The sequence below is a fragment of the Pelecanus crispus genome, chromosome 2, assembly GCF_030463565.1.
Source record: "Pelecanus crispus isolate bPelCri1 chromosome 2, bPelCri1.pri, whole genome shotgun sequence".
Classification (NCBI taxonomy): domain Eukaryota; kingdom Metazoa; phylum Chordata; class Aves; order Pelecaniformes; family Pelecanidae; genus Pelecanus; species Pelecanus crispus.
The window spans coordinates 24385384-24529100 of NC_134644.1; the positions used below are offsets into that span (position 1 = coordinate 24385384).

Below are 143717 nucleotides of genomic sequence, written 5' to 3' on the forward strand. Positions count from 1 at the left end.
GTTTTCAAAATCTGCATAGCCTATTTAGGATCAGGTATCCACCTCTCACTTCAGTAGGTCAAAAAAAAAAGATTTATGGGAATATGATGAAAAAATATGGGTTTTCTTTTCATCCTCTGCCATGTTATTGTTAGATGGGATATTGTAACATCAAGATCTAGATATTAACTTACACATAATTTGAAAATAAGAGATTTGTGAATAACCACTTCTGGAAAAGCTTTTATCCTTTCTTCATGTCTAATTGGCTTTTGTGAAGTGGTTGATCTCATATGATGACATCTCTTAGTCATGGAATCCATATAAGTGAGCTGTATTTCCCAGGCTAAATAAAACCCGCAAGCTATGAGACCACCAACCTAATAAAGTTGAATTTCATAACTTTAAGGTAGCTTACTCAAGTTAGGTAGCAAAACAACACAGGAAGGCCAAAGCAGTCTGTAATTCCAATGAGTTGTGGTAGTTCCCAATGCACAGCCACAGGAGAGGGGAAAGTGCTATGGTGGGTGGCTCCAAGTATATTCTTTCTTCTTTGAAGGAAGAAGGCAATGATGAAAAGTTAACCTTTCATATGCCTGTAGCTTGTAGTATGAGTTAGGAAACATCCTTTGCTTGAACTGTAAATCCATTGCATAAGGGGTCAAGTGAGCAAACGCAGCCAAAACTGAGTCTTGAAACAGACCATTTGTTTACTAGTGATAAAGCAAAATTTTCTATTTTTGTAAAAGATGATTAAGGGAAGGGCCTATGTAAATGGCTTTCTGCTTGCTTAAATGTCAATTCTAGACAAAAATCAGTGCAATATCCTATTTCTCAGTGCAATATCCTATTTCTCAGTGCAGTATCTCTTGTTTTCTAGCCCTAATCATCATGTGTTATCCACTGATGCTGCAAGGACCATGGTATCTGTTTTCTGTGAAAATAATTCAACTCTATTCAGGAAAATGCATGTTCCTCTTTGTAACAAATGGCTTTAGCTTTCCTTATGGACAGAAATAGGTTTTATATAAGTTTCTAGCTATGGGCTCATCTTATTTATGCTAATTTAAATCCATGGACATCCAGAGAAAGGGAAATGGGATCTCAGAAAAGATGCTGTATAATATGTGATTATATACCAGGTGGCCAACCTTCATTCTTTAGGAAGGAGTTGCCTCACAGTCACTAACAGCCCCTAAACTTTGATCAGTTTTGTTATAAATCCACCGGGCTTTTCAGACCTTGCTTGGTACATGGTAACTGTTTAGACATGACATGAGTTTACAATATTGAAGTCTTTGTTCTATGGCAAGCAGGAGTAAGATCAGATGATCTGTATTTGCTCATTTGGTCTCCTCTGTGAACTGAATAGCCTTTTTGTACCTACTTTTCTTATAGGACCGAGCTCTACAAATAAATCCTCTAAATTCTCAGGATAAAAAGATAAAGTTGCAGCGTCTACACTGTATTTATCAACTCTCAGAAAATGTATTTGAACAACTTAATAGTAAAACCAGAGTGAAATATCTTGTAAGCAATTGGAGCATCTCTAAAAAGGAACCGGAAAATCAGTTTTAACACTTCTGGGGCACAAGAGTTTCACAGAAGGAACAACCTGTAGCTTGTCGTATAGCTACTCTGGTCAAATACTGAAGTGACAAACAACTGTACTGCTTTCTAAAAGTAAATGTATAATGCATTTTTATGGCAGATTTTATTTAAGAATAGGCGGTACAAATAAAACCTGAAGCTTTAAGACACCTCTGTGAGGGATTAAACTTGCAGGTATAGAAACTTCAGTCTTCCAGGCGAACTGAAGCATTGGCAGGGTTTGGGAGCAGATCGTGGGAAATCCGTGAGCCGGTGGGGCAGAGGCTTTGCTTTGCACAGCTGTGTAAAGCCTTGCCGTGATAGCTGTCCGCGGCAGCAGTCCCGCGCTGGAGGGAACGTGAGCAGCGCCCGTTCCCCCTGCCCTAGGACGCGCACTGCTCAGCGGAGCCCGGGAAGGGCGGAGCGAGCGCTGCGGCCCTGGGGTCCGTCCCAGCTGGCCCGGAGAAAAGGGCACCGAGGGATGCTTTTACGGGCGGTGCAAAATACACCCGGGAGAAAGCCCCGGGGAGGCTGCCCCTGCCCCCGCTGCAGTTCCGGCGGGGCTGCTGCCGCCGTGCCCGGGGCGCTGGGGGCCACCGCGCTGCCGCGTCCCGGGGCTTCGGCGAGCCCGGGGCGCAGCCCTGGCCAGCGTCAGCCTCAATGCCAGCGTTTCAACCCCAAAGTTTGCCTTTCGTGCGCAGTTTGCAACAGCGTTTTTGTATAAAAACCAGTAGATGGATGCATTTTCTGATGTTCTTTGCTTGCCTTTTTTTTTTTCTTTAAAAAAAAAAACCCCGCTTTACATACACCATCAGCAGCAGGGGACCGGGCCGGGGGGCCGTGCGCGGCAGCGGCGGCCGGGCCGCGGGGGACCCTGTGACTCGACACGTCTCAGCCGTGCCATTATAAGGCACCACGTCCGTCTTCCCCCTCGTCCCTCCCGCTGGGCTGCGGCTGAAGGCGAGCGAGCCGCCGCGGCCCGGGCCGGTGCCACCGAGGAGGCCATTTTGCAGTCGCTGAAGGGGCGGGGGGGGCGGCGGCGGCGGGCGCGGCCGGGCGGGACCCGGCCCCCGCGGCAGGTAAGCGCGGCAGCACCTGGCCAGGGGGGGACCTGGGCTCCCCGCCGGGGTCATACGCTTCCCCCCGGGCGGCAGCCGGGGCGGCGGGGCTGGGCGGGGGCCGGCATGGCCGCCCGGCAGGCCCCGCCGCTGGCCCCGCCGCTGGCCGGGGAGCCGCGGCCCCTCGCCGGGCCGGGAGGGCAGGGCGGGGCGCGGCGCGGCCGGCAGGGGGCGCTGTGCCGCCGGGCGCGCCGCGCGGGGCAGGGGGTGCCGCAAAGGGTTAAGGAGCGGGCGGCGGAGCCTGGCTGCCCCTGCCGGGAGACCGGGGGGGGGAAAAAAAAAAAAAATTAAAAAAATAAAACCAGACAGGCAGCCGGGGCCGCGGAGCGCTCCCGCCTCTCCTTTCCCCCCGCCTCCGCCCGCCCGGGGGGACAGCGCGGGACGCGGAGGCCGGGGCGCAGCGGCGGGACGACAATGCAGCAGGCGGAGAAAGCAGGAGGGGCAGCGCACGGCAACATGGAGGGAGGCGCGGAGCGGGCCAGCCCCTGATGCGGCTCTTTCTCCTCCTCCTCCTCCTCCTCCGGGCAGCGGCTCCGGCGGCGATTCCCTCCCTGGCGGCGGCTGGCGGCGGCGGGTGGAAATGAGCAGGTCGGCGGCGCTTCTCCTCTGCCTGCTGGGCTGCAACGTGTGGAAGGCGGTGACCAAAACCTTAGGGGCGCCCGAGGCGGCTCAAGGTCGGTGCGGGAAGGGCGGCGGGACTGGCCTGCTTTGTGCGGTGGCCCCCGGGGCGGCGGGGGGCTGCATTGTGCGGGCGGCGGAAAACTTGGGGGGGCCGGGCCGGGGGTTTGCGGGGGGGGGGCGGCGATGCGAGACCGCTCCCGGCTCCCGCCGCCCGCGGGGCGCCGCCCGCTGCAGACCCCCAGGCCCGGGGCGGTGAAGGCAGCCCCGCGGCGGGTGCGAGCCCCGCGGCCGGGGAGCTTTTGTTAACGGAAGGGGCAGGGGCTGCCGCTGGCCGCGTTGTGCTGCCCCCTCCCTCCCTCCCTCAGCGCCGCCGGAGCTGTTGCACTGCGTCCTTATCCCCCGGCTGCCCCCCTCCCCGCCGTGCCTGCTGCAGGGCCCGACGCGGCGGTGAGAGGCGGGCTGAGGGGCACCGGCGGCCGCAGGCCCTGTCCCCGGCCGTGCGGGGCCGCCGGGCTGCGGGTTCGCCCCCCGGGCTGGCGGCGCGGCTCGGCCCGCCGCCCCGGGACGTTTCCGGGCCTCGGCCGGGCCTTTTGTTCGGCGCGGTGGGCTGCCCGCCGGCCGGGCGGGGGCCTGTCACGGCGCCGGGCGGCCGCGGCGCCCCTCGGCAGCCGGGGAGAGGCGCTTCCCCGGCCCGGCAGGGTCGGCCGCCCTCTCCGCCCCCGCCCGGGCGGCAGCAGAAGCCGCAGCGGGGCAGTGCCCGAGCCCCCCGGGAGGCCGCGGCGGCTCCCCCGGCACCTGGGGCAGGTCCCGGTCCTCCTGGGCCGGGCCGGGGTCCGGCCGTGGGCAGCTCTGCCCCGATCCTCACAGGTGCCGCGGTGGGGCGTCCCCTCGGCGGCGAGGTGCACCTGCCCTCCAGCCCTCACCTCGGGGGGACACTCGGCGGAGGAGATGCTCCCCGCGCCCTGCTTGCCCTCGGCCTTGCCTTCGGTGGCGGCCTTGCCTTCGGCGGCAACCTTGCCCTCGGCCTCCTCCGCCGGGCTCCGCCGGGGATCCTGCGGCAGCATCGCGCCTGCTGGGACCACGGCTATGTCAGGAAGCGGGAAACTTGTCTACCTAAGGGTCCAAAACGTGCTGGGAGGAAACGCGTCCACCCCCAGGGTCAGCGCTGGCCTCGTGGCGTGCGTTGTCAAGTGGCTAACCGTGTCGTCTGGGATGGGAGACCGTGCGCCCGCTTAGCCTTCGGGGCGACGGGTTGGCAGCGTCCTTCCCGCTGCGGTGCGGTGGAAGTACATCACGCCAAAAGTACTGTTTCCTCTAAGCTTTCCTGTCTCGCGTGTCAGTAAGAATCAGTAAACAATGTTTGCCGCAAGAAGGAAAACGTTGAGAGTAACCTTTCTGAACTCTTCCTTTTGTGGTTGTATTTGCAGTATACGAAGTAAGATCTAGGTGGGCCTGTGCTCTCATGCGGGGCATTCAAAAGGTATTGGTATCTTGTAGCAAAACCTACCACACTAGGCAATCTGACATCAAATGTAATGTCAGATTCTGCCTTTTTTTAAGGACAGGACAATAGCAGTTCTGGAATAAGAAGTGCTAAACTGTAACTCAAAGGCCAGTAAACTTGGGACTATATTGAGTTTATTGATAGGCGTGCCAGAAAACCAGAACTGTGTTCATCCCTTGAAGGTAGCACTTCAGATACCAAGGTAATATCAAAATCTATTGTAAATTCTGTGTCATACAGAAAATCTCTTTCATATATGTGATCAAAGTGGTGAGGTATTGGCAAAATTAGTGCCTTTCAACTGCCCTGTCGATCTCATCTTCTCTTGTCAAGCTCAATTCATGGTATGTGGAAAGACTTGTCTCTATAGCTGCTACATCCGCATCAAGCCTGATAACTGATTATTTTAGTAATAGCAGCTATGCCACTGAGTAGAGAACATTTCCATCTGAATAGAATGATCTAGTTTTATCTTCCATGTAAGAACATCTGAGTTTTCATAGAGAGCATCATTTTCCAAAGTCTAATTGTACGAGCCCAGTCTTTACTTTTTGGACATGTACATTGGTAAGTAGATATGTAATCCACTAATCTCGTATTGAAATGTATTCTGCTCACTAGTTACCAGCTACTTACCATGGGTCTTTTTTTGAAACTTTATGCAATGCCAGCTTGTAGCCTTGTGTAAGTTCCTAATAGTCAGGTGTGAACGTCTTCTGGGGAAAAGAGTTTTGGTACCAGGCACGTTCCTTGTTTGTATACTGAGGACAGTAAGTGCTAAATGGTTGTAAAACCTAAACCAACTGTTTCTGCCTCCTGCCCTTTTAGCACCGTGGTGATAGTTGTAGCTACAGGTGAAGGGCCATTGCCAAAGTTCAGGGATGTTTGCAGATGACTGACTTTCCCGTGTGGCTGGGAAGAGGCTAGTGAAAAACCAAGGGATTGGAATGAAAGTGGATGTGAAAAAGCCAGAGGATGCCATCAGGGAGTAATTGCTTCAGCTGCAATATTTATTATTGGACAGGTTACAAGAGACTAGGGCCGAGAGCCCTCCTTGTGCTGGGACAGATGAGATGAGACTCAGCTAAGATGTTCCATGCCTGCGTTAACAGACACAAAAATAGGTCTTGGCTTTGGAGCTATTTGAAGGTGGGATTTGTAGTGAGTGTTCTGGTTAAGGAAGGGATGAGGAGCGATGCTTTGCATCGAGCATTTCTCTCTTTTCGCTGCTCTCGGCCGTATGTTCAGACAGTCCCAGCTTCAAATTCTGCTTGGGCAGACTGATTACATAATGTGTGAATATGGAAAGTACTGGTAATTAAGCTCTGCATTTAGCACCCTATTTAGAGAATTGGATGACTTTGGCATGCTGTTACCTTATTTGATTCATTATGCAGATCTGTTGTGGCCTCTGAAGGTTACAGAGGTACCCTCTAAGTTTCAGTAACTTATATTTTCTTTAATATGGTAAAACCCACACAGATGAGTTGTTCATTTTTGTCAGTGTAGATGCTTAGAGCCCCAGCAGTGAGGTGGTTAGAAGGCCATGAAGGTACACTTTAGCACTGGCAAGGCTTTACTGCTTTAACTTCTCTCAAATACTTAAAACCTGACAAGTGTTTCAGGTGAGGACTAAATTACGGGTTTGAGTTTTTTTGGTGGGTTTGTTTTTTAATTGTTCTGTCAGGTATTCCAGAACTTAAATTGGTTTGAATACTGAAATGAATGTGTAAAAAATTTTAATTAAAACAAAAAAACATACCAACCCTTAAGCTGCATTCCTGTTGGGAATCGGTGATTTGTCTGATGAGTACAGACAAAATACACAGTGAGTTTTCTTCATATGAACAGATCGCTTTTAAACTTAGGGAGCTTTGGCAAGTAGGAATTAAGAATTATATGAAGAGGTAACACTAACCCAGGGAGAAGGTAAGCAAAATGAGTGTAATTTGAGAAGGGGTTAAATTTCTTTGTCGCCTGTAAACTTTGCTTCCCAGTAGCTGAGGATGATTCATTCGTAGATGCTAGGGATGCTCTTTTAAGAGAAATCCTAGAATATTGTGTTGTAGTGCAGAAGTCCAGTATGACTTTTCTGTGCTGTTGTGGGTACTGATTTTAATTCATGTCTTCATTGGTCTTCGTATTTCATTAGTTGCTCAAAATTAAGAAGTTATTGAATAATAAACCAACATTTGAGTGATAATAGCACCCAGTTCAAGGGCTAGCCTGCCAGTAGATGAATGTGCTCCAGAATGTCCCACCTTCATAGTCCTAGAAGAAGATCAGGCAGATACTTTTTTTCCTAATATGATGGTGAATGAAACTTCAGCTGTTGCTGCTTAGTCAGAATCCGCAGTATCTTCTCCCTCTGTGTGCATGGGGGACAGGAGGGTTGATGCTCGAGTGCTGCTGTTTAGAATTGCCTGCCTGCCTGCAAACAGCCATTACATTACTTGACATTGTGAAAGCTAATTTCACAACTGTTTCAGCTGGACATTTTGTAAAGGCTTCTTTTCTGGACAGCACAGTAACAGCTGTGAGGAGACCCTCAAGTTGTTGGCTTTTTTTTTTTTAAAGTTTAGGTGATACAGAAATAAAGTCTTTCTCTCTTGCATCTTGCACTGCTGTACTGTCTCTTCTCAGTCAGCTGCAAATTACTAATGACCTTCAGATGCAAACATTTATTTCGTTGAGAACACAAATGGACTCATAAGAGTAGACACTAAATTGCTCTAAAGCAGTACAAAAGATGTTTTATTTTAGTGGAGGAGGAAATTGTTTACCTAGTACTAGATAGTATTGTAAAATTTTAATGAGGATGAGGTATTTGTTGGTCTTATCAGTTATCAGATCTGGGTAAGCACTCAATTTTTTTTTTTTTCATGTTTACCTTGAACTACTAATGCCTGCAAGTGCCTAGTAACTGATTTCACTCAGTCAGATGAACAAGTTACCTAGGTGAGCTGAGGGTTTAAATTGTGGTCTTTTTCTGCTCAACATTTGTGTTCACCCTTTTGGCTTGTAATACCTTGCAGTAAGTGATTCAATTTACCTTAAATAATGTGTGTATGTACTTGTCAAGTGACAGCAAATTCACATGCTACCTTTCCCTGTGGTCATTTGTCCACTTGTTTTTTCTTTAAACCTCAGGCAGACACCTCTTACTGCTTGAGACTAGAACCTGGTTCATGAAATTTTTAGGGATGGCTGCTTTCTGTGCCAACTTCTGGCCAAGTGAATGGTTTCAAATAGCAGTCCCCTCTCTACAGGAGAGGTTTCTGGTAGCAATGAAATGCGATTTTACCATATGCTTGTTAATTTAACAAAAGCCTGGGTATATGTATTTGTGTGCTGGGGAGGAAGAAGGATTGTGCTTTTAGGTTTGTTGGAAAACTTAAGAAATTGCCAGTGGCTTTGGTGCGTGGAAGAGCAGAAACGTCACTCTGCTTCCTGTTAGTACAAACTTCAGATTAGTTTTTTACTCTTGTTTTCTGTGGGCAATGACTAGCCACAGTCTTGGTGTGTGAAGAAAACTGAGAAGAAAATGCATAGCAAGGAAACTCTATGCATGTCAGTATATGTCATGTCAGTATAGGTATGCACAGTACCTGTCAGCTTAGTAGTTCAGCTTTAATGGCATTTCTTAACAACCCTGCTTGAAGTTTGGCTATTGGATAGCTGTACGGTTGGGAACGATGCTGGTTTTCCACATATCTCAAATTCATAAAATGGTCTGGGTTGGAAGGGACCATAAAGGTCACCTAGGGACCTTAAAGGTCACCCCCCTGCCATGGGCAGGGACACCTTCCACTGGATCAGGTTGCTCAAAGCCCCATCCAACCTGGCCTTGAACACTTCCAGGGATGGGGCATCCACAACTTCTCTTGGCAACCTGTTCCAGTGCCTCACCACCCTCACAGTGAAGAATTTCTTTCTAATATCTAATCTAAATCTACTCTCTTTCAGTTTAAAGCCATTACCCCTCGTCCTATCAGTACACGCCCTGATAAAGAGTCCCTCCCCATCTTTCCTGTAGGGCCCTTTCAGGTACTGGAATGCTGCTATAAGGTCTCCGCAGAGCCTTCTCTTCTCTAGGCTAAAGAACCCCAACTCTCTCAGCCTGTCCTCAGAGGGGATGTGCTTCAGCCCCCTGATCATCTTCGTGGCCCTCCTCTGGACTCTCTTCAACAGGTCCATGTCCTTATTATGTTGGGGGCCCCAGACCTGAACACAATACTCCAGGTGGGGTCTCATGAGAGCAGAGTAGAGGGGCAGAATCACCTCCCTCGACCTGCTGGTCGTGCTTCTTTTGATGCAGCCCAGGATACGGTTGGCTTTCTGGGCTGCAAGCGCACATTGCCGGCTCATGTTCAGCTTCTCATCAGCTAACACCCCCAAATCCTTCTCCTCAGAGCTGTTCCCAGTCCGTTCTCCGCCCAGCCTGTATTTGTGCTTGGGATTGCCCCAGTCCGTGTGCAGGACCTTGCATTTGGCCTTGTTGAATTTCATGGGGTTTGTACAGGCCCACCTCTCTAGCCTGTCAAGGTCCCTCTGGGTGGCATCCCGTCCCTCCAGCGTTTCAACCACACCACTCAGCTTGGTGTTGTCTGCAAACTTGCTGAGGGTGCGCTTAATTCCACTGTCCATGTTGCCGACAAAGATGTTAAACAGCGCTGGTCCCAGTACCAACCCCTGAGGAATGCCACTCATCACTGATCTCTACTTGGACATCGAGCTGTTGACCACAGCTCCTTGAGTGTGACCATCCAGCCAATTCCTTATCCACAAAGTAGTCCATCTGTCAAATCCATGTCTCTCCAATTTAGAGACAAGGATGTCGTGCGGGACAGGCTCAAATGCTTTGCACAAGTCCAAGTAGACGATATTGGTTGCTCTTCCCTTATCTGCAAATGCTGTAATCTGTTGTAGGAGGCCACCAAATTTATCAGGCGTGATTTGCCCTTAGTGAAGCCATGTTGGCTGTCACCAGTCACTTCCTTATTTTCCACGTGCCTTAGCATAGTTTCCAGGAGGATCTGCTCTATGATCTTGCCAGGCAAGGAGGTGAGACTGACTGACCTGTAGTTCCCCGGGTCTTCCCTTTTTCCTTTTTTAAAAACGGGGGTTATGTTTCCCCTTTTCCAGTCAGCGGGAACTTCACTGGACTGCCATGACTTCTCAAATGTGATAGATAGTGGCTTAGCAACTTCATTCGCCAGTTCCCTCAGGACCCTGCGGATGCATCTCATCAGGTCCCGTGGACCTGTGCACTTTCAGGTTCCTTAGATGGTCTCGAACCCGATCTTCTCCTACAGTGGGCAGTTCTTCATTCTCCCAGTCCTTGCCTTCGCGTTCTGCGACATGGGCAGTGTGGCTTGAGCGCTTGCTGGTGAAGACTGAGGCAAAAAAGTTGAGTACCTCAGCCTTCTCCATATCCTGGGTAACCAGGCCTCCTGTTTCCGTCCAAAGAGGGTCCACATTTTCCCTAGTCTTCCTTTTATCACCGACATACCTATAGAAGCTTTTCGTGTCGCCCTTGACGTCCCTGGCCAGATTTAATTCTATCAGGGCTTTAACTTTCCTAACCTGTATTCCTCCCAGGCTACCTGTCCTTGCTTTGACTCTCTAGGCTTCCTTTTTGTATCTGAGTTTGTCCAGGAGCTCCTTGTTCACCCATGCAGGCCTCCTGGTGTTTTTACCTGTCTTCCTCTTTGTTGGGATGCATCGCTCCTGAGCTTGGAGGAGGTGATCCTTGAATGTTAACCAGCTTTCTTGGGCCCCTCTTCCCTCCAGGGCTTTATCCCATGATCAAGCAGATCCCTGAGGAAGCCAAAGTCTGCTCTCCTGAAGTCCAGGGTAGTGAGCTAGCTGTGCATCCTCCTGTAGTCTGTAAATTACTCTAGTACATTTGATCAATACAATTGTGTCATGTACCTTGAGCTTATAATTTAGGGAGACAGTTCTTTTTCCAGTCAGCAAAAGGCAAACTAAATAATCTCTCAAAAATACCTGCAACTTGAAATCAAAGTGTGCACTCTCGGTATTTCTGTTACCTTATATGCTGATTACCTTATGCAAGCTGCATTTTTTGTAGCATTAATTTTCCCTTTGCTCCAGTATATATCAGTTCTGCCTTTAGATATGAAGAAAGGCAACTTCTGAGAGAACTGCAGTGTCGGTGTTCTGCCTCTCCCACAGGTCTCAGTGGTTTTACTGTTTACCTATCAGGGAGCACAAATAAGGGAGGCAAGAAGCCTGTGTAAAGGGTTGTGTTTACTAGAACAAATGGTTTAATAGTACTAAATATAATACACACTAATAATACACACTAAAACATTTTGTTTTGGGAAATACCAAAGAGAACTGAGTGCTGCTTTTTTTTTTTCCCTTCAGAAATTCCAGAAACATTTTCCTGTAAGCTGGTTTACATTAAGTTTTCAGTTAATGTAATATCTGGCAGCTTGTGCATGGGTAATAAGCATTACACACATGCTTTTTAAAAACACCATCTTTAGTTTTATTGGAAACTGGAAAGGTACATATATATTTGTTAATACAGAGCCCTAAGAATGTGAACATACTGTAATTTCTTGTTGCTTTTAATAAGTGCATTGAATCTTTCACTTTAAAATATTAAGACAGAAGCATATTTGAGGTAATGGCGAGTCTGAGCCCTTGAAAGTAGTATTTAAGTATATTTCAACATAGAGCTATATTTTCATTTCATGTAAAATGCCAATGTTCCGGTTCAGATATACCCGTGTCACTTTTTTGCTAGCTTGAAGACCAACGGATCTTGAGACGATCTGAAGGAAAAATTCATTTATGCACAGTATAGTCTGTAAATGTGGCTCCCTCACTAGCTACTTGGGGGATTGGGTATATTTAAACAAAACTGCTGTGGATATAAAGTGTGTTTTGAATAGAAGCAGTCTCTGCAGGCAGGACACGAAAGTCCCTGGAAATCCAACACTGAAGCTATCTTTTAATTGTTCCTGCTCTTAGCTTTTGCAGTTCTGTGAGCTGTCACTGCCTGTGCCATACTGTGGAGGCATACTAGGGAGTGAAATCCTGTCTTTATCCATTATCTGTATACCTCACACACCAGGAGTTGAACCCTTCTTCTCACTGTGAGTAGGAACGTGCACCATGCTCTGCTGTGCTGCTGTGATGGTTGTAAGAGCACGTAACAGGAGAGGGGACCCCACATAGGCCTTGCTGGACTTGGGGTGACTCTTGTAGGGGCCACCCTCAGCCTCTCTGCCCTGTGGGAACCAGGCTATGAGAAGACACAGCGGCAACTGCAGTTAGCAGGGAGGAAATGGAGCACGGGGCAGGGGAAGCCAAGGGGAAGGAAGTAGCAGCATCCTTTTGGCTTGGGGACAACAAAGGAGCTGAATCCAATAACGTGCAAAATGCTTCCAGTTTTCTTAAGTGCTGGCTGCAGAAGTGCTGAGAACTACTGTACTGTGTGGTAGGTGTGAGTAATATGATAGCAATGTTTAAGAGTGGAGGGGAGCTCACCTTGACACTTAGTAAATGCTGAGATAAATAAGAGGTAGAGGCATAAGGTACTCCTGCTTTGTTAGAGAAAACAGAGGCCTTTCTTCTTCATGCAGTAATTAACAGAGGTGATAGCAGTGTTGGGAGCTCCCTCTTGTTTCATCCCACCTTTGTGATTGTCATTACTGAAAAAAATGGTGTCTTTCATCCTCTATAAGCAAGAGCATATACTAATAGAGCAACAAGTATTTCTCAAATGATGATGTGAGACTTGCTTGATAATAAAGCAACAGCAAATTAAGGTAAATGCTGTATTTGGACTGCTGCTGGGAGGAAAATAATGTATCAGCAGTTTTGTCGGGCCCTCTTGCTCTCTACCATACCATGAACAGTTGTGCAAACTAAAAGGTTAAGATCTAAACATCTCATAACTCAGTCTGTACTTGATATATGAATGTAAGACTTCTCATGTGAGGGATATGCAGTTGTCATCCAGGGTAGGAGGCATCTCACCTAACTAAGGTGTCTGCAGTCTGCAAGTGTCTACATCTTAGCTAGTCATCCACGGTCCTTTTACAGACATGAAGATCTAATCTTTTCAGCTAATGCAGCCGAGTGTCATTCCTGTCACCTGGAGTAAGCATATTTGGTCAGATGAATCATGCTGTGTGGACCTCCACTGACTAGCATGGCAGCCTAGACAACGCTGTTTGTAATCCCATTTAGTCTGATGAATCCTCCCTCATACTATAACTGGAAGTTTCATCAGCGTGGTGTTGCCCTCTGGCTCAGCCTTAGAGCTACTAAATATGTAATAAGCTGTGTGAAGAAACGCACACTCTTGGATTACCTGGCTGGGTTATCTGGCATTTCTCAAGACTTGGACAAGAGTTACTGTCTATTTACATTTCTAAACCATTTGTCTTTGTAGTATTATGAGCCTAAGTGTTTCACTCCCAAGAGTAAATAAACAAAAAGAAAGGTTTAGAAACAAGTAAGGAGGCTTGCAGAGTTGTTTGGGCTTGTCTACATGTTTTTTCCATGTCTTTAATTAGCTTTGTGTTCCCAAGAGTTGATTTATTCAGGATGAAGCTGCATTGTTACTCTCACCTTTGTCTGTTTTGTCTTACTGGCATTTGTGTAGCGATGTGGTAAACCAGATCGAGGAAGTTATCCAACTGAAAACTCCTGTATGCGCCAGTTCAGTCTTCACCTGGATCACTTCCCCAGTTGGATTCATCGGGAATTACACAAATGCTGGTGCAGAGGAATGGGCTGAGAGGAGCTGATAAGGGAAAACAAGGACTTCATGGTAGCAGTGCCAGTTGATGCAGGATTAAATTGTTTGTAGAACTATAGCATAAGATGTAGGGCACAACATTTAGCAAGTTAACTGTTTTAAAAGTTAACCGCTCAAAGGAGCGGCTGTTGTCTGAAAATGTGGTACCACCCCATTGCTCAAAGAAAAAGCATAAAGAATTCCTTGAAAACTAATTGCCTACACTAGATGAAAAAAATGCATTAGAGCAGTGAATACTGGCAGATGCGGACCTAGGTACTGGCAGATGATTTGAGATGCTTTCAGCTGAGACTGTCTCCATCAGGACAGGTTTTTGTCCCTGCCTCAGATACTCCAGTTTGTGCCCTGCCTGGTAGTTTAAACAGAGCTTCATCCACAGTTTCAGCTCAAGTGATCTGTGAGATGTAGTGCTCGTGAGTGTTTCTCCTAGGTGTAGGTTAATGGGTGGGTTAGTACCCGAGTCATCTTTTCTTTGCTTTTTGGATGTCCTAAATGGCGTGAGAGGAAATTATGCACTTTGGCCCATTTAAACACTGAAGAACTGTGAAGGGCAGTACTGGGCACTTAGCATAGTGTTGTGGTAGAGTAACTTTTGTCAGCTAGCCTTGAATGACGATTTGGCGTAAGTAGCGCGTGATGTCTGATAGTGCCTGGTCAGTCCTCTCTGAACTGTCTGTCAGCCAGAGCGATTGCCGCTTTTCTCCAGATAATTGCCTTGCTTTCCTTAGTTACTGCACTTTTGCATTGATGTCTCCTAGATTAGGGTGTCTGCTAAGAGATAAGAAGTTTTCATTCCTTATCCTACCCTTCCTCTTTCTGTCCCTCTGTTGGCCCTCTCATATCTTGAAAGGCTTGGAGTGCTTTTGCTGCAGACGGGCAGGAGAGTCTGCTAGGGAGCGTTCATGGCTGTTTCTTGTTTCTGTTTGAGTTAGGCAAGCATTGCTAGGGAAATAAATGGGTCCAGGAGCTCTGGAGACAGGACTGATGGTCTGCAGGGGGTGAGACGGACGAGGGCTGGAGCATGCTGCTGGGCAGCAGGGTGATAAACTTGTCCAGGCGCCGCATTGTGTTTGCAGAATGGGTGGCATCAGCTCAAGATGGGAGCAACAGTTGCTTTCTTTGCTTCCTTCTGAATTGTGCTCCTGGCAAGTTCTGAAACCTGCTGAGTAGCATGCTGACCTGGACAAATATTACAGTAGTTTAAAAAGCTACTTGTGGTAATAATGTTGACAGACACAGTGAAGCACAGCAATATACTTGCTCTTTTAGCTTTACTGCTAGTACCCAGAGTATTCTTGCAACTCAGCTTATTTCAGCTTGTGGTGCTGCAGTCGAGGTCCTGGCAAATAACTTAAGGTTGAGCCAGTCTCTAGGTTCATGATGTATGATTTACAGGAGCCAGGAACACAGATGTTTGAAATGAGAGCTGTATTTTCGTTGTTTTGCAGAGTGCCTGTGTATAGGGACTGTTACTTTTTTCCCTACTATTAAAACTTTAACATGAAGAAGCTCATTTTCTCCAAAGGTTAAAATTTCCTGTGTTCTTACAGGATAGTTGTTTCATTCTTTAGTATACGGCTAGTTAAAACTTTTTAGAGGGAACTGTGGCATTAAACTTACGCGATGTAAATGTTGTTAGCAGTCTACGTGAAAATTAAAAATACACTTGCTTCAAGCAGCCTGAAGCAGTAGGAGCAAGAGCTTCTAATGGGATGAATTTCAAGTTTACTTAATGCTGGAAGCTATTGAGTTATAACTGCAGCAGGCTTTGGAATATTAAACTAGTAAAGGTACTTTAAAAATCAGTTGTTGAAGGAAGAGAACCTGATGTACTGAAATTCTTGTTGAAAACTATTAGTTTTTCCAGACATTTGATTAGATAAGGACTTCCTTCTTTAGATCAGATATGAATAGCTATCTGATCTGTGAAGCTTTACCTCAGCAAAAACTACTTGGCACTCTTCAGCTATGTTCAAAATCTTGCTGCAGATCTTGTTTTAATGAGTAATTTTACCTGTGAGTATGTAGTTAATCTTTCAGTAACATTCTCTCTTTTTTTTTTTTTTTTTTTTTTTAAAAGCACAGTTTGCTATTGCTGCCGGAAGAGCTGAGTGAGCCCTCTCAGCAGATGTTGTCATTAGAAAGGGGATCGAAGCAGTGTCATGTCACAAGTGAACTTTCTGCACAGAAAAAATCTTTGGGTTTTGAGGGATGAGGGACTAGGTAACAGAGAGTAGACCAGTTTTCATAGTGGTGTCCTAAAAAGGTAATGGTTATTCCCATGTGCAAGTTAATGCATACTTTTAAGTGAATACTCCATACTTTGATAAATTCTTCTGTGGTGAAGAAAAATCAAAAAAGAGTGTATATAAGCTCTTAATATCAAACTCTTATTTATAAGTGATAGCCCTGTAGATTCCTTCTGAGCAGTAGAGAATCTTTCTTTACCACGGATGATTGCACATATACAAAGATGCTTTTCAATATCTGATGCATTCAAGTATTAAGTCTTGCATCAGTTAGCCACTCAGAATGATAAAGTGCCATCTTCCCTTACCTCTAGCCTAATGGCACAGTGGAAATTGTTAAAGCTCAAATTCTTATGGCCAAACTCTCTCAGGTGTTTCTTCAGTCCAGGTATTGTTTAATCGGCGTGCCTGTGCCTTACAAAACTGTGGTGATGTTAGCATTTCCAAGAAGGTATATATTGAGTTGGAGGAGGAGCAAATGCACAGCAGTGTTTCCTGACCGTGATGCTGATGCGGGGCAGAAATTTCATTGCCTAACTATTACTTTATGCCATTCTGTCTAGTGCGGTACAGATTAACAGCTAGTAAGGATATACTCTAAATAGTCCATCATGAAAGAGCGTTGGTACATCTCGGGGCTGGCTATAAACAAATAGTATCTGCCAGCGTTGGGTTGCAGGGCTGATCATTGCTTACTTTCTGATGTGTCTTTGTGGAGATAGTAAAAGTACAGCCTTCATTACTCCAAGCCTTGTGAAAATTCACCAGAGCTTTTAACAGCCCAAAGGCTTTGAAGGAGATGCATATGTTTGCCAAAAGGAATAGCACTTTCTCTTGCTGAGTTGCATCTCTTTAAGTTATTCTTACAGCATCTTGAGTGTATAATAAAAGTTAGTATTAATAAAAGGGTGTATCTTCCTTGGAGAAGAAATACTCGTTGCTTACTCTCTAGTCATGGTATGAGGAAGATACTTCTATTCTGCAAAAGGTAAGGTCAGGAGTAAAGAGAAAGTGCAGTGACCAGATGGCACAGTGTCTAGGTCAGGGCTGGGAAGTAAACCAAGGCCACACAAGAGTCAGGTCTTAATTCATGCCATTTTTCTTCAAAGATGAGGGAGCTTTTAATGAATTTACTGATACTCAGCCATGGCAGTTTCTTCTTGGACCATTGTGAAAAAATTGTTGGATTTAGTCACCCTTTTCTTGCCATTCCATGCTTGTCTTGCATGAGTGTGAAGGGTAAAGCCAGAAAGCTGCCTGGCAGCAGGCAGCGCCGTGGTGCGTCAGCAGCCTGGGCTTGCTTTTGGCCTCCTGGGAAGGCAGACAGCCCCCACCTGCTACACTGATGTTTGGATTTGAGGATATTTTTTTGTAAGTAGATACTCAGCCACTTGTCCCCAAAATGGATGGCAAGCTTGGTTTCTGAATATATATGCGTAGCGAAAGTAAGGAGAGGTGGGAAAAAAAAAAAAAGGGCAAAAAGAAAAAGCGTAAAGGTGATAGGATGGCATGTTAAAGTTCCTATACAGGAAATTAAGTTTGAATGGGTTCCAGCTACGACTACTAAGAAGCTTCTTCCTTTTCCTCTTGCTCTTTCCCTCACCTTCCCTATTGAGTTGAGCTTAATTTTTAACTTTATTTCAGTCTGCCAGAAGACAAGCTACATTTTCAGAAGTAGTCATGTAAACAAATCTGTATTTCAAACATATTCACAAGCTTCATGTTGCTAGTAACATCAGAATCTCGTTTCATGTTCTCAAGCAGTAGGAGGATAAAACACCTCAAATCCAAGGTGCCGTTAAAAAGTCAGTACTTGTCTGTAGTTACAATGCAGAAAATACCATAAGAAGCAATTATTTTAATTCAAAGAGTGAGGCAATGCACATAAATGTTGATTTCAGATAAGTTTGCTGATAACTAATTGAACTTGTAAATAATGTTCTCTGTGCTCCTAGTATAATATTTGGTTTAGCTTTTTTTTTTTATTTTAAACCCAGACTGATGACCCATGATTTTATGAGGAAGCCATGTATTACGTTCACTGGAGCTCTTTGCCTGAGGGGGAAATAAAAATATTGTGTGTTTTATACCACGTTAAACAGAATAGGAGAGAAGAAAAGAACTTAATGATATGTCCATTGATCCCTTTTCTTGTCATGAATTATTCAGATACTAGTATGATTGGTTTTGTTAGGTTTTAGGGGGTTTTTAAGCCTTGTAAGGAGGAGAACAAATACAAACAACTAGTTACCATATTTATGCTAGGTATTATCTTCACACCTTAATTTACCTCAGTTTGTGCTAATTGCCAGGTTTCTGAGACAAAAATAGGGAGTCAGTATGATTAGCTTTCCTGAATGAATCTGAAAAACTATGAATTTAGTGTTTACTGGAATCCTCCTGTCATCTTATTTCTGCTAGAAAACTGGGATGGATACAATTGCGGGTTGCAGACCTCAACGTTCATGCACACATGTGCAGGCGTGCACACATGCTTGTCTTGTAAGGCCATATGGTATGAATCAAAGCTTACCTCACAGTAGTAAAACTGTAATGCATTTTCCACCATTTTCAGTTATGTGCTCATGGCATGATTTTCTGTACTTTGAACAACTTACAGTGATTGTCCTTTGTAAATGGTCATTATTCTATGAAATTAATGTGTTATCCAGGATACTTGGCTTCAATTTTGTCCTTGGATTGCTGTGGCTATTTCAATAACACCAGAAGTTGTGTCTTCTTTTCTGCTCACTTGCTTTGTTCAAAGCAGCTTGGGCTTGCAAACGTATACAGATGTGTTTGTTCTTTCTTGTTCATGGCAATAGATTTAAAATAAACCCTTGCTAGCAGATACAAGGCGTGTCAATTAATTGAGTGTATGAGTATGTGTACTTCCTTGCTCAAGATTTTTAAACAATCTGTTGAGGCCTCTAATTAAGCATCACTGGCTTCTGGTCTTTTTTTTCCTGCAGTTTTCATGGTATTTGCGTACTATTATCAGGAGTTCTTACAAATTTCCAGCTTTCTCAGAAAAAGTGGATTTTAAATATTAGACTTCTAAATCTTTTACGTAAACCTGTATCGCTTAGAAATTTTTTTCTGTCATTCTGGTAGCTCAAGACAATTCAGCCTTTAGTCTGTTATAGTGCCTTCAAAACTATTAAAAATTATCCTTTCTAAAAACATAAATATGCTTAGCATTAAAATGGAGAGCTGATCTACTTTATATCTTTTTATCTGTATTAAGATAAGTAGGGTTCCAGAGGTAGTTAAAATACTCTAAAAACTGACCAGATGTTGAATCAGGTGTACTTACCCAGAATCGGTGAATTCCATGCATTTCAGTTTCTTTTTCCCAACTCAGTGGTGCTTTGTGCTAGAGCCTGTGTGATTATGTGTTGGTGCTTTGTCACCAAAGGAAAAAAAAAAAAAATCATACTTCTGACATGGTATTACCCCTATGTAAGGTAAGACATTCAATTAAAGCCACAATACCGTGTAACAAGAGAATGGGAATTTTGTGGATATTCTTAATACAGGTAAAAGTGACAGAATAATGTCTTATTCTGCAAGTTATGTTAGTGAAAATCAGTACTAGTATGTTCTTCTCTTTGGTAGTGATAGTAGGTCCTTGGTTTCTAACTACTCCTGTACTCTCAGTATACCTGTTTGGAATGGATATGCTGTAATTTTTCTTTATCAGAAATACAAAGTATCAAAGAGAATTATGCATATTTAGGTAACATAATGTGTTGTCTTCGTTGATCTTTTTGTACAGTTTGTAAACACTCTGATCTATCTCTTCAGAATATGTCTGGTGGCTGAATTTTCTGCCGCACTTGTCATAAGAGGACTTCTGTTGTCAGCAGCTGTGGTGTAGAAATTGGCCTTGGTGGAGTGGCCAGTAACTTCTTCACACAGTTATGACCACCTTGACTTTCAGAGGAGATGAACATATGTCTTCCTCAGCGTGCTCCTATGGTTCCCTTAGAGCAAGGAGCATACTCAGGCCAAAGCGTGAAGGAGATCAGGGACTTGTGCTAAGCATCAGAGAGTTGTGCTAAGACTTACTTGTTTCCTGATTCTTGTTTCTGGTGATTCTGGAGATGTTTTATGCTTTGTCAGATTCACTTGAACTTGCCTCTGACCAGTGTTTGCAGCTGTACATCATAACAGTTGTATTACCTGGGTGTTTACTCATGAATTAGTTGTCCCTGACAACTTGGCAATGTTTCAACCTGTCCTTCCAGTTTCTTGAAATACAGCTGCCCTTCAGCTTCTGAAATATTCTCATCCATGTGTCTTGTTCTTCTCCCAGATTCTTAATCCCTGTCAGAAGTGACTGAGAAGGATCTGGTTGCTCAGTGGTTCCTGCAGAGAGATGCTGAATGTGTAGGTGGAGTAAGGCATTTTACTGGCCTTTACCACCATGCAGGGATTGCATAGATAGGGCTGTAGCTAGAACAATGCGTTTCTCTGTGTGTTTTTCCTACTTGAGGGAAGCTTGGTCAGCTTGACACCCATGGCAGTATCTCACGGCTGCTAACTGTTGTGATGTTGGCCAGTCCTTTGGTGGTTTGTTTTTTTTTTTTTGACACATTGCGTCCAGGATTAGAAGGTCTGTCGTGTTGGTTTTCTGCCAGCTGAGGACCCTAAACTGCAGCTTTCTCAGTGTGGGCTGGTGGCAGAACATACAGCAGCGAGCAGGCTGTGCTCCTGTTCTTCACACTCATCCCAGCCCCACTGCTGCTTGTTCTTGAGTAACTGCATCCAGATCATATGGATCTGTGCAATAATTAAAATAAAAGGATGATTCTTATGACCATTTTGTGAACTCAGTGCGGGGGAAATGAAAAAAAAATCTTCTTATTGGCTTCCGTTCAGAAGAATGATGGCTGCTGTGCAGTTGTGTTTTGCCTTGCTGCGTGAGCTTGGAACAAATGTCTCATTGTTTTGCTCTCAGTACTTGTAGGAGGCAGATGCTGGGCTTGCATTGCCTACTACTGCTGTAACTTCTTGCTTGGCTATTATATATCTGTAAATAGCAGTAGTGCATGAGGGCCCCAGCTTGTGGCTGGGGTTCTGCTGGGCTGTAACCTCTCAAGTGGTTGCATTTTTTTCCTTTTTCCATTGCCAGGGAGCTAGATAGCAGAAGTTCTGCTTTGTGACCCCTTCTAATGCTGTTAAGCTGTGCAGTAGGGAAAGGCAAATAAGGTAGAAAGGGGAAAAAAGTTCATATGAAAATGCAAGTAGTTGGAAGAGAGAAACAAAATAGAAGAGGATACATGAAAGGTACCCATCTGTGTCGTACTAGCTTTGGCTGCTTGTTCTAAACTGGTAAGAGAAAATGTGTCCACCCTTATTTGCCAAAGGCTGACACGCTCAGGACTGCTTCAGAGCTACTATCCTGCAATACTGAGTAGGAGCCGGAGGGTAGTTTACTGTTCATTAGTTCTTGCTGACAGCTTGGGGTTAATGGAAGTGGATACTTTTAGAGGAAGTAAATTTAGTGCGAGGTTGTGAAATGATGGGGAGCAGTTTATCTGTCTTTAAATGTCGGCTTCTCTATCCGTGTGGGTTTCTCTGCTTTAAGGGGGTTTGTATTGCCCGGACGTAGGGGCTTGATGTAGTGATACGTGATGTTTGTATGATGGAATAGCCTTTCTCCATAGGTGCAGAAAAGAGGAGCTTATGGGGAAAAAGGGCATTTACTTGAAGATTTATAAACACAAACATTTCTTTTTCTTACTCAGTTGTGCAAAAGTTTCTGTCCTAGGTATTCTCTTCAAAGACAGTCTCTGATTGCTATGTGGCGCTTGCCCTTCAGGTCTTGCAATACTGACCTCGTCTCTGATCTGATTTCTCTGTGGCTGGGTTTTAGTGCTATACGTTTACTTTCTGAGCACCTTTATCAAGAAACCGGTGTGTTGTGTGCTTGAATGCCACCTCAAACTGCTCCTTTTTAATAAGTGCTCCACATTTTATGCTCTTGTTTGTCCCTTTCACTGTAGAGTGCCATTTGGCTTTGTCCTTGTCCCTTGTCTCTGCATATCTTCTCCCTCTAAGAAATCATACTGCTCTCTTCAGCCTTACCCATCACTTCTATATAGGTCATGTCTGATTCTACATACTCTTTTAATTTTGATTTCTCTGTTTGTCTGGTCTCAGTCAGCTCCTGACTACACCATAATTTATTACAAGTGACAGATTTGGAGGAGGAGGTCCTCTGCTGTGTCGTATCTCTGACTGTTGTACTGATGGCAGATGATTGTGCTATGACATTCCTCTGCTTGGGTGTTTTAAAAAAGTTCCAGGGTGGAGGAACTGACATGCTCTGCAAATTATAAAACCCAAAGGAGTTTAAAGTAACAGCTGTCAAACAGCTTTAACTCTTTACTTTCCATCTTGGCTTACATTATGAGTGAGGAATAAAGTTAGTATTTATTGTATGAAAAAAAAATTTGGACTGCATTGTGAACTGATGAGAATCAGATGCTAACTTTTTATTGTGTGATTCTTTAAAGAGTTAAAACATGATAGCAAGGGTGTTAATCTAGCAAATGTCTTCTGTTCATGTTATAAACCCAGCATGAACAGACATGGATGTTTTTAATAAAAAGACAGATATTTAATTCCAAGAAATATAGAGGTCTTATGCCAGAATAAATGCAATTTGTGATTTCTGGTTAATTTTTTATTACTATTTTTAGAATTTTTTCCTGGGGGGCCATTTGTAGTCTTTGGAACACTTCATAACTTTCAGTAATAGTCTCAAGATTTTGTGCATTACATAAACTTCAGATTTCCTTGCTAATAATTTGTGTTTATTTGACTTTCTGAAAGCTATTAAAGGCACCAGCAATAACCTATACTTGATTTTTTATTTTTGGATTACTGATTTTTTTTATTACTATTCATTTTTTTACTTTTTTCCCCCACTTTTTTGGTCTAATAGGTCTACCTTGTCTCCTTTGCTTTCAGCCTGGAGCAGGATGATCGTTAACTGCAGAACATGGAAAGCAAATATTTCCTATCTGAAAGCAAAGGGAGGCTGTCTCATTACTCCTTTTTGGTGTGCATAATGATTGTGTGTTGTTTTCAGAGTGAGTAGCTTGGTCTGCATTATTGCAGTTGGTGCTTGTATGCAGAAGAGAAGTGGGGACTAGGTGAAATTCCTTAGTGTTATATTGTGGATCATACCAAATGGCCCTTCTGCCATCCGATCTGCAAACATATTACTGCAGAAATTACAGGTGGTGTGCAAGATGTGACCACAACTCCCTTTGTAGGCAGGGAGAGGTAATGAAGTGCAGCAATTTGTTAACTTCTGTGTTTGACCTAAATATGTTTGGAATGCAGTTTTGAATATGAATCATGAGCCCGATGAAAGTGTACGAGTATGGGACTGGAACAGACTGGATTGTCATCTCTATAGCAGGTGCCATGTGAGCTCTTCTTGAATCTGATTGACCTCATCTTAAAACTTGAGTTCTGCTGGATTCCACCATTTGTGAATCAGAGGATGTTTCAAAGCATTGTTAGTTGTTAGTAATATTGTACTATCCAGTGCAAATTTTTCAATACTTTTTGTCTGCAACAGCAACTAAAATACTTAAGCCATAGCTCATGAGTGACCCAACAGCTTGGTCCATCTGGTTGACTTCAGCGAAAGTCGCAGTTGTACAAATGCCCTCATGTTTTGTTTTGTTTTTTTTTAAAAAAAAAAAAAAAAAAAAAAAAAAGTAAAGAAAAATTTTTTTACAAACTAAAGATTGGGCGCACGGGTTCACTGCCAACAGAGATGCTGAAAACCCTTTGTACAGAGCCACAAGTGTTCAGAAAAGAAAGCAATTAATTCCTATCCAGTTGGTATTCAGGAGAATTTAGGTAACTGAACTGTAGTGGTAAGCTAGTCTGAACCTGGTAATCCCTCATACTTTCCTTCTCTAGTCTTATCCAAATGAATGTAGCTTGCACGTGGTCGTGTTTCTTTCAACAATAATATTTTAGACTAGCTTTGAAATAGAAAAATCTGTTTTGGGGCCAGCCTTGTTTAATATCTTTATCGATGATCTGGATGAGGGGATTGAGTGCACCCTCAGTAAGTTTGCAGATGACACCAAACTGGGTGGGAGTGTCAATCTGCTGGAGGGTAGGATGGCCCAGCAGAGGGACCTGGACAGGCTGGATCAATGGGCCAAGGCCAACTGTATGAGGTTCAACAAGGCCAAGTGTTGGGTCCTGCACTTGGGTCACAACAACCCCATGCAGCACTACAGGCTTGGGGAAGAGTGGCTGGAAAGCTGCCTGGCCAAAAAGGACCTGGGGGTGTTGGTCGACAGCCAGCTGAACATGAGCCAGCAGTGTGCCCAGGTGGCCAAGAAGGCCAACAGCATCCTGGCTTGTATCAGGAATAGTGTGGCCAGCAGGAGCAGGGAGGTGATTGTTCCCCTGTACTCGGCACTGGTGAGGCCGCACTTGGAATACTGTGTCCGGTTTTGGGCCCCTCACTACAAGAAGGACATTGAGGTGCTGGAGCGTGTCTAGAGAAGGGCAACAAGGCTGGTGAAGGGTCTGGAGCACAGGCCTTATGAGGAGCGGCTGAGGGAACTGGGGTTGTTTAGTCTAGAGAAGAGGAGGCTGAGGGGTGACCTTAAGGCTCTCTACAACTACCTGAAAGGAGGTTGTAGTGAGGTGGGTGTTGGTCTCTTCTCCCATGTAGTTAGTGATAGGACAAGAGGAAATGGGCTCAAGCTGCGCCAGGGGAGGTTTAGGTTGGAAATTAGGAAAAATTTCTTCACGGAAAGTGTAGTGAAGCATTGGAAGAGGCTGCCCAGAGAGGTGGTGGAGTCACCATCCCTGGAAGTGTTCAAAAAACAGGTAGATGTGGCACTTTGGGACATGGTTTAGTCTAGTCTACCCTTGATTGGTTTAGTGTGGACTTGGTAGTGTAGGTTAATGGTTGGACTGGATGATCTTAAAGGTCTTTTCCAACCTAAATGATTCTATGATTCTATGATTTTATCATTTTATCCATGTCTCGGACCAAGTTGGCTTTCCAGGTTGTACATGCCTCAGTACAATTGCTCTGACTTTAATTTGGTTAAGTTAATACTGAGACAAGTTGAAGGGGAGAAAAAAGGATGGTTAGCATCCATCAAATCGGGGAAAGGAAAGCATTAAAATAGTGGGAGGCTAGGATCACAGAATCACAGAATGGTCAAGGTTGGCAGGAACCTCTGGAGGTCATCTGGTCCAACCCCCCTGCTCAGGCAGGGCCACCTAGAGCCAGTGGCCCAGGATTGTGTCCAGATGGCTTCTGAGTATCTCCAAGGATGGAGACTCCGCAACCTCCCTGGACAACCTGTGCCAGTGCTCAGTCACCCTCACAGTGAAAAAGTGTTTCCTGATGTTTGGAGGGAACCTCCTCTGTTTCTGTTTGTGCCCATTGCCTCTGGTCCTGTCACTCACTGGACACCACTGAGAAGAGCCTGGCTCTGTCCTTTTTACAGTAAAGTAGGAAGTGAGGAAAAACTGTGACGTATGGCATTAGCATAATTATGCCACATTCAGAGCTGTTTTTTCCAAGCTGAACTTGGCTAGAAGGTGCGGCAACTGCTAAGACCAGAAAGGGTGGAAAGACTTTTGTGTTTGAAAAATTATCAAACTTTTACTAATTATTCATTCAGTAGAAGATATCTGTCTTGGAAATAAAGCCTTGCATGTTTCCTCAAAATTATTAATTCTATACCGGAGCCAAGAAGTTGCCAGTTTGCCAGGCTATTTTGAGTGGAGTTGTATTGCTTTCATAGCATTTGTTGTTAAAACATGAACAGTAAAGATATAAGGTGCACTGCCAGAAATTGTGGATGTTTAACAGTTGCCCATGATCTAAAATGTCTCAAGGACAATGTTTTCACACTGCATCTGTCTATCCAGAGCTCTGGCTATGTAGAATTTAATATACAGGGAGTTGTGGTAGTACCCTGCTTGTATGTTTTTTTTTAGTGCCATATGTGTTGGCAACTATATCTTATTTGATAAGCAATTTTATAGCATAGTCCTTATACTGTTTCCTCCTTACAGTTAAGATATGATCATATTATCCTTCCAGATCTAGCAGAATCAGCTTCGGATGTTGCAGCAGTTAGTGAGAAATTGCTATTCTACAGTTTGGATAACTTCAACTGATTTTCACCAACACCCTGTCAGCAGTATTGGTGGATGGCGCCACTGCCTGGCTGCTTTTGCGCTGGTAGAGATGAGGTGTGCTCAAGCAATGCGCTGCAATCCTTCAGCTGTAGGAGTAATAATATGCAGATGAGGGATGGTGCTAGGCAGCTTGGGTATGAGCATCTTCATCTGCTACTGATGTTTGTGATTACGCTGTTTCATATGCCTTTGGTATCCATGGTAAGTAGCTGTTACAACAGTAGTTGATCCCATCCAAAAAGCAGTCTTACTCTTGGCTAATCAGAAGTGAATGTTATTGACCTATACAGCAAAGGTTGCTGTTGCTAGCCTCAGCTCACAGCTTTGTAAAGCCACGTGGGACCATGTTTATTCTCTTGATGGCAGTTTGTGCCATCTGGCACAGCTCCATTACATTCAATTTTTTTTTTTATCCTCTCCCAGAAAGGAGGAAACGGGCACCTCAGGCCCTGAATAATCATCTAAACATCAGTGTGTGATGATTTGAGATAATAAATGAATTACTAAACTTTATTTCTTGTTTGTATAATGTTTGTTGCTACCTAGTTTTTGAACTACAGGTGAACTTGCTCAATCACAGTTTTTTTTTCCTCATGGCATAATTAACTTAGTTTTCATCTAGTACAGATTGCTCACATAAATCATTTTCTATGATAGATTGTATCAGCATTTCAGAGTATATCACTGCGTTCTTTTTTAACTTTTGGTTTTCTGTTCTAATGCTGTTTCTAATGCTGCATCCCAGTACTTGCAAAACTCTTAGCTGTCTATCCCTCAAAAAAAAAAAAAAGGGTGGATGGGGGAGAGGGGGGTGGGGTGCAGATTTCTATATCGAGCTGGTTGTCTGAAGGCCAGACCCTTCCATCCCCAGGTTAATCTGTATAACCTGCTGCCTTTCTTCAAGAATTTTGGAAAAGATTTTGGACGATAGCAGGTGCTTGAGCTCCTGAGCATAGTAGGAATTACTGTCACTGTGTCCAGCTAAGAGTAGGAGGTGTAGCTGGAAATTCCCTATCTCAGGTGCTGGGCATGGAGCCGGGGACTTCTGCAGTCCGTCTCCTGGCTGCTGGATGGCCTGGCACAGGGGGCTTCTCTCCGGGTTACACCCTGCCTTTTCTTGAGACGAGACCACATTTTAAACCCACTTTTTTTCTTTTTGTTATCAGTTGTAAATCCCTAAGACTTGTATTCATGGAAACATCACAGTTCAGCCTATTTGCAGCATTTATTGCTGTAATGCTGTACTTTCAGTTGTTACAAAAAGGAAGCTAATTCTCATATAAACCTTCCTAAACCTTTTTATCCCAAGATCTTTTTTATTCTGTTACTTGCTTTACTGTCCTGCACATTCTGTGGTCTTAGTTACACAGTTCTGCTTTTCTTTTGGAGTTGAAATACACTTTTCAAAGTTGATTACCAGAAAAGTATGTGCTTGCTTTATGCTACTGGTTTGTTAATAGCAGTCACAAAATGAACCTCATAATATTAATGTTAAACAGTGTAAATACATCCAGTCATATCCCTATCCTCCACTTAGGATATACATTAATGGTCTTGAAATAAATGGTGTCATGGTGCATGCAGTAACCTGCTAACGTGAGAAAGCATCATATTTATCGCGATTATTTTTTAGCAGAGTTTGTATCTTAACTTTTTACTTGTAATTTTCTATGTAACTTTTAACTTGATAAAGGCTTCAACATGTCTTCAGATTGCATTTGTATTTAGACTTCCAAAACTGATGCCTTGGCATTTTGGGTTGGGTTTTTTTTGTGGGTTTTGGGGTTTTTTGGTTTTGTTTTGGTTTTGTGGTTTGGTTTTGGTTTTTTTTTTTTGTTAGGGAAATTGTCATTTTATACTACTTTTGCTCTTTTATTTCTAAGAGTCAGAAAATGGCTGTGACAAAGAACATTCATGACTGTTTTCCAGTTGTTTTCTATAAAGCTGAAATTTTGATAAGTAGACTCTTGTCTGTTTTGGATCTTTCTCTCTAACATGTTAACATTGCACATAAGCTTCTGCTAATATTGAATGGGATAATAGCGCTGTTCCACATAAGCTTATGGAGCCCAAACCTTACTGTACCAGCAGTAACAAAGCTGTTAGTAATGTTTTGTAAGGATTTTGCTTTCCATCTGGCATTGCAAAAGTATTCCTGTGTGACCAAACACACTAGCCTGTGAATAGATACTTAATAAATTTTTATGTGTTTTTTTATTCACACCTCTTCTAATAACATTTATAAAGCTTTAATTTTATAACATTCTTCACAACATGACGCAACTGTATTACAGTGTGAATTTGTCTATTTTGGGACCTATAACAAGATTTTTTAAGTTGGAGGCTCATCAGTTGTTAGTTACAGAGAAGAAACAGATACAAGAGTATTGGTCAATCACAGAATGTTTTATGAGCCACCAAAGTGATTCTGCTATGGAAAAAGCAGATGTGATTGCAGAATGTGTTGCGCGAGTTCTTCTCATCAGAAAGAGTGATATTAATGCTGTTGTAAAGACATTGGCAGCACCTTCTCTGAAATTCTGGCCGTTCTGTTTCTTATTTGGAAAAGATTAGTTCAAACATTTGAGAATACCTTTTAAGTTGAGAAAGCAGAAGAGGATGTATCTCAATTAGTGGAGAACAAAAAAAAAATTAGCAAAATGAAGAGTGGAATGTGATTGCCCTCTGCAGATATAGAAAGGACCTGTTTAAGGAAAGAATAACACTTGACAGTTTGACCATGAGGAAAGTATGCAGGTAAAAGAAGCAGCCATTGCGGAATGGGTTTCTGGCACAGCAGCCAACGGCGTAGGGGTGGAAGATGTGTAATTACCTTTTTAAGATGGAACTTGAAAAGCTTGAGTGGTTTTTTTATTATGTATTTTTCTTGTGGTGACAGAGGCCTAGATTTGACTACCCACAAGATTCCTTCATGTCCTGTATTCTAACTTAAAACATACCTACTAAGAACAAGTGAAAAGAATAGAAACACAGAAAAGATATAATAATACAATGAAGATCCAGCTAAAACATTTTTCCTTTGTTTTTCATTTTTGTTTTTCAGTGGAATACTGAAAAAAAATCCTTTTCTAAAACTGGCCTGCGGGGACTCAGCACTTAAATAAAAAACTAAAACCAATGCAAGAAGTTGAAAAAGTGACTCTTAATTTCTTGAGATTTACACTTCCTTTTGTACTTGTATTGCAGTGTATTAGAGATTCTGTGTTAGTATTTCTTGATAATTTCTGTACAGATTACCTTTTTTAAGCATAAGTCATTTTTGTCCCTTCTTACTGCAAGAGAATTTGTATTCTGTTGAAAATAATTACAGTTTTATTCTCAGTGCACATGGAAAGTCATTAATGTGTGGATAAGGGACTGAAAGGAAAAATACTGTAACTGCATTTCAGTGCTGATTTGAAGGACTATTGAATATGGAAGAATTCTCTTTCTTGTTTGCGGTGGGTTTGGTTGTTGTTAATCACTAATACAAATCCACCACTGGATAGCAAGAGGAATATGACAAACAAACCAAACTTGTAAATGCAGCTCCTAATTATAAGAAAAGTTAAATGGCTGTTAAATGCCTATTCTATGATCGCACAAAGGTGTGAGTACTGCAGATGTTGTCTTAATGAGTTGATGAAATGAAATTTATATAATGGCGGCTGTGTTCTTTGGCAAACCTGTTTGCAGAACATCAGTCTGTGGGTTTCTTTCTGCGCTCATTTGTAGCGTAAAAGGCTTGGGTGCTAAAGTGGCAAAGGTTGAAGCTTTGAATAGACTATCCAAGTATTCTCAACACTTGGATAAGAACAGAGAGCTACTCTAAGTTTAGAGCGTGAATTGATGCAGTATTTAACTATAGTTTGATGTTATGACCAGCAACCTAGATAATTCAGAATTTTAGAAACTTTAGATTTTTTTATGCAAAATTTATAAAGTTTTAATAAAGCTCAGCTCATTTGGTATACAAATCAGATTGCTTTTGAGAGGAAGTGGTCTGATTTGTTTCAAGAGGCTTTCAATGGTAATTTGTTCTTTGCCATTCATAGTACCAAAGATGGGACCCTGGGACAGGTATTGACTTGGGAACATTTATTGCTGAGTTTCACAGGAGAGCAACAGAAGTCTCTAGTTTCTGTCTATGGAAAACCGTGATCTCAGAAGCAGCTAATGTCAGTCTTTTCCTCTGAAATGCTGTACTTTGTCCTGGGAAATTCAGTCTACTGTCCATGCACCTTTGCCTTTATTTCACATCCACATTTAAAATTTAATCATATTTTATTTTAGCTCAACTTTTCTGCATGGTTCTTGGTGGGAATGGTACTTCTGTTATTTGCCAGATTGCTTTGGGTTATGGAATACCCTTCTTTACCAAGTCCCCCACAGCTAAGTCTGTTCAAGTTTACTGCAAATACCTATTTAACTATTTTTAGTAATATTCAATGTTAACTATTTTTCAGCCAAAGAATGTTCTGTTTCTACAATTGGTGTGACAAAATTGGTTGATAGTTGAAAACTGATCCCAAGTGAAATTGCTATAAAAGTAGATGCCAGGAACAAGTCCTTTTTCTGCTGTGTGGCTGTATCTCATGCCTTGCTTGCTGCTCCAGTGTGGTACGTACAGTCCACTGTGGCTTGCCTGCAAGTTGGTCTCTTCCTGGATAGCGCTCTCAAGCAGTTTCCTAGATTTTTCTTTTTTGGAGGGATGGATTGGTTTCTTTCTGGTTTCTTTTTCTTCTCTCTTTTTCCTTTGCTTCAGAATTCTGTTGGACCTCAACAGACCATACAATACCATCTTATGGCCACTGTGTCTATCTACAAGAAAGGTAGATTTTTAACCTAGATCAGTCTGAACTGAGCAGTTTTTTGCCTGGGAAAGATTTTTTTTTTTTTTTAAATCCTAATAAAATGGATGTGGGAATTATTTCCTGATTATCCAGATAACTCCCTCATGTGGAGTTCTTGATAACCATGAAACATCTTAAAGGATATATATTGTGAGCAACTCTTCTCATCTCCCAAAATGTAAAACTGAATAAGAAAAATGAATATACTGATATTCCTGCATATGTGAAAATCAGGGTACAACTCCACTGTTCTTGACCCCAATCACTCATCTGTCTTCTCTACCACCTTTTGGCTGTACTGGCATCACCACCACTCACTACATCAGGTCAGTGACTTGATCTGGGTTAAAAACAAATCCTTCCCTTCTTAGTTAAGCTTTTTAACTAGGGTCTGTTAACCAGCCCATATATGTGGGGAAGCGGAGGGAATCAAAGGCCTACAGAGTTTTTCCCTACAAAACTCTTAAGTGCAACTGTACCCTGGTAAGTCCCTTCTGGAACCACATGTGAAGAAGGTCTCTTCTTGCACCCACTGGAATTTTTTTTTTTTTCCCCATCAGTTATTTTAAAATTCCTTTATCGAATATAAGTGCTTGACAGATGGAGCCCCATCTGTCATGGTACCATTATCTGTTGTATTTCTAAATTTGCTCTCACTTGTAGTGCTTGTGAGAATACTTTGGCATTGTTCTTAATTGTTACTTGGACTGCTTGCACTTGCAACCTTGAACAGTGAATTAACTCTTGGGAAACTGCAAATTTATTACATGACTTTATGTAAGACAATACACTTTCCCCTATCTTTTATTCTTTTCACTTTCATATATGTATGTTATGCAACTTTTTTTTTCTTTTAAATTAAGCTGACTTTGTCACTTTCTTGCCAATCTGTGGTATCAAGCCAATGCCAAAGGCAAGTACCGTGTTAAACACAGTAGGGGCCTGATCTGGTGTGGCAAATCCTATTTCCGTTCTTTAACAATTTTTTTTTAAAAAATATGTCTGTTAGCATAAGGTCTGATTTACCTAAATCCAAACCACAGTGAAATATTGCTAATTAATTTGTAATACTTGTGTATTTTGAGGCTGAGTGTAGATTAAGCTATGTCTAAAAGCATAAAGGAGTGTATGGCCTTTGGGAGTGTCAATACAATGGTTTAATCAGGTGAATAGGTTTAATTATTTCAGTAGTCACACTAGTAAATTGCAGAACCCAGCAAAAGATAACGCAGTTTATAGGATCACTGGTTCAAGTTCAGCCCGTGTACCTCATTCAGGAGTCCCTGATCTGTAAACTAATATTTGCTGCTACCATAAAAAAACCACCCAAACTGCCCGAAGGCACATTCTAGAGGTTCAGCCTCATTTCCCAGCTTTGATACTTGGTTTTAGTCAAAGCCGTGTCTGAGTTCTGTCACAAAGGATCTATCAGGTGGACTGTACCTACCCTCTGGCTCTGGATAACCCTAAATTTGTATGGCTAAAACCCATCTCAAACACACAAACAGAAATCAATGGATTAGTCAATTCTCTGCCTTGCTTGTTGTCAGTTAAAGGACACTCTACCCTGCATTGTAGTAAGACAATAATTGGCAAATGTTTGTTTTGTTGAGGACAACACAGTCCTGTTTTTCAAGAAGTTAATTCAATAGTGTACTTGGTTTACTTTTAATATTTTGCATAATTTTTGTTAATGTCTTGACAAATACAAAGCCACTGGCCAGTTAAGAGGATATCTGGTTTTAAGTGGTTAGTTGAGGAGGTTGATGATAATTCATGCTCCATTGTAGATGTTGCTTTTGCTGCCAAGATGTAATATGCTTTACAATGACTTACATCGAACTTGACTTCATACACTTTTAGAACTGCCTGGGGGATAGTTTTCTTGTTAGATAGTTTTCTTATCTTGAGAAAAAGCCCTTTTCAAACATCTTCTGGCTCAAGAGGCTACAACCATCCTCTAGTTCAGTGGCTGGAACTGGGATGTCCAGTTGTCTCCTTACACCAGGAAGTGTGTTCATTCTGTGCTTTTCCTAACCTGCTGAAAATATATTCACTGGCAAGATGATTAGGATGTGTGGAATATGGAAAAGTTGATATTTAAAGTCACTAAAGCAATTATCGTGACTTGTAACAGGGACATGAATCTACAGAGTAGACACGTGAGGACTATTGGTACATTTTTATCTGTGTAACTCAGCAAAGGGGCAGCCCATCAGATACTTTTTCAGTCTCTTCTCTGACTGATAACCAGACAAAGATGTGAGCTGAAAGTTACCAAAGGTAATTGTAATGACTGTTCATCTGCCCCTTCCTGTTCCTCTCTTTTGTAGCTCTGGTGGATACACTGTAGGTATTGCAGTGATACTAAGCCCCATCTTGTCTCTTGGTAAAGCACAGAAACTGGACTTTCCTTGTAGAATCAACACTAGGGAAGCAGCAATTTGAGTAAAACCAAGGCAGAGCTTGACTCACCACTGCTTTTTAATTTAAATTATATTGCTAAGAAGTAGAAAAAAAATAGCTTATAGTTGGACATAAGAAGAGAGAGGAAATGGATCTGTCGGGAAAAAATGAAAGATCTTTAGCTGAGTCGGAATCTCATTTAGAACCTCATGAAGGTCATCATGCATCAATGTTCATAGCAGGTTTCCCTCCTTTCCCCCCCTATGCACGCACACACACACACACACACACTCTCACACTCACTCACTTTTCAGTAACAAGCCAGAGCTTGGAAAAAGTAATAACGAGCATTCCTGAATCCCAGATGTAGAGTTCTCCTCGTAGCGTTACTTCCTGTAAAGTTGGAGAATCACTTCATAGGATCATGAGGCTACTAAAAGGATAAATGTCTTTACTTAAAGTACCATGAATATTAACATTCTTAATGGAGTTTTTCTCCTCCAATCCAGATAGTATAGCTGTATTCAGATACCATTGATAAAGTTGCAGAGCAAGACAGGTGCTGAATGGACAGACCTGCAGACCCTCTAGATCTTTCTAACTAAACTTCCTTTAGAGAAAAGGACTGCCGTAATGGTTCATTTCCTTGATGTTCATCCTTTCTGTGGTGTGTGTTGCCTGATCTGGAGTCCCAAACTGGATGGCATCTGTGTGCAATTGCAGAATGAACTCGGAATAGTTCCGATACAGCCGAATATGGGGTTCTGTCCATTATAAGTTAACTTGCTTAAAATGCCAATTGGTTTTGTACTTACCTGTGATCGGTATCTTGGATGTGACCAGTTTAAAAAATGGGAAAGTAATTGAATTATACCTCAAAATCCTCTATACTTTGCTTCCATGTGATAATTGCATCAATGCTGTTTTCCAGTGGTGGATGCCAAGAGGAGGTTTCTGTCCTCAGAAGGAAACTGTGCACATTTTTTCCTTTTGTCCCTTTTCCCAACCCAACGCACAGAGGCAGATGAGGAATAAGGGGTTGAGAGCGGCAGTATTCTTGTATGTTGAATAACCAGGAAAAAACATCCCTTCAGTCAACTGTCCATGCAGATGATTGAAGACATTTTCTGAAGACTTAAATTTGCTCTTTCTTTACTCATGTAGCTTTTTTTTTCCCCCTCTTCCAAAAGTAGGTTGTCTGAAGTCTAATGTACTGTGTAAGTTATAAACACAGGCTGATGTGGTTAGTGAGCCTTTTCTACATTCAGCAAGAAAGTGTAATTGAAGGCATCCATCCAATAACTTTCCTAAATATTTACCAAAATTGTAGAAGTTTTGGTCATTTACCATAATGCTTAAATCAGCTAACAGCCTTAAAAAAGAAACTTTTTTAAAAAGCCCACAAAAAACAAGGTAGTGATCTAAGCCAATTTAAGTTGGCTAAGTGTGAAAGATTATATGCAGTATTTGGAAAAAATACAGTTAGGCAATGTGGATTTGATTTATGTTATTCTTGGCAGGTAAGTGGTGTTGCTTTTGCATCACCATATTGCCTTTTCACTTGCTTGTATCATGTTGACTTGTGAGCAACCATATTAACTTTACTTGAAAGTGAACATTTCACTGCTCTTTAAGCCCTGTTTGTGCAAAATACGCCTTTAACGAGCACGCGCATTTGACTGTAACAGATTGAAAACAGGAGGACTCCCACAGTAGAAAAATTTGTATTTTGAAAGCTTGCCCACTACTATCCTTTGTTTCCAATGCTATGGTAAATTAATGCAGTGTTACAGCTCTGCTTCTGCTTGTGGTTGGGTTTCTTTTTGTTGTTGTTTGGGAGGAGGGGATTGGCTGTAATCAAGGGGATATATCCATTATATTCACATATAGGAACTGTTAAGTAAGGTAGTTTTACCTTCAACTAGTATTTAATGTGTATGTTAACCCAAATGTCAAATGAAATTGAGGTGCAAATGCAGTCATTATTGAAAAGATCTTGAGGAGGCATCAGGAATGAAAGCACTCCAAGGAGAAATGGAATCCAATTGATTTTAAAAAGTGGCTTGATGACGATAATGTTCTGTGTTAAGCATGGAGGAAAAACACATTGCTTTTTAAACCAGTTTCCAGGCTGCTTTAGTGTTATGTCTTTTCCATACTACTCTTTCACTGTTTTCTCAAAGGACATCTTTCAGCAAGATTGCTCTTTCAAGGTGGTTTAGAATAAGATAATTTATTGCAGCACAATTTGTGAGTGTTTCTTGCTATATAAAATTGTGCAGCATCCACTTTGCTTTCTCTTTTAAACACAGTGGACAGCAGGCAAAAACCATATGGTTGCAAGATATGGGACATCTAAACTAAAATCTCACCGCTATCCTTTTCTAGGTATAACTAGAAGGAGAGGAGAGCATATAAAATGCAGGAGTCCTAATTTTGTAGGCAGGCTTGTTTGTTATCAATATGTTTGTGGATTGACTTAGCGAAGATTCCAGGAAAGCTTGAATTGGATCATCTGAAAACTAGAATATTGCTTAATTTCATTGACTCAGTGTATTCTCTTAATTAGGAGATGATTTTCCTAGAAAACTCTGTGGGTTTTATGCATTGCTTTCACCCTCATAGTGGTATCAGTATTGATAACAGGCTGATTAACTACAGTTTTAGCAACTTTGTAGTGGTCAGAAAGCAAAGGGAGATAATACCACTGAGGGTTAAAGATTGCTTTGTGAAATTGTCTAAACTGACAAATAATGGTTTGCTGTCTTTGACATCTGTTAAATAAATGAATACAGCTGAATTTAAGTCAACTAAAGGGAATGCTGCTCTTTTAATCAGTCTTACTTTCCCCTTTGCTTACCAAGTACTTCTTGGAGAGACAGTTTGACTACAACCTTTTTTTTTTCCCCGACTGACACGTGATTTTGCTGCATAAATCTTCATGTAGGTACATGGAATGTTTTTCCATGTCAGTTTTAAGCTAATATGGGCATTCAATTTGCTTGCAAATGGAAGTACCAAAATAAGCATGCTGTATTATTTGCATTGTCACTGGAGAGATGGTGACCTTCCCTGGAGGTGTTGGATTTGAATGCTTCTGGCAGCCTAAAACAGATGATAAAAAGACCCCTCATTATGTCTCCACTGCAGGATTTTTACACTTTTAGAGCTTTATCTGATAATTGCAGCACTTCTGATCTGCAAAGAAAAGAAGTTGGAATAAGGTAGAAGATCTGAAAGGAAAGTCAAATGCCAGGGCGTAGCAGTCCTGCATTGAAGAGTCCTGTTGCTTTCTTCTGGTGATGAAACCTCCAGAGCCCCTGAGGAGCTGTAGTCATGGGGAACAACCTCAGTAGACCTGGAGAGTGGCCAAAGACTGTTGTGGTACAGTCGTCCTGCTCATGGCACTGTCTGTCGACCACCGGTACGTGCCGCCTGGTTGATACGGGAGAAAGGTGGGTCTTCAGAGTTCTGCTTCTGCCTCTGTCACTGTAGGATTTTACACTGAGGTGATTTTTTGTCAGTGGGCATGCTGTGCATGGATGGTGTGGTTCAAGCAGCCACACCACATTGCTGGATTCATCCTGAAGTGTGACATATTTCAATTCTTGAACATATTGTTTTCATATGGTACTGAATAGATATTCCGGGTTTTGAGCTACAATACTGAGTACCTTCCAGTCCTCAGAATGTCAGATATAGTAAGTTTTTGCTTGCCACTTAAAATTAAAAGACTGCCAGACTGAATGGTGCTGAACTAAAGTTTGTCTAAAAATGTAGTATGATTAAAGCCTTTCTGCTTGGGTTTCTTAGCTCTGTATTAATACCATATGATAAAGTGTTCTAGCACTGAAACAAAGCCCACGTGAAGTGGAAACTGTGGTTTCTTGATTTAACTGCAAGGAAGTTAGTCCTCACTGTCCTTTATGCATCTGAGCCAATACTTCTATTAAGGATGTAATGCATAAGGAGTGTAATGCATAAAACCCACAAAGTTTGTATTCGTATACCCACAAAGTATTGTACGCTCCTAATTAAGAGAATACACCGAGACAGTGACATTAAGTGATATTCTAACTTTCAGATGTTCGAATTCTACCTTGTCTAGGCTGAATGAAATTATAAACTTCCCATTTAATTGTTTCCTTTTTATTAAATGACTCCTTTTAAACATTTTTTTCCTTCTCCTGCACGAAAATACAATTTTAAGATAGGCAATGTGGTAGTATCACTAATAGCTGTAAACTATATGAGGGTGTATACTAATACAGTAGGTGGTGTATGCTATATGAGGGTGTATACTAATAAAATAGGCCACTGTAATGGCCAAGTTTTACTCTGCCTCTGGCATAAGTGCTTTATGCACTTGGTGTGCAGCAGTGGGCTGTTAGTGCATGTCCTGCTGTGGTGAACTGTTGCCTTCTCCTCCCTATAACCACAGATGCCATAGTAACCTTCTCGGAAGGGAAACTGCTACTTTTAAAACACCACCCACAGATTGAATTTTCTACATTGCAAAATCTCAGCAACCTATTATCTGTTTCACTAGCTGTCAAGGTATTGACTGTGAAAGTTTATAACTCAAAATTAAAAACTGTATCTTTGTAGACTTGTCAAAAAGCTGCAAATCTATTACAAGTAAAAAAAGCAAAGCATAATTAGATGTCTCAGTGATCTGCATGGCCTTTCTTTGCCCTCCACCATTTTTGGGTTGGGGTTTTTTTTTTTTTTGTAAAGTGAAAAGAGGCAGTGGCATCTCTGTGCAAAGCTAGCCCAAACCCCAAAAGCAACCTTTGTTTTCCATTGAGGTGCTGTGTAAGTTTATAGGTCTTCCAGTCAGCCTAAGGCCCTGCTGAGAAAGCAATGATCTCCTCAAAGGAGAAGAAAAGTCAAGATTATTTTTCTTGTCTAGTATAGCCTTGCCTTCAGGATGGCTATTTCCTTTTTCTTAGTTCTGCAGTGTAACCTGGGGCTCCGTGTGCTGCTGAGGCTGATTCATTGAGAAGATTTGCATAAAGAAATGTGTCTTTCTGTTTATGATAAATCCAGAATAACTGCTTTATTACTCTCTTGATATCTTTGCCCAATTAAACTAAACAAAGAGAGATAGTCACCAACTCATCCTTGCCCACAAATCGGACAATAACCACTGATCAAAATGAACCCAGCCTAAAACATTACCATGTAGAAATCAACTCAGTAGATTTTTCACGTTGGTGGCAGTGGGGCATGGGTAGGGGTGTGTGTATGTGTATTTGTTTTGAGGCTGAATAAGGAGAAGAGCCTCAAACTGTGTCTTTGGGACTTGAGTGTGGTGAGCCTGCGAGGTGGTAGAAAAGTGGTTCTTCGTTCCGCATCTGCTGCTGGGTCTTTTGGTTTCAGTAATGCAGGGAAATCTATTTTCAGCACTCCCAAATGATGGCTTCTGTGTTGCTGTGCCAGCAAAACAGGGTGAGAGTTGGCTTCCGAAACAGGCACATGAGGGGTTCTGCAGTGAAAAATCAAGGCAGCGATTAGAGCGTCACCAGATTCCTGCTTGTTCTCGCAAGGAGGTTGCCATTCTCAGCCCACTCACCCCATTGCGAGCCCTCTTGAGCTAGCTTTGAATAAAAGAGACGTTGTGAAGTACTTGCCAGGGAGGCAGTCTCCCCTTCAGCACAATGAAGAAATACTTCTGTGTGGTTGCCACACAGTTCACGAAATATCAAGCCCTTATCAATCTCTTTTATTAAAAACTTAACAAAGGAGGTTAATAGAAACATCTGTTCCTCTGCAGTCACCTGGTTCTCTGTTGGTCCCATGTGTCTTACTGTAGCATCTCTGTCACGCTTCCCCAGAGGAGCAACGTGGGAAAGAGCGTGTTGGCTCGATGTGCAATGCAGCCAGGCTCCTTGGCATGAGGGGTGTCTAGAACTGAGAAACTTCTCCCGTGTCTGCCTGTGGTCTGTTCCCTCAAACCCCAGGAGTGCTTGTCATCCTTTCTTCCTTATAAAACTTAAGCTGGTCACCCTCCTACCTGACTCTGTCTCCAGCTCTGGTCAGAACCCAGGCTGGAAACTGGAGGGGTCTGGTCGCTTGGTGAACTTCACAGCTGGTTTTCCTAAGTTAAAACTACTGTTAAAGTGGTATTCTTGGAATTAAGTTTCATACACATCAGATGATTTAGGGGTTTTTATTATTTTTTTTAAAGATCAAGTTCTGTGAAGAAAGGACTCTCTTTTTTACTAGATGTGAATTGTAAATATGAGTGTAGGATTTTTCAGACCAGATATAAGTAAGAATAATTTTAAATACCCTATTTTTTTGTGGTTTTTTGAAGCTTTTTTGTAAACTATGAATTTATTGTGTGTATTCTGTTTTAAAACACAGGTTGATTAAATCTTCAGATTGTAGCATATGAGGCTTGAATTGCATCTGTTTATTAATAAGCTGTCCTCACTAATGGTGCTTTTGAATCTTTCAAAAATCCCAGTATTGCAAAAGCCAAAATACTGCAAAAGAAGCCTATGAGCCTGTAGAACCTACGTTCTACAGGTATGGTAGGCAATGCTACTTGTACTTCTAATGCTGTTGACTTTGGTGGTGTCCATGTGCTTGCACCTTAAAAGCTTGCTTTTCTGGGTGCTCGTTTATGGTGGTCTGGCAGCTGGATGTGGGGAGGGTGTAGAACCAAACAACTGCCTGGTAAACACTTTCTATATTCTTTACGGTCTCTAGCACTTCAAAGTAAAACTGGATTAGCGTTAAGAACTAATTATTTTTTTCATGTGCTAACCATTTGAACAATTCAGAACTAGTTTGTTAGATGTATACAGGCCAGAGGATTCAAAAATAGGAGCTTAACTTTATGCTCCAAATGTTGCTTGACTTTTTCCCAAAGGTATGCTGATGACTTAGGAGAGTGAATCCCTACAGCCTCTGGAGTCATGGAGGTGTATATGACTACTTCGAAAACTTCATTTTCCAGACTTGCTAAAGCTTGCGGTTTCTGAAGTAGCTTAACCTGTAAGTGAGAGAGTTCTGCAGTTGTTCTCTGCAGCACCAGTGAGTATTTAAAATAAAACTCTAGCGGAAATTTTCTGTGTGAGAAGTAGCAAAAATTTTACTGGCCATGAGGAATATAATTATACTAATAAAAAATCATGATCTGTATTCATTTAACATCCAAAAAACCACAGACATTTTTGGAGTTCAGGTTGAATAGAAAAAGGAGATATGACACACATTTTCCATTCAAGCATGCTATTTTTACTAGTTTTCAATTTAGGTATTGCTTCGTAACTGATTGCTGATACGTTTCAAAGATGTATAGATGTCCTCCGCCACCATTCATCACTGTGAGTGACAAATCTGTTCCATTTGACTTCCCCCCCACCCCCATAAAGCAATGTGCAGATCATCTTCTAGCACTTACTTAGCTGCTTAACCTATGGTTTACTGAAGTGTTTGCAAGAGCCGTGTGAGATGCCTTTCTCATTGCGACTTGCTCTGGTTTTATCTTGCAAACTGCAGCAAGTGCCCCAGATGCTGAGTGCTGTCACACAAGCTATGCCAAAGTTTCGAGGGGGGAGAGGGGTCCATCATGTGCCTTGCAGTTCTGGCCAGGGCGGGACCCAGATGGCTTACAGCTATTCCAAAATTTCATCTTGTGGACAGCAAGTTGCAGGAGTTGGAGGGGACGGCATGCTCCTAGGTCTCCTCCCAGCACAGGACTGGGATCAGCTGAAGCAGTGCATACAGACCCAGGTCAAGCAATTTCCCGAGGCCCCATAGCAGAAGACTGGAGGTGGCTTTTTTGCACAACTCGGGTGGTTTCAGGGCACGCTGTTGGATGTACCTCCCCCCACCCCCTGATACCCTGCTGCTGTTTTTGATGTGTGCATGATGTGAAGTCAGTGCTGGTATGAGTCACTGTGTCTCGGGGGGAGGGAGGGAGGGAGGGATGGGGAGAGGGGTGTAATATTCCTGCAGTCCCTGGGCAGCATCAGAGCACAATGCGTGGGTAGAGAAGTGTTTCTATCTCTTGGAACCTGTCTTGACTGCTGCGAAGGGAGAAGGCAGAGCCTTGGATTATTTTTTTCTCCCCTCTCCACCTCACTTCCTTGCCAGCTAGCTGAGAGCCCTGAGATGGCAGGGTGAGGGTGATATCGGTGGGAGGTAAGAGGCCAAAATGACCCGGTGGGCTTGCAGGAGAGTATGCCGGCTGCTGAGCAGAGCTGCCCCGTTCTGCAGCCTGGCTCCGCGACAGTACGGCTGCATACAGCCCTTGGACTGAAGCGTCTTGGGATGCAGCAGCAATGTAGTCCTGTGCAAATCAAAGGGAGCAGCCTGAAACACTCAAATTTTTTTTTTTTTTTTTGTTTTGTTCCAACACTCCCACATGCAGGGGGAGATGATACTTTGCATATACAAACCCCACATGCGTAGGAGGATCTTAAACTTGAACAGCCAGCTGCTGTAATAAATAAAACGTAGCAAATGATCCCAAAGAGAAAGGGGAGTCAAAAGGCCAAGGTGTTCTGGCCTAAAGCAGATGTTGGCAGTATCTGGGGTGGACGTGCTGGAAGAGGAGTGAGTCTTGGATGATGTCAATGAAGCGTGTAGGTCCGACGATGGGGGCTGGGGCAGCCCCCCGGCAGAGCACTAAGGAAGCCCAGCTGCTCTTTGCTATCTGTCGGGAACGTAGCTGTGCGCTGCCTCTGCTGCCTTATACCTCCCTCCTGAAGGTAAGACCTTGGCAGGTCAGGAAAGCGGAGCGATGGGTGTATCAGTGAGCAGGGCCTGTGGCACTGTGTAGACGTTATACTTTTACTACTGCACCAAGGAAAAAAGTCTTCTCTGCGTCTTCCTTCTCTTGATACTCTTGGATGAATTTTAAGGCAGGTCCAAGTAAGAGCAAATTGTAACAGCCATATCTAGAACTGCTGGGAATTACTGGAATATGATAAAGACTTGCAAAGGAAGAAGGCTCTAATATTCAGGGAGAAAATCCACCCCACCCACCCACCCACCCTCTTCTTTTTTTAAATACTCCAGCAAGACAGAGGGACAGCATCGGCAGACCTATGACTTTCCTGTAAGCATCTCTCCTCATTCTCATTTCCTTGTTGCAGTGGATGGAGGGAGAATGTCCACCTATTCCCATGTCTTCCTGTCCCCTCCCATCCTACCCAAGCTGACAGACGTGGCAGGTAACCGGGTGGGTTCGCAGCTGTGTTAGCTGTCTGCCTGCAGCATTAAAGCCCCTTTACTGCTCACACCAGCTCAGTCCAAAGGCCTTTCCCTTCACAGGGATGCATTCACTCATCTTTTTTTATCTAATATGAGGAGAAAGTCCCACTGAACACAAAACCTTGTGTAGATCCTCTGCAAGCTAACAAATTGTTAGAATAAATTTATTCATAGGCTTTAATTTAACACGTGCGAAAGCTAGATGCTGCCCTATCTTCATTACATTTTCACCTTCTGTTATCGCACAATTTTTCTTTCTCCTAGTTTGGAGCTCCTTTCCTAAGTCGAGTCTGTGAGTAGCTTAAGAACCCCAAACCAAGAAGCAACCCCACTGTCATCTTTAATAGACTTCCTTTATGATTCAGCAATAGTTTTCAGTCCTTATGCTTTTATGGATCCTATTAAAAATATAAAAAAGTTCCAGTATAACACCGGTAAGCCTCATGGCTTGCTTTTTTAATACTTGCTCTTTTTGAGGTGTCATTTGTGAATCTCTTGATGTAACCTGTACGTCCAAGGGCTTTGTACAGAGCCTGAAAAATACTACAATGAAAAACAAAATAGACTGGTAGTTGATTGCTTTCCTTGAAAGGGAGTAGGTCAAGTACCCATCTGTTGACTGTTGCAAATGAGTGATATGCAAGAGTAATTAGGGCTGCCCACACAAAATGAGAGAAGATGCTCGTTTTGTTGTGAGTCTGCTGGAACCTGTGTTTTCTTCACCCTAGATGTGGGAGCTCCAGGACTCTGGTGTATCAAGTGGGTTTCCTGCTGCTCTGAACTTCGTGGTCATACCATGTTCCAAATATTCAAAATATTGTGCTACATGATTTTGTGGGCTGCTTCTAACTCTGGATTTCATTGATTTGGGACAAATGTTTGTTAACTTCAGAACTGAGCTGCCACACTTGCTGGAATCAGCGTGCCTGCTGTCACCACAGTAAGCGATCTAAAAACGATGCATATTTTCAAGAGGACTTTTTTGGGGAGCAAAGTTAGTAAGGGTTGCAATTAAGCTGTTGAAAAATGAGTAGTCTTAATTTAAAAAGCAATTGCAAATTTCTGTGCACTTTGTAGGATGAACTTCTGAAACCTATTATTTCTTTGCAGGTTGGTACAATCTCATGTGAAACTTGGGATGGGTTGTCTCAGACTTTTGCAAAGAGAGCCGAAAGTAAAATATATGTGTTTTGTTAGGGTGGGTTTGGTTTTTTTTTTTTTTAAACTGTGGCAGGACTGCTATTTAAACACATGTGCTGTAATTGGCTATAACTGCTATTTAAATAAAACTAAGCTTAAACAAGATGTATTTCTCTAGTGTAAAAGCTTCCCCCCCCCCCCCCCCCCCAGGTTTTTAATTTTAATCGTTTGATTGAATTCATGTCTAGCAAAGCTTTCTCTTTTTCCTTTTAAAAACACGTATATCAGTTAAGTGATGGAGTTTTGGAGTGGGAGGATAGTGAGGCAAAGGTACCTAAATATAAGGCAAGGTGTTTGACAGACAGCTCTGAAAAATCATAGCTGAGGCACTAAACACATCTTGTCGTCTTGTTCAGGTTATTTCAGCGGTAGCTCATCAGGCCACAAAGAGGCGATCGTTTTAAGCCAAGGTTGTTGTAGGACTTCAGCACAAGAGCGGATCCCCAGCCCGGGATTCCTGGGTGAGACCATCAGCCTCGTGCACCTTATGCTGCACCAGGAGCCTGGGCTGGGGAAGGTGCTCTGCCTGCCAGAGAGGCTTCCTGGCTTGGACCGCAGCTGCCTTTTGCAGACCCTTTCCTCTGACCTAGCCTGGGCAGCAGAAACGGGAGAACCATCAAGGCCAAGGCCACTTGTCTTCAGAGTCCAGGCTTTGCTACAGCTGGTGTTAATGGGCAGTCTCCAGGGCATTTTGCCAGAAAACCCCTCTAATTTTTGGAAAAGGGTAGGCATGGTGCAGAAGTAGCTTATGGCCCGCAAAGCCATCTGCTCCTACCACTGTCTGTGTTGATGGCAAGTTTAGCACTGCACCCCTAAGTGAATCATGAAGTTTCACCCGTTATGATTCACAGCTACCTATTTGATTTTCTAAAAGTCCCTCCTACCAAGAGAGTTGGAGCAGTGGCTCTGGAAAGTATGTTTGCTGAGGTTCCTAGTTGAAAAGACATTTTAAGAAATTCCACCCACCTCACTGCAGTCTTAACATGGCAGTAACAAAAACTAATTTCACAAGCAGCCTTCAAAGTAGACAGCAATGTTTTATATGTAAGCATACCCATTTAAAAGAATATGAAATGTATTTTGCTTGGCTTTGGTACTGCAGGTAACATAAGAATTACCTCAGTTATTATCTTGCATATTGCGTGCTACTTACTTTTCCAAGGTTTTTGTGGTCCTTGTGAATAAAACCACAAAATAATTTCAGCCCAACTTTAATATTCATTTAATGGCCAGAAAGATGAACTAGAAGTTCAAATATTAAAGGTTCTTTCATTCACATTAGCTGTTAAGAAAAAGGGTGGCAAGTAATAATTATTTAGTTAACTACCCGCTCGGATGGGAGTATCTGATTGAATGGTCCAAAGCCGAAGTTAAAATCCTTCTTGCTCACATTGAATGTCTTGGCATTAGCATCACTCAGCCATTTCTGGGAGAAACTTGAGTCTGCAGATTATGCTGTTTTACATTGCCATTTAAGGCAATTTGAAATTGATTTTTAATTATTTTGTCTCTCCTATACTGCATCCGCATGTATGTGAGTAGAGGATGCTTATGTGCCTGGATAATTTTGTTGTAACTACATGGAATCAGAACTGGCGCTATTTTGCTGCACTGGGTTGGCTGATACTGTACTAGAGCAGTGGACCCAAAGTGGGTCTGCTCTTTGTAAACGTCTAAGACAACTCAGGTGATTGTCAGCATCCTTGGAGTAGGCATCCAGTTCCTACTGGATGGGTGCTGCTAGATTTCTGAACCTCTCTACGTTGAAAGCTCTTTAAAACAGTGCATATTGTGCTCTGCCAGCTGATGGCTAGAAGTCTCTGTAGCGCTAGTACAGTAGCACGAGGCTGCCTGGGAGTTTGGGCTGGCTTTGAGCAATAATAGCAATCTCCTTTCCTTTCACTCTTCCCTTAAGTAATTTTGTAACCTCAAGAGAACAACCGGCCGCTTGGGTTATTAGACCAGTTGTTGAAAAGCAGTAAAACTGCTTGCTGTGGGTTGTGAGCGTGCATATGCACACACGCACACGTACACGTTGGGTTACGCGTTTAGGGTTTTTTTTCCCAGGGCATAACGTGAAGGGGGGGGGGGGGGGACGGGACGGGACGGAAGTGAAGAGCAGTTTTTATTTAGAACATATGCTGAGCAAAGCAGGAAGAATACCTTATTTTTGTATTGCAGAATGTTAATTTCCCAAATCCCAGGACATGCTGAAATTATCTGAACTTTAAGTGTATAGTAGTTCAGAGAAGTGGATGTCACATAAAATAATACGCAGCATGATACTGCTGAAAATTGATATTTATAGATTTCCTAAAGCTGTTAAATTCCAGAAGGAAAGATGAGGATTCTGATATCTCTGTTTTACATATTTACAAAGTGGTTAGCACTCCTGTAGTACTCACTGGAATTGTATTTATGACTTAATATGGTAGAATAAGTTTTAAATTTATTGGGCTCGTTCCTTTAAAATTTTGGTTAACTGTTGTGTACTGGTATTTTTCTTAGCAGTTCCTTTGTAAGTGTGAGAACAGAGTTAATTGCAAACAAAAAAAAAAAACCCCAGAGATTATATCCCTGCATGAAATACCTATTTTCTTAACTTCAAGAAAGTATCTATAAACTTCTTTTTAGAATGGGTTTCAGGGCAGTGATATGGACTGATAGTGTTGAGGAGACTTTGAAGTAAATGCTGTCATTTTTAGTGTGATTAGCTGTATCTTGCATTTTCAGTTTAATTTAGTATACATATATGTGTACATGTATGCATAACATACATGAACCCTTCATCTGCTAACTATATATTCATCTTAGGCACAACATAATAGAGCATATTTCGCCCTTTCAGAAGTTGATTGTTGGTCTTGTATATGTACTTTTTCATTTGCTTCCCAGCAAATTTCCCCAGCACATCCTGTTAATGTAGCTTCTGCACATAAGTTTAGAGTCTGTATGATTTGGTTATTTAGAAATTCCTTCCTCCTGCTTCCCCTTTAAACATTGCTTGTACGCAGTAGATCACTTTCCAAACATACAGCTGTTTGTTTAAACCCCTGTAATACTTTAAAATGCTTGCTTAATGCATAGACTGAATGGCCTACAAAATATTCATGTTGATGTCTGCGCCAAGGAACCAGAGAATGCCGCTGGAATGTTTTCAATTCTACGTATCTGCTTGTTAATGGGAAAGTGGACGTATTTGTCAAACTAAGGATGCTAGCAGCCCTTCGTGATAGTGTTACTTTTAAACAGATGTGTGTTTTGCAGCACGAGTATAAGAAACAGAAGAGGTAAAATGAAAGAACCTGAGGCATTCTGGGCTGTGGGAGAGAGCTTAAGCATAGTGATGTTTACAGCTATAAATATCTAAAATGGGTTTATGCCAGAGTGTAAGCAGTAACCCCTTTCTGTGGTCAAATAGGCAAACTAGTAAATAATACAAGCATTTGTCAGAGTCCAGTACTTTCTGACTGGGCTCTTTTAGGTAGCCCACACATGGAGGGTATAATGTTTCATATCAAATGTACTTATTTGAAGATATTTACCGTTACGTGGGTTTTTTGATTTAGCACAGTGACACAAAATATACCGCAATCACAATATGAATGTAACTTGCACTTAGCAAATAGGAAATAGAGCAATGGCAGTAACAGTTCTATTGCAACACCAATTGTGATCCCTGTTGCTATCTCTAATACATGCTCACCATCATGACTCTGGGCAATACCAGCCACCGGGAAGGAATATGTGGGTTGAAACCAGCTCAAGCCTGTTGCTCTCTTCGAATTTATGTATTTCTTTTGTTCAGTTTTTATACTCTATGCTGGGCTGAGCCACATATACACCCCCTCCCTGTGCTGGTCTGAGAGACATTCTCACTCTTTTAATGAACTCGGGGAGAAAGACTTGATCCCCTCAACTAATATAGCTGTTCATCTAAAACAAAGGCCACCCTCGGGTCCCATTTGTGTTGAGATAAAGTCAGCTCTGTCTGCAGCAGCTGTGTCAGTCACACCCTGCGTTATTCCCTGAGCTTCAGGGCACATCGCCCTTGCCCATCTACTCTCAGCCTTCTTCCATCGTTTATTGCCCAGTTGACAGCATTTTACATTGAGATTTATCTCTAAAGAGAACAGATAATTCACTGATTTGTTTGATCAGCCATTTCTGCTGTGGTTCCTTGGTTGTCAACATTCTGATTTGTGAACCCCAAGGGTCCTTCAGCAGAGTGCTGTCCCCTTCAGGCCCCCCCCGGGCAGGCAATTATACAACCTAAACAAACGTGCTTCTCCAAGTCACTTTCAAACATTCCCAAAGCCTGGACCACAGACGTCCAGGTTGAAAATCTTTGTCTCCTAGCTACAGTGGTAGTCATGGGACTGTGATAAGCTCCGTTGGGAATTGGAGCTGTGAGGTGACCAAGAAATCCAAAGGTATGCTCCAGTGCTCTTCCCAATCGTGGAAGGCTATATAAGCTGGATGAGCAGCGTATCAAAACCCTGGTCATTGTTGCTTTGTGTTTTTTATATAAAATGAGTCTGTAAGAAAGATAAATGTTGCAAGTGTAACTATAACGGTACTTTCCAATTATGATTGTGAAATTGTGGAAGAGCCAATAACTTCTGATTTACATAAGTGACTTCTAGTCTAGGGGAATAGAAAGTCATTTTTTAAAATTCACAATTTTAGTCTGATTAGAAATCTTTTTCTCAAGAAATCTTAACAGCCCTAAAATTAATCCCCTGCCAAGAATTAAGATCACCATGGCTGTTATGATAATTTAAACTGAAGCAACTTTTGGTCGCTGAGTCAGTTGTTAATGCTTTGCATATATATGCAGTCATCACAGCTGAAATGGAGACAGTACAGCAACCTGGTTCAAAAATATTAATTGAAAAATTAATTGACTTGGATGAGAAGGCTTCTTCTGTGTGACTGAGGTTGGATGAAGGAGTAAAAAAAGGGTAATGACAAATGGCCGTGTGTCAAGCTGGGGATGCTTTACAGTGTCAGGATGAAGGGAACTGTAGTGGGTCGTATTTTATTTAAAGTCTTTATTCACTATCTAGAAGAAGACCTAGATCACAGGTTAATTCCTTTTTTTTAGTTATTCCAAATGAGGAAATATAAACAGTTTTGAACAGAAAAATCTTTAAAACTTGGAAACATGATAAATATTTTTGGAGGATAAGAAAGTTTCTATAGAGACAACTTTGAAGGCAGCAATTAATCCTAGTGCTATAGTGAGGAGAAAACAGAAGTCACAGCAACTGGCATGTAGAGATGTTAATGAAAATGTGCTTTTTAGGGTCAGGAGGAACAAATGGTAACCTCCTCCCTCCACCCAGACAGAAATGCCACCTGTGGCTGCAGAGGTTTGTGTGTGCTCAGGAGCGGTTGTAAACCCTGCATAGTGCCTGTGCAAAAGTCCTCACTCCTCCAGATCAAGCCCTTCCCTGGCATCGTCACAAGTGTCCTATCCTTATGGAACCAGGCTATTTTACTGCTGCAGTGCTGGTATGCAGGGGTAGAGGCGTGGTAGTCGGGAAGTTGTTTGGGATTCAGTTTGGGATTTGGGGAGTAACGCAGAATAAAGGTCTGCCACAACTGTTCATGTCAAATACTGACCTAAAGCTTGCTAAGTCAGGCGAGGGACAGGCAGCCTTCCGAAGTGACCATGGGGGTGCCGTTATTGAGGAGGACTCTTGGGGTGTGTTTCGGTGGTACAGCCGAGCTGACCCAATCGCCCGTGAACCAGCAGGGGTGGTCCCGATTCCCTTCTTTTCCTCCGCCAGTGTTGCCCTTGGCCAGAAGACTTCATGCCTCTCCGCCCCCACACCTGCCCGCTCTGCTGATTTTGGCACTTGGGGCCGCATTGCTTCAGCAGTTCAACCCGATAACCTGGCAACAAGCCGTTCGTCTTGTTAGGCTGGTGCTGTGCTGGGTTAGTAAATGGAACCGGCACGGTGACAGGGCCAAGGAGCAGTAGAGCGGCACAAGAGGAGGAGCAAGAGTCCACAGCCAGGCCACGGAGGTGGGAGGGGAAAGGTTGCTCCTGGTTTTGCCCTGGCGTGGCTGAGCAGCGGTGCTGAGCTCCTCATCGCCCTACAGAGCTCTCTGCTCAGGCTGGCTGGGCTGGAGGAATGAGGTTGTTACCATGTGGAGCTTCACCTATGCTTAATTTTCCTGTCTGCCAGCTGGGGATAACCTCTTCAAGGAATGAAGTGAATATAAATTGACTATTTAGCTATTTGAAAAAAGAGAACGTGCAAGTGCCTAGATGAAATTTTAACACAAGAATTTGCCTCTCTACCTGCATTAGCTTACGTCAGTGGAGCACTGAGATGAAAGTGGAAGTCTGCACTGCGGCCTGCAATGGGAATATAGAGAGTCACTTGAGTTGGGTTTGTTTGAACTGTTACAGTGGTTTGTTTAAAACAAAAGACAAACAACTCAAGTAAGACTACACTCTTCCAAAGTGACATCTAGCTTTGCTTTCACAACAGGTTTTGGAAATAAGTAGAGATTAAACCTAAAAAAAAAAGAAAAGTGCTTGTCTCCTCCCTGCCCCATTACACATACACTGGTTTACTTAAACGTAGAATACATCTGCTTTAAATTGTTTTCATCAGATGCATACTGTTATTAATAGAGTTAGGGAAAAGTTGTTCCAAGAAAATGTAACACATCCATTCATGGCTAAGCAAATCCAAGCTTTTCCTTTCTGCCCCCCGCCCCCAAACTAGACTGGTGGTGCAGTAGGTATAAAGTTGGCCTAAAATCCCTGTGAGCTGCGCAGCAGCTGAGCTCAATGTGCTGTTATCCTCAGAGCTGATGTTGCAAAATCAGCTGTGGTCTTGTGTGAGTCAGTGGAGAACTAATGCTCAGCAACTGAAAAATATTGGTGCATTAACTTTTCATTCCATATTGATCTCCAAACAGAGTTTCAAAGGAGTCTTATTAGGGGAAAAAAAAGGGGTTTAAGCAGGGATTACTTTTTCATGTCTTGTAAAGAATGCATTATGCGTGTGGCAAGCTAAAGCTTTGAAACTCAACTTCCATCTGCGCTCCATGACAGTATCTTTATATAATTCCATGTCTCAAAGACAAGGTTTGGAACTGAAATTAGTTTGTGTCATGCACAGTTCCTGTAGAGATCAAAGGCAGACCTGTTAATGCAACTATTGCTATTCATGAGTTTCATAGCCGTGTGAGTTTCAAGTTAATTATAAATGCTTGTTTAATCACTTAACAATAGGGTATCAGAGTCTCATCTGGGCATTATGCGTATGGCTCCCACTTTTTTTAATTAAAGCAAATTCCTACCTTTTTTTCCAAGAAATTAATTTTGGTGGTAATGCTCTAGGCACTAGCAGGTCAGGATATGCAAATCCTCTTTTAAATTTTGGGCAGTTGTGTGATGAATGTCTTTATTTTATTATCCTTTAACTGCCCCACCCTCACCCTTGAATTCATGGTTGTGGAATAGCCTGGTTGTCACTGGAGATTACATAAATTGCTCTAGTTCTTATACTAGAGTTCCTTTTGTGACATTTTATTAAAATTTCTGTGCATTATCATGACTAGGTAACGTATTTTGAGATAAACTAATGTCTTTGTTGTTTTAGTTTCCAAATGCTTTGTTTAAAAGATTTTAAACCTGAAGAGGCAAGTAGGGTTCCTGTCTGACCTGCATATCACAGACCACTGTGCTTTATTTGAATATTGAGGATTGAGTCTAATTATTTTAGTTAAGATAAACCATTTCAGTCCCCTGGAAATTAAATTCTTGTGCACTAGAGGAATCAGCCACAGTGCCAGCAATGCCTGAGGCACTTGCAGTGGCAAGAAACATTAGATGAGAAATGCAGATGAATCGCACTGTGCTGTAGAGAAGGGCGAAAAAACCTCAAGTGCCGCTGGAGAGCAGCCTCCTCCACAACCCTGCTTGTCCGCTGAGATGGGGTAAGCAAGATGCATTGATCGGGCGTCACAGAGGGGCTTCTCTGTGCCAGCTAAGAGACTGGACTATGCTGCTCCCATTGCATTGGATCTGTCCTGTTTCTGAGGAAGAGCAAGGGAGACAAATAAAAGAAAAAACTCAGAAATCCGAGTCAGTTGTGCGTTTGGGGAAAAAAGTTCCTTCTTGAGTTCTGAGGTGTGAGAGTTAATTATAGTCATCACACTACAAGTGCTCAGAGGACCATACTGATAGTCTTCCCCATGGCCTGTAAAGCAGAAAAGTGTTTAGCAAATTCAGATTGCAGTGCTAAAAAGAAGCACTGCAGAGAACCATTTGGGCTGGCTTCATAAAAGTTCTAGAATCAAACATTAGTTCTCTTAACTCCAGAATTAAATATTAATTGTAAGCCTTAATTAAACACCTAGAACTAAAATTAAAGCTATTTAAAAAAAAAAAAAATCTTCCTGTAGTCTGTCAGCACGAGTGAATCTGCCACCTAGTAAGCTGTTTTCTTGTTGCTAAGAAATAACACCTGAATTTGCCTAAGTTCAGGCTACAGCTGTCACGTCATACTGTATCTCTGTCAGCAAGACTAAAGGTCCTCAGCTGACTTGTTTTTTGCAGTTTCCCTGTTACGCACAGCGATCCAACCTTCTCTCGCGATAACTGAAGAGGTCGGGTTCTTCAGATGGCCAGTCCCAAGGCTGCTTCCCTGTTGCCTGGATTTTTATGTGGCTCTTCTCTGAACCCCTCTGCTTTCTAAATCGTTGAGGTGTGGGCCTGAGAACCAAGCCCTGTTGTGTGGTCCTTACTAGAGTTCTGACCAGTGCTGTGGACAGAAGTAAGGATCTTTCTGCTTCATGCCAGGGACTGCAGCAGCCCTGATAGAATCTCGAGAATCGCTGAAGAGGCAACGAGTAGAAGCAGACCTCCCGCATCCCACCCCCTGCATGGTCGTGTTCCCTGGAAGTCGGTGGCAGACGCTCACCCCAGTTGAAACCTTGGTCACCTGTGGTGGAGGGGAAGGCTGTGTAGCGGCATTGGTTTTCCTGTAATGTGGATGAGAGCCTGTTCTGAACAGAGGATGTCATCGTCTTTGCTGTGAATCTTCTGCAAACACGCCTAGTTTGCCGTTTGAGGTGGTACTTGTGAACTTACTTTTCCAGTGACGACATCAATGAAGATCAGAGTCTGTGTGCTTCTGGAGGGGTTTTATGGACACGTTTTCTTTTTTTTTGTGTGAACTTACTCTGCCGCTATTTTGAAGCGTGGTTGTTAGTAGAGCCTTCTTGATGCAGTACATCAGAAAGATATGATGGTATGTAAATGCTTGAGTTGGCATCTGTGGCTAGGGGATGGGGAACACTCCTTTTTCTAGGAAAATGTTTTCCTTTAGATAAACGAAAATCCTATTGTTTGGCTGAGGGGTGACCTCACACATGGGCAAAAGGTTAAGAGGCAGAAAGGCTTATCCATTTAGCATGTAGGATTCAAAACCAGGCATGCTGCCAGTAAGCTCAATCAGAGCAGAGGATGCATTTTTAAATAAAGTTCATAGTGGCATTTTTTAAATGAGCAGGAAGTTTTCTTTCTCTAGTCAAAACCTAGATAACTTTAATATCTCTTTCTTTGGTAATATCCTGACATTGTCCATGGATAGGAGACCCCCAGAGGAAAAGATAAGTGATAACGGCTGCCTGTGTCAGCCTGTTCCCAAAACAGATCATCTGTCCAGCAGACGTCAGTGGGAGTCTGCCTGACAGAGGGTTGTGTGCACAGAAACCAAATTGAAGGATTGGGATCTAAATAAGATTGTGATCTTTGACTTCCAATCTGTGTCATAACTTTTCCCTGTTTATTTCAATATTTGAGATCTGACAGTGTGCCATCACTCAGACCGCTCAGGATTTTTCTTTCTATGTAACATTACTGGCTTATTTAAAAAGAAAAAAAACCCAACCACCACCACCAACAAAAAAAACCAAACAAAACAAAACTAGTGCTTTTCACTTTTCAGGAGTTTGGTTATAGAAGACAGCACTGATGATAACCAGTTCTGAAGGAAACCGTTCCCAGACTGGGAGTTCACAGCAATATAAAGAGGAGTTGTGAGTCTTAAGAGGGGTTGCGACTGCAGAAATAGTTGTCTTAAGGTTACTTGTATTTCAGAGGAGGCAGCATGGTTCATAAAGCAGATGGCACAGGAAGGATTGCTCAGAGAAAGTTTAGACTTAGTAAAATCCAAAAATCAGATTAAGAAGACAGATGGGATTCTGGATTGGAATGCTAACATGTAAGGGGTTTTTTGGTCTTTTTTTATTTCACTTTCCCCAATTATAACCTTGGAGATGCTGGGGTTTTTTTTATATAGCTGACAATAAATTTAGTACTAGAAAAGTGAGAGGGAGTTACACTTAGCAGCTGCTTTCACTGTAACTGGTAGTTTTGGTTTGCGCTCATTTGAAAAAGAAGATCTGATTGCTGAAAGAAGACAAAGGACTGTAACTGTAAGAAAAGAGATTTAGGTTAGACTTACTTGCTTGAGCATACACATACAGCAACCTTGATCTCTTTTGTGGAATGTAACCCTGTATTTGCTGTTTTCCCACTAATCTCCTTTTCCCACTTTGCTTTGGGATCCTTGAAGCAGAGTTGCAGGGTTTCCCAGATGGCTTGCACTATTTAACATATGCAAGTGGCCCATTCCTAGCTCCACTTTTAGACAGGGACACGCAGTCTTTTTGCCCATCCGGGCAGGATATCTTTGCCCGTGGTTTATCTCCTGGAAATGGACAGTCATTATAAGTAGCTCTTGCTTTGGACATGAAACATTCCTGTAGGAATATAATGGCAGGGCATGCGCTAGTGGTGCAGGCAAATTACCCTGGCTCTACCTGTGCACACCTGCGTTGCGCTGCAAGCCAGCAGGGAACCACGTGCCAGACAGCCCAGGCTGAAAGAGTCGCGTTCACACCGCGCTGGTCAGGAGCCAGGTATATTAGACAGGGCTGTCGGCTCGGGCGTAGCCTGTCCTGAATGTGGCTGGCCGGTCCGGGGAGGTTAGAGACATCACAGCTGCCCTGGGTGAATTCATCAGCCCGGGGTGTGTCACCTCAGCCACCTCTGCTTTGCTCTGTGGTGAGGAAACGTCAGTGCTGTGCACCCTTACGTCCCCTTCCTTCCTTCAGGACCTCACTAGTAGCACAGAGGAAAGCTCTTTCAGAGCTTAGTGATTGAATATTCCTGCTGTAGTAGAAAATAGAAAGCACAACAGTATCACAGATCTGTGGAAGAATGAAGGACGCTTCTCTTTAGCAGTTCACGTTCTCGGAGTTCATCTTCTGCAGTGTTTTCAGTTCCCTGCCTCCATTGTGTTCCCCGCTTACTGCGGATGTCCTTCCTTCTCTGAGTCCATGTGTCTTTAATTCTGTGGGAGCTCCTTGCTGTGGTAGGCTCAAGAATAATGTATCTGCTTTATCCCCACTGTTTTGCTGAGAGTGCTAACTAAAAAGTTTGCCAGATATTTTAAAGACTCTATTCCTTAGCTAATAATGAGTCTTCTAAGCAACTTTTTCTAATTAAATACTTCTTGTACTGTACCTAATGCTTCAGTCTAAGACCTCCCTATTAATTTGAGGTCAGACTGATTTTAGATCACTTGCTGTCCTTACTCTGCTCTCTTCTTTCCCTTCTTCAGTCCTTCCGTTCTTCAAGAAGTGCCTGAATATCTCCTAACAATTCTGAAACTTACTGTGTAGCTTTTTCATAGTAGTCTCTCTTTATAGATTGTTCTCATCACTCTCACTGTTTGAGAGGAAGTTTTCTTCAACAATTTCTCTCCAGTTTAAAGCTTGTAATCATTCTGTTGCTGTGGAAATTACTGTGATAATGCAGGTTTAGTGTTCATGACTTCACTGCTGTGTTAGATAAGACGAAAAAGGAGCTGTTGCGTGGGAGAAAGCTCCGAATTAAGCAAGTTGTATACATTTCACACGTATGTCAGGGAAGATAACACATGAAAAGGAATTAGGGTTGTTCAGGCTGCTTGGATTTTCTCTATCATCTTGGGGAAAAAACAAGTTAAATATTAAAAAGGAAGAGAAAAAAAGTCCAGTGTCTGATGTAGGGACTGTAGTTTGGAACAGCAGTTCCAGTCTGTTGCCTTTCAGGACATCAATCTTCCATCTTGGGTGATGCCCTTTGTCATTTGTTTGGAAAAAGGATTTTGGAAACCCATGTCCTTCCTTATCAGAAAGAGAGAAGGATGCAGACAGAAGCCCCTAAACATCTATAGAGTGATGGATAAAGGAATTTCCTACTGGAGACCCATGGCTAGCTCTCTTGTTTGGGAAGAGAGAGCTGGATTTGTGTATACAGGAAAATTTTTATTCATCAGTCTTCGTCTCTTGATCAATTTTAGTAGTAGTCTCTATTCTAGAATTTTGGATGTCTATAAGGAATTAAATAGATTTGATACTTCTGTTGTTTTCTTATCCTCTTCCTTGATTAGTATTTAGTATTACAGAGCTCCTTGGTTCCTTCTTATATGTGGTTGTTTTAGAAAAGGCTAAACTTTCATGTTACTGAAATTGCTAACCACAATGTTCAGCTTGTCCTGTTTCCTTGCTTTTTCTTTAATGCATGACCCATTATTCTTAACCGCATCTGTTCTTCAGCATTCTTTGCTAGGCAATTCAAAGTGGGAAACATTAACAGCACAGCTATCTGGCTTTGGATCTAAGCGCATTGTTCCTGCACATTTTGAAAATAAAAACTTATATTGCTTTTTGCCCTCACGTTTGTAAATACATGTACAGTTTGTAAATACATAAATACATATGCGTTCCTCCTTTGATTAATGTGTCCGCCTTTCACATGCACAAGATTTCCCAAGCTGCTTGGTGGTCAAGGCAAGGTTTCTAAGGAGGCCTTCTGTATGTGCGCACCAGAGCGTATGGGCACTGTTTTTCTATATATGTTGTTTTCTTTGACTACTAAATGCAAAACTGGGAACAAGTCCAGAATCTTTAATAGCTGGAACGTATTTCATGCTGATCCCGTCTAAACTGGCATCCTCCATTGCCAAGTTCTGAAGTGAGGGCTGCGATGATAATGAATTTCTCTAATGGGGTTTTTGTTCAGGGCTGTGTGATATCTATATTTTCTGTAATGTAGGATTCAGACAGAAGGTCTCTGCTTATAAAAGGGCCCAGTATCTTTCTGGCTGAAATGTCCTTAGGACAGAGGTGCTGATGTTTTTGTATTAGATCCTGACATCCTTTAAAAATTTTATGTTGTTACAGTATGTTTCTCGGCATACTCAGTTGTGTCATTTCAGTATTGAAATTCACAACAGACATTTGGTTAAGTTCTTTGTTGTTCTTGGTGTTACGTCTTGCTGGCTCAGGGCTTACACCAAAATATGTTCTTAAAATTCTAATGCACAGTAGTAATATAACAGAACTGTACCACCGACACTGTTCTTTAGAAAGCAATGTATTGTCTTTCAATATATATGCTCTCTTTTCTGGGCAGCACATGAAGAAATGAGTTGCACATGGAGTATAAGCATCTTGCTTGTTAGCGGCTGAATTCCCCTGACACAAAAAGGGAGTTTGCAAAATATCGTCTACTACCTTGGGGAATGGAGTAAGCTGAGGTAGGGGACTTCATGCAAGAACAACAGAATTTCCAAAGATGAGGGCGAGAACGAGAGAAAGGGGAGAGTGGGAGAGAAAAAAGAGGGAGGGAGGTACTCATTTAGGAGAACAAGGCCGCTGTAAATGAAAAAAATCCAAGGAGTGGCTTGGTGAAGGCATTGGACTGTTGCTGGGTCTTTTCAACACAGCATTGCATTTAAGTCATAGTTACTGAAGAAAGGCAACAGCTGCTACTACAGAGCATGAGGCAGAGGAACTCTTGGAGGGGCAGAAAAATAATCATAGATATAGAGGAATGCCTTCCAGCGGGACTGTCTTGCATAAGCCACTCCACTTTATGTAACAAAAGCCTGGTGACACTATGCATGGTTTAGTCATAGGAGTGCCCTGGAGTGGACAAACATTGTACATCTGGAAACATTTAAACAAGTAATTAGTTTCTGGAAAAACAGCAAATTACTCAAGGAAAATGTAGTCCATTGTGTTAGCTTCTGACTGCATGTCTACAAGATGTATGATTCTCCTGACTGCCTTAACCATCACTTCTTTGCTTCTCATACCCACCAGTTGTGTGTGGGGACAGGCAATTACGGTAGTGGCAGGGCTGACAAGCAGATATCGCTAGGGGCTATGATGTTTTTTGCCACTTTGGAAAGAGGACCAGCGAACAGGGAGGCAAGGGAGAAAGTGTTCCTCTCTTCCTCACTGCTAGCACTCTGCATCCCACCTGGTCGCCCCGTGCTTTGAGGACAGGGACCTGATCCTGTGGGATTTCACCGTCTTGGATAGACATCACCAGGGAAGTCCTGCGCCAGCTGGGGAAATCTCTCCCACTGGGGTTCAAAATCTCCAACTAAACACAGCCTGCTCTGTTGCCCACTTTCTTCCTGGGCTTCCATCACAGCAGATTTCCTCTGTTCCTTTGCTACACAAAGAGAGAAATGTTTTAAGGAAAGGGTGAGGGAGCACAGCCCACTTCCAGCCTCTCCCCGCTGGTGGTGGAGAAGGCTGACTGGAGCAGAGGCACAGCAAGGCAGGGACCTCACAGAGTTACAGTGCCGTGCTATTCATGACTAATACATGATGTTTGATAGCACACACATTTAGAAATACGATGCTGCTGTGAGATCGACATGTTGCCCATCAAAAGGAATATTGCCTGCCCCTGGCGATGTGCTGCCCCGCCACATGTGGGTCGTAGGTGGAACGTAGATGCCTCCACAGCTGGGATTAGCAGTAGAGCAATAATTCAGGACCTGGTGTGGCTTGTGGCAGAATCTGCAGTGTCTCTAAAGAGTGACTGCCTGAAGTGGAGAACTGCAGGCCAGGACAAGAGGTCGTACTTGGCACTAAAGTGTCAGAGGTTAGCACTGAACCCCGTGTCTTTCTGGTCATTGGTGTGCTAGCATGTTCTAACTGCTGCCTCCTGCAGAAGCTTTTCGGACGATAATTGCTGTGGTTGTTTGTCATTACAGAAGTAACGCTGAAGGTCCATGTCAGCGATGCCAGCACACATCAGCCAGTAACTGAAGCCTTCATTGAGATTTTTACCAACCAGATCTCCATTGCATCTGGAACCTCAGGAGCAGATGGCACTGCCTTCCTCAAGTTTCAGTATAAGTTGGGCAATCAGCTGATAGTGACTGCTAGTAAACATGCATATGTGCCAAATTCTGCACCATGGAAACCTGTAAGATTGCCTGGTAAGAGATCTTTATTTTTGTTCTGAGGTAAGATTTTGCATCTAAAGGAAGTTACGCAGTTTTGTGTGACGTGTTTTAACATTTGTGATCCTGGGTGGGAGGAAGAATGGCTGTGCATTTCGAAAAAAGCAAGGTTTCTTCCTTAGTTAAACTGTGGCATCAGGGCTGTGCAGAGATTCGCTCCCCTCCTAGCTGTCCTTGATACAGTGCTACATCAGTTTTCAAACCACTGTTGGTGCTCTTACAGCTCCACAGAAAATACAAATCTATTCCAGATCTTTTTCTTTATGGGATCGCTGTTTCAAAGTGCTTTTTTTCAGCAGCTGTGATGTACTCTCTCCCAAGGTGTAGCAACAACTGTTGCACCATAGGCTGTAGCGTACAAAAAAAGTCCTGGCCTTTCAATGCTTGGCTATGTCCGTAGGACAGTTTTAATCTGCAGTTATGTTATCCAGATGTAAGGATTTTTTCTAACTTAATTAGCATGGCTTGTTTCTTCCGCAGGCAACCAAATATAACAATAATACTTGCATGTTAGTTTTTACCAGAATGCCTCAAAATTTTATGGGAAGTGGGAGACTTCACATTAGTTGTACAGGAAGGGAAACTTGAGTCATGAACATTGTTTCTGTACTGCTAGATAGAACAGATTGAGGGTGGCTTTCAGACCTTGAGATTTAACATCTAGATGAAGGTCACCTCCCCAGTTTTCATCTGCCTTTCCTTTAATCCCCGGCCACAGTTGGGGTCCAAGTAGTTTGGGGATGGTCCCAGGCTTGTATTATACCCAAATCACACCTAAATATCACCTCAGATTTGATAATTAGCCCAGGCCAAAGCCATGCCAGGTTTTAAGTGCACTAATATTTAAATAGTATAAATGATCACAGGGCAGTGTTCAATCCCATTCCTTGGCTCCATTTAATTTATTAATATCAACATAGCCAGAGGGACTGTGTGACTTGCCGCAAGGTCAAGCAGCAAATGCATTTTCAGATGGGGAAAGGAACTGGAATCTCTTCAAACCCAGAATTATGCTTTAGATATTTCAATATGCTGTTTACTTAGCTGCATTTGCTTGCTTAAGATAAGATAGACTGACTTCTTCCACGTTTCCTCTGCTGTATTCTGCCATGTTTTCCAGCTACTTCATGGAGCTATAGCAAAGACTAAGCCAGGCTCTTAGGTGCATAGTGAAAGAATAAGAAGCAACTGAAATGAGTTGCAGCAAGGAGAGTTTCAAATAAATAAAAGGGAACAATTCTTTACAGCAGCAGTAGTCAAAGATTTGAACAGCTTGCCCAGAAAGGTTGTGAAATCTCCATCTTTAAAGATATTCAAAACTCAACTGGACACCCCCCTGCTTGGTCGAAGCAGGTGATTTCCAGAGGTCCCTTCCAACCATGATTGTTCTGTGACTTTAGAAACTTCCTTGATGTTTTTTTCTGTTTAAATAAGATGAAGTGCAGCTTCCTCAGCATACTTCATGTACTTCCTTAAGACACAATCATATATGATTAAAGCATGCAATAACCTTTTCTTGCCTGAACCTTTTCTTGCCTTGTGTCTCGCATCTTTCTGACTCATACCCTAGATCTTTTGAATGCGACCTACTCTTCCATGGCCTGGAGTTTGTTTGGTTAGGTTTATTGCTTGTTGCTTTTTTCTTAAATATTGATTTTTGAGGGAAGGGAATCAAACATGGCATTATTGTTTTGGTAAGTCATTGAAGTTTAAAGAGCAGTAATTGTATTCAGTTTCCACAAAATCTTTCTTTCCACGTCTGAAATGTGAGCTTACTCAGAAAATAGATTCCTTTCACCTCTGATCTTCCTCCTCTGAAACTGGTAGATAGTTTGCCATTGATTTAATTGGGAGTAGAATCCTTTCTTTTGCTTTGGTACCTTGAACTTAATCCTTTCTTTGATTAAAGAAACAACAAGTTACAACTTGATACACCCCATGTAGATTTAATAGGGTTGTTCTTTGAATTACTCCTTAAAAGGGACATGACATAAAAGTTGAGGCCCAAGATACTTAGGCTGTTACTTTTTGTATTGATTAAGATGCCTATAGGCTTAAAAAAAACTTTCCAGGAACTGTTCATATTTAAATGCCTATTGTGCTTGTAACCAGCACAGTATAGAAATTTTGAAAACCATGGAAATTTTGTTGTTGTTATTTTTAATCTGGGTTGAATGATGGGGAACAGGCAGCATATTTAAATCTGGATTTTTGCAGTGTGCAGTCTGGGCACACGTGTACAACGGGATCCTCATTTCCCGAAAATGCCTTTTAACAGTACTAGTAGTTGTCACCCCACAGAGCAGATGCCGTGCTGAGCAGCGTTCCACCCACAGGAGTGGTTTAAGCTAACATGCCATCCCGTGTGCTGTGGTAAATGAACTATAGATACATTTACTTCAAATGTGGAAATGACAACCACGAGCAGGGAGTAGGTTTGAGAGCTGTAGGGTGGTAATGTTTAAAGTGTAACAGGGTTTTGCTGAAGGATTGGGATCATTCCATCACAGTCAATATGCATTAGTTATAATCTTATGCTGAAAAGCTGTGCAGCCACTGAACTCATGATACTATTGTAATGGCTTTAAGGAGTAAGCATCGAGGGTTTTCTGTTCTCATAATTCAGCAGAAATGAACTTTTCTTATATTAACCAAAATAATTGCTAGCTCTTTACCGCTTAAGCAGGAGGATTATTTATTTACATAGTGATAAATGGTAGGAGGAAAAGATTAAGATCTCTTTTTCCATTAAACTATTTATCAGCAGAGCCCTGACTCCACTTATTAACAGTTCATTAATTTATCATCACTTGAGTTGTTGAAGTGTTCATGACGGAAGATGTGCTCATCTATCTTCTCTTAGCTATGTATAGATTTTTCTTTGTAAATAATTTGGAAGAAAAAAATTTGTGACTGGTGGCCCATATTTTAAGAGGACGTTTTTGGAGCATTGTGTGCAATGAAGAGAGGGAAGCTGCTGGGGCAGCACGGTTCAGACTAGCTGGTAGGGTCAGTCAAAGCAAACCATGGTATTCACTGTGGTGAAATGTAGCTCTAGGAGCAGAGGATGCTCGTGGTATTTCTGGGAGAGGAGAGCTCATCTGGAAAGCAGTGACTCTGCAGAAGACATGCGAGTCGTGGTAGATGAATGGTTGAAAATAACCTCCCAATGCAGCACTGCAAGAAAGCAGAATAATCTGATCCTTAGCTGTAAAATAAGGTAAAGACTGAGAAGGCGGAGTATAGTATTTCAGAACTTGTCCTTGGTGCGGCCACTCAGGGAAAAGTGTGTGCTGTTCTGAATCCACGCTTCAAGAAAAATGTTTAAAACTGCTGCGTTGTATCAGGAGTGATTAAAAGGTTGGAAAATATGGCTTACAGGGAAAGACTTGCAAGTGCTTAATTTATTTTGTTCACCAGAGAGAAAGTTCATGGGGTAATTTGATCATAGTCCATCAGTACCCACATAGAGAACAGGAAACGGGTAAGAGAGAATTCTTCTGTCTAGCAGGCTTGTATAAAAAGAAGATCAAATGGCTGCAAGTCTAACCTCAATAAATTTTGATGGGTAAAAAGGCACATAGTTTAACTGCCCTCATAATTATTTACTAGAACATCGATGTTGCGGTGTGTTCTTCACCACTGGACACCTTTGAAAGAAAATCGGATTTTTTCTACATCATGTTTTCTAGTTTAAGCACAGTTATTGGATCTGAAGCAGTAATTAATGCAGGGAAGGCTGTGGTTATACAGGAGTAAGATTGGATCATCACAGTCATCCTTCTGGCCTTAAAAACTGTGACTTTCTGCCTTTGTCATGCTGAGAAAAGATTGTGCAGAAAAGCCCAAGGGAAGTTTAGGGGTTATATATGCATTATAGTCTGGCATATATGGAAGAAGATGTTGGCATGGTTTATTGTACTGAGCTCCCCAGGGTGTCTAAATTATATTAGCTTTCTTCATACAAATTAAGTTATTGGAGTAAAGACAAACAAATTTTGTAATTGTGTGGCCTTGGTGCTACTTACGCTAGGCTTTCCTACTTATGTTGCCTGATGTGGAGATCTGTTTCACATGTAGAGAATTGGAAAGAAAATTCTCAGCTCTACTTGCAATAACATGATATTTTTTTTTTTTTTAATGTTCATATATGTTGCTAAGACCATCTTTTAGATGGTGGGTCTTATCAGTATGTTTCTACTAGTTTCTTCTCATTTCTCCTGTATTTCTCCCAAACACTAAAATTTCTGATCTGTAAAAAGAGAATATATTTCTTAAAACAGAAATAGTATACCGTCTCCTTATTTGTAGCTAACATCTCTATGGTCTTTTGGATTAAGTAATACCTATTAATTTAGAGGAAGTCTGTGAAGCTCCAGAAAATCAGAAGAGCTTGCGCTGTTCTTTTATTAATCAGTTCTGGAAATGTCTTCCTCAGCTTGTGGTCACTTCAGAATGGGATGAGTACTATCCAGGTGCAAATGTGGGATGCTGCCCAGTTACCAAAAATTAATCTGCATTAATCTCCTCTCCTTCTATCTTTGAAAGCCATGCATGGACTGCAGGCAGGTCTGCTTCTTAACTCTTTTCATGGGTGCAGGACTCAGATGTGCTCGGTGGTTAATTCCGTACGTATTTCTGGTCTTCTGGGTCTGAAGAACTTGGCATGAAATTATATGATGTTCTTCATTCTCCGAAGATGTCTGTGCATACAGACACAGCCCCCTGTAAGGAATGTTAGTACCCAGTGGCAAAGGAGGTCCTTGTAGGCAGATTTCTTGCAGCAAATACCATTTATCTGTCCCCTTTCACACCACTGGTAGAGTGAGAGTGGTTCTGCTATATATAGCACTTCTGTAGTGTAGGTGGTGACTCAGTAAGGACATGCTGTATTTTAAAGCAAATTATTCAGACTTATTCATCATACTTTGCCTTTCTGTATGACTTTTTATGTAAGCATCTCAAAGTATTTAAAAGTTAAGTTTCATTAAAATCTTCCTGAGGTAAGAAGTATAGTCGTTTCACAGAAAAATAATTCAGTCAGACTGAGTTAGTCTTTCACTCCTCTTTATGTAATGACAAATCTTTCTGTGGAGCTGGGAATTATAACCCGAAACCCAGCTTTACACTCCACTCTTCTGCACTTTGAGCTACCATGCATGACTTGCAGGAGTCAAAGCATAGACCATGTTATTTAGTTCAATAATAATTACCCTGGCAATTTAATTATTTGGTTTAGGAAATGCACGTGGTTTCTGTCATGTATACAGTATGATTTTAATAGTCTGGGTGGCCTGCTTTTGCAAAAATATAGAAGACAGTAAGTGCTGTTGTTGTTGTTGAGTTATGTTTATAAGAATTCAAATATATCCCACTTAAACCACTTCTCTCCCACAGTGTTCTCTTCACTGAGTCTCGGCCTTCTTCCTGAACGCTCAGCTACTCTAATGGTCTATGACGATGTAGTCCAGATTGTCTCAGGATTTCAAGGTATGCTGTTTTTTTGGAAGTCAGAATTGAAATTTGAGTGACACTAAACAAAAAGCCTGACAGCTCAGTACTTTCTGAACTCTATTCCATGGGTGAGACTGGTATCTCATGGGGAGTGCTTCTGAGTTCCCCAAGGAATACTCCTCTGTGGGATGGTTTTACCAAATTGATTAATAGCTAATTTCATCCCTAACTGCTGTGACTAGGGAATTTGAGTTACTTGGTAATAAACAAGTTTGGGCTTTAGTGTGCCATTTGAGAGCTAGAGATTAAAATTCTTTTGCTATCTGTTGGATGTTTTTTCATCTAGCCTCATTTAACCATCCTCGCAGTAAACATGTTCTGATGTTCTTACTGTCTAAGAATTTTATCTGGTTTTATTTTGTTTCTTGCTTCCTCCTGTGAATGCCTTAGAAATTTAGGGCATAGAAAAATTGAAAATTTGTCATATCTGCATTGTTGTATACCCTATATAAACTTGCTTTTCTTACGTACTTCCTGTGGACCCCTTATCAGACTGCCTGCAAACCCACGTACTACAGGATGAAACCCACTGTACTAGGAGAATAAAGTTCAAATCACCTTTTCATGAGGGCAAGCGCAGAAGTTAAAGCAACTGTAGTATCAGTCAGATGAACACTGTGTTTTCTGAATTGCACAGTAAAGAATAAAATGATCATCTGACCTAGGGATCTGACTAGGAACTTAGCCCAATTCATGTGATAGCTGAGGTAAGTCTGTTAACAAAAGAACAGAAGTTTTTAAAGATACCTTGATGAGCCAAAACAAGGGACATCCTTCCTGTGAGCACTCTTACTGTGCATAAACTGTGTCTTATTCATGTGTATTACGATTGCCATCATTTTAAACTCTACCAGATAGTTAATAAACAGGGGAATACTACCTTCAATAATATTCCAAGATAACCTTGTTTTATCTGAGGGAATATAATACAATTATACCTTCCTGACATCTTTTTTTACAGTTAGAAACCATCCAGACACAATAGGCTCTTCATTAATGATAGCACTAGATACGACTGGAGCTGAAAAAGCACTGAACAAATTAGGTAGCTGATAGAACGCTCAGAAGGAGCTGGAGAACAGCACAGCTGCCATATGTATATTCTGCAGTTTGAGAGCTGATGCTATCTAATGGGGTGAATTAGATGGACGGTGAGCTGTGTTAAACCACAAGGGATTCCATTAGACAAACCATGAAACATTGTTTACCAACAGTATTCTACTAACACGGTGTTTTAAATATTCTTATGCAAATGTGCTAATATTATGCAATTAACTTAAAAAGAACAATCTTTTCATGTTTACAGCTTCCTTTCTTCATAAAACAAGGGATGTTAAAGGGCTAGAGGGACATTTAACAGCCGACTGACACTCATAAATATTTTGCACATAATCTTGCTCCCTTCAGTGAATTGATCTAGGGTGTTCCCAATATATTTAAATTAGAATACTATAACTCGTTCTGCTGGTATAGCAGAGAAAGAGGATAAAGGGGTGCCCAGAGTATTCTAAGGGTTGGGATTTGAACTCTCAGTCTTGCTCAGTAAAAACTATTTTATGGGACCAGCCCACACTCCTTTTCTTGGGAATTCTCTTGTGATGAAACCTAAATGAAAGACAGCCTAGACATTGTACCAGCATTTGAATGGAGCCACTCTAGTCTTGATCCAAAATCCTTGTGACCTAGTTTTAATCTGTTACTTCTCCAATTTATTTCCCAGTAACTTCACACTGCTTCAAAAGAGCTGATCAGGAGTTTCCTTAGTGCAAAAACGAGAGCAAACAGAACTCATTATACCAGGAACAGACTGGGAACACTGGTGTTTGAAGCACCAGTCAAAGGGAAAGAAAGGCCTCTTTAGTACAGTAAGTTACCAGTTGCTTTTGAATAATTGATCAAGCAAGCAACTTCTTATGCAATTGAGAAGTTTGTCTGAGTTGATGCAGCCAGCTTCATTTTCATGATGGCATTACAATCCACTGCTGTGCTCTGTCAGTAATTGCGAGGGATGGAGCTTGCCAGCCACTGGGTCATTTAAGTTATTTAATACCAGCACTGTGACAAGCTGAACTTCAGTATTCAGTGAATGGGAGCTGTATGGGTACTCTCTGTCTGCCTCTGACATGAGCAATCAGAGCATGAATTGATGATACTTCAGCTATTACTTCACATAGATTGAAGTTCAGATGCCAGTGTGGTGCCATGTGTCACACATCCAGCATGACAAGAGGTGCCTTGCAGGGACTCCTTGAGATGGTTACATCTTCAGGCATGCGCTGGCAAACTGGAGCTGACAGCATTTGAATCATGGTCGGTGTGTTGACAAGAGGATGTTTAAAGAAGATAAGATCAGTGCTCAGCAGTCCTTTACCTCATGGCACTTGCCAAGTGGAGAGAGCTCACGTGCCAGTTTTATACTTAAGTGTGTTTGGGTTTTGTAAGTCAAAACTAAGTATCTTCAGCAATAGAAGCAATAATAATAATCCACTCCCAGTGATAAGTGTTGACTTGTTGAAAAATGCTCTGAGAGTCTGGTCAGCACAAGTCTTTCTCTCCATTTTACCACTTTCAATTCCCTCAATAAGTCTATTCCCAAATATGCCCCAAAATCCTCTATGCCTCTGCTAAAGGAGTACATTGGATTATCTTCTACCAAGGTGATGAGAGAAGGTGAAAGCCTTGGTAGCTGCTTCCCTCACAAGCCTTTTGCTGGTAGCTCCCTGTCTTCTGCCCCTTTGAGGTCTCTTGCTGGGTTTGGGGAGAGCAAACTGAGGAGCTGAGGGGAGAGTCAGGGTGAGTGGCAGGTTTCAGGTGAATATTGGTATCAAGGAGTTTGTTAATCTAGGGTGTGAATTAACTACTCCGCACTGATTTATTGTATGTATATGCACTAGCTAAAGAGGAAGCAGTTTCTTCCACCTTAAAACTTGCATCCGAGTTGATTGCTGTGCAGGTTTCCTGCCAGGTTTGGAGTTCAGCCATAGGAAAGCTTTGCATTGCCTGTAGGATTCAAGAAACTGAGGTTAGCTTTCCGAGTCCTCCCTATCTAGTTAAAATTTGGCAGCTCATGGCTCTCCCACTGCTACAGAACAACCATTTTTTAGAGAAAACCCCAGAGCCTCCACATAAACTACTGTGTTACTGACTCAACAACAGTGCCTTTGGTTTTAATTCTTAATTAGTTCAGATCTTCGGAAATATAATACCATTTCTTGGCAACTTGAAAAATTCATCTCAGCCAGAGATTTAGATAGCAGAAAATCCTACAGTTTTACATTGAACTGTTAGTGATAATCCTAAGGCGGGTTTCTCTGTTGTGGTTTTTTTCCTGTTTTGTTACTGTGGATGCTTATCCCTGTGGGCTGTAGGAGCCTGCTCAGCAGTGCAGTCAGAGGTTCCCAAGTGCTTGAGCAGATCTGTCCCTGAAGTACAGCAAACTACTACGGTATTGGCAGAGCACTCAGGAGATAAGTCTTCCCCGAGTTCATTGCAGTCAATTTATTTAGTCTCTTACGTTATTTTCCATTTAAGCTTAGAAATTGGGTAAGGGAGCTTTTGTCCTGTTTTGCACGGGTGTCGTTTAATGACTATCTTAAACACTTAAGGATACTGCCAGTTTGGAGAGCCTGGTGTAAATACTTCAATGTTTCAGAAATTAAAGAAGTGGTTTATAGCTTTTTCTTGCAGAATTACCAAAGAAATGACAGGTAAACAATGATCAGCTCTTTAGAGATACTTGCCCACCTACATAGCAATTTTTGTTGGCCAATACAAAGTTTGTTTGGTGGCATTTTAAGCTTTCACATAGCTTTCACGTACTTTCCCGCTAGAAAATAATGCAAGAAAAAGATTCCAGTCTCCTGGCTAATGACATTGGCAGTTATAAAGCTTAGGAGTTGTGAGTCAAGCTCTTTAATCTTTCTCACAGTGAAGTTACATGTAACCTAAAAGTGCTGCCAGAGACTAGGAGGGGAAAAGAAGCAAAATTATTTTGAGTTGACATCTTTGACCCCCATAGTCAAAAGTCAATTAAGAAAAACTTGCTTGCCTCTTGATTTTGTGCTGTGTGGGGAGTGTTCTGTGAGTATGCAGAATGAGCTCTGGAGACTACAATAGCTTTTGATTTAAAAATTAATTTGCATGTTGCACACAAACTTGCAGATGGACTCTTGCTGTGTGTTGCTAAACAGTATTAATGGCGAGCATCCATTGAAGAATACTATTGACTTTATAAACTGGGATTTAAACGAGACATGAAACGCAATAGTACATGACAGTCTTAAATCATGTTGCAGCAAAGACCCTTCAATTAACACCTAGTGATCTTGAAAACACTAAAACTGTACAAGACAGAGGAAAAGAGATGCCAAGTAATCTGGTTCTGTTTAGATGTGTTCTTTGCGTGGGAAAATATGGAAACTTCTCACCCAGGCTTTGTCAAGTGAATCTTTTTATCCAGTGGTTTAAATAAAAACTGACTATTATCTCAGTACTAATGATAGTTAATGTGGTCAAAGCTTTGTAAAAATTAAATACGGAAATTACAGAAGTTAATTGGGACTACAGGGAGAATCAGTCTCTTAGAAAATCACTTTTAAGAATGTAAGCCAAATTTATCTTGCTATTTCAAGAAAAACAAAACCTAAACAAAAATGGCAAAATGGACGTTTTTCTAGGCTTTCGCATGCCCTACTTCTGAATTCAGTTTTAGTTTCAGTTCTATTCACTATAAGAAGTGTGTAATGAAATTTGAGGTAATCCTGGGAAATAATGTGGTCAGAAAAGCTTCTAACATTAGATGCTTTCACAATTTGGCTCAATGATACTTGTGGAAAAACAATGGCAAATGCAAAATAAATGTAAAAATACTGGTTTTGCTCCTGTTTTGTAAGAGCCTTCTGATGCCTCCGTCCTTCTCAAGCTATTTCAATTTATAATGAAAAAAACTGTAAATGTGCTTCCATAAATATGAACACCTAAATATTCTGCCTGCCTTGGATATCAAGTCACTTTCAATTTTTTTTTGTTTAGGTGCACGGACTCAGCCACAAGTTCACTTTCAGAGAAGATCTGTGAAATTACCAGAGAACACTAGCTACAGCGATTTGACAGCATATCTGACTGCAGCCAGTTCACCCTGGGAAGTGGACAGTTTTCCTTATTTGCAGGGATTAGATGGAAATGGAACAGGTAACCCACTACTTTGGTTTTGCTCTGATTTCATTTTGGTTCGGGGATCAACTTTTGACTGTATAATTTTTTCCATTCCCTGTTCCAGTGGCTTTGTCAATACTTTTGAATCTAGCTTGAGCCAAAAATGTGCAAATTCATTTAGCATCAAAGGGAAAACAATGAAAATTCATAGTAGAAATACAGCCACTGTTAAATTCAAAGCTGTAATAAATTTTTATGGCTGCAACTGCCTGTTACTCTTCTTCCACTTCTCATTTAGTCTTGATTGAAATAATTGGTGTTGGGTAGGCTACAGAAAAATAGAAGAATTGGGCACAGAAGTCTTCAAATTCTTAAAATGCTGCTGTGAAAAGGCGAATTATGTTTTCCTCTGTGTCTGTATTGGGTTAGAAAGCAAGCAGTGGACTTTGCAGTGCAGCAAGAGAGATTCAGGCTACCGATAAGGAAAACCTTGCTATGGTGAGGATAGTTTAAGCTGTAGAATCAATCGCTTGAGGGTGTTGGACAGAGTTAGACAATCACCTGTGAGGATGGCATAGGCATAGCTGAGCCTGCTTTGAAGCAGGCTAAATAACCCCTTGAGGTCCCTCCCTGCTGTTTCTCAGGATGCGTTTACTTGTGATGTGTTGATCTAGGTGACTTTGAACGCTAGGTCATGTGTGTAAACGGTACATACTGAGCTTGCTAGCTTTTCCTCAAAAAAAAAAAAAAAAAAAGCAAAATAAACTTCCCCTTCCCTTTGTACAAATCTGAATATCTCCTTTTCTATTACAATTAGAAATGTGTCTGCTACCCTACTGCAATCCTTCTGTCTGCTCCAGTGAGTACGTCTCATCCTATCTCATTCTGTCTGTCATTTCCCTATTCTCGTCTTCAACCTTCAGTTTTGTCTGGCTCTTCATACTCACACATGATCAAATATCTCTTAACTTTTTTAAAATGAAGGAATGCACTTGATCTCATTCATCTGTCTACTTCCTCATCTCCTTTCTTTTTATCTCTAAACCCACTGAACAAACTGTTGACAATGTGTGTGGGATTCCTCTCCCAAATCTTTCCTTAGTACTCTGCAACCCAACTTCCCACCCTTGCATTTATTTAGTGAAAACAGGTCTTGCCAAGATATCAGATGATCACCTGTCACGGGAACTACACAATCAGGACATCATCTTTGTCCTGTTTTACCTACTACCTTCCTACAACACAGATGAACGCACCATTGGTTTTTTAGTCTTCTGTATGCTTGCATGACAGGAACTTTTCTACTTGAGCGTGGGGGCCCTGGATTTGACTTTTATTAGCCTTCAAGTAAAAGCGTGTCAGAAAAGACCAAAATGCAAAGAAATGGGGTTTAAGAGACTGAGAAGAGCCTTGTTTTCTGAATACTGTAGATTCAGTATGGTATAATACAGACTACAAATACAATATATTTGTATATGCACTATAGTATAGGTGAAATGTCCTCTATTTTTACTAGAAGTTTCTCCTGCTGTGGAAACATTAAACTTTAAAATCCTAAACTTGGATTGACTTCCTTTTCTTCATCTCCAAGTGACTTGGTGAAGACTTCACCTGAAAAACTTTTGAAGGAATGAAAAAGGAGATCACCACCTGCTGGGGATTTTTGAATATTTCTGTTCTCAAGAGAAAAAGAAAAATATGTCCAAATTTTAGAATTCAGAAAAAACTTAGCATTAATTTGCATGGGAAGTTTTGGAGTGTTCCTGAATACTACACCTTCTCCCCTCTCTCTCACCTCTCCTCTCCCCCAGTTACTTTTCTGTTCTTTCATAGTTTATTTTCATGTCTGTAGAGTTTTGGAGAGGTCCTCCCATTTGTTTCAGTCAGTACAGTTCTCTGGCTAGTATTTATCCAGAGTGACTTTACAGTTGTTTTAACTAAAACCTATTCTCTATGAGTTCAATAGTTTTCACAAAATCCCAACTGGGTGTTGAAGTAGCAGTATGGAGCAGTGAAAATTCATTGCATGAATCAGTGTGTTCCAAACATAAAAATTCAAAGAACTTAGCTGCAAGTAGTGACAAGCCTGTATATTGTTAGCTTATTGTTTGTAGTAATCGCCAATTGGAGAGCAGTAGGATGGTTTCACAAAATCTTGTCCTTTTAACCAAACTAAGCAAAACTTTCCATCATCTGCAGTAATGGACCAAGCTGGCTAATAACCATTATTCCTGCTGGTTTTGTAGGCTGTTTGTTCTTCATGAAGAGTCAAGTCTAAGTCACAGTGGATTTTCCTCTGATTATTTTTAGAGCTCTTCACGGGTCACCAGATGTCAAAAATGACAAGAAATAAATGAAAGCTGACATTTGTTGAAGCCCATTCCCATTTAATCTGTGCATGTGCTTATCAGTTTTATAGCATGTTAGAGTTTCATAAGCATTGATTTTAATTTACCTTCACAACAGAAAAGAGAAAAATTTATCTTTTTTAATGAGCATTTACATACTGTGCAAGATGGCAAACTGAAGCATTATTTCTTCTTGCCAGAGGTCAGTGGATTTCCAAAATTTCTTCATCTTCTAATATAACTTGTTCAGCCCAATACTGAGCAAAGCGTCAGTGCATCTTAAGATGCAAACAGTGTTTCACCATCAGAATGCTTTTTCTGGGGCTGAAAACTCATTTTTACAGATAATAGGCTGATATGCTTTATCAAGACAGTAATGAAAGAAAAAATCAGAACTTTCAATATCTAAAACTAAGTAAAATATAAACCATAATTTAATCTTGGATATTAATACAAATGTTTCTAAAATCTGATGTTACACCTTTTGTCATTAGGAATTTGTATATGCCAGAATGTAGTCGGGTTGTGATACTTAGCAACAGGAATTTATTTCTCTGATACCAGCCTCAGAAACTTGGTGGCCCAAATCCAGTGACTTGGGGGAAAACATCAATCTGATGGAAGTTATAGGTGTATGGCAGTGGCAGTGCATTGAATGATGAGGAAAAAAGGAACAATTTTTCCCCAACCAATTCCCTCCTCTATCTGTCTGTTTTATATTCTAAGGCTGTAAGGGATGATACTGTGCACCGCTGGAGCCTGTAGTACAAATGCTTGGGTAGGCTGGCAACCTTCCCCTACCCCCTAACTGAACTTCCAAACCTTATTTTTCTGTTTTTTCTCTGTTAGCTCTGTGGCTCTCTTGTATGGCCATCTTCAGAGTGCCTGTGTTCTCAGCACTTTAATCCCTCTGGAAGATATGCTTCTGCCCCTCAGTTCACAGTAGATCAAAGCAGAGTGTATGCCCCTTGCGTGTGCTTTCATCCATCCTTGGCCTGTCAGCTGTGCAACAGTGACACTCGCCTTGAAATCTGGGGAAAATGTGCGTCAGAGTAGATGCTATAGTAAATAAACCACATGCAAAGTTACTTCTGGTTATTTTCCATGTCTTCAGTTTGGCACCTCTTGCAAAATCCAAAGAGTTTAAAATTCTGAGGAGCTTTGTCTCTTTTTTTTTTTTTTTTTCCCCTCTTCCCTTTGCCACCCCCTTCCCACCCCTTTCCTGGTGATGTTTTAACTTTGGTGAGCTGCTACTCAGAGGCATTGAATTTAATAAAGGCCATTCCTTGAGACTTACTCACTATTCAGAGAAATCATAAAGGTCTTAATGCTTTCCCACCATTCCCTCAAATGTACTCATCCTAATGAACACTAAACACTGGTGCTGAGACGCTGCATATTCCTCAGGACCCCTTGGTGTGCCTTAGTGTCCCATAGCACTGTTGGGTGCAGATGTGTTCTACGGGCAGTTTATGCTGATGTAAGGCACCAGGATTACGGGAGGGGCAGAACCCCGCTCTCTGCCAGCCAGGCACCCCTGCTCCTTCTCTGGGATCAGCCCGGCAGGAGGATGAGCGGCTGCGCAGCCCCCGGAGGCAGCAGGGCTGCCGCTCTTAGCAGCGGTGTGGACCCGGGTGGCTCACACCCCTTGCAAAACTGGAAGCTCCATCTCTTCCAATTTAAACTACTACCGCTATTGCTTTGAGCTCCAGATCTCCTTGCTTTTAAACCTCAAGCTTTTGTTCCCCTGAATACATATATATCTCTCTCTCTGTGGTATTTTTCCCTGTCATTGATTCATTTGATTAAATGGTTGAGGGGTTACAACACTCTTTTAAAATCATATTGTCATCATTCGTTGGCATGCAGTTTAAACATAAAGAATAATTATTATTTTACATAGGTAAGAAGATAATACTGTGTATCCTAATAATCCATTTAGCTTGGTTTATTTCCGTGAAAGGCCAAAGGAAATACATCCTGGCATTCTTTAATGTATTGCTGATCATCCTTGCAGTGTCACTGCACGTTTGGGTGTTTGTTAGTTATAATACGGGTATGTGAGGTTATAATAAAGGCTTGTGAGATTTTTCTTTTTTGCCATGATTATGGCTGTGATACTCATACGTATTTATTTAAGATTAATTAAGATGAGAAAATATATGCCGGAGTTTTTTGCATTGTAGTTTTCTTGTCTTCAGAATTTTCCAAAATGATGTGAAAAATACAGAAGCATGTTATCTTGCTTGTTGTAAATTTGGTAAGGCAGGGAGGATTGCTGCTACCATCCCTTGAGAAATATGTTGGTGCAGTACTGTGGTGTTGAACCACATGGGTATAATCTCAAATTCTGGGAACTTCTGTAGTCACAATGTTCATTCATTCTCTCGGTAGGAAACAGCACTAGGTATGACCTCACCCCTGTCACTGCAGTCAGTGTTCATCTCCTCAGCAGCGATGGGACTCCCGTCCCCGTGAACGGACCCATCTATGTAACAGTGCCTCTGCCAACAAACAGCAACTTGAAGCACAATGCACACGTTCCAGCATGGAGGTTTGACCAAAAATTTGGTAGGTAACACATAAGTGTGATTTCCTAGATGGCTTTGTTCGTCTGAAACCAATGTCTCACTGCGTTTATTATGTTGATGTAGTAAGGTCTTCATTGGAGTGTACAGAAATCTGTTTTCTGTCTCAAAGGAGAGAAGACTGAGTTTTATTGATCAAGTAATATATAGTGTATATGCACATATACTTGAGTAGCATTGTGTGCCACTCCTAGGCAAAATTTTTTTGTAAATGTAACATTTTGCAATTATTAAATATTTTTCGTAAAAACTATATTGAGAGAACCTGATTTCACCCAGAGACTGAGAAGCAGAGAGACGTATTTGCTGCAGCATTGAATTGGAAGTCTGGAGAAATGGAAACCAGCCTTATCTTTGCCAGCAGCCAGCTATCTGACCTTTGGTCCATCTCTTGTCTCTAGCTCAGTTTCCTGCCTGTCAGATAGGAAGTATAATACTGACTTCTTTTGTAAATCACTTTGAGATTGACTAATACTGTCAAGAAGGAAAGTACATGTAAATTACTCAAAAAAAAAAAAATCATGAAATATTTTGAAAGGACAGAATGACTAATCAGCGTAAGCTGTAAAATGCGCTCAGGTTTTTTACATTGCAGGATAACTTTTGCTGTTGTGAACAGGAATTTTTCCGAAAATATGTGGTTTAGGCTCTCTATTTTTGTTGTGGCTTGTTTCTTCATTGCTATTGGTATACTGTGCTGGCCACCTTTATGGTTTCAAAGTGTAAAGGGTCGAGGGGTGCATAAATCTCGTCCTGGTGAATCCCCTTCACTTATTCCACTGTGCCTTTTGAAGGTGGCTGTTAAGAAAAAGAAGTCAAAAAAGAAGAATGGAAGGTGAGAAAGGCAGAGACTGTGAGGAAGAGAGAGGAAGAAAAAGGAGCCAGAAATGTGGATCTGTGTAGATGGTCGGTGGGGTTTTGTCCCCGGAAGGCAAACGTTTTGAGCCAGTTTATGATCACATCCAGAAGTAGAACGAGCATGAAACCAGCGTATTGGAGGCAGGGGAGGGGAAGGGGGAAGAGAGAGGTGAAGGGGGAAATAACGTTTTTGCTTCCTTCCTGCCTCTGTTTGCTGAAAAAGGTGATGTATTTTCAAACAGCATGCCTGATAAATCTTTTGTCAGAAGTTGGCTGTATTAGAGAGTAAAGCAGTAGGATTTAATAAAGGATAAATGTGAATATGATATAAAATTGAGTAGTAGAAAAAGAGTGCGATGAATGGATTCGGGGTTTCCCTTAAGTGTGGAAACATCAAGTTTTCTTGTGGTGCCCTGGCAGTAAGTTTCACTACATTCTTCCTGAAACTGATTTTGATTTGTGATTCTAGAAACTATTTTGTTTTCCCTTGTTCAAAAGAAGACGGAGGAGACTGACTCATGTTTACTTTTTCCACAAGAAGCAGTCCATCCCCAACCCTTCCTGTCAGCTGTGTTATAGCTGCAGCCCGCCTCACTGCTAGTTACTCACTGCTAGTAAAATGGTTCTGATTTTGATTATGGAGCTTTCTCATTTATGGCCAAATTTCCGTGCCCCTGTGGTGGGGTCACAAAAACTCTCTCTTACTGTGGAATATGTTTTTTACTGTTGCATATAAAGAGCTAATTACCCTGTTGTGTGCAGTATATATTAGTATAGATTAATATGGGTTAGTTTACTGCTGCAGGCTTGAGCGTCCCAGTCTGGAGACAAGTTCAGCCTTGTTTGCTTCATGACAAACTGCTGGAGCACTTGTGTTGTTGGGAGGGAAAGGCATGAGGACCACGAAACAAAAAGGGGTTTTGTCAGGCTGCGTAGCTTCACCAAGCCATGGAGAGGAAGGTACTGAAGACGTTACGCTTAGGCTCCAGCACACACTTCAGCCGAAGTAAGCGTCTTTCCGTGCATCCGAAGATGTTGAACAAAGATACATTTAAGCCCTCACTGCAGCATGCCAGGTCTAGCAGAATTTTCGCCACATCCCAACCAATTTGAGTAGCCTAATTTAATAAGTAGAGCAGCCACTCTATCTTGTGCAGGCTACATTAGCTCCCTGAGGGCTGTCAAACTACCCGTATGTAGTGTGAACGTGGTGGTACCCTGTCATTGCCCTTCCCTGTTGTGCTTGCACTATGAAGGAAGGAGGATGGATGACTGGGATGGCTCCACGCTGGAGAAATCCTTAACTGGCAAATAAGTTGTTGTAACCCATTTGCACTGCCAGATCTGTGCCTTGTCAGGATAAGTCCTCTAACCTCATTATTCTGATTTTGTCTTTCATTTCAGGAGCTGCTTTATTCAGTGCTAGTTATGTTGCGGTCTCTCCTTAATAGATTTTCCGTGGCTTAAATTTTCACACTTGTATCTGAAAATTGAGTAAATGCCAGAGATGGAAAACTATGACTGTATTACCAGGCAATAATGCAGAGCTTCACTCTAGCGTTATTAGCAGTACAGTGGGTGCTTGTTTGTGCAAGCCATTGTTTTTGTTTAAAATCCATGTGGTTGTCATCATTACTGCATGAAGTATAATTTCTGCTCTAAAAAGCAGAAATACTTTTCACTTTTAGGGGAGGAAGTGGAGAAGGGACAGAAATACTAGAAATAATCTTTAGAATCTCATACATTTTGCTGAGCTCATGATGTACTAATATAAACCCAGTGGCATGGGATGGGAAGTGCAGAGATTTTCATAGTTTCTACGGAAATTATGCGTATTTGCATATTATGGTGTTCAAAAATAAGTAATGGCTTTTTAGGATGTTTACCATAAACAATCTGTATTTTCATTATCACAGTTTCTGTCCTTGAGAGAGAACTGGGGGAAGAAGGGGGAGAAGCAGCATAGTCTGCCTACTTAAGGCTGAGGGTGGCTCCATTGACACTGGTGAAACAGCCAGCCAGAAGAAGCAGGCTGACATCAAAATAAGACAATCTGCTGCATCTATTTTACACAGTTCCAAATGAGATTTTTCATTACAAAACAAACTTGCTGCCTTAAGTGCACAGCAGACAATTAAGGCAGTAATACCTTTTTGAATAATTAATAAAATGAAGAGCAACTATCTATGCCCTGGAGAAGTTTTAGGGTAAAAGAATATGTCCAACCTTGTTCTTGTGTTGGAGATGCACTCCACCACCCTTCTTGGCAGCATTTCTTAGTGTTGGTAATAATAAGCCCAGATGCATTTATGTTATGGAGATGTATACACTAAAAAGCAACTTAATCACTCTGTGCTGTTGACATACCCATATCTCTTGTGTTTCACACAACTGTGGGAGAGTGGTTTTATTTCATAGTGCACACTTAAAGGTTTGAACATAAGAGATATGGATTCTCATTTTTATAATCAGGATTGCTCTGTGGGATTTTCTGGGTTTGTTGGCTTTTTTTTCCCCCGAAGCGCTGTCTTGTTTTTTTTCAAAATCTGAAGGGGCTGAAAAACTTTTTTTTTCCCTTTATCCGTAAACAGATGGTTGGGATCATGACTTTGTCCCTGTATATTTGCCTTGATGTCAGTAGGATTTACTGCAATATAATTAATCTCCCTATTCTTGGACACCACATTTCTGTCCAAGACTTCTTTCTAGCCTTGTCCTCTTCAGTCAGAAATGAATACTACAGATCCCAGTAGAAATGAAACTTTGTACCTCCTGTATCATTTCCAGCTCCCGCCAGCTGGACTGAATAACACAGCACTTGCTCAGCTGTATTCTCCTCAGCCCCCATTTGAATGGTTTATGTTTTATGTTAAGGTGTCTGTTTTCCATTGGATTCAGTGAGCGAAACTGTAAGACCAGCATTCTCCATTTTAAGTCCTCAGTTTCATCCCATGTGGTATGGAGGCATTATGTTGCACCTAGACCTCTAGATCCACATCTAGAGCTGTATGAAGGACTTTAAAATATTACCAAGTATTCCAGAGTGCATAATATGGAAATGGGATTTATTCTTCAGTGACAATATTGATGCATCTGCTAGTTCATTAATCCCACCAAATAACAGGAAAATATTTTCAACACTGTTTCAACCTTGTGTGGCAAAGGCCTCTGGAGTGAAAGGGTTAAACCTCCACCCTTTTGCTCCTCCTCCTTAAAATGTGTTATTTCTTGTGCACTATGTGTATATGAAGTTCAGAGTGCTGTTTCTCTGTTCTTCCTCCTCCCCGAACCCTTGGTGTACATCTTTGACGTGACCTCGTTGTCTTTAAATTACTAGCTTCTTTGCAGAGGAGGATGTTTCCCCAGTGCCTGAAATCTCAACCATGTATTAATGTAAAGTGATGGCAGAATATGGAGAAGAGTATCTTGGGGAACTCTTTTTATAGCTTTATAAAGCACAATACTTTATGTACTCTGCTGTGCTTGGTCAGTGCTTTCTGACTGCATTTAATGCCATAATAGATTTCTGAATACATTTGGAAGTCTGGTACTTAACTTTTTCTGGGTGACATCCTGCCTTCAGTGGTAAAATTTCCACTGATTTTTGTAGAGTCAGAATTTCCTGATGTTCCCTCCTCAGCAAAATGAAGAGAATGTTTTCTGTGCTCAAAAGAAGTCGTGAGAATATACTTATGTATAAACATTATCAGTGCCTACTTAAACTTGACTGCAATATGGTTTTGCTGTATTTCATGGAGGTGAAATGATGCTTGGTTTTTGTTCCTACTGTTTATAGGGAGACAGCGATGGCTACTGTCAGGCAGAAAATATAAGCGGATTACTGTACATCTACCTGTCTAGTTCACTGCGCATGATTTGTAAATAAGATGATTTGTAAAAGTGTCTGATTTAAGCTTCCCATGTGGTAGCAACGATTATCTACCCAAAGAAAAGATTGACTTATATTCTCATAGTTTAAAAATAAAACATATTCCTTTTTGTTGTGAATTCGGTTAACTTCTGAGTGCCACTGCATTCATACGCTGCATGACAGACAGAAAATAATCATTTACCAAAACCTTTTGCAGTCTGTTGCTTGATCCGACACTGGGTACGAGTACACGCCTCTGCACTTGGATAGATGGCCTGCATTTGGACTACATGCAGCTGGGCACACAGCCTGGGACTTCATGCGTTCCTCCACGGGTTTTACTGGGTTTTCTACGTGTGAGAAATGGACATGTTCAGGAAAACACATTCCCTGCCCCCAAAAGTTTGAATTTAATATCATCGGATCCAGAACATTTGGTTCTAGATCAGATTCACTGGTAATACGGAGATTTGTTTGCAAATTGCAAGGAGAAAACCAAGCCTCTACAAAGCTCACAGTTACACTATTTCTGTAGTTTACAAGTTCCTTGACAATTTGATTTTGACTTCCTTTTTTGTCTCAGCTGTGAAGGTTAAATTATTCTTAAAGACTAAATACACTGAGGAATACAGATTTTTAACTAACTGCTCTCAAAGAATTTCATATTTTGTGTGTTGCCATAGAAATGGCAGCTACCAAACCCAGGTTTTTACCATGTATGATGCCTACATAGTAGGTGCAGATATAATTGCAGAGTAGTAGACAGACCTCAGCATTGAAAGGAAAAGAAGCTCTTCCTCTGATGCTTCACAGTGTAGCTCACTGAGGTATGTTCTCACTATCATGATTGCTCTGGAGAGGAGTAGTGGGTCACAGGAGGCAGTTGTGCTTGTTTATCAAGATGTATGTTGTTTTTAAAATGGATGTTGTGGCTTACACATGTGAAAGTGACGTGAATGGATTGATTGTTTGATCCTCTCTCCACCTCATCTACCATCTCAGTTGCATTTGTGGCAAAGCAGCCACAGTGTGGCATGATGGTGGAACTTAAGAGGACGTTGAAGGAATCAGGTTAGTGCCAAAGTATAGTGATAGATGCAAATAATCTACTATTATGTAGTCAAAGACATGAAACTGGAAACAAATTGTATAGCTTCTGGGAACAGGTTTTAATAACAGACTATACATTGTATCATGTAGATGGCCCTGTAGCTCCACCTACAGAAGCCATGCAGTAGAAGGTGGGAAGAGGTGGACATCAAAATTCAGGAAGTGCAGAAAAGACTATTGTGCTTCAGCAGCTGCTTCAGTTGGAGAGGACTTGGAGACTGGTGGAAATACAGGCAGGAGTGCGTAGAGCAGGAGTGTGAAGTGTCCGGGTGGGGATGGAAGAAGCTGAGGAGGACCTGGGACAGCCTCCTTCTGCAGCCTTGGGATGGTAGATCAAATCCCAGTGTGCGTCTGCTTCCACTTCCAGCTTGAAAAATAGAAACTGAAGGTGAGCATGATGTGAGGCCGAATGAATGAAAAGGCATGCAGTGTTTTGAATTGCCTCGTGCTTTTATTTATTACTTGTTCTAATAATTTTGTCAATAACTGACTGAATGTGATTAAGAATGCGATAAAGCGAATATTAAAGGCGGGATCTTTCACGTACACCGGTAACTAGGGATGGTGATCTAGCAAGCATAACTAAGCTTTTCCTTTTGAAATAGAATTACTAACCAGTAATTACGTATGGAAGTCATTTCCTTTAATAAGTCTCTTCTGTTCTGGCATTCTGGAAGGAAATGCTGAGGGGACCAAAGCAATGCAAGCAGTTCTCTGTACAATGTGCCCTGCCTTCTGCCCAGACGTAATTAAAATTATTAAATAATGAAAACTGGCACGTTCTTTTGTTAAACACTTGACAGGTGATTTAAGAGGAGAAATGAGTAGAGATGGCAAAAACTACAAAGCTTCTCAGACACTAGCAGTAAATTGAACTGTTAGACTTCCTTGCAAAAATCTTCAAGGTATGATGTTAAAAGCCTTTCCCTTACGGTACACCAAATAATGGTGGTGCTGCTAAAACGGTAGCAGGATTTAGCCCTGGAAGGCTTGTGTAACAAATTCTGTAAGAGTGGAAGAATAATGAAGGTATGAGCTCAGAGCAGGGACGTTTATTTTTTGATGTTGCCTAGCAACTCCAAAAACAAAATTGTAATATTAACTTAAATACTATGAATTTTTAAACCTGTGTGTAATGGGGGGAGGGGAGGAAGAGAATAATCTCTACCGATATTCAAGAAGGAATCTTTCAACTTCCAATTTCAGTGGGTTTTAGCTTTTTAGAAAACAAACAAAAGTAAAACCAAAAAACCCATCCTTTTCTAGTAAAACTTCCCATGCTGATGCAGATTAGAGGTGATTTTTGGTTGGAAGAAGAAATCTGATAAGCAGCTTTCAGATGGTAGAATGAAAAGCTACAATTTATGTATGTCAGAACATGCTTTAGGAAGTTATTTTCACAAACTTGCCCTTTATTAACTCTCTGTAACAACAGTGCCGTTTGATGTGTCTAAATCAATTACTTCTAGAAACAGTGTTAGTATGTTTTGAATATCCTCTGCTGTCCCCCACTCTGTCTGATAACAACCTGCCTCACTCCTTTTGACACGTATATCCATTTAACTGTGAATCTCTGCCTAAGCAGGGCAATCTTACAAGACATCGTAGACATTACGGAAGAGCTCTGTGCTGAAAGAAAAGCACTTCTCATTAAGGAATATTTATTTAAAACATCTATGCTATTAAGTAATGTGGTTAAAAGTATCTTTCTTTTCTTTCCAAAACTATTTTGTCCGGGGAAGATAATCTTGTGAATAAAAATAGATTCATATAATGGGATTATGCTTAATTTGCTCTCAGGCTAATTAAATCCTCTTATTTATCAAACCTATTGGATGGAAATAATTCATGCTGTACATAGCACGATTTTGGTTCCCTGCTTGAGTGGGATTGGATGATCGTATCACCAGTTAAAAGAAACAAAATAAAAAGCAAACAGTATTTGATCAATGGAAGAGTTTCCTACCAAAAGCTCACATGTAAAAGTAATTTATGGAAAAAAACCACCGTAGCTACCATATAGTTAAACACGAGCAATATTTAGACTTTATGACTGTCCTCAGGGGAAGCTGCTGGCTACAGCACACTCCTCTGACAGTCATTTACCAGAACTGTTTTGATCAGTGATAGGAAGAATACACAATCAAAGTCAGCAGAAGTCACTGCAGCAGTAATGATCTGGGAGGCTCCGAAATGGTCAGCCTGGAAAGTTAAACGTGAAGTACACAGCGTTATACATCCTCCCAAGAGCGCCGAGTGCTGCGTGGGCTGCCAGCGTGCGAACTCCCCTCGCAGCAGCGTGCACGGCTAAGGGAGGAATTTGTCTCCTTTCTTCTTGACTTTAATAGGAGTCACACGGGTCCTTCTAGAGCAGAAGGGCTGGTGTGCAGTCCTGCCCGAGCGAAGCGCGGTCCTGCCCCACGTAGGCCAGGAGGACGTTTGCCGTTTGCTTGGGCTGGAGCAGCGCGGGATTGTCAGCATACACGGTCGCACACATGGAGGCCAGGGAGGCGTACGATTCCCTAGGTTTCACTACAGATGAATGTAAAATAATAAGGTCTAGCTTTGAAATGTGGAAGTAACGTCTTATTCAGAGGCGTCGTGCAGCTAGACTACAAAAGCAGATCCATTCGTGCTGCCTGGGTCCAGCAAGCTGTCGCGCTGAAGAGTTAAGTGTCTTTGAAGACAATAGGACGTCTCTTTTCTGGGCAGACTGGCCGTACGTGCAGTGACCTGATTGTGCAGGGAAATAGTCTAGAATAGCTGTTCTGTAACAGCTTTTCTGCACTAGCTGCCCATCTGGACACTTGCTGAAAGTGCCCTTTCTCAATCTGATTTATAAGTAAACTACATGAAATCACAAAGATGTATTTTTAGTTGAAATGGAAATTTAACGTGCAAACCTTTTGCTGTTAAATTTACTCATGATAACCCCCTCTTGCCCCCATTGGCAAGTCCTAAAAGGTGCCTGAGATAAATACACGTGTTCATCGGAATCAAAGTTACTGCAAAATATTAAGATGCTTCTCTCTACCAGAATTTATTTCTCCTGCTCTCCTGAAATCTTCAGCTTGTCTCTGATATTTGGGTATTTCTGCAGCCAGATGGAGCTCAGCTTTCTTTATCTGATTGGTTTTTGATTTCTATTTCTTTTAAAGTACTCTCATTTTTATATTCTTTGTAGTGTTAATGAAGGTAGTTCTCTTACCTTGCTTTGAAGTTACATATACGAAGGAGTGCTGGGTAGCTGTTCTGCAAGCTTTTTAAGAAGACATTTGTTAAATGACACCATTTATTCCAAAAAGTCTGTAACACTAAATATAATTTTGGTGAGGAAAGAGTTAAGAAACTTGTGGTTCTCCCCCTGCCATTAGTTTGAGCCAGGAGACAGCTCCCCTTACTTGAATCCTGGATCAGCATGTTGGCTCTACTGAGCAGTAATAGAGGAAAAAGAGGAAGAGAAATGTAAAAATGATCTATAAGCAAGAATGTCTCTATATATAGAAGTTTTCCGTGAAGCACCAGACAGTCTTTAAGAATTAATGGCAAATTGGCCCAAATCATGCAGTGCTTACAAGCTGTACTGAACTTGCTGTTTCTGCTCCAAAGACGCATTGACGTGTTTTCTTTGGAACTACACAATCAGTCTTGAACAAAAATGATCAGTTCCATTACATCCAGTTATTTGTACTGCTTTTTATTTATAATCCTGTATTGCTTGTTACTTAAGAATTATTGCACATCATGTATAAAAATTAATAAGCAGTGAAGCTAGTTGATTGTGCTGACTTGGGCGGGGGAGGAAGTAGATATTATAGGATATTTGGAGAATAACGAATTAAATTATCGTAACACTTAGCCATGCAGGGAGGTAGGTGTAAGACCTCTCTTCTCTCCTAAATCCTTCTGCTTAGTTCTCCTGCAGTTGTAATCCTAGCTGCACAGAAAAAAATTAATGCTGCTTGCCCTTACTCCATTTGCAAGCTAGTGGATAGGAAAGGACAGAAAAGTGGAAGAAGTTCTTTACCCACTGCCCCTCAGTCTCCTCCCTTGCTTACAAGAACACGTATGCGAGAACACAGAAGAGTGTAATTAGCTGCGTTTTTAGAATGGGAAAATGTCTTGTTTCCCGCTGCAAGGAAGAATCTGGGATGGGATAGGGAACTCCTTCTCGAGGCTGCACAGCAATGAACTCTTGCTTACACAAGGCAGCTTGAAACGCTAGGAGCATAGCCAGCAAGTCCAATGTGATTGGGGTTTGCTCAGCAGAAGGTCCAACATTAGTCGTTACAGGAAGGCATTGCATGTAGGGAGCTGCAAGAACCCTGCTTGGTGTTTAATGATAGTTGAAAAGTGACCAGGATATTAGAACCTATAAAGGATAAAATATGAGAGAGACCTGGAAACGCCCTGATGGATTTGCAGAATACTGAAGGCACATCAGTTCTCTCCAGTAACACTATGTCAGCTTTGGGCTATTTGATCACACAAGAAACAATACAGGACTTTGTGTTTCAACTGTTTCCACTCAAACCTGTTCTGCCACTACTGTTGTGAAGGATGGAGTTCTTTATTCTCTTCATCCCACCATGTGGGAGGACGCTCTGTTTTATTAGTGGACTATTGGTAAGAGATGGTGGAAGTATGAGGTGAGTTCATCACCAAAGTGTTGGACCAGAAAGTATTAAAAAAGGCAGCTGATGAGATTGTGTACCCGTGGTTCCCAGGAACCCGCACCTGGTGGTGTCCTGATGGAAGAACTTGGGGCAGTGCCATTTTAAAAGTAATTCTTTATTAGCTGTCATCACATACTAATGTGTAGGGTATAGTCAACAAAAGCTTCAGCACTCTTGTTTAAAGATGACCAATATCAGATATATCTGTTTGCACTTTTGAAATTCTTAACTGTCCATAAGAGAGGGAATTACATTTTTCTCTAGTGTTACACAGACTGTTACATTTTCTTGAGTATATCCAGTGGTTAGCAAAAACGAGTGACCTAAATGAGCAGAAGACAAGCATGAAACTTGACTGACCTTGTGCAGTAGACTCTATTGTTTGCTTCCATTGCAAATACAGGGATTCCTTTCGTTGCTAAAATGTGAGCAATCTGAGCTGCTGCTTGTTTGGCAGGATGGCAGCTGAGCTCTGCTCGCAGCGATAAGAGTACAGCCTCTGTTAGCTTCTTGATCGCTGCATTATGCAAGCAGCGTATTACTGAGCAAAAGGCTTTTAAAGAGGCATTAGGAGGATTGTGTTCATTAGAATACAGTGTAATGTGAATAAGGCAGGGTGGACACAAGTTCCCCCTAGTGAGGGAATCAATAATAGCTTCTGCTCAAGGAGGCAACTATAAAAATAGACTATGAAAATAATGAACTTTGCTAAATCACATCTGTGTGTGTTCTGCTTGTGTGTGAATTTAAATGGCTTAGAGACGGTAAGAGAAGTATAGGAAGCATGATGAATTCATCACCCAGGTCCTTCCATTCTTTTAGTGTTAAAGTTTTGTTCACATAGTTGTGTATTTGAATAGTTGGTGCATATTCTCATTGTCCAAACCTTGCAGAAAAAAAAGTTAAGCTTACAGGAGTTTTCTTACCAAATGGCATTTTAGGCACAAGACAGAAGCAGTTTTTGACCCTATGGGCTATTTTTCACCTTGTAGGTCAGGGCTATTAGTATGACATCTTCCCCAGAAGTGCACGGGTAGAAAATCTGAAGAGATAGTGGCCATCTTAGTGGAGAAAATTAATCTACTTTTCCTAGTTTTTCCAGAAATTTCACACATAACTGCGGACAATTCAATTCTGTTTTTCCTGATAATGTTTCCCTAAAAGGTAAACTAATGGCTACATCAAGGTGTTCTGATATGGCAGTTATGGATGCCATATGTGCAAATCTGTGTACACAGATTTTGGTCCTTTTGGTCCTGTGAATCAGAATTACTCATATTGTGTTAGTTTATGAAATAACAGATTACTGGTACCCTATACAGACTGGAAATGATACTTGGGAAACTGAAAATTACATCAGTAATTCCTTTCCCAAGTTGCCCACAAATTCAGTTTGGTTGCAAATACAGAGTCACTATCTTGCAATAATAGTCACCTAGATCTAGAAATCCTCTCAAATGTGTATTTTTCTAAACCTTTCACTATATTTGGATGCATTTATTATTAGCCAAAGATGGTGGACTTTAGGGGTGTACTTAAATAGGAAAAATCAGTAGTAGAGAGGAAACAAATACTCAGAAAAGCCATTCTCACATGCACAGGGTTTGCACAGATGGATAATCTAAGGAACACAGAGGAAATAATCAGGATCTCAGTGGTATTAAAAACTAAAAACCCAAAACAACAAAAGCATCTCTTCAGTGTGTTCTGCACTCACTGCTAAGGGTTCAGACGACTGTCATCCACAAACGCTTGCGCTTAGTCCTGAGTGATGTCTGATGAAAAGCAGCATTTTGGGAATTACACGCAGGAGACTAGTTAAAGGAAAGGGAAGCACAAGTACAAGATGCCGCTTGCCTTTAAAGTGAGCATTTGAAGCTGAGTAAGGAAAATTCAGCATTCTGTCCCCACTTTGCACAGAAATGCAGAGCTGCGCTACAGAAGTGCAGAGGGGTTTATCCCTTCTCTGTACACAGATCAGTTGTACTGGTAGTGGCCACCAAAGCGTGTGAAGAACCTCTGTAGTGAGTTAATGCCCTCTGTTATGGCACCAGGGGTGGCTTCCCAGCGACTGCTCTCAGCCAGCAATTCTGTGTTTCTTTCAAAGAGAATATGGGAGCAGTCTACAAGCCATACTGGACATTTAATATATATCAGAAACTAAAGTGAATTTTTGCTCCTACAGCCCCACAATTAGCAGTCTTAATGAATGAATGAATGAAAAGGCATACAGCTGATTCAGTCATAAAGGTTTGTCATGGTTTAACCCCAGCCAGCAACTAAGCACCACGCAGCCGCTCGCTCACTCCCCCTACCCCGATGGGATGGGGGAGAGAATCGGAGGAGTAAGAGTGAGAAACACTCCTGGGTTGAGATAATTTTTAATAAAGTTTAATAATTGAAATAAAGTGAAATAATAGTAGTAGTAGTAATAACAATATAATAATAATAGTAGTAATAATAATATACAAAGCAAGTGATGCACAATGCAATTGCTCACCACCCGCCGACCGATACCCAGACAGTTCCCGAGCAGCGATCGCTGCCCGCCGACCAGCCCCCCCCCAGCTTATATACTGAGCATGACATCATATGGTATAGAACAGCCCTTTGGCCAGTTTGGGTCAGCTGTCCTGGCTGTGCCCCCTCCCAGTTTCTTGTGTACCTGGCAGAGCATGGGAAGCTGAAAAGTCCTTGACTAGTGTCAGCACTACTTAGCAACAACTAAAACATCAGTGTGTTATCAGCATTCTTCTCCTACTAAATCCAAAACACAGCACTATGCCAGCTACTAGGAAGAAAATTAACTCTATACCAGCCAAAACCAGGACAAGGTTTTTTGTAGCCCAATTCTTGCAACAAAATTTGTCTTTTGAAAGTAGAACAGCTCTCGGCTAGTGCAGATCTTCAATCTGGACTACTTAAGAGTTATGTGTACTTAAACACATTGCTTTAGAATTTTCCATCTTGTTTCTTTTGAAATGATCATTTGACAATTCTAAAGAATGTATTACATTTCCTTTGAGAAACATGTTTTAAAAACCTCATCATCCATTACCAAACAGTATTCTTGGATGTATACACATCCTGAATGATGAACGTTGCTGAATCAAAGTGATGATGCAGCTTAATTCTGCATTTACTGGCAGTAACATTCATAAGCTTGTTTTCTGTATAGCAAAACCAACATTTTGAGGAAGTGTTTTCTTCAGTCTTGTAGAAGTTGACAGCCAGAGCTGATAGAAAGGTGGTGTGCAGAACTCATGTGTGGTCTGGGAGATGTGATGTCTCTTGAAATACAGTTTTTAAGTGGGCTGTCTACATATAACCAGCTTCAGGAATATCCTTCTTCAAAAAAGGGGAATCTAATATGACAACAATTATTTTAACCCTTTTTGAAGATTTATTAGCTTTATTTAATCTGAGAAGGCAATGCGGATGCCTGCTTGCAGGAGCTCACAAATGCCAGTGACAAAAAGGCATGATCTCCCACTTCACAGCAATGCACAATCTCTACAGCACATTGATAGGTTTTGTTACTACTTGCTTTTCCACTTGTTTGCGGAGGAAGGTGTGAGTATATCTGTAACACCTTCCTACAATCTTTACGTTTACAGGGACATGGCTGAAGAGTAGTTTGGGCCTTGTACAACAAGAAGGAAATCAGTTGACTTGGACTTATATTGCACCTCAGCTGGGCTACTGGGTTGCAGCTATGTCACCTACTATCCCAGGTAAGATGGAGTTGAATTTTATTGATATTCGCAGCATTGAGTAATTATTTATTCATATATAATGTTTATATTTTTCAGAATGACCTCACCTGAGATGCCACAGCTTGATCAATAATGGATTATTAGAAAACAGAAATCTGAAAGTAAAGGGCTAAAATACTTTGGGGATTGTGGGGGGCAACCCTTGTGCTCAAAATCTGAGTCATTTCAATGGGAAACCTTTTAAAGTGTTCCTGCTTTGATGCATTTATGTCACTGCTGCCTGGTAGAGCCATTGCTAGAAAATGAGGGGAATTATAACATCAATGTACTGGTGTTCCAGCAGGTAGAAAAATATGTGCTGTGAAGTTTCTGTACAGAAACTCCCAAAGAAAAGGATTCACCTAAGACCAACATCATCCTAGGTTAGACGTTTACTAATGGATTGATTGATAATTGTAACTTTTTTCTTCTTTTATGCTGAAGATGCCCATTTTGCCCTGACTTATGCTTTGCATCGTCTTGGTGACTGATTTACACTGTGAATAACTTAGCATAGAAGTTCTAGGAAGTGTATTAGCAGAGTGGCATTAGTAGATGAGCTGAGTGGTTGCCATCTACAAGCCTCTTGGTATAACTGTAGAAAATCACTTTGAACTAGGCATTATATGTGCTTCTGTGCCTGTGGAGATTATTAATGTTGCAGCCTGCTCTTTCTTTTTTCTGTGTGTGGCTGCCTCAGATTTCTTAGTATTAGTTCTTCAGCCACCAACAATCAAGAGATACCTTTGTGTATACGAAAGCCAGTCAATCAAACAAAAAACTCCTCTTACAGGTTTTCTTTATTAGGTTTTCTGGATGAAAACCAAATACAGTAGGAATGAAAACACTCTTGCCTTGGCTGTGCAAGCTAAATAAACTATATCTAACCAACAAAACAAACTCTAACATGAGGACTGTTTTTGAAGTCTGCTTGTATATGCCATGAAGTTGTTTCATGATATGCAGAGCATTTGGAGGTTTTTGCTGTGTTATACCTTCTGCAAGCTTTTTATCTGAGGTGATATTAAATGAAACTGCTAGAATATTCAGCTGATTCATTGCTGAACAGAGTTTAGAGGCAAGTGCAAATCTGAATAAAATACCATATTGAATTTAATGGAATTTTACAAAATAATTGTACTTTAAGAAAAAGCAACAGCTCTGAGCCAAACATTTCCCAGTACAGCTCTGTCCCAGACTGCAAGGAAGTTACACTAGTCCTAAAATTGTGTCTGTAACTCTAAGATTAGAAGGCCTGTAACTCTGTAAAAGGAGAGGTTTATTTGTCCTTGCAGTTTTAACTTGTGTAGCAGAATTTCTACTTGTATTTTATTTTTCCTTCTTTCTGAGGGCTAGATCTGGGTTCCTAAAACTTTGTGGCAATGGGAACAACATTTTCTTGAAAAATTCAAGTGATTTATCTCTTCTTCTTTTTGCTTAATGATCTGAAGCAACAGTATCAATCAATTATGTAAAGGTAGTGGCAGGACAGAACGTATAAATATTTAGATTTCCCAAATGCAGTATACTTGGTGTTATTTTTAATTAGGTTAATGCCTTTTTGCTTATTTTATCTCCTTATTGAATCTGTTTGATTTCTTATCTCAAAAAATGGACAAAAAATAGTTTAGTATTCTTAGCAGTGGCTCTACAGACCACTCAAGATCCACAGATGAGATTTCACAAACCTCATGATCTAGGACTTCAGTGCTGGCCAGGTTTGCTGTCCTTCACAGTACATGCATGTTACTCTGTCAGCTGGTGCTGTACCTCCTTGCCTGCAGATGAAAATTTGGGCCTTTATTTCAAAATCATGATAAGGATTTTACAAACCAACAGGGCTACACATGCATAATTGTGAACAGATGCTGTCCACATGTGTGCATTTCTTTGTATATTAGACCATTTACTAAGCGTTATTGAAACCTGGAGTTACAACACTGTTTCACTAGTGGCCTGTTTTTTAAAGCTCCTGAAGATGTGCTTGCCTTGGCTTGATCTAGACTTAAGAGCACCAACACATCTTCCAATGAATTCTGTACTGCACTGTATGTACTGTTTGGTGCAAAGCACCACAAATGTTGTTAAAGAGAAGTGGTTGGCCACAGTGCTGCTACATGCATTACAGTGCTGGAAGATGCTGTGATGGCTTTTCTCCAGCGATGAGAGCTTTGGCGCACTGTGTCGGCATCAGGACCTGGAAGGCAGCATTCACTGATGCATGCTCCCATTGAAACTAACTGCTTTTCCACAGAATGATCTATTTGGACTTGCAGTCATGAAAACCAGCACATGCTTTCTCCACAACTTGCTCCCTTCGCCAAAGGTGGTCTGCTCAATAGGCACCAGGGCTATGAGTGGCAGTATTGCTCACTTAGCACCCTGATAACAGGGGAAGATGTCCCTCTCTTTGTTTAAAGCGTTGTTCCTCTTCCTGTTTGCAGGTTGTTACAGGTCTAAATTCTCTTTTCTGGCCTTCCAGGTCCCGTTGTAACACACGACATTACCAGCTATCACACAATGTTTCTTTTGGCAATTTTAGGAGGGATGGCTCTCATACTTCTAGTCTTGCTGTGTCTGCTTTTGTATTATTGCAGGTAAGATTCACCATCCTGGTTACTTAGTTCATGTTGGAAATATAAGTTTTTTGGTGCTCATGAAATTAAAAGATTTTGTATCGAAACATTTTTACTTGGGGAACTAAAAGGCAAGCAAGCAAGCACTTGAAGAAGAAAGAAACAGATCAAATTCCATATGTTCCTGGTTACATGCAGCATATACAGTTGCTGCTTTTGGTAAGATGGTAGTTGAATGAATCGCATACGCACATACCTGTGTTTTCCTTATAAGATATTCTAAAACCTCCTGTCGAACATAGGCATAAGTCAAAGATCTCTGTCACTGTACCTGTTCTGCACTTGCAAGTGATCTTTTTATTAGTTTTATATTAAAATGAATGTTAAACTTTTATCAGCAAGTGTATATTAATGAGGGATTTTGTATTTGCCTCCTCCAGACATTTGCTCCAATTTGTAATTGGTTCTTGAGATATTTCCCAATTGACATTAGTTATTCTTTAATTTTATCTTCACTGTTGGGATAAGCTTTTAATTGTTAGGTTATGTAATAAAAGCTCAACTCCCCTAATATTAATCACTGCTTAAAAATCTTCCATTAAGACACACTTGCTGTTCTTGTTTCTGCGTACAAGTCATAAATGTATAATTTCTTTTGTTACCCGGCTTTTATAGAAGAAAATGTTTAAGACCACGTCAGCATCATAAGAAACTGCAACTTTCCACAGCCCTGGACACTTCTAAGAAGGATCAAGCAACCTCTATGTCCCATATAAATTTAATATTTTCACGTCGCGAGTCAGAATTTCCTGGCGGGCTGTCTGTTGCTAGCAATGGACACACTGAAAACTCAGGTGCAAAGGAATTAATCAGTGCTGTCCACATGGAGATGGTATCACCTAGTGGAGAAGCAGATATGCATACACCTATGCTCAAACACTCATTCAGTACTTCCCAGGAGTTTAGCTCCCGAGAGGAGCTGCTCTCTGACAAGGAGAAGGACAAGAGCAGAATTTCCTTGGATGACCTGACTCCCAGCGGGTCTCTAAGAAAAGACTACCACAAATCAGCAGATAGTTTTCCTTTAAAGCCAAGAAAATCTACAGAAATGGCTGAAGGCTATGAGTCCCCTATCGAAGATGAGTATAGGAGAAGTTACAATGCTATGCTGTCTCAGCCTTTATTTGAAAAGCAAGAGAGAGAAATTCAAGTATCTATGAACCATATTGCTACTGGAAGTAAATACAATATTCAGGAACAAATATACCCCACACCTTCAGCCCCTGAAAAAGAGCTGCTGGACTGCAGACCTACTGATTGTATGATGTCTCGTTCAGTTGATCACCTTGAAAGACCTACATCTTTCCCTCGACCAGGTCAGTTAATCTGCTGCAATTCTGTTGACCAAGTCAATGACAGTGTTTACAGAAAAGTTTTGCCTGCATTGGTCATCCCAGGTCATTACATGAAATTGCCAGGAGAACACCCTTTTGTTAGCCAGCCACTGGTTGTCCCAGCTGACCAGCAGATTGATATAGAAAGACTTCAGGCTGAGCTTCCTAACCCTCATGCACGGCTTTTTCCACACCCCCCACAACAGCTGCAACCCCAACAGTTAGCATCCCAAGCAATATCTCAGCAACATTTGCAAGATGCAGGTGCAGCTGAGTGGAGTCAGCAAAATGCTTCCATGTCAGAATCTATTTCCATTCCTGCCTCACTTAATGATGCATCCCTGGCTCAAATGAATAGCGAAGTGCAGCTTCTTACAGAAAAGGCTTTGATGGAACTAGGAGGTGGAAAGCCATTGCCTCATCCTCGAGCATGGTTTGTTTCTCTAGATGGACGTTCAAATGCTCACGTTAGACATTCATACATCGATCTCCAAAGAGCTGGTAGGAATGGGAGTAATGATGCCAGTTTGGACTCTGGTGTTGACATGAATGAACCAAAATCTGCCCGAAAGGGAAGAGGAGATCATCTGTCTGCACCACAGAGTCACCCACCAGTGCAAGAGCACCAGCAGAGAGAGCGGAAGGTTTCAGATAGCACAGCTTACACACAACTTGTGTACTTGGATGATATGGACCAAAGTAGCAGCGAGTGTGGAACAGCAGTTTGTAGCCCTGAGGACAATGCTCTACGATGCCTACTAGAAGGCACTAGTAAGAGAAGTGGTGTGCAGCTGCCCAGCCTGCAGGAGGAAACAAGAACTGTGGATACCAAACCAGAGCCATTAACTAGTCCTGAACATGGAACATCAGTTCAAGGTGATGAGGAGGATGAGGAGGATGAGGAAGATGACCAAGGGGAAGATAAGAAGAGTCCTTGGCAGAAACGAGAGGAAAGACCACTAATGACTTTCAATCTTAAGTGAGCTCTTGTGAAAATCCACAATTCAGTGGAGTATAAAATTGCCAAATATTCTTTCTGTGGAAGTGCTTGATTGGTTTTTTTTCTTTTTTTTTTTTTGTTGTGGAGAGAAAAGAGAAAAACAAACTGTGGTGAGCAACATTTGAAAGAACTTAAATGCATTACTGTGTAAATGTTAGAAAAGAATTAAAAATCATTCCTCTGATTTAACGGCTGCCTCCAGTGAGATAGCTGAACAAAGAGTGTGATTGTTATTCCATATACTTGATATTGGTCATCCAGGATGTTGAAAATATTGACAAATTGTTTTGGTTGGTTTATGACCTCAATCTCCTTATGAATGGGAGCTGGTAAAGCTTTTGTTTTGTAGGCCAATTTTATGTTGATAATGCTACTGAAAGTATCTTAAAACCAAGAGTTTGTGACACATGGTGTCCAAAATTGTGCATTATCTCAATGAAAGGCTATGCATTGCTGCTTTTAGTAATATGTTGCTTATACTATGCTTTTCTTAATTTTACAAGTTGGTTGTAAACATTTTATGTCCTTTATTATAAACTACTCAGCAATTTATTTTAACATAAAACTGCAGGAAACTTGAGTAGCATCCCTTAGCATTGAAGCCTTTTTATGAAACCAAACTGAACTTTGTGTCAACTAAGATTCCTCCAATTCTGGTCCCATTTACTCAAAGTGCCTTTTTTACAGTAACAATGAACAGTCCCTTCTTTTGCTAACTCCTTTTAATTGACCCCATTTGGGATTTTATAAACGTCTGAACTTCTACCTTTTATTTTAAGCTGCATGCCAAGAGTCCCATTTTGTGCTGAGCATTTCTCATTTCAATGCAGTGTATTCTGTAGCTATCATGTATATTGTGGATTCTGTTTAGCCAGGATAGACTTAGAAGACATTTTAAAGGGCCCAGAGTAGCCAAGAAGATAGTTTCATTGACTGTATATATTGTTAGTTTTCTCTGGAATCATACGAGCTAAACATGCTCATATAAAATGGACTATAGACCGAGCAAGTGGACTGAATGTGTCTAGAAAAATTGGGGGGGGGGGGAATAATGTACTATCCAAAAGTGCCAGAATGACTCTTCTGTGCTTTCTCCATACAGAGCTGCTTGGTTATCCAAAAATTATAATTGAAAATAAAATGCAAAAAATACCTTTGTGGATTTTTTCCTCTGTTGGTGGTCATCACATTATTTTATATTATTTAATAAGAAAAATACTTTGGTTTCACTTTTGCTGTGCATATTTATGCTTGTGTGACTTACTAACACACTTTCTTATGCAGTTCTCATGAACTTCAGTCAATACTGAAATTCAGGCCCCTTTTCAGAAAAGCATCCTCCCTATCTTGATGAATACGTAACTATTTGCTTAAGTATCACTGAAGACTTTGGAAATGAAATCCTGGTATCACCAAAATTCTCCATGGAGTCAGGCTTCCTGTGGGACCAGTTTTCTTTCTGAGATTTCTGCGGGTACTCACACTTACTTGCACACTTCTGACTTCTTCATGAATTGGGTTCAAAGAGGGGAAAGTATGTGACTTCCACTCTTGTGGAGTCCTTCATATGCATTCAGTTTATCACGTTTCATTCAATTATTTTTATGCAGCATTAGCAGCAGTCATGCTTAATAAAGTTAATTATTATGTAAACTCTAAAGTGATTAGAGAAAGTGTTATATAGTTCCTATTTAATTTTGAATAATAAGCCCTGACTTGGATTCATTGCTCTTTTTTTCAGTAGATTTCAAGGTTTTCTTAGGAGGCCAGTGTTGTAATTTCTGTCTTACTGAATGTCTTACCTGGGAGTCGGGCTCGAGCCAGGAACTGAATCCCGATTTCCTAGTTCTCAGTCCAGTGCTCCTCTCCATCCACAAAGCCACATCGCCTCTGTTTTGCTTTAATTCATGTTTGGAAGTGGTATATGTCGTAAAAAAAATCTAAAATAGTATTTGTGGAGTGCATTGAATATTGAAATCACCGTATTAGCAGTAAGTTATGTTTTAGTCATCACATGCGTTCCAGGTCCTTTCCTGTTCTGTTTAGGAATTTTGCTGCTGACCACATGTGAACTGGCTCTGGGGTCTGGGTTGCTTATTGTCTGTCTGTGCAAGGTCGCTGAACAGAAAAATACTACTTTAAAGGAATGGTATTTATCAGATGTCAGTAAGTGCTGGTAATACACTGTCACTTAATAATCAGAATGCTGCATCAAGTAAACATTCTGGTTAAAATTTCCACATAATAGAATTATGCTATTTAATTTTCAACTTTCTGTTGTCTTAAATCTGTCATTTTTAATTACATTCTTTTTCAGATTTCTTTGCAAAGTTGCCATTGTTACTATCTTGTAAAGTGAGATTGTTGCTATTAAATTGCAGTGGTTTGTTTCTTTAATTGTGTTGGGTTTATGTTCAAAACACATAGTTTGATGGTTTGATGATTTGTGGTCCTAATACAGCAAATATATTTGAACAAACACAGTGTGGGTATTTTGCAAATCTTCCTTAAAATAGCATTTTTTAAATTGCTGTGATATCACCAGCCATATAGTAGTTTGATTTTGCAGAATATATAGTTTATGAAATTTAATTCTCAGTATATCCAGCACATCTGAGCCACATATTAAATGAAATTGGAACAGAGTAACACAGATCAGATTATCAGTTAGGATTAGAGTGTGTCTGTTGTACACACTTTGTCTCATCTTACAGTCCAGTGACAAGTTCTGTGGTTTAATTTCCAAAAACATACTGAGGAAGATACTTTGATAAAATATGAAGAAATTTTGTTGCTTGTATTTTGCAGTTGTGCAGTGAAGCAAGTACCAACAAAGGTTATAAAACATGGAGAACAAAGTATAACTTGAATAGGTTTTGGCATCAGCAGCTCCAAGTGATCTTAGTCCATGTAGAAGATAACCTAGAGAAAACGGTGGTTTTCTTATTTTTTAATGGCAAGTATTAACGGGGAAAAATGTAAAAGATTGTAATGACAAAGCTTACAAAAGTAATGAAAATACATTAAACTAGTAAAAAATGCTAGGAACAGGTCTTCAATTAACCTATGAGCAATCAGGATTTTCAAATGGCTGCGTGAAAGTGTAAAAATAATTTTTAAATCTTAGGTTATATTATCGAAAGTCCATTTATATCATAGGGCGTGTTGGGAGTTAATACACTCATTAAGAGTCCATTCACTTCATGGTTTTCCCCCAGCCACCACTTTGTTCTTGCTGAAATACTTGCTTCTCAAAGCTTATTAAACTGTCTGTAAAGCACCTTGACTTATTGTGGTAATGACCTTTTATTATTTGATTAAGTGCTTTGTCAGGGTACCAGCATGCTAAAACTTCTACAAATAGAGGGGAAGAAAATGGTTCCTGCCTCAGAGCATTTGCAATCTAACACATTACACAAATATAGAAAATTGTGGTACTGAGCTTAGATGAACAGCTTACTAAGAAACCCCACCATTTAGAAATCGCTCGTGATGCTTTTCTCTCTTACAGGAAGGACTGAGTAGCTTTAGTAGAGTGAATTAAGCACTCTTGAAATACCTTGGCAGTATTTTCATTTTCTGCCCTTCATTCTCTCCGTGAATGCTGTGGAGGACCCAATTTTATGTCAATATCCTAAACCAGGATGGTTGAAATTGGTCAGAAATTACATGTCCCATGTAGGGTTTAGCCTATAGAATAGTACAGGTGTAAATGAGCAAGTGTTGGATTAGATATTTACTCTTTCTCTAGGAAGGTCCCTAGTGAACCAAAAAAGGCGTTATTTTTTTTTTCTTAACCAATGAGAATTCATCTGAGGATTAAAGCTTGTTATAACTCAGTACCTCTTAAACTATCAGTAGGCTGTAACCTGGGGTATGGGGCCTGGTAGCGTCCATCCAGTACATCCTTGGACTTGGTTAAACGAGAAGAATAATGTCAGTTTGCTTTTCTAAAATGTATGAGCGACAGATAAGGGTTTTTTTAAGCAGTCCTGCCATTTGGGTCTCTTCAGCATTTGAAATTCTTAAAAGTTGGAGTATCTGCCACCTGGTGGTGAACTGTTTCTCCATACATAGATACTGTGTATAAAAGAGTTTATAACTTCAATGACACCAGAAGGCAGCTGGCACAAGATCGTTAGTTGTTTCATGGGCCTGCTGTCAGTCCAAGTGCAGAGATCCCTGTCAGCTTGAGAGACCTTGGCCAGCATCTTGGCTGGGGCTGTATTCAGCTTATAACATCTCCATTCAAATCAAAATGCGTCATCACTAATGGCACTGTAGTGTAAATCTGCCTGTTCTCTCTCACCTTGTGAACAGCAGCTTGTTTTTAGATTAAAGTTAAAACAATATTAACTACTAATTGTTTCAAAAATAGAGAAAAATAAGAGCAACTCAATTATTCTTTTCCTGTTCCTCTGCTTACAGATAAATGTAAGCTGGCAGGTTCAGTGCTAACCTTACTCATATATATCATATATAGATAAAAATATGATGATATAGCCTGTATCATGAGATATATATACACACACATGATATTTTCATGATATCATGATATTTTCATGATGTATGTCTGATATTTTAATTTCCAGGCTGCAAATCATTTGGAATTGGAGCTTCGGGTAGACGAGTAGGCAGCAGCCAAGTGCCATTTTCAGACTAGAGGAGCATTTTTTTATGTTACTCATGTAATTCCACCTGATAAACTGACACCAGGTACTGTCTTCTATTTGACAGTAATAACAGAAAGAGTATCTTGTTCTTCTTAGCAGCAATCCTCTGGTATCCACAGATTATTAGCTTGCAAAATGTAGCGCCTGGTCTATTATCACTTGATAAACAAGAAGTACTTCTTGTTTTATTGATGTGCTTTTCTTCTAGGAATAAACAGTGCCAGTTAGTATGTTTGATCATTAAATATCTCTTCTGCCTTGGAAACTTACAGCCACAGGGAAGGAAAATGTGATGACAACAGGGAGGTACAAATGAAATACTTGTTTACAGTTTATTTTTGTAATTCTGGAGAGAAGGACTATGTGTTCACATGACTGAAGTTATGGACTCCTGCGTAAACCCAACTGAGGTATGGTTCTGCCAGTTTTATATTATAAAGGTAGGAAATGGTGCTTGAAATACTGCTGTGGGATGAGAAATCCCACTTTCAAAGGAATGGCTGGTCCTGCTGCAAGAGATGTTGGGCATCAAAGCCAAAAGAAATTATTTCAGAGGACTCCTGTTGTAAGCATTGGTTTTAAAGGGGTTTGCCGATTTAGTGGTTGTAGGGAGTTTAAAAAAGCCTCAGGACTGTCTTCTCCCCAGCCCTCCCTAGCTTTTCACAAGCACACTCCCAGCAGTGTTGACCCCTGAGCTTCTCCTCTCCGTGGATAGAAACCCATTATTGTCCTACTCTTATGCTGGAGCTTACAGCTCTGGCTGTGGCATACGCACCACAAGCTACACCAGGTACATTCTGTTCCCTACACATTTCTTCTGGAAGTTTTCCATCAATAAAGGAAGAGGCCAGAACCACGTCTCGAACTCAGGAAAATCTGCATGAGAAGAAATTAACACAGCAGGCGATTTGCCCACATACTACCCTTAGCTACGTGCTTAGGGCAGGGCCTTTCTCCCAGTGTCCCTTGACTCTGGAGGTGAGAGGGGCTATGGGTCTTGGCTTCCCTCTCCCCTGTCTTCAGGGAATGCCCCTTCTGTAAACCCCCCCAATTTCACCTTCAGTTTTGTGCCATGCTGTGAGGCTAACATCGATGGGACATACAATATGACACTCCAATGACATCTCAGTAAATCTATTTTTAGGTGTTGGTGAGGGTGAGCTTTCTCAAGATACCTGCCTCTTTGTGTCTATGCCTTTAGCTCTACCTTGAATTTAACACCTCATAATCCTATATCAAACAACACAATGAAAATGAGGGAAGCAGAACACAACAGCCAAGGTCCCCCATAGGAGTGTTTTTTTCTTTTGAGAGTTGGATTGGTCTTTTATTCCTTGAAATCAGCAAAGTATACCTACATAAATGTATGCATATGCATATGAGCACATGCATGCATGCATGTGCGCATGTATGTATATAAATGCATTTAATGTAAAAGCTGGATTAAATGCTAGTTTCAGCATTTTGACATCAAGCGATGCTAAAGTAAAGGTCACTCGCTCACCTAGGCTGACTGGAAGAACTGGCATAAGAGCTCATAAAGGCTTGTATTAATTAACTTAATTGTCCTTGTGCTCTGACATTGCAGGGTCAAAGCCATGCTTGATGCTGAATTTCTGCTATGCCTATGCCCCTGACTTCCATGAGATACATTCACACTTGCCTACTAGCCTTGACCTGGTGTCTAAATTTGTGATTAAAGTTTGTCTAATGTCTATATTTTAAGTAATTTACTCTACAATTGTTGCAACATTTGACAGAGACTTTTCTTTTGCAGAAAGTTGTAAAATTCTGAAGGGTAAAATCTTACTGAAAATCTCCAAAAATTTTGCATAGAAATGGAAGAGTAATAATAGAGTCTGATTTCCTATTTTCTTCGTAGAGAAGACGTTGTGTCCATGAGACACTTCTTAATTCAATGTAATTCTCCATGCAGTAGGTGTGCATCCTGAACAACGCTGTTAATCTGCTTCTAACCACCCAGAAGGTATGCAGAACCTTTATTGGCATTATCCATTTATCTGATTTGTAAGTTAATGGAATACTAATAGTTGGAGCAACCTACAGAACATTGGAAATTATCTTCTGTTGCCTATCATGGAAATGTGGGAAATACAGCATCTACCCAGAAGTAACAACATACTGTCCCTGAGCAGGTTGTCACCACAAGGAGCATTCTGTTCCCCGTAAAATACTATTCTCATCTAAGGTCTGCTTATCTTTAGACTGCAATCTTCCAAGACTGGAATAGCACCTTTCCAAATAAAAGTGGTTTATGCTAATGGAAATAGGTAATGAATACCCAAGTACTTGCTAGACATACCATTTGTTTGGGGATAGCAAGACTTTTAGGTTTCCTTCTCTGCACCTGAACTTTGAGAACTATCCTACTCAATATTCTCAAGGTTTGCAGATGCTAGTCTCCATTTCAGGCTGTCTGACAGTGCTAAATACCCTAGGGCAAACAGGACATGTAGGAGCACCCTAATAGTTCTAGTCTGTTACAAATGCTCTGAGAGTTGTAGTCAGCCTGCAGCCTCTTCTCTCTAGCAGGAAAAAAAATGCACATCTATCACAGGAAAGAGTCCCTTTTTGTTTGGAGATGAAGAACTATCAGAAACAGAGAAAAATAAAACTCTGAACACTTACTTTGGAAAAATACTGAAATGGTCAAGAGGTGAAGAATAAATTCATGTATCTATCACTCCCTCCACCCAGAATCGGGGAAAGAAAGCATCTTGGCTGTACCTGCAGCCTCCCTGCAAAGAGGAGGAAACAGCAGGCACACTGATACAGGGGAACAGTAAAAGGCTGATGGGAGAACTGATTTAGGAGCTGACAGGAGTAAATTGGATTGATTTGGAGATTGGGTGTGCAGAAGTAATTGCTGAGTATTGGTCAGAGCTCCTGCAGCACCAGTGTCACACCATCTTTGTCAATAAATCTGTCACCACTAATTCTCTTTCACATATATAGTTTGAGAAGGGTCTGAAAGAGTTAGGAAAAAAATAGACATAGAAATGCAAAATATGTATATATTTGTAATAATCATTATTTAAGAGTCAGTTCTGATTATTAAATATCTTTTAATGTAAAACATGATTTATTTATTGATTACCTTTTGGGACTAGAGACATTAAGAACACAGGAATTGCAATGCTGGAACCAGTTTGAACGTGTGTTTGATCTAAGTCTTGTATCCTGCTTCCAACAATCATTGAAACCAGATGCTTCAGAAAACTGGGGAAGAAATCTCTACTAGTGATAATAAGCCCACAGGATAAAAGTCCTCCTATCCTTATCACTTACAGCTTTAAGCACAAGGGTTTGTATTTATCATACACAATTTTTTAATGCTACGATATGTTTTCACTATGCATGTAAATGTCTAACCATTTTTTAATGCCGTATAGCCCACAGCCCTTGCCGATGCAGGCACCAGCATGGGGAAGTAGATGCTTCGGTGCAAAAGGTAAGATGTAAAATAAAAGAGGTATGGTATGAGCTGCATTTTAAAATGGAATTAAGCAAAAAAAAGTTGCATGTCAGAGTGTGACAGAAAGAGTTGGCTGGTTTGAGTGTGCTTGTCCCCCAGTTTGAATGCTGCTGCCAACACAGGCCAGCAGCAAGTGGGCTGTGGGAGACAGGCAAGCTGCAGCTCACCAAGTGTGATACGCAGCGGGAGGCTAAAAAGATGTAAAGTGGGTGAGACAAACCATAAAGATCAGAGACGTGATCTCACATGGATGCAAGTGTGCAACATATGGGATCACAAGCTCATTTCATTCCCTAACCATTTCTACCTATTCTGATGTTAGCTGTGACAATGTGTTTTGGTGCATTTGTTCAGTGTATTTTGAATCTGTATTTTCTTACCCTTGCATCTCATTCAGGATTGAAGAAGGCAGTATTCAAGTTCTCAGCATAAAAAGCAGCCAATAAAAAAAATCGTTGTGAGGTAGCACTAGTAGGCATTTGTATGAAGCAAAGTCTAAACATATTTGTTTGCTCCGTAACTTTTTTTTTTTTTAATATTTATTAGGAAAATAGAGAAAACACTAAACTACTACCTAATTTTCAAAATGGATCCATTTTGCTTCCAATTTACAAGATTACAAAAAGCTCACAGTAAGTTGTTTATTATTATTACTTGCAATATCAAATCCTTTTTAAATTATAAATGCCATGAATATTTCAGTGTGATGTGTAAAGGTAGGAGCTGTCCTATGACTGCATGAAAATTTCAGGCACTTTTCTTCTGCAGCGTTTAATACTCAGAACACATAGACTAATCAGATGATGTCAATAGCCTGAATGATGTATTATATATCACTAGCTCACTGGGATGTAATTAATACGTATCACTAGGCAGGTAAACAAGTCTGGATTATGCCTGGCTGCTTGAGGGAAATTGCATCTGTGACTGGCTGTCTTTAGTCAGTCGCAGAAGGGCAAAGAGAAGGGTATGACCCTGACCACGTACTAGACAGTCTCACTCAATGGGTAACTCAACAGGCGAGATCTACCAAACCCCCCTGGAGGTCCCCCTACAGATGTGGGTGTGAAGGCTTCCCAGTCCTCAGTATTTCTTACCGCCAAGCTTAGATGGTTCGTCCCTCGGTAGCCTAGGGTTCTTTTGAATTCACGCTGGCCACTGAAATGCCCAAAGTATTTGAGTGTTTGTAGGGCTTCATTCTGAGTCCTGGATTTTGCTGTGGGAGTCAACTAGGAAAAAGTTAAACGTGGCAACACCAAAGTCCATTTGTGGATCTGGGCCTATACCCATGCTTACATTCAAGCTGGCTCAAAGCCTCTCAGAATTGTAGGCACAGGTTAATTTTGTGTAGCCATTGACAGGCCCATGACTGCATCTGTTATGGAAAGCAGAGAGAGAGAGAACCTGGAAAAAGAAGTAGGATGGGGAAAAACCCAGAAAGCTGTGATTTGTGGTGCTGTAGAGGGTCCCCTATACACTGGTGTGTTCCTCAGTGGCTGACAGTGGTAAGAGCAGCTAGGCAGAGCTACATCTGTAGTGCTTTATTGACCTTTCTCTCTTCCTTTCTTCCAATTTGTTGCCATAAGCAACTGCATATTTTGGCTACATCTAGCAGCAAACCTAGACTCACTACTAAAGCTCTAAGACCTATGAAAATAATCAACCAACCAACCAATGAGTAATTCATCAAATGCTAGAATTATTTTAATTGATTTCATGATATGCTGTTTAGTATTAAGTGTATCTCCCGATTAGGAAGTCTGTTTTCCTTTATTATTCATTTTTTAGCTTTTGTGTAAAATGTCTGTGCCTCCTTTTTAATCTTGATAGAATAAAAGGCTTTTATCTTCCTGGTACATCTAGGAAGAGGTCTTTTAATCAGTTAAAAACAGAAAATTCACACCTTCACAAACACAGGCTCTTTACCTGGTAAGCTTAAAATGAAATATTTCTGATAGCTTCTGATAGTCTGCTTAGACTGCTGCGAGTGTGTGGGTTGTATCTGCATCACTCGTATGCAGCAGTTTGGGGAGTTCCCGTACATACCCACCTGCGACAACAGAGAACTTGGAAGTACAGACGCCCACAGACAGCCTGTTTGGGCACATCAGGTGCCATCCATGCTGCTTACTGTCCTAATGGTACACGCTCCATTAACTCACTGTAGTTTAGCATGTGGGGTCCTGAAATTCAGAGGTACATTTTTTCACCTTGCTGCTCTATTTTGGGAAGACATCTATACATGTGCTAGCCACCATCTATCAAGTAGTGCAACTGCTGAGCAGTGTCTGTAGAGCAAATTTAAACACTCTCTGAATCTGTCTGGTAACTTCAGAAATGCAAATCTACATCAGAAATCCTCAGTGCAGGACAGATGCATACCTCTTGCTTCTGATCAACTTCTCTGCTTGTGGTTTAAGCAAAAGTTGCATATTCATGAAATGCAAAGCACAATTCAGTGTTGTCATTTGGCCTTGTAACAGTCGAATCTGGAGTATAATCTCAGTTGTGCCTCTCAGGAGATAAACTGTAATATCCATAAGGATATTCTTTGCACATGCTATGAAGTCTAGAATAGCAGCTGTTCTGCAGCTGTACTGCTCCTGATCCCCCTTCCAGGGAGACCTTCTAGCAGGGACAGCAACTGGTAGCTTGCTGGGAGAGATTCATATTGCCTCTTTTACTGTCACTGTGAACTGCAAGAAGAGTCAGGATCCAGGCTTCCTATGCTCCATTTTTCTCAATGAAGTGAGGAAAATTGTGGTAAAAGACAGAAGATGGTTAAACTCAGAGTTTCTCCAACAGTGATTCAATAGAGCTGTTTAGTCATTGACATACTGTTCTTGACTTTCTCCTACACATTATTATGAGAGGGAAAAGAAATCATTAGTAATCACTGGATTAACTTCTCTCCAGGCTATGGGGCAGCTGTTCACAATTGGGTTTTGTTATTGAAAACTGTTGGGTATTGTGCTTTTGTTTTGAGACTTCCTTTCTCTCCTATACATTACAACTGACTGAAGGTTTACTTCTAAAGGTCATTTCAAACTGTGGTAACATGGTAGGCACATTTCCCCTCTGAACTACAGTGACGGCTTGACACTGGGAGGTCATGCTTGACCAAGTGTTAATCACAGACTCCATCAGTTTTGCAATAGCTGAGGGCAGGCCAACTGTCCAGAATTTTTTTCTCTCTCCCTTTCCTCATTTGTGGAAGATCAACACCACCATAACAATTTTAGCCATATTCAGGAACAACTGCTGTTTTTAAAGATACATGTGCTATGTCACAGTTTATTTTATTTGGAATGTGCTGGTTGAATATTTTCTAGCCTTATTGATTTAGTACCCTTGAATTTTCCAGTCACCGCAGCTAGTATTTCAAAACTGTCAAGACAGAAAATACCTGTCAGGTGATGGAAGTCCAGTACAGATTGCAGCCACTGAAGGTTTGAATGTCATCATGAGACATCAGAATGTACCATGATAGATCACACAGCTGAAAAACCCATACTCCATTACCCATTCAGAATTGTCTTTCCTTCTGTCCTTTCACAACAAATGAGGAAGGGCTTCCACAAGTCCACCTGCGACAGGAAACAAATATTCAGTAATTATTTGATAGCACGAGGGCAGCACTTTCTGTATGATACAACTGACCACCTGGTTAGACCAAGAGAAGTTGGGAGGTAGTTTAGGAGAATTGTTACAGACAAAGTACAGCTGACGGGGTGGCCTGGGCCTTGGATTTTTTATCATTACATTATCTGCCTTTGACTCTTCAAGAATCTTATGCCTTTGAATTTAGAAGTTCCTGTGGCAGCTTACATGTTGTAAAGGAGCAAGCGCAGCAGGACACAGAGTAGCCCAGGCCTGGTGCTTGATATGCGTATGCTCAGAGTTTGACTGCGAGGGCACAGCTGGAGGGACATCTAGCTGTCTTCTGCTTGGCCAGTAAGATCTTTTACTTGACATGTCACCTGCAACATCTGAGAGTAAAACATTACACCACCTTAAATCAAAAATAGGAAAAAGTAATCTAAACCACCACCTTAAATCACAATGGGAGGAAGCAAAACCTTCCTCACATTAAATGACTTTCAAGAGGGCAGTAGGGATAAGGAGAAATTACAACTGATGGATACTATTCTTATGTTTTAATGCGATGTTTGGCAGCACTGCCAAACCAAGCACTCAGATACTCTGAATCTCATCCAGAAATCTTGATACGACCCTGGAAATCTCAAGAGTTCAAATAATTAATACAAGTTTCTCTTTATTTGTTTTCCTGGGTTCAAATCATTTACCATGCCTCTCCAGTTTTTCTAGCACGGAACTTGTGGAAACACAGGCGGCTTCGGGTAAACACCGGCTGCTGCAAGAGCCGGTGGCCAGGACCGTGCAGGGGGATGGCCCCGGCGACCTCGGCAGCGTCTGCCCGCGGCAACTTCGGCGTCGAAGTACTTATGGCGGGAGAAGGAACGACAGGGAGCTGGCCAAACGCGCTCCGATGCTCCCGAGGCCCGGCAGCTGCCGCCCCACCGAGCGGGCCCTCGCCTGCCTGCAAGCCCCGACCCCACGGCCCGGGGGCGGCCACGGCGGGGCCTGCGCCTCGGGCCTGCCCCGGCGGCGGGGGGCCGCGCCCTGGCTGCGGGGGCCGCGCCGAGCCGCTGCGGGGACCTGAGGCCCGGGGGGGGCAGGGGCGCGGGTTGGATGTCGGCTACCGGGGGATGAGGCGGCGGCCGGGCGCGGGGGCGACACCGCCGGGGGTGAGGGGCAGGGCGGGGCGGGGCGGGGCGGGGCGGGGCGGGGCAGGGCAGGGCAGGGCAGGGCAGGGCAGGGCAGGGGCCCCGACGGGACAGCGGGGAGCGGCCGGGCAGCCCCGGCGGCCTCCGCCTCCTCCGCCAGCACGGGGGAGGACAGCAGCTAGAGGGAGCTCCTCCGGACTGCATCTGCCCGTGCGCCCCGGTTCCTTTCATAGGCTCCCCCGCCCCCTCCCCTCCCTTCTTCCCCCGTGATGGCGGAGGACAGCGAGTCTGCGGCCAGCCAGCAGAGCCTGGAGCTGGATGACCAGGACACCTGCGGCATAGACGGCGACAATGAGGAGGAGGCCGAGCACGCCAAGGGGTAGGGGCGCGCTGCGGGCCAGGCGGGCGGGCACAGCTCGGCGAGGCAGCCCCCGTGCCTGCCGCCGCGGCAGCGGTAGGGCTGGAGGTGCCGCCGCGGCCGCTGTGCGGGGCGGGCCGGCCCGGGCCAGGCTCCCGGCGCCGCCCGGAGCGGGCTCCGCGGCGGGGCGGGCAGCGGAGCGGGGGGCCCCCTCGGCGCACTCCTGTCAGCCGGCGGGCGGCCTGCATGGCGCGGCGCGGCCCGGCCCGGCCCAGCTCGGCCCGCCGCTCCTCCGCGGCGCCTGCGCGTCTGCCGCCCGCGGCCGAGGGGGCCCCGCCGGCGGCACCCCGCGCCCTCCGCCCGGGCTGCCTTCCGCCGCGGTTGGCGGCGTGCGGGGCTGGGGGGACGCCGCCACCCCCCGGGCCGCCCGGCCCGGCTCCCCTCGCTCCTCCGGGGGCGGCCTCCGCCGAAGGGAGAGGCGGCGGGCCGGGCCCCGGCCTGAGGTGAGGGGGGCGGCGGGGCTTGCGCTTCCCCGCCGGACGCTGGCCTTAAAAGCGGGCCTTAAAAGGGAGGGTAAATGCTGTTTTGTTGTCCGTGCTTTTCCAGGATTTGGGGGCTTTCCTTGGGTTTTTCGGCCGTTAGGAAGCCCCCCGCCGTGGGTCGGGGCGCTCTGGGGAAATGCCCCCGGGCTCCCTCGCTTGTCTCGGTTCCAGCTGAGCGGCTCCCTCGCGGCGGGCGCCCTCGCACCCCCTCACCCCCCTCCCCGGCCTGGGGACCTGTCCGGGCATCGCCTGTGTCAGTCTGTCCTGCAGACGCTCCTCCTCGACGTCACCTATTGTCCAAAAGCAAATATTACCTCTTGGATTGAGAGGTGGAGAGGGGAGCGCGTGTTTTAGCACGGCATTAGCCGGAGCAAACGCTGTTCTTCGGGTTGTAGCTCCTTCCCTGCTAATCTTGTGTCTTAAATCTTCCCACGCTGCGGATCAGGCGCTGTCTCCAGTAGGTTGGGAGCTGACGGGAGAGGCAGCCGGCATGAACACGGCTCCTTGCACCCTTCCAGCGTTTGGCTGCCTGCAGCGTGGCTCCGTCCGGGCACAAGGTGCCAAGGGTCTGGCTTGCTCTGCAGTTGGGGGCTTTTGGGGCAGGGAAGTGGAAGGAACGTGTTTTAAAAATCAACATAATTTAAATTTACGTTTTTGCTTTTTTGTGGGGTTAGAAAATGTGGTTGCAGAGAAAATGCTTTGTTGTTGCAACTAGGAGTGGCTGGAGTAACCTAAAATAGAAATGGGTTAATCTATACACCGCTACACAGTCATCTTCCTCATGAATTTCTGATTTGTCTGGTTGAGAGCATTTCTGTAGGTGACTGATGTTTGAGGATGTGCGCTATTTGTCATCTCCTGCCCCTAGGATTTGCTTGGCAACAAGCAGCTCTGCATCTTATATGTGGCAAGAGAAATCAAAGAGGCTTACGAGGACTAACTTGCCTAAAAGGCAGGAAAGGGGAAAACTTCAATGCTTGCTGCTCTGTCAGTGAATTCATGGCATGCACGCTAAAATAGTTGTGTCAAAAATACAGTAATATAAATCTGGGATGTTAAAAAGGGACAAAATAGTGTTTAATTATCTTGGGGCTTTTGTTACGTTTGTTTGCGTATATGTGCCAGTTGATGATTCCCAAAAACATCAAAGTAACACCGCTAAGAGCAGAGAATGATTATTTATTGCTCTTTGTCGAAGCCAACCTGATGTGCCAGGTGAGACTGTCTGACAGCCAGGTGATGCCTGTCTAGAATTCATTCATACCTTACTCCTACTCCAGTTTCCTCTTCTGTTTGTGTGCGTGACCAAGCTGTAGCTGCCCTCTGCAGTGTAGCTAGGCTTGCGGCTATGCGCTCGGGCTGCTGTGACAGCGAGTGCAGAAGCAGCGTGTAAGAAGCAGCTGGGGAACAAAGAATTGCACTTCGGTGCGTTCTGAATCACAGCTTCCTGCTCTACTCCCAACTTGGGTCTCACTGAGCTCTGAGGGACAACTGCTGTGGGCTGTACGCCATTCTCCCCAAAACTTGTTTTTGTTGAATATCCTGCGTGTATTTTAATGAGTATTTCAAAGAAGATGCTCTATTAATCTTTGAATAAGAAAGTGAATGTTTCCAAGTAATAGGAAGTTTAATTAAATCAGTGGTAGATCATTTCAGTAGAAAAAGCCTCTAAATATTATTATCAGTTTTCTATCATGTTTCTGATGTGTGAAGTCTAATATTGACTTTTGAATTACTTTTGTTTTCCTGTAATCTTGGAGAATCTTGTTTGCTACTCTTTGTCTGCAGGCTGAAGTATTCAAACAGATTCTGGCAAATGAAAGGAAAAATCCTACATTACAGCAAACACAAAGATCTACTCTTGATCTGGGAGATTAACCCATGCTAACAGGAGCCTAATTATTCCCTGTTTTCTCCCTATCATAGTATATTAATTTTTGAGGTATCTTTAAAGTTTGCTTTGAGCTTTTAGATTAGGTTTTATATACCTAAGCAATTTATGAGCAGTCTTACTACTTGAGACTATGGCTCTGTCAACTGACTTGCTAAATTCTGAATGGTCTTCATTGCTGCCGTTCAGTGTTTAATCTCATGCTATTTTAACCCTCACATTTTTAGAAGGAGGTAGAGTATGTGTTGCATGTCAGTCTCTAGTAGGATTACTTTGTAAATGAAGTTACTTTCAAGCTGTTTCTTGGCATTTGAAAATAGGTCCTTACAATACTGACCACAAAAACCCATGGTTTGTATATATTTGTATGACTTTGATTTTTTTTTATTTTGCTATTTTTTTGTGTGCTTGAGCACAGAAAATACCATTTTATAGTTCTCAACTGTGCAAATGTCTTTGTCCTCTGTTTCTGCTTCTGTTTTTTAGGTGCAGGATTATGTATGTTGTGTGACTCATTACTGTTCTCCTATTCTGTGTCTGCAGCTTGCTCCTGCTAGATGCATTATGCTGTACTTGTTCTGTTTCATAATAAAGTGTTGTTTACAAAACAGCTTTGTTAGTGTGTATGTAGGAAAAATGTATTTATTGCACCTGAATCCACCCTGCTGAGTCTAGCTTTGTAAGGTCTCTCAGTTCATTCTAAATAGCTCCTTATACTCAATGGCAGAAAGGCTTTTGGCACAAAACATTTAGTAAACGAATGAGGAAAAAGTATGACCTTTAAATAACTACCCCCAACCCTCACAAATTATTTACTTTGAATGTTTTAGTAGTATACCCCTTTGATTATTGTTAAATGGCAACTTTATAATCAGCACTACTTTTAGATTAAAAAAAAAAATATTTTTTTAAGGTACTGGAGGCAGTGCTCAGTTTTAGCAGGCGAGATTTACATCTTGGAGTGCAGCCTTACAGACTTGAAGGGGGAGGCAGAGGAAACATGCAGAGCTTTGAGGAATATCTGTTGGGTTAGATTTTAAGGCACTGCTACTAGGTTTTCATGCTCAAAAAAACTTGCATTTCCAAGTCCTGAAATGTATGCAAATGAAATCTTCATCCAGAGAGGTTGTTAATAATGGTAGTTTGTTAGTAAGTGGAATTTGAAGGACATAAACCCTTCTGGACAGGACCTTCTTATTCTCTTGAAGTGCTGGTAATCTAATATAGGAACAGGAAAGGCCTTTGCATGTAAGCCTCCATTTTCTTTATGAACCAAGGACAGCCCTAGTATAAATAATACTACTTTGAAATTTTTTGCAGTCTTGCCCATATAGATGAGATCTGATTTTTGTGATCAAAAAGATCTATATAACGTCTTCAGAAATATAGTTTTGCAACCTCACTTACTCACAGAGAAAGAAAAAATACTGTGAAGGCAAAAACCCCACACAGGCCTAGGCCTTTGCAGCTTAAAAATAAACATCTGAAGTACATGTTTGGTTTTAAATTTGAGAAATTGCTAACTTAAAATTACTATTCCATTTAATTTAACACAGATGTTGATTTTACAAAAAGCTGTTTATGCTAAAGCAGAATTTAGTGTCCAAAAAGTCAATTAAAATAACACTGACGACTGTTCAGTGGGAAAGATAATCTCAAATCAAAACCAAGGGAGCCAAAACAGTTTGACCACCTGACTAGGGTAACTGTCACGTTCCTCCTGATTCTTCCGTCTCAGCTTTTCATGGTTTTGCTCAGAGCTCCGAAGTAAGTTTCTCTGCCTTTGCCACACTCCTCCCCTAATGCAGTTAAGTATCCCCCTTTTTCAGTTAAAAAAAAAAAAACCACCACATGCAGGGAGAAGCAAAAGTCTTTTTTTTTTTTTCACATTTATGCAAAACACCAGATGTGTGTACATAAGTGGAAAGGTATGTGGGTGGGATTATGGGCTTGCATTTGTAACTTGCAGACAAAATCATAGAACAGTGGGCCTAAGTGACTGTCTCGGAGTCATATCCACAGCCTGTTTCTGTGGCAAGGTTAAGCCTTTGGGGCAGAACGAGGTCTTTTGATTCTTCTTTTGCTTCAGCTGAATTTTGATTTGCACATCACTTTTGTGCTGGCCTCACTTCTTTCTTATTCATCAGACTGGCAAAACTGTCATCATGGATGCAGTTAAAAATATCTTAGACTACGTCTGCACTTAGGTACAGCTCAGCCTCAGTGTGTAGGCTCACCCTACTGTCAGTAAAGTGCTCCTGGTATAAGTGTGTCTCTACTAGACTGATACAGTCAAGATCTTCCCCAAGTCTAACATTGAATATTTTTCTTAGTATAACCAGCTGCGGTCTACGTGGTGGGCTGACCTGGGGCAGATGTGTTGATCTGATGCGTGAAAAGGTTATGTTTCCTGACCTGACAGCTAGGCGTAGCATCAACCTGAGTTGCGTATCCTTTTCCTGCTTCCCGCGTGGGACCTGTGCTCCGAGTTGTGTCACTTACAACGGTAGCAGGGTAGTTTGGCAAAAGAGATTTCACGCCTAAAGATCGGCTTTCATAGAATAGGGAAACTTTTTTTTTTCACCCCAGACTTCGAAGAGTGAGTGAGGTACATTTCATGGTGTTGTCATATAGGTGTCTCTGACCAGGCAAAGGAGAACTCAGATCTTAGTCAGCACACAAGAATGTTTAATTAAGAGAAAAGCTCTTAATAAGAGTCTTTGCTTTTAATCTTGTTACCTTTGCACATCCTTTGTGCTGTTGTGTCCAGTGTAATTACTACAAGTTGAGCAACAAAGTTCCTCCCTTCCCAGCCATTCTCAGTCCCAGTTTTAGAGCCTTTTGGTTCTTTTCAAGGCATGAGAAGGACAGAAAATCCTGAGATGTTTTGGTTTTGCTTTTGCCCTAATTTGCTTGGTATCTCTGGTTGTAACTTGTGTTGGACAAACCTGTTTACTCAGTAGAAGTTTCTGCATGCTGCCTGCTGCCAAATCTCTGGGTTGCAGGCATGCCTAAATAGTTGAAGGACAAGTGGATCTCTCTTTAAATCCTCTTTTTACATTCTGTGGACTGTAACAGTAAAAAAAATCCTGACCCAAGCAGGAGACTGTGCATAAATAACTGCTCTGAACAGTCCCTGGATAACCTGTCAGACAAAGATACCAGTATTTATTTTGCAAGAGGCAGTGTGAAAGCTCTAAACCTGAAGGTCATAAGCTGAGGACTGGTATTTCAGAAGATTTAAAAACAAATTGGTAGTTTTAAATGCCTTTATATTTTTACAGCAATTTAGTCCTGTCTTCCCTCTTTCCCAGCTAAAAAAAATATGCATTTCTGTATGAAAAAGACCTTGAGCTGGTCAAAGCACAGACTAAGATTATCCTGGTAAAAGTACAGTTTAACTGGGGATAACATTAGCTTTGCCAAGCTTTACTGCTTTTTCTCTGTAGCTGCCAAACTTTTTTTTTTGAGTACAGTCGTTCATTATTTCGCCAAACTAAATAAAATGTTGACCCTCAGGTAATCCCAGTGAGCAGAATTCCCCTGTGGTGTATTTGGGGTAGGCTCCTGCTGAAAGGCAAGAAGACAAGTGAGCCACAGCGGTGTGGCTCGGGGCTCAGTGCCTGCTGAGGGCGTCTGTTCAGGAACGGTGTTTGCTGAAACTCCTAGTAGACTTACGTTTAACACAAAAGCCCTTGGGAGTCTGCTGAAGGACGCAGTGGCATCATTTGTTTGCTGTATGTGAGATGTTAGAGGAAAAGGCGAAAGTTTGTGGACAGTTGAAGGAAGTAGAGGAGTACCTCATTAAATGAATCTTGGCAAAGGTGAAATCGCTTTTGGCAAAGGTGAAATCGCTTTCCCCAGTATTTTTATCTCAGTTTTGCCAGAGCTGGTGAAGTCCTAGGTCTCGTACGTGTTTGGTTTTTTTATTCTCTCATATTTATAACCTCTTGCCAGGCCTCTGGGTCTGTTCTATGTTTCAATTCTGTACAAAATGTCAGCTTGGTATACAGGCCTTCAAATAGATTTAAATTTGATTATTTTAAGCTGAAGAGTATAGAAATTGTTAACAGAATTGTCTAGGTGATCAGGCAGTGTCTTCATTCTGCAACAGAAAATTTTCTCCCTGCCTCACTTGTACAACTCAATTTTTTTGTTTCTACAGACTTCTAGTAAATACTACAAATTCTCTTCTCTCTCTCCTGTGTGTTTGATCTGCTACACTGTTGTCCGTTGAGTAACTCCGTGGTCTGATCCCAGAGGGTGCTGCATTTGTAACTCTCTCCCCTCTTTCTGGGAGCATAACTTCATCCAATGCAACTGTGAATGTTAAGGACTTCTCAGGGTTGATCTTTCACTACAGGCTGTTCTAGAGGACAGTAATGGTCTCACAAAAATGAGTCTTTGTTTAGTTGCATGTTTGATTAACTGCAGGCTTTTGGCCTCGCAGTTGGACATTTGGATGTTTTCTTGCCGACTTCAGCTCTGACAAGGTATAGATGCTAAGACTGGGCATCGTAGTCTTGAAAGTGAGCAAGTTACAGTGAATAACATGGCCCTTGCAAACATGTTGATCTTAATAACTTTAGTTATGTTCTTCTGAGTTCTCTTTCTTTTGGTTTCCTAGTATCATATCTGATTTTTTTTTTCCCCTCCAGAATTAAAATTTAAAAATTGTTTGTTGCATTGACTTTTTTCTTTTCCAGTGAAAAACACCCAAGCCCGCCAAACCCCAATATCTCTCTTGAGCTCCATGATGTATGTATGGTTTTGCTGGGAGATTAACCTCTTGAAGACCATTCAGTGTTAACTGACTCATTGCCTCCTTATTCGTCTTCCGTCTGAGAGCTGTCAACACCTCCCACGCTTTGCAAATTCTAATCTAATCTTGATTCTATATCTTGATTATCTGTCAGATTAGAATCTCCTTAAAGAAGTTGTATTATTAATAGTCAAAATGTGTCAGAATCTGCAAGTGCAATGTATACATTGTTGGTTGGTTGGTTGGTTTTTTAATTGAAGTTGACCCCAGTGTACTTATTTTTTTAAAGCACAAATATTTGGTTAGTTTGTGTTGTTTCGTACTGAGATTTCAGCAAGACTCTTATCACTATTTAAGTTAGAAACAAAATTCCCTAAAAACAATCTTTTTGTTTAGATTCTTCTCAAATTCAGATGTGCCTGATGGTTGAGCATGAAGGGGAAAAAATACTGAATTTCCAAGGAGGTTACTTTCCTCAGTTACTGCACTTTCCTGAGTTCCTCCAGTCTCTGTTGAATTTGGTTGTTTCATGTTTGTGCCTGGTAATAGCCTGGAGAGGAGCACTGGCTGTTACACAGTGTCACAATTTGACACTAGTGTGTCAAAACCCCTGGTTGTGCTGGGGTCTTGAGTATAAAACACATCAGAAAGCACTTGCAGGAAGTTTTTCATCAATGCTCTCTGTTCCCCCCTTCCTTCCTTTCTCCTGCCTTTTCTGCACATTCAAACTGCTGTTAGATTTTTCATATTAAAATGCTGTTTTTTCCATATTTAACTTTTTCTTTTTCCAAATTTTGAGCTCGCTGGTATTGATTTTTCTCATTGCACATTCTCTGAATCTCTGGCAGAAGTCCTGGAGGGGATTTGGGAGCGAAGAAGAAGAAAAAGAAGCAGAAGAGAAAAAAGGAGAAACCAAATTCTGGAGGCACCAAATCAGATTCTGCGTCTGATTCCCAGGAGATTAAAATTCAACAGCCTTCAAAAGTGAGAGCCTGGTTCTGTTTTAATTTGTGCTTGCTTTCTAATTTAATTTTAATATGTGTGTTGCTTTTTGTAAAAGCAAGTTGATAGTTCTGCCTTAAGATGTCAGAATTAAGCAAATGGTTACTGTCCTGAATAGAGACAGAAGCAAGGTAAGACCTGGTGCAGACTGTGTGAAGTTATCTGGAGAGTCGTCGTTGCCACCACGGTTGTGTACTGTGAGAAAAGCAGAGGAGGAGGTGTTTTGTCTTTCTTTTCCAGCAGCTAGAACTCAGGCTAGTGACAGCTTCGTCACAGGGAATCTTAATCTGCAGTGGTAATGATTTTTAAATAGATTTTGTGTTTGATGAATTGCCTTTAGTTTAGCCACCATCTAACTTGGCTTAGTGCAGTTTCAGTAACTTGTACAGCATAATGCTATCTCATGGCAAGCATCAGCCGTAGGAGGGAAGGTGTACCTGCTGTGCTAACCAGAGTCTCATTTGGGCAAACAAGCAGCATGTCATTTTACATAAAATGAGGTAATCTCTAACATGGAGATACAGACTGAAGAAACTTTTTGCCATCTGAAAGGCATCTGCTGTAAATAAGAATGCAAAATTATGTGAGGAGATGTACAGTCTTTGTGGGCTTTGTGATAAAATAGCATTGTCTATGTGCTTTTGACTACAATGTTCTGAATGAACAGTGAATAATATGACATGGTGGCTTTTTAACATACAGCTTTTATCTCAAGAGAAATCAGCCTGAGAACTGAAGTTTATAACATGATGATAAGAAAGTTTATGGACCATTTAGCATGTTGAAGTAGTTATATTTGCTTTATCAGATTAATGTGGAGAAAGTTACACCATTGTACCAGTAGTTCTATTCATCCTGTAAGATTTGTCAAGTACATTGGGGCTACCAACTAATTTTAGGGGAAAAAGTTGTGTTCTGGCTCATTAACATACTGATGGATTTTATGTTGTCCCTTTAGATCCTCTCTGTGTCACCCCTATTGCTTTGAATGGGCACATTTGGCACAGGAGACACTTTAAAATAGGTAGAGAGATCTTAAGCACTTTCTGATCTCACCATGTGTTTTGATACTGTGTTTCTATAAAGCACGTGGCATGAATTGCTAATAATAGTAAAATGGTTTAGCTGCCTAGAGCTTGAGAGAAAGACTTAAGAGCTTTCTTTTATGCCAATAAAAGAAAATTTTGTTACATTTTGTTACATTGCTAACAAACTGGCTAACCAGTAAAATAATCATGAAGAGTGGCACTCTTCAAGTACACAACTTAGAACAAGGATAGGTTTCCACAGTTGCAAAATGCATCATGCCAGAGAAATGGTGTGCAAGACTGCAAGGTGCCAAGGACTAAAACCTTGCACATGAAAACAAAAAAAAAGTGAAGCAGCTTCCTTTTAATGCAATTAGAGGCAACATATGGAACAACAAGTTTGGTCAGCAGGTAACCAAGGAATTCCCAGGATACCACAGCAATGAACTATGTCTTTATATTAACATTAAAATTGACCTCACTCCAATTCTAAAAAAGTTTGAGGTTACTTGGTTATCGCTTCCAATCTAAGTTATTCTGTAACTATGTTGTGTAGGCCATTGGCTTCCACTTTTCTCTAGTTGCAAATGCATCAGCGTTGGCTGGGGGGGGGTTGCCTTCTCTGCTGTGTTCCAGGTGTACACTCTGATAAGTAGATGAGTTTCTTTGTCTTGGACAACTTTCCTGTTTTAGATTTTTTGAAAGCATCTTAGACTGCTGATCTGGGGCACTGTGGAGAAGTATATTTATTTTCTCTGCTACTCAAGTGATATGTAGATTTTGTATTCTTTGTGCTATTTGAAATATATTATAGAAAAAAGGCTTTTAGCATTTGCTTGCTTCTGCTTGAAGAGAGGTTTACAAAATATTTCAGAGGAAAGTGACATTGTACACCTTACCTCTAAGAGAATATATGTAGGATGATCAGGTAATAATCAGTGGGACTTCTGAACTCATTGAAAATTATTTTGAAAAAACATTTTGAGGTCAGGTGAGTTTGTAAACGGGTGTACCAGTCTGGAGATGAGAAAAACAGAAGAGTGAGTCCCCTTGGCTTCTCCCTTATTTGTGGTATTGGACTTTTTGAACACTGGCATGAGTGTAACCAGAGCAGTAAATGCTTGTTAGCATTGTATGCTTATGATGACCTTTAGGACATGTCACTGCCCATCTTGCAAGAATTTGATCTCTCCCCATTACAAGTCCCAGTGATGTAGACTGTCCACACTGACACAAATGAAGCTTGCCAGATCTGCAATATTATCAGTCATTAGTATAGTCTCCAATGGCCTACACAACATAGTTACAGAATAACTTAGATTGGAAGGGACCTCTGGAGGTCTTTCGACCAACCTCCTGCTTGGGGTAGATCCAAGTAGATTGGGTTGCTCAGGCCTAGACTAGGTTGTTTGGTCTCCAGGGATGGAGACTCCACAACCTCTGTGGGCAACCTATTCCAGTGTTTGACTACACTTGTGGTTAAAAATAGTTATATCTAAATTGATTTTGCTGGTTTGCAACTTGTGTCCATTGTTTCTTGTCATATCATTGTGCTCCTCTGAAAAGACTTGGCTCAGTTTTCTTTACATCCTCCCATTAGGCAGCAATAAGATTTCTCATAGTCTCTTAACCTTTTCTTCTTAAGGCTGAACAAACCAAGGTCTCTCATCATCTCCTTGTATGTCATATGCTTCAGCCCTTCAATCATCTTGGTGGCCCTCCATTGAACTCACTCCATTATGTCAATGTTTTCCTTGTAATGGGGAACCCAAAACTGTGAGATGTGATCTCAGAGGTGCCAGGTAAAGGGGAAGACTTGCTGACCAGTCTTACTGGTATGACCCAGTATTCAGCTGTCCTTCTTTGCTGGCCAGCAAACTGCTGTCTCGTGTTGAGCTCTCTGCTTGCTGGGACCTCCAACTTCTTTTCTGCAAAGCTGCTTCCTAGCCAGTCAGTGCTGGCCTCTGCCATTGCGTGGGCTTTTTCTGTCCCAGATGCAGGACTTTGCGTTTGCCTTTGTCAAACGTCATGAAGTTTCTGTTTCCAGCCTGTCAAAGTAGCTTTGAATAGCAGCTCTGCAGTCCAGCATATCTACTGTTCTTCCCAACTAGGTATCATCTATGACCTTGCAGAGAAAGCACTCTTTTGTCATGTCCAGATTGTTAAACAGTATTGACCCCTGAATTCTCAAAATCCTTCCCCTTGCCTTCTTGAAGACAGGTGTGACGTTTCCCTTTTTCCAGTTATAAGAAACCTCCACCAATTGCTATAACCTTTTAAACTTGATAGATGCTGGTTGCAGTAACATCAGCCAGCTCCCTCAGCACCCTCAGATGCATCTGGTCTGTTCTTACAGACCTGTGCATGATTAGTTTGCTAAGTGGTCCCTAACTTCCTCTCCTGCTGTGGTTAATGGGAGTCTCACAGACTGTGCTACAAGGCTCAGGGACACCAAAGATCTGAGGTCAGATCTTGTCACCAAAACTGAGGCAAAAAAGAGCATTGCGTACCTCAGTGCTGTTGCACAACAGTGCCGTCTTGTGCTGTGAGGAGATATTTTCCTAAATTGAAACACTAAACAAAATCACTCTTCTTTCTGATTCATGTGAAGTTCTGTGTAGATTTTTCTTGCTTTCCATTAAAGGAAAGCAAAAAGTGTTGAAAGTAAACTTCTTAGCCAGCCTGATCTCTGAATGTTTTGAAAGGAAAGGAGATGCCTTCTGATGTCCCTAGCCATGTTGTATGTAGTACCAGAACATGAACTTTTTACTCTACATATGCTAGTAAGATCTTTCTAGAACCTAATATCTTTTTTCTAGATTTTCTGTTTTCTTCTTCTTAATGTAGAAGAAACATTAGAGGCTTAAAACACACATACAAAATAAATTACAGTATGTCAATATTTATGTATGATACCATAATGTACTGATAAGATTTCAGAATTTATCTAGTGGCTTTAGAAGTATTTGTATCAGACCAGTGTGTAATAGACAAATTGGTTTTTAGTTGAGAAAAGTAACTTATGTCACTGTAATCTGGAAATAGGGTAGGTTTTTTATGCTGCAATAGTGTTTCACTAAAGTGTGTAAATATGTTAATTCACAACTACTCAGATGACAGGTGTTTAAAGCATGCTCACAGGTAAAGTTTTGCAGTACTTAAATTAGTGAAAGAAATTGCATAATGTTTAGAAAGTACAAATTTTTATTATAAATAGAAAATGATGGCCTGCTTCAGCTACAGGCAGGGAGTTTTACTCCTTTTGTGACTGAGGATACTAGAGGCAGATGCCCATCCAAATGAAGCTTTACATCATTATTACATGTAATTTGTGGTGGGTTTTCAACACATGAATCCTAGAAAAAAAGTGAAATACGGAAATAGTGATTCATTGACATTCAGTAAAAAAAAAAATCTGTCTCGAAATCTATATGCAGAATTGCTTAAAATTTTCCAATGCATTTGAGACTATTCCTTCAAAATGTATTTATTGCACTGCAGTCTGGGAAAACCTGAACACAAGCATACTGTTAGTATGCCTCAGAACAGGACTTCCCACTTGGGAGATAACAAAACAAAACAAATAAATAGATTAACAAAGACAGGGAGGAAAAATCCCTTTCGATTTACATGTCTGTTACAATTATTCCTCCATGCTTCCCTATGCAGGTGGAATTCTCATTCCAGTTACACTTACTCAGAGTGATGAAAAGTGAGGGTTTAAGAGCTCAGTTTAGAAATGCTTAGCCTTAGGTTGTATGCTTTTCAAATAACTTTTCTATAAAGATTTTTCAGCTTTTAAGTGGAAAGTTGGATTATTTTATGTCTGTCTGCTTCTATTGGTTAAAGTTATCTTTAGTTGTGAGTATTGGCACAGTTGGCATTAGTTGCAAGATGGTTAACTCGTATGTATGATACGATGCAGAAAGGTACCTACTGTAATAATTGCAAGCTAACAGAAGGCAGATACAACATAACTAAGGTTAAAAAGTTGATATTTGTAGCAATACGGTGTACCTGGAATACCTAACCATAGTGAGTTTAAATGGTATTTTATATTGTATGTGTAAAGTACTACTTCAAACATCTCTGTGTGTACCAATGGTATCTTTAGATTGTTAGATGTCTAAGCTGATCTGCTTTTTGCTCTTTTATTGTATTTTACTGGGGGGCGGGGAGCAGGGAGCTTTTTATTGTGATACTGGTATCCTGCCTTAATGTTGCAGTATTTGTTTAAAATGCTGAAGTTTCATGGCTAGATGCAAGCCCTACTCAAAACTATTAAGTATTTTGTGAAGTTGCTTGTCTGTTGCCCACCTAACTTCCCACCCTCCTGCCTCCGAAGGTTATACCTAAAATAACCATGATGAGGAAAAGTACATGAAAGAATACATAACAGTAAAATAAATGAACATGTTTGTACAACTTGTTCAAAGTAAACATACTCAGTAAGCTGCCTCTTCCGTTTGTCTCTGCAGAATCCAGCCATTCCAATGCAGAAGCTTCAAGACATCCAGAGAGCGATGGAGCTGCTCTCTGCATGCCAAGGCCCAGCAAAGAATATTGATGAGGCTACCAAACGTAAATACCAGTTTTGGGATACACAACCTGTACCTAAACTTAGTAAGTTTAACTGGACCTGGGCATAAGATCTGTCTTACTGACCACTAAAAGAATGTGTGCCAGCTGTGTGACATGTTCTCTAAAATGGGTATGAAGTTGGACTGTGTGCAGTAGAGTTCCTTAATCTTTTGCGTAGTTGATGTGGTATTCTTCATGTTCTCTAGGAAAGTGCTTGCCCTGCCTCCCTCCCCCCGCCAAATGATATACAACAAACTAGGGTGTTAATAAGTCTCATTCTGGTGTTCTCTATAAAAATGGGAAATGCTACTGAAATAGCATTCCTCTGTATATTTTAGGTCTGAACTCTTGAACAACAGAATGTGGAAGTCTTTTCCGCTTCAGGGAAAATAAGAATTCTTAAGTGGTGATAAAGAGTAAACTTTGGGTTTACTTATTTTTTTTATTTATTTTCCCTTTTTTTTTTTTGTTTAAATAGATAGATTTGCTGTCACAGAGATACAATGACTCTCCTGCTGTAGGTTACACTATTTTCATGCAGCTGTAAGTGGGTAACGGTGCTTCTCTCGTGTGTGAACACTTGTATTGCTGTGTGTTCCCGTGCTTCCTCCACAATGTACGCTACCTTGAAGACATGCTTTCTCAGAGTCCTTCCTCTCTTCTTGGTATCAAGTGAGGTGGTGAGGTGACCTCTCCTTGCCTCTAATTTTGTAAGGAATTTGGCAGATTACTTTTTATACTGATCTGATGCCTGATAACACACTTGGTAAATCTTAGTCTTTGTTGGGGAGGGTAGTTGCTGGCTCACTTGCTTTTTCTGAATTGCTTTATGAACCTTCTTTCCCCTTCATTATCTTCAAGGTAAGCAGTTGTAGCTCTTCAGTGCCAATGAAACTTGGGGACACCACAAATAAAGCTGTCTCGGTGCAATAGCTGTCACTGTTCTGTTCTGCAGGTTTCTCTCCATGGCGTTGGAGACTGGTGTAGAATAAGCAGAAATAAGGTAGAGTCTAAAGCACAGGAGCACTCTGCTCGCTCTCTCTCCACAGGGCAGCATTTTGCTTTAATCCATTTGTATAGATTAATCCACAGTGATCTCATTTCTCCCTGACTTCTTTGCATAGAGAAGTCCAGAGCAGAGTCCTTGGATGCAATATTTTTCCACTGAACTGACCTGCCCTGGCTTTTCTCCACACAAATGATGCAGGTATCTCTGTAAACTAATGGTAGTAATTGTCACAGTAATCCCGCCTAGGTGGAGGAAGAGCTTAGCCAAAATAAGCTGATGTGTAAATCAAAAAATACTCTGGCCATAACAAAGCTTTTTCAGAGCTAGTTCAGGTGTCTGCACAGCGGTTCCAGGAGTTGGGTTCGGGTTAGTCAATGTATCTTACAGCACTCCTATAGACATGAGTGTCTGTCACTTGCTAGCCTAAAAGACCCAATACATTGGCTCAAAAATGATTTGTTAGTGTTGTTGAGTAGAAATATGCTTTGTTGAATTTGGCTGGCAGAGGTTTTGTTCAACAGTGTTTATGAATTGTTTCTTGATCCTGTTGATTTCCGCCCCCGCCCAGCTTTTCCTTTATCTGCTGAATGAACATATTGGGAAGTCTTCACTATTTGATGTGCTGGATATGTTTAGGTGGAAAAAAATAATCTGTTGATTCAAGAAATACTTTTAGGAATCTTTGGATTAAATTCACTTCAGAATCCTTCTGCCTTTTAGTTAAGGTTGTTAGCAGTGGGTCCTTTAGTTAGGCCAAGTCTGCCATGTAGTGGCAGTACCAGTTAAGCTGTTGATACTTTCCAGAGTTTGCGTAAAGATGTTAGTAATGGTGACCTTCCAAACTGGATGGCAGGCCATAACTATTCGTCAGGATTGCACATCATTTGGGAAAAGTTCATACTACAAAGGAATGTTTGACTGGCTAGAGCTTGATGACAGTGACAACAGGGTTGAGTGTTTATGGGTAAGAATTAGGGGGAAGGCAGATACCATGGTGGGAGTCTGTTATAGACCACCCAACCAGGATGAAGAGGCAGACAAAATATTCTATAAGCATCTGGGAGAAGTCTCACAGTCGCTAGCCCTTGTTCTCGTGGGGGACTTCAACCTACCACGTGTCTGCTGGAAATGCAATACAGCAGAGAGGAAACAGTCTAGGAGGTTCCTGAGTGTGTGGAAGATAACTTTCTGACACAGCTGGTGAGTGAGCCAACTAGGGAAGGTGCCCCACTGGACCTGTTGTTTGCAAACAGAGAAGGACTTGTGGGTCATGTGACAGTTGGAGGCTGTCTTGGGCACAGTGATCATGAAATGAAAGAGTTTTAGGTTCTCGGAGAAGTGAGGAGGGGGTCAGCAGAACTGCCACCTTGGACTCCTAGAGGGCAGACTTTGGCCTGTTCAGGAGACTGGTTGACAGAGTCCCTTGGGAGGCAGTCCTGAAGGCAAAGGAGTCCAGGAAGGCTGGACATTCTTCAAGAAGGAAATCTTAAAGGTGCAGGAGCAGGCCGTCCCCATGTGCTGAAAGAGGAAGTGGAGGGGAAGACCACCAGCCTGGCTGAGCAGAGAGCTTTGGCTGGAACTCAGGGGGGAAAAAAAAAAAGAGAGTTTATGGCCTTTGGCAGAAGGGGGAGGCAACTCAGGAAGACTACAAGGATGTCATGATGTTATGCAGGGAGAAAATTAGAAGGGCCAAAGGCCAACTAGAATTTAGTCTGGCTACTGCTGTAAAAGACAATAAAAAAATGTTTATATAAATACATTAGCAACAAAAGGGGGGCTCAGGAGAATCTCCATCATTTATTGGATGTGGGGGGAAACATAGTGACAAAGGGTGAGGAAAAGGCTGCAGTACGTAATGCCTTCTTTGTCTCAATCTTTAATAGTAAGACCAGTTGTTCTCCAGGTATCCAGCCCACTGAGCTGGAAGACAGGGACGGGGAGCAGAATGAAGCCCCCATAATCCAAGGGGAAATGCTTAGCGACTTGCTACACCACTTAGACACACACAAGTCTATGGGGCCAGATGGGGTCCACCCAAGGGGACTGAGGGATCTGGTGGAAGTGCTCACCAAGCCACTTTCCATCCTTTATCAGCAGTCCTGGCTAACTGGGGAGGTCCCAGTTGACTGGAGGTTAGCAAATGTGACGCCCATCTACAAGACAGGCTGGAAGGAGGATCTGGGGAACTACAGGCCTGTCATTCTGACTTCAGTGCCAGGGAAGGTTATGGAGCAGATCATCTTGAGTGCCATCACACAGCACGTACAGGACAACCAGGCAATCAGGCCCAGTCAGCTTGGGTTTATGAAAGGCAGGTCCTGCTTGACTAACCTGATCTCCTTCTATGACAAGGTGACCCACTTAGTGGATGAAGGAAAGGCTGTGGATGTCATCTACCTGGACTTTAGTAAAGTTTTTGACACTGTCTCCCACAGCATTTTCCCAGAGAAACTGGCTGCTCATGGCTTGGATGAGCATACTCTTCGCTTGGTAAAAAACTGGCTGGGTGGCCAAGCCCAGAGAGTTGTGGTGAATGGAGTTAAATCTAGTTGGTGGCCAGTCACAAGTGGTGTTCCCCAGGGGTCTGTTTTGGGGCCAGTCCTATTTAATATCTTTATCAATGATCTGGACATAGGGATCGAGTGCACCCTCAGGAAGTTTGCAGATCACACCAAGTTGGGCGGGAGTGTTGATCTGCTTGAGGGTAGGAAGGCTCTACAGAGGGATCTGGACAGGCTGGACCAATGGGCTGAGGCCAACTGTATGAGGTTCAACAAGGCCAAGTGCCGGGTCCTGCACTTGGGTCACAACAACCCCATGCAACGCTACAGGCTTGGGGAAGAGTGGCTGGAAAGCTGCCTGGCGGAAAAGGGCCCGGGGGTGTTTGTTGACAGCCGGCTGAATATGAGCCAGCAGTGTGCCCAGGTGGCCAAGGCGGCCAACAGCGTCCTGGCTTGTATCAGGAATAGTGTGGCCAGCAGGACTAGGGAAGTGATCGTCCCCCTGTACTTGGCACTGGTGAGGCTGCACCTCAAATACTGCATTCAGTTTTGGGCCCCTCAATACAAGAAAGACATTGAGGTGCTGGAGCATGTCCAGAGAAGGGCAACAAAGCTGGTGAAGGGTCTGGAGCACAAGTCTTACGAGGAGAGGCTGAGGCAACTGGGGTTGTTTAGCTTGGAGAAAAAGAGGCCGAGGGGAGACCTTATCACTCTCTACAACTACCTGAAAGGAGGTTGTAGTGAGGTGGGTGTTGGTCTCTTCTCCCAAGTAACGAGCGATAGGACGAAACGGCCTCAAGTTGCATTGGGGAGGTACTGAGGAACTGGAGTTGTAAAGTAAGGGAGGAGAAGAAAGCACGCTTTCATGTAGGAGTTTAGGAACAAGTTTCACATTTCACCAGCATGCCTTAAATGCTCTGGCTTTGCCATGCTACTTCCTCTGAGTAATCCTGTTGAGTTGAGGTCTGTTCAATTCAGTGGTAAACAGGATTGGAGCCATAGCTTTTTAGCTGCGAGTACAACATGTTTCTTGTGGTGAGACCATGGATCTCGTGGCTGGCTAAATGCTGTGCACATGCTGATAAATTGCTCTCCTGTGTTATGAAATACTGGGTATCAGTTGAGGTAGAGTAGTTCTGTCATATCTATAGATACTCTGATGAGACAGTCATTAGTCTGAATGTGATCTGTGAGAATGAGTAGTGTAACCTAGTAATACTTTTTTTCAGCATTTTTTAAAAGCTTCATGTTCCTATCACATAATTATGAGAAAATAAATGATGTGAGTTAAATGCAGTTTTGAGACTATCAGGAAAGCTAGCAATGTAACTCGTTTTTTTTCTTTCTTTTTTTTTCTCCCCTCCTCCTCCTTCAAAAGATGAAGTTATAACTTCACATGGTGCAATTGAACCAGATAAGGACAATGTCCGCCTAGAGCCATATTCTTTGCCACAAGGTTTTATGTGGGACACATTGGATCTTAGCAATGCTGAAGTTGTAAGTAAAACGATTTTTATATGTATCTAAAATAATTGAAGTTTATTCTGATTGATGTGTGTGGGTAAATCTTTGGATTTTTTTGTGTGTGTTTTCAGCTGAAGGAGTTATACACACTGTTAAATGAGAATTACGTAGAAGATGATGATAATATGTTTAGGTTTGATTATTCACCTGAATTTCTTCTGTGGTGAGTAGCAAGTTCCACATTCTGCTCTGGCTGGAGTGCAAAGAAGGGTGTTTTTATTACATCTTCTTAGGCAGTAATTTGTAATTATTTCTGTCATCAATTGTAGGGCACTACGTCCTCCGGGCTGGTTGCCCCAATGGCACTGTGGGGTTAGAGTGTCTTCAAACAAAAAACTGGTGGGATTCATAAGTGCCATCCCTGCAAATATTCGTATTTATGACAGGTAAAATGCACCACTACTTTTGTATTTGTAAAACAATAACACCATGAAACAAATATTAAACTAGTATCCATTGCCATAGAGAATGTAAAAAGAGAGAAGGAGGCTCACTGACCGTAAAGAGTTGGAAGAATCCTGTGTATGTAGCAGAGTTGGTTTTTTGGTTTGTTTTTTTTTTTTTTCACACCCCACCCCCCCCCAAAAAAAGAAAAAAAAAAAAAGAAAAATCAAAAAAGCTTGTGGACTACTTGCAATGAAGACCAGTATATTTAAGGAATTTTCTTATTGATGGATGATACAGGTAACAACATAGAATTTTCTGACCCTACTGGAAAGTATTTAAAGGATAGTCAGTCAGCTGAACTTCCTTAGCCAGGTCTTCATACACTGACACAATCATAAAGTATTATGATACCATGTAGCATGCGCTTGGATGGTGTTCTGCATCTTAGTGAGGCCATTGGTTAAGTCTTGACAGAGCGCTGAAAAAGGAGTGTTGCAAACACCTTACACATAGCTTGCATATTGCACAATTTGCCGTTGCAGTTGCAATATCATAGATTAGTATTTGTTGCAGATGTACTTTGTCACACACCAATTTATTTTTACCTGAAATTCTTCTGTCACAACATGGAAGACTACAATTATGCAAATGAAAATATGCAATGTGCAACTCTTTTTAACTTTTCCACTATTTAATGTCCTTTTAGTGTGAAGAAAATGGTAGAAATCAACTTTCTGTGTGTTCATAAGAAACTGAGATCTAAACGGGTAGCACCTGTACTGATTCGGGAAATAACCAGAAGAGTAAACCTGGAAGGAATTTTTCAGGCTGTTTACACTGCTGGAGTGGTACTCCCCAAACCTGTGGCCACTTGCAGGTAACCTAGGTGATGTTCATAATAATATTGGTTCCTATAGCAGACATTTTAAAGAACATTTTATGTAATTGACTAGGAACAATAAAAGCATAAAATTCAAAGAAATTAAATGTTGTGGCCTTGACTAACCTGAAGACCTGAGTGTTTGTCAGGGTGGTGGGTTTTGTTTCTTTCTTTCTTTATTTATTTATTTATTTTTTCCCCTTTCCTCCCAGTGCCTTGGATAAAACAGCTTCTCAGACTAAAATCTAATATTGGGTTTGTTTATCATACCTTAAATACACTAATAAATGTTTCTGTTGACCTTCTGGTGGAAGCCATGCTAGCAATGACAACATTGTATACCCGTGTTTGTCAAGTGTCCTGTTTCCCTGCTGGGACACTTCCCTGTTGACCTGGTTGCTTGCCAAAGACGGTGGAGCATTTTGGGGAATTACATGATTTGCTTTTTTGAAATACTTTCATCTTTCCTGGAGAAAGGAGGACTTAATCGGCATTTGATAAAGATGGGGAAAACCATCACATGAGAAGAGTTGTATGTAATCAAGTATAATTTTGTTTGCTTGGAATGGATTTTATTTCTGCTGGGAAGGTTCAGTTCCAGCAGTATTAGTTCAGCTGTCTATCCATCTGGAGGACAGGGTACTTTTTGAAATTGTGTTTGTACCTATCAACACCAAAGATCCTGTAAGTTTCTGTAAGGAAGGATGGAAAAGAAAAAAAAAAAAAAAGTCATGCTGTGTTAGAGTAACCAGGGATGTTCTGTTGCACAATGATCTCCTAGGAAGAGGAAATGTTCAACAAACTACTTAGACATGTGCAGAGGGTCCTGTCTGTACAAGAAAATAAATGGTACCATGTAAGTATGGTGAGATTGTCAGGGCTATGGCAAGTACTAAAACGTTTAGCCCTGTGATTACTCATTCTATAATAAAAAGCATTTACTTAGATTCAAAATATGGTGATAGCAGGCCTGTTTAAAAACTATTGCTTGGATATAGCTTTTCCTTATCTTTTGTTGCTCAAGCTGCTTACAGACATAGTACAGGCTTGCTTAGAAACAAATTTGGAGAGGAGAAGGAGCAATGTCAGAAAGTAGGGAAATGGATGCAAGTAAAGCTGACACTTAAAATACTGTTTAATCTCATTATTAATTTTATTTCCAGGTACTGGCATCGATCACTGAATCCCAGAAAATTGGTGGAGGTGAAATTTTCACATTTGAGTAGAAACATGACTCTACAAAGAACAATGAAGCTCTACAGACTTCCTGATGTAAGCAGTGTGACTTCTAGAGAATCCCCACAGTTATTATAAGGCCCAAAATAACCTTCCATCTGTCTCTGACAGCACAGGCTTTTCTGTGGAAAGGCAGTGCATGCAGGACATTTGAAAAAAAAAACAAAAACAAAAAACAAAACTCTCATGAAAAAGACCTTAAGGGCTGTACTAAACAGAAGAGACTATTGCTGGAGATGTAGATCTGTATATGGAGAAAATACAAATTTTGACCTAAAAGCCTTAAACAAACAGAAAAAATCAGAAACCTTGACTTCATAAACATGTGGGATTGAGTTGAAGATGCATAAAACTATTCTCGGTATGATTAATCTGATAAAAGATTACTGGAACAGAAAATTAACAGTTCATTTCTTAAAATTCTCAGAGAAGTCCATCAGAAAGTTGGCTGAGTACTGTGGGATTGTTGATTCCACTCTAATTCACAGCTTTTTCTGTTCTGTCAGAGAATATTGTTCTTCTGCAATGAGCAGGCTCAGCAAAAGCCACCTCAGTATGTTGTGTACTGTTTATTTGCACGGTCTAGGAAAAAAAAATAAAAAAAGTGTTCTGGCATAGCTAGGTTAGTTAAAAATATTTTTTTCATGTTTGCAGCTAATACTTAGGCTTGTAAAAAGCCTTAGGATGCATTTCCATGACAGGGCAAGTCACTGTAAGTAGTCTGAGATGTACTATTAAAAAATCTCACTGCTGTAATTAATAGCCTATAGAAACTAGTCTAAGCTTTACAATTGAAAACAGTTTCTTTGCTTGTGAAAGCTATCTTTCTATTTGGAGGGACTGCAGAATATCCTTTACCTTACCATACCGGTAAACATGGTTTTTTTTTATTTAAACAAACCCTCACTTTTTGTTAAAAAAATACTTTTTTCTCACTCGTAGTACTTTATAATGATTTATTTGACTTTGGAGAATTCTGTGTGTTGGTTATATTTAGCTTGATGCTGCAGGTTCTCTTACTACTTAAATATTTGAGTAATACACTAAGCACTCTTCAGTATAAAGCACGTGCCATGGCTTGATCTGAACTCCTGCTGCTGTCAGAGACACATTTCCTGTGCTGCCTGCACACGCACGTTCTCCCTTGCATGCAGGGCAGCAGTTTTCAGAGCTTAAGAATTAATAACCAAATTAATTAGGTTTTCATCTTGGAGAGCTAAATATAGCTTCAATCAAATCTTGAAGACATTTTTAATAGTCTAAAAAAGCACGGTAGACAATTTCAAATATAGGTTTTTGTGGCAACTCTAGTACTGTTTCTCATGGAAGCAATACAGGAAAAGATAGTTTAAAGAATAAGGATCTTACAGTACAAAAAGTGTAACTACAGCGAATCATTAGAAACAACAGCAGTTGTACCCTAATCATCTTTATCATAAACCCCAGATTTCAACAGAAAATTAAATTATGGAAAACAAAGAATACATCATGTCTCATTCATAATATCTCTATATTATGAGGCAAACATACTGTAGAGAGATGTGGTACTTTGAAAATCAGCTTTTAAAACTAAGTGATGTAGGAGGCCATATGCCTCAGCAGTTTGTTTATTTTTAGATTGGACTTGGGAGCTTCTTCCATGGAAAATAAAGATTTAATCTTTGTGCTAATGTTATCTCTTTAGGTCTTGTGCTTTGGCGTTTTTTGGAGTTTTTTTCCTAAGAAAGGGTTTAAGTGCTATTGAGGATCTTTATCCTCAGTTTCAGGCTGTTATCATAAACTGTACTGTCACACAAATTTCATCCAGGCCACGCTGTCCTTTCCCTCGGCACCAAACACTGTTTCTTGCATTTTAACCTCTTTTCTTAGGGTCCTTGGAATATCATTGCCACTGGAAGCTCATCTCCCTTTGAGAGGAATCATTCCTAATCACTTGAACAGTCTGAATTTAAAAGGTTTTCAGAAATAATAAATACTGTAATTGAAAAATACCATGCTCACTGAAGGCTGTGTTTGTGCATGTACCTATAGATATTAAAAAATAAAGTTTTTTTTTTCTAAGTGTTTAATCTGTTGAGCAAGGAGTTTTCTGAAAGACATAAATTTTGGCTGTGTGTAGAATAAGGACAGGAGCATGTGTGTCTCTGTATGTCTTTTCCTGGCTGATTAAGATCCTGAGCCAGGATATACACATGAATATATGCCCAGTGCAGCTTGATATGTGGAGCAGAGAAACAAATTTTAGCCCAGTTCTGTACACTTTCCCTGACTTCTGGGGCTGCAAATAATCATTTACCAGTGGCCATTCTGAGCGTTGCTGGGGGATAAAGATATTCTAGCCCAGCTGCTTTTCCTCTCATCTTGCTCCAGTGTATGGCTTTGGAAGAGGGACGAAGGCTTGGAGGGAGCCAAAAGTAACCTTTCATACTGTAGTTCATAAGGAGGTTATGAATGAAATATGGCATAGTAAGCATCACATTGATGAGTCAGGTGAATACTCTTATGGATTCAGGGCATTTAAAAATGTAGATGATGTGCTGTTGTGGAGGCAAAACATAGTCCCAAGCTGCTCCGGAAAGCAGGAAGACTAAAATGTAATACACAGGCCAGAGCTGTGGCAAAACGTGCCTTGATTTTTCATCTGACTGCTGACTCCCAAAGTATGTGAATAAATACTCCCCCAGAATAATGCCTTTTGAGCAGAGCATAATCAGCTATACTAATTTCAGGCTTCCAGTAATCAAGTCTCTACCTGGCTGCTCTTGCAATTGACTTTGCTATGATTAATGTGATACGTGCCCAAGTACATAGCTCAGACAGATGAAGCAGGATAAATGAGCTCTGAAGAGAACAAGCCTTAGCCTCTCTAAAAGGAAATATTCAGGAAAGCTAACAAAAGTCGGGGAGAAAACTTTAATCACCTTTGCTTGTTTAAACATGAATTGCATAGTACTAGAAAGCAATTTTTTCCTCTTCTGATGTTTAAAGTCAAATAAATAACTTTATTTGTTAAAATACTGTAGTTTTTTAATTTCAGGGAGCTGTAAGTTATGAGAAGCTTTCTTGTTAACAGAATAGCAGTTGTGCCTGTATAGAATGTTCAGTTAGCCAGGGAGTTTGCGAAGTGTTAAGAATAGGTGAATTTTTTTTATTAAATAATTTCTAATAAGTTTGAATCGCAAATGTTCTTGTCTTCAGATTAACTTCTGATATGCAAGTCGCTTTATGTTTTGTTTCTGTGTCTGGGCCCTAGGTAGTTTAGCAGAAGATAAGAAATAAACACTGACCTAAAAAAAACCCCAACCAAATAAAAACAAAAAAACCAAAATGCATGAAGTCTAGGCTGTTGGCAGTTGTATTTCTTTCTCTGGAGAAATGAAGTTGTTTCAATAATGAAATATAAAGATTGAAGTGCCCCAGACTGTCTCAATAATTAGAAGAGAGGGAACTCTGATTGAAAGCCGTTTGTAAAATAGCATAATGAATTAGGTGGCTGGGGTAAAGTAGGCTAATAATGAATGCATAGCAAGTGGAGTGACTCTGCAACCTACTTTCAGCCTTTGCTGTGTACGCAGTTTTCCTTTCAACATCTTAACATTTATTTTTCTTTTGTTACAATAAGGCCACAAAGACTTCGGGTTTGAGACCAATGGAACAAAAAGATACTAAAGCAGTGCAAGAATTAATCAACACTTACTTGAAACAGTTTAATCTTGCTCCTGTGATGGATGAAGAAGAGGTAGCCCACTGGTTCCTGCCTCAGGATCATATTATTGACACTTACGTAGTAGAGGTAAAACATGACCTACCTACTTCATGAACGTGTATGTGAATGCCACTTGCAAAAGCTCATATCAGCATCAAGTTTTTGAAATGTGAACAGTGTGAAAAATGTGTGCTATAGTTAGAATTTGGTATCATGATTCCAGGTTTTGTTCTTTGTATTGCATTCTGTTAATGAGAAAATGTTTGGTTGTGATAAACTGCAGTGCTCTTGTACAGGATATTTTAAAGAAGAATTTTGAAATCTCAAAATATCACTACCTTGGAAATATTACAGCAAAGAACCTTACATATTTTAAAAACAACCCTTCCACCTGCATTCCTCCATATTTTCTGTAGAGAGATGACATGATAATGAGCAGTGGTCTTCAAATCTACTTTCCTAGAAAAAAGGAAAAATGATACAATGACTCAGAGAAGGATTTGGTTTGAATTCAGTATCATTCTCTCAGCTCTCTAAGTTTCTGCCATACACCAGGTCAAAATTCTTTATTTTTAAAACCAATTTTAGGGGCACCTGCTGGAGGAATTATGTTTCTTGATGGTCTGCTTCAGTAAAATATATTTTTTCTCATAAAAGAGTGTGTGTATATATATGTATATGAATTTGTACGTTTCTGTGTGTGCATATATATACATGTGTATGCACGAGTATATGTAATATGGAGAGGTTCATCTTGAGTGAACTCAACAGACAAGTGCAGATCAACCAGGGGATCAGGACCAGCCAGCATGGGTTCATGAAAGGCAGGTCCTGCTTGACCAACCTGATCTCCTTTTAGGACCTGGTGACCCACCTGGTAGATGATGGAAAGGCTGTGGATGTCATTTACCTGGACTTTAGCAAAGCTTTTGACACCGTCTCCCACAATATTCTCCTTGGGAAGCTGGCAGCTCATGATTTGGATGGGCGTAGTCTTCGCTGGGTAAAAAACTGGTTGGGTGGCTGAGCCCAGAGAGTAGTTGTAAATGGAGTTAAGTCCAGTTGGCAGCCGGTCACGAGCGGTGTTCCCCAGGGCTCTGTTTTGGGGCCGGCCTTGTTTAATATCTTTATCAATGATCTGGATGAGGGGATTGAGTGCACCCTCAGTAAGTTTGCAGATGACACCAAACTGGGTGGGAGTGTCGATCTGCTGGAGGGTAGGATGGCCCTGCAGAGGGACCTGGACAGGCTGGATCGATGGGCCAAGGCCAACTGTATGAGGTTCAACAAGGCCAAGTGCCGGGTCCTGCACTTCGGGCACAACAACCCCATGCAACGCTACAGGCTTGGGGAAGAGTGGCTGGAAAGCTGCCTGGCCGAAAAGGACCTGGGGGTGTTGGTAGACAGCCGGTTGAACATGAGGCAGCAGTGTGCCCAGGTGGCCAAGAAGGCCAACAGCATCCTGGCTTGTATCAGGAATAGTGTGGCCAGCAGGAGCAGGGAGGTGATTGTCCCCCTGTACTTGGCGCTGGTGAGGCCACACCTGGAATACTGTGTCCAGTTTTGGGCCCCTCAATACAAGACAGACATTGAGGTGCTGGAGCGTGTTGAGAGAAGGGCAACAAAGCTGGTGAAGGGTCGGGAGCACAGGCCTTATGAGGAGCGGCTGAGGGAACTGGGGTTGTTTAGACTAGAGAAGAGGAGGCTGAGGGGAGACCTTATCACTCTCTACAGCTACCTGAAAGGAGGTTGTAGTGAGGTGGGTGTTGGTCTCTTCTCCCAAGTAACAAGCGATAGGACAAGAGGGAATGGCCTCAAGCTGCGCCAGGGGAGGTTTAGATTGGATATTAGGAAAAATTTCTTTACTGAAAGAGTGGTCAAGCATTGGAACAGGCTGCCCAGAGAGGTGGTGGAGTCACCATCCCTGGAAGTGTTCAAAAAACGGGTAGATGTGGCACTCTGGGACATGGTTTAGTCTAGTCTACCCTTGATTGGTTTAGAGTGGACTTGGTAGTGTAGGTTAATGGTTGGACTGGATGATCTTAAAGGTCTTTTCCAACCTAAACGATTCTATGATTCTATGATTCTAAAGTAGAGAAGTAAAGGCTAACATTTCTTGGTGCTGTCATGAGTTTAATTATCTTGAAAATTCTAATCTTTGTCCACTAACAAGATGGAGAGCATCATCTGTTCCTACCGCTTACTCTTCTCTCCCCACCCTACCACCCCCACCCTCCAACCTGTTGCTCACAACGCTTCTCGCAAAATAAGCAGCGTCAGAATAGTTTAGCATTTAGATTGGAAATCTCCATGGCATGGCTGGAATAGCTGCGATAAAGCTCATGAAGAAAGATACACTCTTCCCTTTGAGTCCATGCTAAATCAGTTGTAGACATCATATTTAGATAGTGTATCACTTTAAACAAAAGTGATAAGGTTATTTGAAAATGATCAGCACTAACATCCTTAAACCTACCAGCTCCTGGCAGAAGCTGCAGGTTGTGAAGCTCGGTGTTCCCACACTGTGCAGGAGTCTCAGCTCAATTTAAACTTACTGCTGCTGGAGATGAGAGGTCCTGTTCATTGGTTGTCATTGTCCAAGCTTAGCTTTCTACTTACTTTGTAGTGGGTCTAGTGCTCAGTGGACTCTTCCATGGTCTAATTTAATTTATTGTTCCTCCTTCTTTCTCAACCCTACTCCCTGGGTTGGTTTTTGGCTTTGTTGGTGAGTTGAAGCCTACAGAAGAGTCCACAAAGCACCAGCATCAGCATGAGTGTGCCACTGACAGTGCCATTTTAACTGGACAGCGCAGTCTTCACTTGCTTGCTTTACACTGTCTCTTGAACTAGTTTTTGACTATACAAAATGTAGATTTGTCAGTGCATAAAATCTTTTTAAGACCTGAGTGACCTGGAGAAGTTAGTGGCAGATTTTTAAGTCGTCTTTGTAATGGGCAGAGCTAAAACCTTAAAATACTCTGTATAATTCCTGAGTTAATATTTTCATCATCCTTACTGAATTTAGTGAGTGACTTTTCTGTTATTTGTTGTTAGTTTATCTCTACTACAGAATCTGTACCTGTTCTAAGACAATAGCTTTTTTGCATGTGATGGGTTCAACTCTTTTACTTCTTACTGTAGAAGTACTATCAATTTAAGGATCCATGTGAGGTCCTTCATTGAGCTCAAAATAGTGGGCACCAGTCATTCAAAAATAAAGCAAACAAGCAAGAACAAGCATTTGTGTGTCTCCTTTGCCTTACCTTCTTGGAGATATCAGGAGACCCGATCGGAATAGGAGTGAAAATCTGGGTAGGTTTTTTTTGTGCTCAGCATGTCAGTCATAACCCATATAATAATTAGTTCCCATTTCCTGCTAATCTACACTCTTGAAGATGGTTAAACTTTATTAGGGGCATGAAATATTAAGAAAGTTTATGTAGGATACGTTAGATTTCTGTATAAGTACCTTTTTGATGACTGCTGGTCTTATTAGAATTTCAGTGTGATTTAGCACTGTTGTCTAGCAAATGTATTGTGCTTGTTTATTAATTATCACTAGAGCTGATTTAAATATGCTTTGTATATCAGCACAGTATATTCTTTTCCAGTTTTTAGAAAGTTGAGAAAATTATTCCTCAATGTGAACTTCATCAGATTTAAAAAATACTCTTTTAAAAATAAGTTAAATTGGAAAAAAAATTCTATACTTTTTTTGGAAGTGTGCTTTGTTAGCTTTGTTTATAGCAGGCTAAGCTTGGGAAACAAACTGAAATGCTTTGGCAATTGGTTGTCAAAATGTTATTGGTGTAATAGACTAGAAAAATCTAAATGTTTATTGCCTTTTCTGAAGTGACCATTTCAGGCTTCAGTCTTGCTTTGATGTATAGATACATCCTTGACAAGAATTCAATTTCTTCAAATCTTAGCCAAGATTACCTGTTATACCATAATACTTATGGTGTGCAAAACTGCTGCATTTATTACTTACTTTCTATAGAACTGCCATGTTAACCAGTAACTGAGAGGTTACTTCTTATTAATTGACTTCTTTCCTTTTTTTGTAGGGCTCAAATGGTATTTTAACAGACTTCCTGAGTTTCTACACATTACCTTCAACAGTGATGCACCATCCTGTTCATAAAAGCCTCAAAGCTGCCTATTCCTTTTACAATATTCATACAGAGACCCCCCTCTTGGACTTAATGAATGATGCACTCATTATAGCTAAATTGGTAAGTTGTGGGTTTTTTTTTTTCCTGCTTCTTTCACAAAACTATTCTTAGGAGTGGTGTCAAGGTAAGAACTGGCAGCAATTTATCCATGCCATTGCATTCTGTTTTCTTCTACTGTCTACAGCACAGAGTGCAGTTGATGAGACATATACTATATATATATATAAAAATATAAAACACTATGCTTGTTTTTCCTTTTTACTTTGAGTGATACTAGGGAATGACAACTGAAGTGTTTGTAATAGCTTGAACTGTGTACACATCCAAGAGCACAGATGACCATATTCACTAAGTAGCAGAAGAATGGAAAGTATCACTAAAATAGTTTCCCTTGGAGATGAGTTAATAAGTTCTATTAAATACATTTTGTTTGTTTGTTTAAAGTATTTTTTTTATTTCTACAAAGTGTAAAAGTTTATTTGTGCAAGCTTTATCATGTTATCTTGTTACTAATTGCTGCCTGTAGAGCTCTGTAGATGATGTCATGTAGCTTCTAAGCACACCTTCATGCATGGAATTACACTGATAGATGGTTTAGTTGAATGGAAGGGAAGAGACTATAAATGCAGTTTTTAAATATAAGAATTCTAAGAGTTCAGTGCTGTCTGATGAAAAACTAATGCTCAGCCCTTAATGATCAGGGTTTCATGGGAGTGCAATGCAAACACCAATGGCAATGTAGTGTGTGGTACTGCACATCCCAGCACTCTGAATGAATTCTCAGAGACCTGTTTAGCCCTGGCAATTCACAGCACTGCACAGGCTTCATCCAGTCCATGGTATCCATTCTAGCAGCCATTCCCAACACGTTGAAGAGCGTAGGCATGTTTTCTGCTCCTCATGCTTGAAGCTTGCCACTCCTAGCTGAAGCATTGCTGCTGCACTGCTTGTGGTATTACACCTACCAGATGAGTGCTCAATGCAAGCAAATGCTAGCTGTGCTCCAGCCGACCATGTTCAGAGCCGTCTGCACTGCATGTGGCATAGGGATTTCTGTGTTGATCCTGTATGAAGCCAGTGATGGTCTGCATGGTTCCATGTATTCTGCATGGAGAGAGTAGGATTTTGCAGCAGGATAATCCCCCCATTTTGTTGTTGAAGCTGACACTGAGTTTCTAGATGTGGAACAGGAGACAGCTTATAAGCAGGGAAGAAGCTAGCTTCTGAGTCTGCTCTAATGGTCTGGCAGAGCTGTGGAGCAAATATCTTTGAACAGGAACTTTTTTATACCTCTCAGAAGATGTTAACCTGAACCTAATCTGCTAATGTTTAGATGCTGAACTAAAACTACATCTGTAGACTTTATCATTTATCTGAATTATGAGTGCTTAATTGCAGAGCTTCATTAGTGTGTCTGTACCTACAGTGTGTCTCTATTCTCCCCTGCTTCCCTTCCTGCCTTCTGAGATTTCTGTTACTGTCTGTTACTAACTTAGAATATTTCAAAATATACTTCTTTAGGTGCCAAGTGTCAAATCCTTCCCACCTTATTTGTCTTGTTTCTGTGTGTTTTTCACAGCACGTTTAACTTAGCATAGCTTCATCTGCACGCAGAATAATCTTTGTGCATGGTAGTGGGGAACCTTACTAAACTCACTGTCTGTGCTTTGTGACTTTCTTTTACATAGCCCTAAACTGATGGAGAGCTTAAAATGCTCTTGTTCTTCAACCCCCTTTTTCCTAATATGGAGTGCTTATCTAAAAGAAAAAAAATACATCTAGTTTTGATACTGAGTAAAGAATGTTCCTTACCATCTTCTTGTGCTTAAGTAACTGAGCATTATTGTTTTGTAACTTATTTTTATTTTAGAATATAGAAAGTTCTTCTGGTGTGCTGCCTTTGTGCTGTTAACATTCCAGGATCTTAGGTCAGACTTCCTTGCAGTTAATTGCAAATAAACAGACTTTTCTATCCAGACCCCCAAGCAAATTCAGCTATTCATGCATGATGATTGTCACTGCAATGGCTTAACTGACCTTGTTTTTATGTTGCTTGTTAAAAGTTCACAGCGAGTTGGGATTTGAGTATGTTTGTGTTGCCGCGCAAAACCCTGAGACTAATTCAGCTACGTGGCTGTTCTGAGAGCAAAATGGCTCTTTGAGTGGTGAATTTGGGAGGTTGATGAGGAGTTGGTAGAGGATGCATGAGTAGGGGAAGGAGAGTAACGTGAAAGATTGGAGTTCTAAAGACAATGGCATTTCAGAAAAGGACTCAATCACAAAAATATAATGTTTATCATTAACAGAATGATAAATGGCTGAAAAACACCATAAGCTGTATTTATGCAGCTTTAGCCGGAATAGGCCATGTGTGTCAAAACTCTGTATGTGGCTGTAAAAAATGCGTATCTATAAGGCTAAAATAATGGATAATGCTTTAGGGACTCTTCAGACCTTTACCCCTGAAAGTGGCTTTAAAATTCCTACCCTTTTGGAGATAATCTTCAAGAAAAGATGTGCCCTATACTTCACTTTTTATTGGGAAGATGTCTTTGTGTGTGTACCTAATTAAAAGGCAAGATTTATTCCCTTGTCTTTTTTTCCACTTAATTAGCCTAGTCTCTTGGATATTGTATGCCACTGTGTAAAGTATCATTTGTGCGTCATTTGAAACTTTAAAAAGTAAAATTTAAAAAATGTTTTGCTATTGCCAGAAAGGATTTGATGTGTTCAATGCACTAGACTTAATGGAAAACAAAACATTCCTGGAAAAACTCAAGTTTGGGATTGGAGATGGAAATTTGCAGTATTATTTGTACAACTGGAGGTGTCCTGGCATGGAATCCGAAAAGGTAAGGGAGAAAAAAAGAGCTTCTGAATTCTGTTAGGTATAATGGTACATTAATCTACACTGGCCAAAATGGGCAGAAGTTTTAAAATAACTTTCTTAATTGGTCATATTTAAGATCCATAATTGAAGTGCAGAAAACTAATAACGTTTAGATTTATTGCCATGCTTGAACTAAAATACTGTATTTTTCTTCTTCCTTTAGGTTGGTCTTGTATTACAATGAGGACACTTACGTTTCTAGAACTCTGAGGTCATCGTTTGAGTTAATTTGATCTCCATAACTCTTGGAATGGTATTGTTCAAGAGGAGTAAAAGCACAACGTCAGTGATACTGAAATAGTCCATTAAACCTGAACAATGAAGACATCCATATGTGACCAAATTTATGCATTTTCAGATAGATCAGAAGGTCCATGAAACTCTTTTATTGTCCATGAAAAGAATAAAAGCACATTCATTTAAGTTTCAAAGCTTAGCTTGCACCTTGATGAGAAGAAGGTATTTTTTTTCCACTGTAGAAAAGACTGTTTTGTACAAACTGAACTTCAGTGGTGGATTAGGGTACAAAAATATTTGCTATTATGTGGATGAACTGCTGCATTTCTATTTATTAAGTGGTGGTGTATGTTTGTCAGTGTAACAGAATGAAGGATACAAACCTGAGTATCTTTGCTTATTTACTTCACGTGGATATCATCATTTGGGGGAAAATCATGAAGTATGATACGTTTGTAGCTCTATGAAAGTCCTGGATGTTTTTGTAACTGGAGCAGTATGACAATGTACTGGTTTAACTAGTGCATTTATTTCTCCATAAGCAACGCTGCCAAATCAATAAAAATACAGATTTGTACTTTGATCTTCAATAGATCAGTGGATTGATTTAACAGTATCGCACTGTTTAGTGCAGGTGTTATCTATGTTGCCGGAATGATAATACATTACTGTACTTAATTTACAGTTGTGGCACAAAACCTTAGTTTTTCCTCAGTAGAATAACATCAGCCTGTGTGTAAAACTAAGAATTTTACTAGTGCTATCAGGATATTTATAGTTTGAATGTTTTCAACGCTTCTGCGAAATTGCACATATTCCTTTGTCTACTTTGATTTCCTATGAAGTCTGTAATTCTAATGAAAAGTATCTTGTGTAAATACGTATTCATAAATTGTTCCTGGTAGTGTTTTTATCCTGACTTTGGAACAAGAAGTTTTGCTATATATGTGGCTGGTAAGCAGAAGAGAAATGCTCTACCCTCAGTCCTTGGAAGTCTGTGTACTGTGCTTCCTGAATTGTAGGAGGGCTGATCTTTGTTGTTGGGGGAGCTGTTTTAATTCCCTCGTGAATGCTCGACAACCAGAGCAGCTTCTGAAGCACTTTATATGCATTCCAGCGTAGCGTCATAGCTAGGTATGATAGCAGTTCTTTCAGCTCATGGATGCTGCAGTAACGTGAGCACTGAGAAAATCTGCAGTAAGAAACTGTTCTAGCTGAAAGTGCCAAATTGTGGTAGTGAAGCCTCTGTGCTGTGAGCATCTTTTGAATGTGACTTGAGTATCTCATGAAATGCAAATGTCTAAACTTTCCTTTTAAATATGCCTGTAATTCTGACAGCAGATTTTGCTGAAAGTTGCATTCTGTACCTGAAAACATCAATTTAGACGAAGATAAATTTGTCTGTTCTTCATAACTGCTAGCCCTACCCACCTCCTTATAGCAGTGCGCTTTTCCTTTCTTCCCACTCCTTTTCCAATGTGTGAATGGTTTGTGGTTTGGTTTCTTTTTCTCATTGAATTGTGGTGAGAGGATTTTGCCCTAGAGACAGTGTATAGCTCTGTGATTAAAGCATTCAACCTCCTTCAAACAAAGGAAGGGATTGAACGTGATTTGTCTGACCCCTGGGTGTGCGGCAGCTCTGGACCTCCTGAATCTAAAAGGGCTTCAAAGGAGATCTTTCAGACATGTAATGGTGCAGTTGGGCTTTACAGCTTTGGCCACTCTGATATCTGTCTGCTAGTAGCAGTCACAAGAGAAAGGTGCAGAGGGAGCTGTGACTCCCTGTGTGAGGCCTGAGCAGACTTAAGTGCCTGAAAATATAATCAATGGTAGAGATATCTGAGGTAACAAGGATTTAATCTCAGCTCTATTGAAGACTTAAGTTCTCAGCTCCCAAAAGGCAGGAAGGTGACTTCCCACCTGGGCATTCGCATAGGAGCCCACTGGGACGAGGAGGAGGTTCACCAAGGGGCTCGGTATGTTCTGCTTTGGCTCTAAAGGCAGAGCCTTGGCGATCGTCACTCAGCTCCTGCCTAGCATGAGGTGATACAGCAGGGCATAGCTGTCCTGCTGGCTAAGGTACTTCCTTGCTGAGAAATGATCATGGCCCAGCTCTCCCGAATCTGGACAGGTAGTCTTGAATGCTAGGTGAATGATATGCTCATGTTCTCTGCCTTCCCTCCCCTCAAAAAAATGCAAGTAGAAGAAATGGTAGGCAGGCCTTTTCTCCTCTCTTCTCTGAGATCAGAAGGCAAATCCTCCCCCAGTACTATTGTTTGGGAAACCGTTGAGGCCACAATGGGACCAAGTATGTCCAGGTAGAAGACAGACTTGGACCTGGGTTTCCTGCAGCCTGGCTTTCTGCCCTAATCTTGGGGTAACTGCACATGAAGGAAAGGAGCGTGGCCACTCTTGTGCTGTCTTCTGGGAAAACAGTGCCATTTGCTTCTGAATCTGAGGGGTGAACTTTCCTGCTTTCTGGCTCACGCTGCATGTTAACTGAGGGGATGGAGGGCAGAGTCGTGCTCCTGTAGAAGCTGTGCAGTGCTGTAGCTGAGAGGAAACTTTCAGGGCCAGAGAGTGTGAGGGAAGCAGCAGCTGAGCCTAAGTGTTGGGGCAGTTCCTAGAGAGTCGTGTTCATGAACCTGTGCGCGCTACCCAACAGCTGTGTAGTCCAGCATGGTCTCTTGTGTCCCTATTGAGTGCTCAAACCTTTTGGCTAGCCGTGATCTTCACCTCAAGTGCTTTGCTGAAGTATTACAGCATCAAGAGGATGTGAATCTTGAAGGTGCCCCAGCCTGCACCCGCACAATAGGACAGTTACTCAGGAGGTGGAAATCCTGGCAACTCACTCTCGCTTCCTAAGCAGGTACTTAACTAAAGGGTATTATCAGTGTGGGTACCACTGTCAACAGCTCAACAGGAGAGGCTCTTCTGTTGTTTCCAAAGTTGAACCTGCCTGTGCATTAGGTTTGCTATGAACAGCTAACAGGTAAGACTCCTCAAAACCTAGTAGACGGTTTCACAAAGATGGGCAAACTTAAGGCTCACTCTACCACCTTTCCCACCAGTCTTCTGAAACATCTATGATTTCTTTCCTAGAGTAACTTCCTATCTGTGGAGCGGACACAAATCCCTGGAGAGAGCTATAGACCTGTGCAGGCAGCAAAGTGCTTGAAAGATGGTTGCTGTGCTTACGTTCTTTACCAAAGCTAATCCTCATGCTCTGATTAAATATTTAAATGTTACAATTAGCCAGCATGAGAATTAAATACACTAGTTCCAGCATGCCTTCAAAATTTTATGCATCCAAAAAGCCAAAGTATATGATATCTGTGAAGGACTACAAAGCAAGGCAAAAAACTTTCATCTCCCTCCTTGCCACCCTCAGCCAGGGAGGGGAAAACTTTCAGCATTAAATGTCTTTGTTTTGTTTAAACTTCAGGGAGCATCATGACTATGGAATCACTGCTGCTGCCTCCCTTCATAGTTGGTATCATGAACTGAAGTCACTTCTCAATAAATCCAAAACACAGATTAGCTAGCTGATGGCACTAGAAATCTGGATTAGCAAATCTCTGAAAACTACAACATGTAAATTCCATCTTTAAGGAATAATAGAGTAACTCGGTTAAGGTATTTGTATTGGGCCTGGCTGAGATGGAGTTAATCTTCCCCATAGCAGCCCTCATAGTGCTGTGCTTTATATTGGTAGCTAGAAAGGTGTTGATAACACACCAGTGTTTTGGCTACTGCTGAGCAGTGCTCTGCAGTCTTGCCAACTTTCCCCCCTCACCAGTAGGCTGGGGGTGGGCAAGATCTTGGGAGGGGACACAGCCAGGATAGCTGACCCAAACTGGCCAAAGGGATATTCTGTATCTTATGACACCCACTCAGCAATAAAAGTGAAGGGGAAGGAGGAGGAAGGGGGGGTCATTTGTTATTTAGGATGTTTGTCTTCTGGAGCAACCGCTAAGCATACTGAAGCCCTGCTTCCCAGGAAGTGGCTGGTTATTTCCTGACGATGGGAAGTAGAGAATAAAATCTCTGTTTTCCTTTTGCTTCTGTGTGCGGCCTTTGCTCCTTTACCTTGACCCATGAGGGCTTTTTCCCCATCTCATTTTCTCCCCA

At 41.5% G+C, this 143717-nt stretch overlaps 2 protein-coding genes across 3 annotated transcripts; both read left to right on the top strand.

Annotated features, from left to right (window-relative positions):
- The first annotated feature begins 3267 nt into the window (after positions 1 to 3267).
- FAM171A1 (family with sequence similarity 171 member A1) lies at positions 3268 to 93943 on the top strand. Its single transcript, XM_075705983.1, has 8 exons — positions 3268 to 3361; positions 58865 to 59092; positions 64514 to 64606; positions 69662 to 69820; positions 74527 to 74703; positions 88853 to 88969; positions 91473 to 91587; positions 92242 to 93943. Exons 1-8 carry the CDS (start codon positions 3268 to 3270, stop codon positions 93941 to 93943), a joined length of 2685 nt encoding a protein of 894 aa, XP_075562098.1.
- A 13203-nt stretch (positions 93944 to 107146) lies between these two features.
- On the top strand, positions 107147 to 139533 carry NMT2 (N-myristoyltransferase 2). Of its 2 annotated transcripts, none has more exons than XM_075705483.1 (12): positions 107147 to 107256; positions 115279 to 115414; positions 120939 to 121083; positions 125930 to 126048; positions 126147 to 126238; positions 126345 to 126461; positions 127169 to 127339; positions 128506 to 128614; positions 132201 to 132371; positions 136352 to 136519; positions 139174 to 139311; positions 139513 to 139533. In XM_075705483.1, the coding sequence occupies exons 1-12, from the start codon at positions 107147 to 107149 to the stop codon at positions 139531 to 139533; spliced, it is 1497 nt and encodes a 498-aa protein (XP_075561598.1). The 2 variants fall into 2 exon arrangements, with proteins under 2 accessions (XP_075561598.1, XP_075561597.1); XM_075705482.1 differs by lacking the exon at positions 107147 to 107256 and adding an exon at positions 107482 to 107738.
- Positions 139534 to 143717: the final 4184 nt, after the last annotated feature.

What these genes read in the sequence shown, in the direction of transcription:
- FAM171A1 (XM_075705983.1), top strand. Translation starts at nt 3,268, where the DNA reads ATGAGCAGGTCGGCGGCGCTTCTCCTCTGCCTGCTGGGCTGCAACGTG. An exon ending in GAGGTTTGACCAAAAATTTG is followed by an intron (nt 74,704 to 88,852) that starts GTAGGTAACACA and finishes TTACGTTTACAG; the next exon opens with GGACATGGCTGAAGAGTAGT. An exon ending in TATGTCACCTACTATCCCAG is followed by an intron (nt 88,970 to 91,472) that starts GTAAGATGGAGT and finishes CTGGCCTTCCAG; the next exon opens with GTCCCGTTGTAACACACGAC.
- NMT2 (XM_075705482.1), top strand. Translation starts at nt 107,482, where the DNA reads ATGGCGCGGCGCGGCCCGGCCCGGCCCAGCTCGGCCCGCCGCTCCTCC. An exon ending in TCACCTGAATTTCTTCTGTG is followed by an intron (nt 126,239 to 126,344) that starts GTGAGTAGCAAG and finishes CATCAATTGTAG; the next exon opens with GGCACTACGTCCTCCGGGCT. An exon ending in AGCTCTACAGACTTCCTGAT is followed by an intron (nt 128,615 to 132,200) that starts GTAAGCAGTGTG and finishes TGTTACAATAAG; the next exon opens with GCCACAAAGACTTCGGGTTT.